The sequence below is a fragment of the Mobula birostris genome, chromosome X, assembly GCF_030028105.1.
Source record: "Mobula birostris isolate sMobBir1 chromosome X, sMobBir1.hap1, whole genome shotgun sequence".
In the NCBI taxonomy this organism is placed as follows: Eukaryota; Metazoa; Chordata; class Chondrichthyes; order Myliobatiformes; family Myliobatidae; genus Mobula; species Mobula birostris.
Window position 1 is genome coordinate 26,371,652 of NC_092402.1, and position 144,179 is coordinate 26,515,830.

At 41.2% G+C, this 144,179-nt stretch overlaps 1 protein-coding gene across 2 annotated transcripts; it reads left to right on the forward strand.

The window, feature by feature from the left end:
* The first annotated feature begins 11,692 nt into the window (after positions 1–11,692).
* LOC140191445 (neurexophilin-1) lies at positions 11,693–88,030 on the forward strand. Of its 2 annotated transcripts, none has more exons than XM_072248863.1 (2): positions 11,693–11,820; positions 87,092–88,030. In XM_072248863.1, the coding sequence occupies exons 1-2, from the start codon at positions 11,761–11,763 to the stop codon at positions 87,854–87,856; spliced, it is 825 nt and encodes a 274-aa protein (XP_072104964.1). In that variant the 5' UTR covers positions 11,693–11,760; the 3' UTR covers positions 87,857–88,030. The 2 variants fall into 2 exon arrangements, with proteins under 2 accessions (XP_072104964.1, XP_072104965.1); XM_072248864.1 differs by lacking the exon at positions 11,693–11,820 and adding an exon at positions 80,462–80,526.
* The last annotated feature ends 56,149 nt before the right edge of the window (positions 88,031–144,179 follow it).

Consider the following 144,179-nt stretch of genomic DNA (forward strand, 5'->3'; position numbering starts at 1 on the left):
GCTCTGGCCCTCTATTCACTAGAATTCAGAAGAATGAGGGATGACCTAATTGAAACTTATCAAATAGTGTAAGGCTTTGATGGTTTGGATGTGGAGAGGATGTTTCCTATAGTGGGAGAGCTTAAGACCAGAGACAACTGCCTCAGTATAGACGGGGGTCCTTTTAGAATGGAGATGGGGAGGAATTTCTTTAGCTAGAGAGTGGTGAAACTGTAAAGGCCAAGTCTTTATGTATATTTAAAGCAGAGATTGATAAATTCTTGATTGGTCAGGGTATGAACGGATACAAGGAGAAGGTAGGAGATTGAGGCTGAGAGGGAAATGGATCAGCTATGATGAAATGGGCCAGTGGGGCCTAATTCTGCTCCTATATCTTATAGTCCTATGGTAACCCATTTCAATTTATCAATGTTGTTACAGCCACAGAAAATAAATAAAACTTAATGATTAATAATTAGTTCTCAAGAATCAGAATCAGGTTTATTATTATCAGTGGCATGTGATGTGAAATTTGTTAACTTAGCAGCAGCAGTTCAAAGCAATACATAATCTAGCAGAGAGAGAGAAAAAAATAAAATAAAACATAATAATAAATAAACAAGTAAATCAATTACATATATTGAATAGATTTTTTAAAATGTGCGAAAACAGAAATACTGTATATTTAAAAAAGTGAGGTAGTGTCCAAAGCTTCAATGTCCATTTAGGAATCGGATGGCAGAGGGGAAGAAGCTGTTCCTGAATCACTGAGTGTGTGCCTTCAGGCTTCTGCCCCTCCTACCTGATGGTAACAGTGAGTAAAGGGCTTGTCCTGGGTGCTGCAGGTCGTTAATAATGGATGCTGCCTTTCTGAGACACCGCTCCCTAAGGATGTCCTGGGTACTTTGTAGGCTAGTGCCCAAGATGGAGCTGACTAGATTTACAACCTTCTGCAGCTTCTTGCGGTCCTGTGCAGTAGCCCCCTCTATACCAGACAGTGATGCAGCCTGTCAGAATGCTCTCCACGGTACATCTATAGAAGTTTCCAAGTGTATTTGTTGACATGCCAAATCTCTTCAAACTCCTAATAAAGTATAATCACTGTCTTGCCTTCTTTATGACTACATCAATATGTTGGGACCAGGTTAGATCCTCAGAGATCTTGACACTCAGGAACTTGAAGCTGCTCCCTCTCTCCACTTCTGATCCCTCTATGAGGATTGGTATGCATTCCTTCATCTTACCCTTCCTGAAGTTCACAATCAGCTCTTTTGTCTTACTGACATTGAGTGCCAGGTTGTTGCTGTGGCACCATTCCACTAGTTGGCATATCTCACTCCTGTACGCCCTCTTGTCACCACCTGAGAATCTACCAACAATGGTTGTATCATCAGCAAATTTGTACATGGTATTTGAGCTATGCCTAGCCACACAGTCATGTGTATACAGAAGGTAGAGCAGTGGGCTAAGCACACACCCCTGAGGTGCGCCAGTGTTGATCGTCAGCGAGGAGGAGATATTATCCCCAATCCGCACAGACTGTGGTCTTCTGGTTAGGAAGGCAAAGATCCAATTGCAGAGGATTAAACTTGGCAGTGGTTCTTCCATAGTTCAACCACTAATTAACTAATTGACTAACCAGCAATAAAAAATATTTTGTATCACAAGTATTTTTTATGTTCTGCATTGATAGAAAAAGTTAAAAGAACCTGTAATTACAACACATAAATTATTAGTTGGGCTTTAGTGTGGGCTGGTAAACATAATGCAATCAAAAGATATACTTTTTCATATGAGGAATGAAACAGTTTACAGTAACCATCACACCATATTTCAGGCTATTTACACTGATGATGAGTGAAGTAATGAATTGGTCAATTGTTCAATATTCCTCATCCTTTGTAAATAATAGGCACAGAAATCAACAGTGAAGCAATTGATACATTTAAAATTGTGAATGTATTAATAAAACAGCATTCTTGCCATGCCTTTCATGGTCTCAGATTATTCTGAAAGGCTTTACAATTAATGAAGTGCATTTTACGTAATGTTTTGATTGGTTTGCTCCATATTTGATTCAATTTTTTCAATTAATTCTTCTCTTCAATTTACTCTACAAAGCAGCATGAGCTGTTGTAGTATGTAATGGCTTTTGTTTTGTGTTGAGTGAAGCCATAGACATAATCAGACCATGATGAGATAATTCCTAATCTTTTACTGTCTTAGGTCCTTCCACAACAATAACCACACTATATTGATGGGTTAAAGTCACTGATCAGGTCAGCTTCCCCCTGCAACTCTTGGCAATGTGACTCACAGAAAAATGTAATTGAATTCCATGACAGTTAATGGAAGTGCTTGGCGTGGTGTGCAGATTCATTGTGACATACTAAATGTTTCCACTTTTATTCCATGACAGGTAATAATACGCTACATACTGCAAACAAAGTGGTACAAGAGATGAATTAGATTAAGAAGATTTAAGTTTCAAAAAATGTAATGGAAATCTGTGTGAGTTCTGAAGTGAGCAATTAATTCTATCAGAGTCCACACTTTGACAGAATCACAAGCCTATTGGCATCAATTCTTCAGCAACAGCACGACAGCCAAATGTGGTACAGTTCAAATCAACATTAAGCTGTCAAAACCACTGACATGGTTCAATAATTCCTATATCGTATTAACATCCCTCCTACTCCCAATCAAAGGCAATAGCAATTAGATTCAAATATTATCAACTCAATAAGTAGTCATATATTTGAAGAATTTTACAACTAAGCCTTTATTTAACTCCCTTGAATTCTTTTTTTATATATTATTTGCTGTGAATATTGTCTGCTGGCATGAATTTAGTCCAGAGACGATCACTCATTACTAGGCAGGGATGAGTTATTCAAATGGTTAATGTATACTCTCAATATGTCTTCCAATTTGTCTTGCAATGTACAGTGGCTTGTGACCTAATGTCATATCTGGAAAATAGTACTCGAAGCCTTAAAGCTCAAATGGAATGGTATGTGCATTCTCAAGGACCAAGGATCAAGCTTATTTGCCATATACATTTACATGTATTAGGAATTTGCTGTAATGTGTTGGCGTGACATGCATCAAAAACAACAATTATACAGAAAAAAGAATTGCATAAAATAAAGTTAGAAGTAGAGATATGGAATAAAATGTGTATAATACAGAAATACCAACATGTGTTTGCAATGTAAATAGCATTATAAAAAGTGGTTTAGAGTGTTTACGGTGCGGTGCAGTGAATGAACTAATAGATAGAGGGCGTGTAGGGGCCTAGCTAGAATTTTATACAATTGTTCAGTGAATTCCATTTTCATGATCGCAAACAAATCTGTATGCATTACCAGGCTACTTTTTGAATAAGAAGGAGTCAATGAAAAAAATCAGTTATTTTCATTGCTAAAACAAATAAAAAGAAATGCTCTTTTTCAAGTGTTGATCATATTATTTATAAGATTTTTTAGCAAATTATAGTATTATTTGTTGTTTGATATTATTATATACTTTTCACTCCCAACACTGACTGCATTATTGTAAACAAAGCAGCTGTAAAACAAACCATAAAATGAATCTTATATTGAGCCCTCCTCCAATGTCAGAGCTACAGAGACAAGATGGAGTTACATCCCATTTCTAATGATTTGCCTCCCTTTTCTCCTGAGGCCACTGAATCCTACAGCACTGATTAGAATAATTTTATGAATCCAGACTATTATTAGGAATAACATTGCCACAAATCCTGGTCAGACATTTGAGAATGTAGTGCAGGGAATAAATATAGATGTAAATATATTCCTTCATATTTCATTGTCTTTCATTTCATTCTTTTATTAAATTCTGTTACCTATTCACTGATTTATATAAATGTTTCAAACTGTAGCCATCACAGGAGACTTCTACTTTGATTTTCCCTACTTACTGAGCTGATGGAGAGAAACAGACAGGTAGGGTGGGGGAGAGTTTAGCTCTAGTTGATTCCCAATAGGCATTGGTGTGTTCAAATGCATATCACATGCTGCCATTCAGTAAAGCACAAATTTTATACTTTGATTGTTTGTGTGATATTTTCCTACTTTATCTCAAATAACTTTTCAAGATAATCTGATATTAAAGTTCGTGTACAATTTATTTCAATATGCAGCTTCTACATAAAATTACCCCAGAAATGTCAATCAGACGTGTCACTTGCGCAAGTATTATGGATTAAAACTACCACATGGACTACATCAATTATTTGGATTCTACCAGCCATATGCATAATGTGAACCATATATTTTTATCAGTGTTTTTAGATTGTACCAACAAAATCTATTTTGCCAGCCCTATTGTACCATATGATTATACTTGTAACTGATTTCTACCATCCATGCTGATTAAACCTACAGCAGTAACTACAGAGATTGAGCCAGATAAATTCAGTTAGAACCTGTCAAAGGATTTGCAGCTGCTGTGACATATCAGAAAGAGGTGCAAATGCAATAATCTTTCTGCAACTAAAATCCTGAGTAATGAAATAGCAACTATATTTCTGATTCTAATTTTGGGATTGAGTTACTTTTAGGAATAAAGGTGGGTTCAGGTATGATGTTATCATAGCTAATGACCTATTATAATTACTACCCAAGGATATTTTCCGGATTAGGAATTTATTACATCATGTTTTATCTTCCAGTTGCTTGTGCCATGTCCTACTACAGTTGGTAACTCTCGGAAATCAATATTGAAAACCTCTTAGTACACAGAACATAGAATATTACTGCACAGGAACAGGCCCTTCAGCCCATGATGTCTGAACCAACAGTTACACCAATCTAAACTATTCCTTTCACAGCCTTCTATTCCCTGTCTGTTCATGTGTCCATCTAAATGTTTTTAAATATTGCTCCTATATTTGCTTCTACCCCTGCCACTATGTAAAAAAAATTACCTCATATGCCCTTTAGTTTTTCACATTTCCATTCATCTCTCAGATCATTCACTCAGGCTCCAAAGCAAAAGACAACAAGCTGTGCAAATGCAAAATGAAAAGGGATAATAAATAAATAAGCAATAAATATCAAGAACATGAGATGAAGTGTCCTTAAATGTGAGTCCATAGGTTGTAGGAAGAGTTCAGTGAAAGTTGCAAGTGAAGTTGAGTGAAGTTATCCCCACTGGTTCAAGAACCTGATGGTTAAGGGATTCTCAATTTTTATACTCAATGACCTGACTGATGAAGGCAAACCTGCCTTATCCCTTCTTTACACTCCATCTACTTTGTTGTCACTTCCTACAGATCTACACCAATCCTCATAGAGGGATCAGAAGTGGAAAAAGAGAGCAATTTCAAGTCCCTGGGTGTCAATATTTCTGAGGATTTAACCTGGTCCTAACATATTGATGCAGCTATAATGAAGGGAAAACAGGGGCTATATTTCATCAGGAGTTTGAGGAGAATTGGTTTGTCTTCTAAAACACTCAAAAACTTCATAAGGTGTACCGTGAAGAGCATTCTGACAGACTACATCACCACCTGGTATGTGGGGCGGTGGGGGGTGGGGGGGGGGTAGTGTGGAGGGCTACTACTCAGGATCAAAAGAACCTACAGATAGTTGTAAAATTAGTCAGCTCCATTTTGGGTACTAGCCTCCGTAGCATCTAAGACATCTTCAAAAAGTAGTGCCTCAGAATGGAGGTGCCCATTATTAAGGACTCCCATCACCTGGGACATGACCTCTTCTCATTGATACTGTCAGGAAGGAGGCACAGAAGCCTGAAAGCACACACTCAGACATTCAGGAACAGCTTCCTCCCCTCTGCCATATGATTCCTAAATGGACGTTGAACCCATGAACACTACCTCACGTTTTTATTATTTCTGTTTTTATTACTATTCTTAATTTAACTATTTAATACACATATCTTTACTGACTATAATTCACTTATTTAGTTTTCTATATTTATCATGTATTGGATTGTACTGGTGCTGCTAAGTTAACAAATTTTATGACATATTTTATGGCAGTGTTATTAAACCTGATTCTGATTCTCTTGAGCATAAGACCCACCTGTATAATGGCCCATCCAATCACTGTCCAACCAATACTGTGGGCACCACAGTCACGTTACAGTTAGAGCTATGTTATTACATCTTGGGGCATTGGAGTTCAGAGTTCAAAATTTTTTGCTGAAAATAAAGTATGTAAAGAAATCTTAATTTCCATGAAGATGCTCAATTTCACCATTCTCAGATCGTACTGATAACCCTGAAGAATTAAACTGCTATAAATATTTATTTGCTAATTTAGTTATAAGTTCTGCACATTAAAAAAATATGGAGACAATGAAAAGAGATTCAGGAATAATTAAGAATTAAACCCCATTACATTCAAATATAACTTTGATATGAAGCAGTGTTGCTGCTGAGATCACAAATATGAATCAACTGATAATAGTGTTGAAACTCCTGTTGAAGTCTAACTCCTAATCATTATTTATGAGATGATTTCTGCCATCCTTTCCTGTAGAGCTGCTATTGGCAATTATTCGGCAGCAATTAGTGATGATTCCATAGCCTTGGAAGGTGATAATTAGCTGCAGTAACAATACTGAAGTCAATTATCACAACAGGCAGTACCATGCAGCAGTCTTCAGGATGTATTGGCAGGTGAGCCCATGTAATGAATGGAGAATGATAACACCACTGATGGTGTGTTAAAAGAACATCGTCACTAATGCAAAAGAATGTCATAACTAATGGTACAATTATGTTGCAGAACAGCTTTTGTGGAATTATGCATGAATGGAGCATTGCTTGCTAGGTTGCACACACCACCTGCGGTGCTGGGAGAACTCTCCAAATTTCTTAATATTGCAGTTGGAGACTTCAATAAAGGTCATTGATGTGAAGTGTCAACACTTTTCTCTCTCCATGGATGCTACCTGACTTGCTGGTTTAGATTCAAATTTCCAGCATCTGCAAGTTTTTTTGTTTCTCAATTGCTATTTGTCACAACCACGGATTCGGCAGCACAGCAGATTCGGTAATTGCGCTCCATTCATTCTGTCGCAGTATTTGTCAAGACTTGGACACAACAACACCTCACTACTTGCTTGCATTCCACCTTGCCTGAGAAATTGGACTGTCGAGTCAACTGACTCTGAAGATTAGCGGTATTCATTTTATTCTTAGTTGTTCTTTTCAGCAACAGTGTAGGCTTCTTTTTCCACTTGAGAGTTTTTAGTTAATGGCCCTGTTTGGCCTAGCGTTTATTGTTTTCTTTCCCCTTTAACACTGTTCACATTAGAGTTTGTGATCTATTGACTGGCTTCAGCATCTCTCACTCTGCACTTGGGCCATATTCACACCGGGTGACATTATTATAGACAATGACCAGGTAATTTTTATTCAACTCATTGTACATACAAAAGTTCATATGCATTTTTATACAACCAAGATTACCCTTCACTTTTCTTAAGCACCACATTCATGAAATAGTTGGCAGGTCCAACGGATCACAGATTAAATAATTGAGGACATATTCACTACCTACAAATGGAATTCTGAGTATTTCAAAAGCTGGCAAGTATCACAACAGCAGACTGTATCTCCTGAATAACAGTTATCTACAGCACTGGAAATCCAACCAATTATCAGTGTGAAAGGATGTCTATCATTGACTGAAATTTACAATAATTTAAAATCTATTTTAATATGAAGAAATATGCTGCACGGATGTAAATCAGCTGATATTGGTATTGAAAGTTTTATCAAAATCCAGCCTTTAATCATACTTTGGAAATTGCTACACATTATCTTTTCTTGTCAATTTAGTGACCATTAATTTAGGTTGCCCAACCTTGAAACCAGTCTCCTGAATTTAAACTGAATCACCTCAAACCAACTACATCCTTCCAAATGCAGTCTCACCAAAATCCTTGTAGATCAAAACCTCACACCTGGCATAAAGCTCATAGTCTACCAGGTAGCAGTGATCCCACTTCTCCTCATCTTCATGAGACATCAAACCATTGGAATGCTCCTAACATTGCCCTGCAATACCATCCAGATTTCATTGTTGGGATGAACAAAGATGTACGTATAATTCTGTGCTGCATTTGCAGAATCTGAGACATAGAATTGTAGAGTCATAGAGCACAGGAGCACAGAACCGGCCCTTTCTAGTCTGTGATGGTCTAATTTTCTGCCTAGTCCCATCTAAGCAAATGCCTCATCAAGCATTTTTATAATTGGCAAGCATGATTTCCCTGTGGAGTTATTACATTCTCCTGTGACTGTGTGAGATTCCACCCCCCCCCCCCCCACACCAGCCTGTGCTCTGATTTCCTTCCATATCCCAGAGACATGCAGGGTTGTAGCACATTAGCAGCACAGTGGAACAATGTTGGAGTTATGTAGTAAGGAAGTACAAGCAATAAAACCATGTTAACTCTACCTAACCAAATTGTGAGTTTCTCTTACCACATCATTAATAATAGGTTCCAGCAAATTCCCGCCAATTAATGCTGGATCAAAATTGCCTAAAATTATTAATACACTGAGAAATATTCAGAACATTGACTTTAAAATACAGCCCAAACACCGAGGTGTGAAATTAGGAAAAATTCCTTCAGACAAAGTGCTGGATAAATCTAATGTTCTCTCCCTGAAAATACATTGACAAATTAACTGTCAAAGGTGAAAAGAATATTTTGCATTCAGAAGTGGTTTTCAAGAAGCTTCAGGAAACTGTTTCATTATTCGATTCATTGCGTTTGATCAATATCTAAAGTACTTCCACTTTATCCAATCTTTTTAAATGCTACTTAGCTAAGCTTTTGATCAACTATCCCAATGTTCAGTTCGGTGGATTGGTATTAGAATTGCTTTATAATGCACCCGCAAAGTGTTTTGGGGAATTATGCAGCTTTAAGGAAACTGCATATGTGCAAGGTTACATTGGATGCTCTAAGCTGAAGAATAGCACATCACAAGCAACATCAGTCTTCACTGGTGTTACTCTCCCTCAGAAAGTCCTATTGACCACAATGAAAGCTCAGATTTTGGCCAACATCCTAACTTGAGCAAACGTTTGCCAGAACAGCAAGGAAAATATTGACCCGAGACAATGATTAACATCAAAAAAATTATCCCTGCCACCCTCCTCTCAATCTCTTCTATTTCTGACAGAATCTTTTATAAAGAGGTGGATCAGTAGTGCATGATTTGACAGTAAAGATAAACAATAAAACCTCAATGAAAGTAAGTTGATATAAAATGCTGGGAATTTCTGGAGAATGTGTTGGGGTTTAAGTGGCGAAGAATTTGTGAAAAGGTTTTTTTTAGAGAGCAGGCTCTGATTTGAAAATACAAGAGCCTCACAATACAACACAGCTGGTGTGTTTATGTATAATCAAAGAGTTATAATTCACATAAGAGAATCTTCTAGAATTTGTAACCTGGGTAAAGCTGTCCTGTCTGAAGTTAGGATCCAGCATATTGTTTTACATCAGTGATCTTCATCACGTTTTGGTGTTACTAAGTCCCTAAAGCCTAGCTAAGATCTGTATTGAGTTCAAGGCGTTGTGCCTTTCCTTTCAACGTTGTTTTTGTTTAGAATTCTACTGCACTCATATTTGAGTGTCCTGTCTTTGAAACTTTCCAGTTCAAAATGACTAACATAATCGCAAGGAAACAAAGCAAAAGGAGTACAGAAGGAGGTCTTTTGTTTTTGTTTCATTTTCTCCGTGGTTGATTTGTTCCATTCTTTAGTCCGCTGTGCTCCATATTCCGGACACATCCGCCTTAACATTAACAGAATGACCCTGGTTTTGAATGTTTCAGTTGTCCTGATATCCGCAGATCTTTGCGGAGAATTCTAGTTTGTATTGATTTTAACTGAAGGTTATCTCCCAACAGCTACACCCGGACCAACCGAATGCTGCCAACGCTCTCTGTTTTGCTTTCTACTGCAAATTTATTAGGTCCTTTAGTATGGAAAAAAATAAATTTTGGAAAATGTGCACTTGACAAAACTTGTTTTAAGATCTTCTGACCACACGGTGACTGAATAGACGAAAACAAGGCGAAGAGGATAGTTTGCAACACGGGTGCTTGAAGTGAATTGTTGAGAATTGCTGACTGCACTTGGCTGTAAAGTGAGTAGAAACTCTGGTAAAAAATGTGGCACTGAATGCTCCAGGGAGGTGCGTCGATCCTACGATACACATCAGATTGTACCTGGGGGAGTGATATATCTGAAAAGTCGACGGTGGTTTGGGTTTTCCTCTGGGTGAGGGTGAACTTGCAACTTCAGAGAAGGGCGTCTATTGGTGTACCTGGGGCTAAGAGTTGATGGAATGGGTCATTTCGTGTCCATTTACCTACCTGAATACTAGAAGCTAGATACCAAAGAATTCACGCCATAAATAAAGCTAGTGTGAAGGAATGACCCGTTGCCACGGGTGTTAGGCGCTCTCCCACCGGCAGCTTGTAGTTAGCGAGAGAACTGTTGATATTCAGTGACCGAGAAAGATAACAGCAAGCGCTCATTTCACCTCCACACTGTGGCATGTTTACTGCTAAACTTTCGGATACAGTTCATTTTTCAACACAGCGCTCTGATAATCACTTGAAACCTCTGTTCATATTAAAGTGCCGCAAACTCTCCCGAATGCTTAAACTGAATTCATCAATTTAAATTGCGATTATAAAAACTATCTGCTCCAATCTGATTGACAGTCTGTGCTGTGGTAATATCATGGAGGTCAACGCGGACTGATTCAGTTAGATACGTAGAGTGGATTAGTTGGATTAGATTTGCTGTCATAAAGTGAGATCCTGCGATGGTTTCAATGATCAGTAAAAGGCAGCCATTGAAGGATACTCGAATCCCGAATTTAGAAAGAACTATGAGCTGGTTAGAAAAGCAGTATATGATGATTAAATGCTCAGACTGAACTCTGAAGTCTGACACGCGTGCCCGCTGCTCAGGGATGTGAACGCCCTTTTCCGAAAATGAACAGGAGATTTCAAACGAACCGCGCTGCTCACTCTCAGTCTTTAACACCTAACGTCAAACCCCTCAAGAAACTTTTGATGAATTGCGCTTTGAAATCTCCCACATCTTTTTTCTCAAATTTTCTACAGGAACAAATTATTTTAATAGATTCTATATTTAGACAGACCACTAACTTTCATGCAATCTTTCTCTGTGAATTGTCTTGACACCATTATGTGATCACGTGGAAAGTATATAAATTTGGCAACGTCTTGTAATTACGGAACAACTTTGAGTGGAATCGCCTCCTCCAGGTCTTGTACACTTGCTCCAGAGTGTTGAGAAGTAAAAACAAGAGTAAAACTATTGGTTTCGCAGGTCCCCAGCTGCCAGTTAAAGCGCCAATCAGGTGCTGAGATCATTGAGCGAGACACCTCGGGGATCCAGTGATGATCCAGCACGCTGTGTATGAGTTTGGCTGTAAAGGGAGAGATGGGACTTAGGCTGAATGTTAAAGGTGGGAGTACTGACTCGCAATTGGCTCTGTACATCTTCGCCTCGCAGGCAAGGTTCGGAGAAATTACTAGAGAGGAACAAACTCTGCCTCAGACCCACCTACTTTAAAGGGTCAAGTGCTTTGCCTGTGTGTTCTTGAAGCTGCGTGATGATGGAATGGATAATTCCCCGTCCGCCTGCGCCCACCTTGTCGTTTGTGTGCAATCTGGATACCAGGTACCACCTGTGAAAGAAGCCACAGCGGAAGAGGCAGCGAGTTGGAATGAAGATGCGAGCCCAGCACTGGTGCGTTGTCCTGCTCCTTCATCGCAGCCTGCACCTGGTAAGAGAGCCCAGAGTTACCGGTAGGTGGTGAAAACGCCGTCCGTTCCATCTGATCACCGGCGGCGAGCCGCCAACTTCTGCGGACGGTATCAGTGCAACCGCGCCGCGGTTTGTTCGACCCACCTATTTTCAACTGAACCAGATCGTGTCTGCTGCGATTTCCACACACACCAGACAAAAAGTTTAAAACAAATAGCTTTGAATGTTTGAAATCAGTGAATTCTTAGAATCAAACTCGAGTAGGTCGTGCCTGGAGTCGGGATTGCTCTGACTTTCCACAGCACTAAATCGATTCATTTCGATCTCTTGTGAGGGAGCGGGTTGAGAGGGATCCAGGCAGAGGTGTGAACCCTCCTAGTCGTTGAAACCCCTGCAGTGCGATCACTGGCAGTTTTTCTGGGTTTTGAGAGTTAAAGTTTCATTTGGGAGTTTCTGTATTGCAATTCGGATCGCAGTTCCGGGCTGCTGTACTAGACATGCGCCCATTGCCGAGACAGCGATGTTTGTAGCCATGCATTAGGAGGGGGATGGGGTTTAAGCGCGGCAGGTGGCTCTGGCTATGGGAAGTCGTGGTGCATCCTGTGGACCATTCCATGCTCACCCTCTCCTCCGATATACCAAGCTGGTGCGCTTTATTGACGCCCCGACCTGACTCACAAGCTGCTTGTGGTCTCGGGCAATGGGGTCCGATCCTTTGGAAGGGAACGGATGTCTCATTTGTCCTATTTAACCTGGCATCACTGGAATCACCAACTTCAGTCTGTACTAATGTTCTCCGTCAGTTTGGACCTCCGTGGTTGAAAGTTCACCTCTTTGTCCATCAGCCTGTGCCCTGTTGTGCTCCTTGACTGTTTGACAGCTCGGTTGTCTATCCGAAGGAGCAGCATAGTAAAAACTCTTAAGGGTTAAATCTTCAGGTTTCGGAGTTGACCGGGGACGAGGAACCCATGGACGGAGCGAGGTGGCGGTGTAGTGTTTTCATAAGCCTTTTCCCTCTGTATCTCCTTACCACATTACATTACCCCCACCCGAAAGCATCGGTTCCTTGGGGCGAACTCATTGGCCGATCATCAGTAGCCGATTCTTCACGTAGGAAGGTCCATCCTGAGCCAAAAGATGTTTGTAGCGTCACCGCACGTCTGGACATTTCAGATAGGATTTGGGTTACTACTGAGAATTCCTGGGGTGCCGTTTACAGACTAGCTGGATGTGAGTGATATAAAGAGCGTCCCTACATCGTAAAATATAGGCCATTAAGAGGAAAAGCACGAGCTATTTAATTCCAGCGCCTATTATTGCTTTAGTAAGCACTATAAATAATTTGGGATTAATTATAACCTACTTAATTCTATCTTAATTCAGGACTGGTTCTTTTTTTAAAACAACATTTGTGACATAATCGGATAAAGTGTCTGAATTGAGATATTGAGGTTGTAGTTACATTGTACTGGCTAAAATTTCAAACCAGAGCAAGAGGATTCCCCAGAGGATTCCTTAATTTTCTTGGTTTTGGCGAACCTCGTAATATCATCGTACTGATGATGATACTGGGCCACAATTGTTTTGTTTTACTATGGTGATAAAGTGGTGGTATATACATATTATGAGACTCTTGGTGTATATAGATACTTTCTGTAAGTATGTATCATAATATAGTTTCAGTATACTGTCAGTTTCAGTCTTTTCTTCCAACCACTTACCATCATATTATTATTATTAGCACGCATTATTTGGACAGTGAATCACCAGAGATGACAATAAAAATAGGTTGAATATTTTCATCCATATAGAGCAATTTGATTGCCTTTTCAGATTAAATTTTCCTGTCCATTTTAACTGGCAATGGGAGGTTATCTACGCACCTGGAATTCCCAAACCATTTTGTATTTACCAACTGAAATGGTAATGAGCAAAATCATTTCCGAGTGTCAGTTCTGAATGCCACACAAGTCAAGTGACATTTAAATCTTTGAATAATGTATTCCCCTTTACACCTTGCTGATGACAAATGTATTTCCATCAGCCACCTCAGTGATGATGGATCTCTTGAAATGAATTATTTGGCAGTATTTCAATCAGGGGTTCAATTAACATAAACCATAAAAGTGAAATAAATAAACCTTAAAAGTGAATTCTGAACTGGATTAACGTTATCCAAATCTGAAGATTAAATTGTTGCATTATATTTACACAGTTATCTTCTTTATTTGATGCTTTACATAGAAAAGAGTTTCACTGACTTTCTTAAGGTTTAGTCACAGTGACAATGAAGTCTGATTGATGTGAAATTCTTCTCAATTGTATATGAAGCCAAAAGCTGTTACAATGCAGGGTAAAATAGATCATTAGTTTCGTGAAATAAGCCTATGAATGGATCAGCATTATTAAAGGGTTATTTAGGCAGTTCAATTCAGAAAAGAACATTGGAACAGCAGTGGGCCGTTTAGTCCCTTGAAGGTTAATTGTATTGCATATTATTCAAACTATTTTGCTTCTTGTTCCCTTTATTTATTCTGTTCCAATTTTTTTTTGGAGTGACAGGGAAATCTTTATCTATTTCCAAAGTGACACGGTCTTGTGGCTAATAGAGTAGCTACCTCACAGTTACAGTCTTGGACCTGAATTATAGTACTGTCTTTGTGGGGTTTGCCAATCTAGCTCAGGAGAATCAACACCTCTGTAGGAATTAATACTTTTGAAACTCATGACTACATTGTGCAACATATTCCACTTCCTTGAAATAACAGTCGGAAGCAGACACAAGGATGACTTTATATTCATTGATAAACATGGATAAGTGGGCAATGTTTGAAATGATCTACCATTAGAATATTTCACAATTGAATGCCACAAAGCAACCTGAGCGAATTTACCATGCTGGGAATAAATTGCAGTATATCAAAGTTTTTTGACAAGTTCCTGCCATTCTGCTGTAGCCAGCTCTACAGCTAAAATTAGTTAACCAATATGGATCTTTCCATTGCTTGTCATTGTAGCAGGTAACTGGGGAAGCCTAAGAATCCTTCCTAAAAATGTATAATTCAGAACATTCCACTCAACTGAATTTATACTGTATATTTCTGAAACAAATATCAATCAGAACTGTAACCTAGATCCCACATTTATTTCAAATGTGGTTTTAATTCATAATTTTATGAACTGTTAAAATAAAAATAATTATTTTAATTTTCCCCAGCCTTTGTGTGTTTAGCTGGCTTTCAGAAAATAGTTTAATGTCTTCATTTCTCTTTAAATATGAATATACTTTCTGGGTTTTTTCTGTTATTGGCAAGGCTTGATGGCTGGAGCTTTTCTTTGTGAAAAAAATGCATCTGGGTTTACATCAAAAATTCTTTGGAAGTGTGTTTGAACATTTAGTGGAATCAATTTTGGGTGAGTAAAAGCTGAAATGTTTAAATAATCCGTTTTACATAAAGTTGATGTCAAAGTACAAATTTGGAGTTATTGTGATTCTGTGATCTTGTCCCCATTTTTATTAATTACTGTAGATAGTTTTAATAATTTTGCTGTTCCCCTTGCATTATTGTATTGGATATATGTGTTCTATGCAGAATCTCAATCAAAAGAGAAACTTGATTGGCTGAACAAAGTAAATAAAGCCACCACACAAGAAAAAACAAATAAAGGTGTATCTATTTAAAATTCATTTCTGTCAAACGTATGTATAATTTCAAGATCGTTTTATAGTCCAAGATTTTTTGACACTTTTCCACAGAAGTTGTTTACAGAAAAAAGATCATTGGAATTTTCAAATGTATTTTCCCCACTTTGTTTCAAACTGCATTTTTTTGGCCAATGATACTTACTAATTGAGATTTGATAATTAATCAGAGTTTGATATTCCCAATTAACTGTAAATAATAAGACATCCATTACAGTAATTATCTCCCACTACATCTGGATTAAGATGTTCTGAAGTCCTTTCCAGACATGATTGCAGAAAACTAATATATATGGTTCAGCAGTCTTTCAAATGAGTTCAATTGTTATAGCCTCTAGGTTGTAGGACAGCTGTTGGTTATTATGGGTATGATAACCCTTTCATATACAAAGAATTATAAATGTATTATTTGTACCACTATATAAAGGCAAACTGTACAGATTGAATTAGATGAGACTAATCATAACTGACATGTTCCATGTACCTACCCCCTTGCTGTGAAATAAAGACAGATTAATGGTTTGTATTGCAAAGAAATACAATGATTATATCCTGGATTATCCTATTTCATAGTTGGATGTTAGGCAATATGGGCATTAAATCTCTCACAGGATTGATCAAGACAGCAGAGCTTGAGCAAATGTCTAACATCTTAACAATGTAATGGCAATTGAAAAGATAGAAAGAAAAGTACCATCTGTGTGGATTTGAAGTGGTAAATTCAACTTCTCTGCAAAAGGGTGGATATTTTTGAAACAATGAAACAAGAAAATTTGGCTTTAAGTATGATTCAAGATGTGACAGTATGTGTTATGCGTTTTAAAAATGATTTTTCATAGAACAATGGCATGCATGTGAATTTAACTCTCTCCACACTTAGAAATATTCCAGATGATGTTTTGCCAAAGCCCATTGCAACTCCAGCAAGCAACACACACAATTTCCAGCATCTGCAGAATCTCTTTTGTTTATGATTTGTAACTCTACCAACACTTATTTACTCTTGCACTCCAACCTTCTTGCAAATTAAGGCCTACATTCCCTTGGACCTATGTTGTACCTGTAGTTTATTTCACGGCTTTCATGAAACAAGTTACTTACATTCCAAGTAATTCAATCTCTCACCATTTTCACAGAGCCCACAGGTGACCTTCAAGCACCCTTTTACAGTAAACTAATCTCCTTCACTCCCCAACCCTCCTATCCCCCACCAAATTCTAACATTCACTGATACTCCCAAATAACCTATCAACTTGCATGCCTTTGGTATATGGGAGGAAACCAGAGCACCCAGAGAAATCACATGTGGTCACAGGGAGAAATCACAACATTAGCAGTCAAGAATGAATCTGGGTTACTAGAACTGTGAGGCAACAACTCGGGAAGGGAGGGAAGGGAGGGAAGGGAAAGAGATCTTTATTTGACACATGTACATTGAAATATCGAAGCATACAGTGAAATACGTTGTTCTGCATCAAAGGCCTACACAGTCCAAGGATTGCTCTAGAGCAACCCGCAGTGTCACCCTGCTTCCAGCACTAAAATAGTATTCCCACAATTTACTAACCCTAAGCTATTTGTCTTTCGAATGTGGGAGGAAACCGGAGCACCCAGAGGAAACCCACACAATCATGGGGAGAGCGTACAAACTCCTTACAGACAGTGGTGAGAATTGATGATTGGTGGCACTGTAAAGTGATTGTGCTAACTGCTACACACACTAGCTTGCCACTATGCCAATAGTTGTGACTTCAGTTTGATTTGGGCAGACTTTTACGACAACATGGGGATTTAAATCTTGAGGATATTAGTTCAGCAGGGCTTTTCACCCTGGAAAAAATCCGAGTTCCTGGTATGGACCTTAAGCATGTGAGACTCTGGAATTGGACCCATGAGTCTCGTGCTCTGTGGAGAAACTGAGAAATTACAGCTAAACATATAAACCTCTAGCTGGTCAGTCCTGCATGAAAACTGTAAATAATCAACATCAGAGATGAAAAAAATGGTAATGTAAAATCTAACGACATTTTGAGCTCTTCAATATTTTGAGAGTTAACAAAAAAATTATCACGATACAATTTCTTCTCCCATCTACCTGGTTTTTGTACAGATTGTTATTACCTTCTTTAAACTAACTTATACATTGTCCCTCGATGGATCATAAATGCTGGACTTGCCAGTAATGCCCTTGTCCTTTATTTGAATATGAAGAAAAATAATTTGCCAACAGAGGAGGATGTGGGCAGGCTTTTCCAAGCCTGGGCTCCAACGAGCCACCAGGGACAAAGGAGAGTCAGATGAACAACATTCCCTCTGATTTTTTTTCCAACCATTGCTCTGAGCAGAACATTTTTACACGGCCTGAAAATAGTGTGGTACTTTAAATATTTTTGTAATATGCATACTATGAATATTCAGAATGAAAATTGAAAAATCACATATTTTTGATTTTATATGTTAATTGAAAGGTATAATGAATACAGCACAAAGAAAATCTTTCATCTTTCATAAACCTTTTCTCATCTGCCTTTATTACAAATCCATTGTCTATAAACATTGTCCAGATTAAACTTTGCATCCAGATGAAAGAAATCCTCATTAATCCTTACTCGATCATCCAAATGTTCCACTTTTCATCTGTTTCTGGATTTACATTTGATTGAATTCATCAGACTGAATCCATGTTGACAGTCAGCATTAGGAGCTTGAAATGTTCCAACAATGTCAACAAGAATTGACAGTTCTTCAAATTCTTCATTCCAAAGTATATAGTTCAACATATCAGTGAATGTTTTAATTGAGCTAGCCTTAACTTTCTGAGAAATGACAAATTTGAAATCACAATATTGCTCCAATAGTTTTGAGGCAACACTTTTGTTGTAGTTTGTAATAGTAGCTGATTTTTTTGTCACATTCGTACCACATTTTCTTTTCCATATTCAAAACTGGTTGCATCGTCTTTCATCCGGTTGTTTATTATCGATGAGCTACTGACTTCCATTCTGTGTTTATTGTTACAGTTTGTAACAGTGTGTAACTTGAAATAATGACAATATAAATATGTTGAATCTCTAAAATGTTTCAAAGTAAAGGTTGTGGCACATTTATTATTTAGAACATTTATAGATAATATTCATTAACACATTATTCATTACAAGATATTTCACAGTTATATTAACATGGACTTCAAAATTATATTGGCATAAATTCAAAATTATACTAACATTATATAAAAGAAAATACTAGCCGTGCGGCAACAAAGGGCATGTGCGTGGGAGCATATCAGTTACTGCGCAGTCGTGCACTTGTGCAGCTTAGAGGGAAGAGTGGAGATGAAGATGAGATTAGTACCATGTCACATCACGTACTGCACTGATTTTCTTCAAGCCATTGGCTAGAGTACTAATTTTCCTTACCAGGGATGAGAGTTTGGGGAACTCAGGGGCCTGGCTATGTTTAGTAATCAATCTATTAAACATATCTTGAACAAGAATGCTCAATACTTAAACAGGCCATTAGGTGGAGCTGCCCAACAGTAACAGAGAGCCTCTCCCGAATAAGAATAGCAGAATCCAGCATGGTCAATAGTGGTAGAACTGGAGTGGATAATAATAATATTCAGGTGAATAAACGGGTGCTGTTTATTTACCTGGGTTGTGTGGGGAAAAATGTCTTTCACAAAGTGAATACATGTGGCACTCTTTAAAAGGAATGCTGCAGATTTCATAAAATGTGTATAATATGTAATTCTTAAATTAGGGTAAGTTACATTGGAGGAGAAAGTTAATGTTCTGGCTGACTATTTTATTTGTCATATTGCTTTTACTTGCCATGGAAATAACATTAAAATATACATGTACACTCTCACTGCTGTGATAACAGGGATTACTGCTAATTAAATTAGTTACAGTTGATGAAGTGTGCTAATCATTAGTCAATAATAATTCATTTATTAATAATTCTGTGATGAAATGACATTGACAGTTATATTTCATTGTGGATTTTCCCACAGCTCTACTGAGTTGTATGAGGGAAATGTATTTGCTTGAGTTGTATCCAGATTAAAGTTAACACTAACACAGAAATGGTGCAGTTACTTAAAAAGACATAATTTTGTGATTCCAACCTTCAAATGCATCCATTAGTCATGCTGGACTATGAAGAAGTTGATTCTGTAGAGTAGAAGACAACACATTTAGCTTGAGGTGTTTGACCATCATGTTTGTATATCAATATAATGCATTGCACACTGAACTGAATAAAACAATGGCTGCAAACATACTTCGCACTATTTTTTTTCAAAAAGTAGCTCAATATTGGTGTCCATATATAATTGTGTTCGATATCTGGCTCTTACAAACCAAGTAATCCTATACCTGAATTATCTCTTAAGTGAACTATATATGGTTTTCATTCAATGCTCCTAAGTGTACTCCTAAATGCTTTCGTACCTGTAATTCTATATTTGAATCATTCTATGTATCTATTTCTATGTAAGAGCTGCATTGCATTTTTCTCTATGTGCTTTCCCATGGATTAGTGTATTGTTCGAGTGTGTGAGTGTGGTGGTGTGGAGAAAGCTGTTTCTAAATGATTTATCACAGAAACAAATATCAGGTGAGATTTGAAAATAAATGTGCACTTGACAAATGAGGCTCAGCTTCATCACGGAGAGTCAGTTCACACGGGTTGGGTGGTTAATGACCTGCAAACTCTCCATCTCCTTTCTAACATTGTTAGAGTTACATCGAGTGTTCCAAGTGATAATGGAAATCATGGTCAATTTCTGAAAAAATTACTTGGAAGGAATTTAGTAGGAATTCATACAATTTATAATAAGAATAAGTAAAGAGCTGCATCAATTATCATTGGTGGAGAGGGAGAGAGGGAGAGAGGGAGAGAGGGAGAGAGGGAGAGAGGGAGAGAGGGAGAGAGGGAGAGAGGGAGAGAGGGAGAGAGGGAGAGAGGGAGAGAGGGAGAGAGGGAGAGAGGGAGAGAGGGAGAGAGGGAGAGAGGGAGAGAGGGAGAGAGGGAGAGAGGGAGAGAGGGAGAGAGGGAGAGAGGGAGAGAGGGAGAGAGGGAGAGAGGGAGAGAGGCTCTGCAGTGTCTGTTCCTACCAAAATCAGCCTTCAGCCTTTTCTGTTCATTAAACTAACAGATAAAGGCTCACTCTCAGGGACATTTATCTTTTCAATCGCACAATTGTCAGGATAGTGGCAACACTTGAATGGAGGCCTAAAATGCATTAGATTTCACGTTGGGGAATTAAACCTCTATGAGTTCAGGGAGTGAAATCTCCTAGAAAGCAAGAACCAACCCCATCACATCGGACTCAGTTTGTAACCAGATGTCTCCAAGCTTGAATGCCAGAACTGCCTGACACGTGAGTATGTCAGCCACATCTTTGAAAATGTTGTTTAAATGTACAACTCATTAGGATTCCAGCCCTCAGTAGGTGCACAAGACTGCATAAGCACAGCTTTTTAAAGTTATTTTTACATTTTATTTGCATCCATTCACTTTTAATAATTTGCTGTTCCCCTGCCACTAAATGCTGTTCCTTCAAGTCCAGTTTACTTCCAGCCGTCTGTGACCAGCCAGCAGAAAAAAATGACTCAGTCCTGTTGCTGTACTGCTCTGCCCAGTACTACATTGCTGTGACTACAAATCAAGTTGATTTGAACTGCTGGTCACTTGGTCTAGATCAAATCTCTGTGAGGTGTAAGATGCTAACCTATGAAAAAGTGATTAATAGCTCACTGGAACATCAAATCACATAACGTCTTGATAAGAACCTTTTTTCTCCTATGACATAGCTTCACATGCATCTGCATTCCATTAGCATGTCGATGGGCCATTCTTCTTGTAAGATCCTGAATAATCTAACCATGCTTTGCAAAGCAACCAGATGAATTCTCTTCACACAAACACACACATCAGAAAGATGTACTCTCTCACATACAAATGTGCATATGGAGAAACACATACAGCTGTGCTTGGGACTCTATTTCTGTCTGTCTCTCTTGTACACAGTCACACTTAGATACAAACGCACCCACACTCAGACATATGCTTGCGCGTGTGCACCCACACATATGTGCACACTCACACCAACTTTCCATCATGGATCATGAGAGAGAAATGTATGGAAATGGATGATATTGGGTTGGAAATGAGATTCATTGATGACACTGGAGCTTATTACATTATTATAGCTGTTACTGCAGATAAAAACTCACATGTGGGATTCCCCCTGTAATCTGTTTTGAGTGCTTTCAGCTTATATCAAAAGTGCTGATGGAAGCTGGGATTGAACCTTCTTTCTTAACTGTTTAGGTCTAAACTTCAGCTGTTTAACTAAGGAGGCTATTTTAACAGCATCTGATTCCAAGGTTTATACATGAAATGAAGCATTGATCAGAATTAGACACAGAAGCCATTTTTAACCCCTGCTGTTTGGGATGCACAAATTGTTGCTCCCAACAAATCAGCTCAGATTAGTGATCCAACCTGGAACAGTCCAGACATGAATCATTCAATACTACAGATGGCTGAATATTCATGTACACAACCCATCCAAGAATTTATTATTATTTCTTTTAGCAGATTGTAAATAGCTGGTCAGATTAGGAGGAACAAAGCTTGAATAAAAGCATTAAATAATCACTTTCATTACATTGAAGCAAATAAACTACAAATATGCTTTAAAGTGACAGTAAGAGAAAAGGAACATGTACATAGAAATAGGAACAAGTGTGGGCCATAAGGTCTTATCTACTATTTAGTAATAGAACTAATCATCAAACTCAAATCCACCTTACTGCTCAGTTCCCTTGATTTTCTTTCTGTCCAAACATCTATAAATCTTTGTCTCTAATGCTCCCCAACTAAGAATCCACAGGGCAGAGAGTTTCAAGGAATCACAATCCATTTCACAGTAGAAGCTTCTATCTTAGTCTGAAATGATTTGCACCTTTACTTGAAGCAAAAATCCATTGGTTTAGAGTTTCCATCTATGAGAAGTAACCTCTTAATAACAAAGCTCTCGCTTTCTTTGCAGTAATGATATTTTTCAGTAGCAACAGTTGCTTGTTAATAACACATATTAGTTTTGAAGAGTAGGTAAATTAAGAGCCTTCCTTGTACTACCAGTGTAATCCTTATACATTACATAGTGAGAATTATCACTTGATTATTAACAGGTCACTTAAGTGAAGAGAATTAGCATTTATGAGAGAGCTTACCTCATAATTGCTCCCTTCTGTTTCCCTTCTATTTGGTTATTTAGCTTTCAAAACTCATTTTTAAAGCCTTGGCTAATGCCTTCAGTATTTATTTATTCCATGTGGTCTTAAAATGGGATAGCTGGGCTAATTGAATAATTCACAGGTGACTTGATTGAGAAATGCTATTTGCCCACAATTTCAATAAGCTTTTGAAATGTGGCAGCTAGAATAAAGAGTCCTAGAATGGATGAACAATGAATGAGACAGATCAATTGATGAGGAGCTGATGTGATAAATCAGAAGGGGAATGGAAGTTAGGAAGAAAAGACGTTTCTCAGATTTGAGATTCTGTGGAAGAATGTTTGAAAAGATACAATGTAATAGCTTTTGGAATTCAGAATTTCTGGGAATTTTTCCCCTTTATCCTGAGTAATGTTAAATAGATTAACAAATTGTGCCTGAGACGATCAGATGAAAGTACTCATTACACAGAAATCTGGGAATTGTCAAAGCATCTAAACCCACTGAAAAGAATGATGAGTAGTTAAACAACTGAATTTAAAGAGCTGTTCTGCAGACCTATGGTTTGAAATCCTACATGACCCCTTGTGACTTTACTTCCAAAGAGCTGAGCCTTGTTACAGAACACATGAAGCTAGACCACACTTTATAGCATCAACAATTTGCACAGACCCACAGATTCATCAGCTGCTTTCATTTAATTGTTGGGTGACATCTGGTCATTTCTGAATCCAGTGTTTGCTGATTGGCTGCTGTAACCCCAAGGTATTTGAGTTGATTTGAATACGAGGCCAGATGGCAATTATTAAAGGCAGACCATGTAGTTCTTCAGAAGCAGCTGGTTTGTGTGTTAAAGAAGACGAGGCAGCTGTTAACACCGGAAGGTGTTTACCTTGTGAATGGTTGTAAATCTACAAACAATTCAAGGAATCTAATGCCTGCTTAATCAACACCAGCAGACGTATATCAAAATTGTTAAGGAATAGTTTCATTTGGCATTGATATCCATAACATTTATTAGAATGTAGCAGCTATTTACTCAGTTGCCAGAATCAGCTAGTCACCACTTCAGAGACTGCACTGCAGTGTTCAAAGATTCACATATAATGGATACAGTTATGTACTGATCTAGTAAACTTGGTAGCTCGGGCATTGCTTTTCATCATCTGCAGCCCTACTTTACCTCCACCTATTACCTCTCAACCTGTCACTATTTCCACTCTTCCTTCCTCTATCTGCCTATCACCCTTCCTCAACTGAATCTACTTACCAGTTCTTGTTCCACCCCTTCCCCTCACCTCTTTATACTGGCTACCTCCCCCCTATCTTTCAGTGCAGACGCATCATCTTGACCTGAAATACTGACTGTCCAATTTCTTCTGCAGCTGCTGCCTGACCTACTGAGTTTCTCCAGTAGTTTGCTTTTGTCCTGCGAATTCCAGCATCTACAGGCTCCCGTGACTCCATTCTTTATCTCGTTCCACAGGTATTGCCTGAGCTGCTGAATGCTTTCAGAATTTTATGTTTTTATTGCAGTTGCTCTGGAATATAATTTCTGTTAAATTAATAAATCTGGAATGAAAGGTTAGTAGAATTAATTGTGACCATGAAACTGACAAGGGATGTGAAATCCTGTCCAGTTCAACCAGAAATACAAGCGACTCTGCAGATGTTGGAAATCCAGAGTAATATAGACACACTGATGGAGGAACTCCTAGATGCTCAAAGATTCCATAGATGTGGCCTGGCCTGCTGAGAACTTCCAGCATTGTGTGTGTGTTACTCTCATACAGTCATACTCTTTTGGGAAGGAAATTGCTGCCCTTGCTTTGGTGATAATCCCCATCTTATTTCTGGGTTCTACCTGTGGCCTCGATAGATGATTCCACAAGAATACCTTCTCTAAGGATGTTGTTATGTCCTCCCTTATCAGAAAGACAACACCCTATTCACTCTTACCTTTACCTCTGACACATCCAAAGCATCAGTTTCCTGGAACAATCCTGCTCTTCACTTAACCACATTTCTGTTATGACCACAATATCTCAGTCCCTAAAGTCAATCCACACCCTTAGATTGTCCACCCTACCTGCTCAGCCACATGCATTGAAATAGATGCATCTTAAAGCAGTGCTCTATCTATATTTTTATTGTAAACATGGCTATCCCCTGACTGCTAGGCTTACACTCTTCGGTTGCTGCACATACCCCTATCTTCTCACTGATTTTGCTGTCTTGAGTTCCACCCCACAGCAAACTAATTTAAGCCCTTCCTGGTGGTAAAAAGCAAATTTCCATGCTAGGGTATAGGTAGCCCTCTAGTTCAGCTGCCACTCATCTCTCTTGTGCAGGCTGCTGCAGCCCCAGAAGAGATCTCAGTGATCCAAGGATCTGAATCCCTGCAAGACCCTACCCCTTGCTCTACCAGTCTCATTTGTACCATTCAGTACAACAATATCTGGCTGTTTGCCCACCCCTTTGAAAATTTTCTGCAGCAGCCTGGAGATATCCTTGACTCTGATGCCTAGGAAGCAACACACCATCCTGGTCCCTGCTGTAGCCACAGAATCTCTTGTCTGTCCCCTCATAATCAAGTGTCCTATCACTCTGTTTGTCTGTACACTTTCCATCTAAGCCTTAAAGCCAGTCACAGTGCCAGATATTTGACTACTGCTGCTAGCCCCTGAAAGAACATTCCCTCAACAGTATACCAAAAAGAAACACCAGTTAGAGGTTCCTTAAGGTTATTACAGCCAGGGATGGTGTAAAGGATAAGCTCCCACTGCATATTAAATACTCCCAATAGCGTCCATCTCAAATAGCCTCTGATAACCAAGTCCAGCTCCTGGCCTTCATGTGTGGCTTAGCTACTAAGCTCTGCAGACCTGTTTCCACTGAAAGCAGAAGGGGCAAAGGTGGGTTTCTGATGCCTTAAAATCAGTCGCTTCAGGCAGATGGGGTTCGTCAGCCGTGGTTGGAAACTTATCTAGGAAAAGGAAAACTCTGATCTCAAACCTCTGCTTTGCAGCTATACCCACTCATGGGGAAGGGTTTGGGAGTAAACCCTGAGGGAAAAATCCAGAGCTGGAGTCCCTAAGGCAGTCCTATGTTGAGTTCAATGTTGACTGGCAACTCCTGCCACCTGTTAGTGCAACTGAATCAGTCTCTGCATGGAAAGGTGTGCTTGCTACACGGGCAACAGCTTGCTCTCCATATCATACTGCCCAGACTTGTATATCAGTGATCATAGACAGCTAAGAAATAATATCCATTGTCGACGCCAACCGACAGAGGGCCTCAGTTTCAGTTAGTGAAAGGAATGGCGACAGGGGAACCATGCACTGACTACCTACTCAATTTAATTCTCCTGGTGGTCACCATCTATCTGAAACCTGCACCTCAATAAAAGTCCCATCTATAAAGTCCTCAGCTTTCTGGATGATACTGAGTACTTCCAGATCCAGCTGCAGTTCCTTGATCTGGTCTGTCAGGAACTGCACCTGGCTAGACTTCCCATAGATGTCATGGTCTGGGAGACAGTGAGGTCCCCTGACTTCCCACATATTGCAGGTGCCCTAACTGCCATTTTGCCTACAGAGAATTAAGGACTAAGGATGAGGAACAAAAGAACCTTAACTGTTCTTACCTGTGTTTTCTCACTGAAGCCTTTTTAAAGAGTTGCTGTCACTCCCAGCATCTGAGCCACTTACTCCACCTCTTCACACCGAAACCTCTTAAGCCAAAGCCTCCCCACTCATACACCAGTCCACTGTCACAATGGCCACATTGTCTCTTAATCCCTCTCCCATCATGCAGAAGGTACAAAAGCCTGGAAGCACATACCACCAGGCTCAATGACAGCTTCTACTCTGCTGTTATAAGGCTATTAAATGGTTCTCAAGATGATCTCTTGCCCACACAATCTGCCTCATTATAACCTTGAGCCATATTTTCTACTTGCACTGCATTTTCTCTGTAGCTGTTACACTTTATTCTGCATTTTATTATCACTTTACCTTGTACTATCTCAATGCACTATGCAGTGATGTGATCTGTATGAAAAGTATGCAAGACAAGCTTGTCACTGTGCCTCGGTACATTTGAAAACAATAAAAAATTCCAATTCCAATATATTACAATGGTTAGGGGCCCTGATCATCATGAAGCTGGCCTTGTCTTTTCTTTCAGAACATTTAACTGAATTTAAATGATGAAATTAATTCATCCAATCCAGTAAATTCTACTCTCCCTCATGCCACATAACTGATGAACTGTGTTTCTGTCTCAGTTAACATCCTGCCTCACTAGTGTGCAATGATCCTCCCAACTTCCTTTGAAACTGCAGTCAGTATCTTTTGTCATGCATTCCAAGTTACATCCAAGTTACAAATTAAGTTTGATGCAATTCAGCTTCAGGATGTATGGTTCAAGACTACGGAAGTAACGAGGACACACTTAAATGACACTAACTTAGATATCAAGCATTCTAGAAGGATCCTGATAATACTTTAGAGAAAGTAAGAACAAGCAAGATTATTTCTAAATTAGAGAGTTGAAAATGGTATGGCAAATAGAAAATGAAGTGACAAAAGTAGGAAATGTCCATGTTACAAAGGGAATTATTGTCCTGTGAGTTTGTTAATTGATGATTTGTTGAGTTTGATAAGACCTTTAAAGGAATAAAGTCAGGTGTATCAGTATTACAGTGGAGTAAAGGGAATTACAGAGGCATGAGAGAGGAATTGGTCAGAATTGATTGGAAAAGACACTGGTAGGGATGACGGCAGAATAGCAATGGCTGGAATTTCTGGAAGAAATTCCGAAGGCACAGAATATATACATCCCACAGAGGAAGAAGTATTCTAAAGGCAAGATGACACAACCATGGCTAACAAGGGAAGTCAAAGCCAATATGAAAAACAAAGAGAGAGCATATAATAGAGCAGAAATTAATCTGAAGTTGGAGAATTGGGAATCTTTTAAAAACCGTCAGAAGGCAACTAAAAAGTCATTAAAAATGTAAAGATGGAATACAAAAGTAAGCTAGCCAATAATATTAAAGAGGATACCAAAAATTTCTTCAGATATATAAAATGTAAAAGACAGGCGAGAGTAGATATTGGACCACTGGAAAATGATGCTGGAGAGGTAGGAATTGGGGACAAGGAAAGGCGGATGAACTGAATTATTTTGCATCAGTCTTCACTGTGGAAGACACTAGCAGTATGGTGGAAGTTCCAGGTGTCAGAGGTCATGAAATGTGAAAAATTACTATTACTAGGGAGAAGGTTCATGGGAAATTGAAAGGCCTGAAGGTAGATAAGTCATCTGGACCAGATGGTGTACACCCCAAGGTTCTGAAAGAGGTAGCTGCAGAGATTGTGGAGGCATCAGTAATTATCTTTCCAGAATCACTAGATTCAGGAATAGTTCAGGAACACTGGAAAATTGTAGATGTCACTCCACTCTTCAAGAAGGAAGCAAAAGAAAGGAAATTACAGGCCAGTTAGTCTGCTGTCAGTGGTTGGGAGGATGTTTGGAGTCAAGTAGAGGGGCAGCCTTTTAGAATGATGAGGAGGAATCTCCTTAGCCAGAGAGTTGTGAATCTGTGGAATTCGTTGCCAAGGCAGCTGTGGAGGCCAAGTCTCCTTTATATTTAAGGCAGAGGTTAATAGGTTCTTGATTAGTCAGGGCATGAAGGAATACAGGGTGAAGGCAGGAGATTGGGGCTGAGAGCGAAATGGATCAGCCATGAGGAAATGTTGGGGCAGACTCAATGGGCCAAATGTCCTAATTCTGCTCCTATGTCTTATGGTCTATGGTCTTAAAGAAAATGCAGTAAAACTCTATTAATTTGGCATGTCTGGGACCTCGGGGCTACAGAGTTCTCAGACAAAGTTTTCAGGTTATTGAATGCTATTCCTATTCATGCCTAATACAATTTAATTTTTTGAAATGTTTCACGGCACAACAAAATACATTTTCCAGTGAATTGATAAGCAGACAACAGGGTCCTGGTGAGTTGCGAGGGAATGTTGGAGCAGGAGCAGTTGTGTGCACAAGTTGTGGGCCCTGTGTGTTTAAAGGGAGCTTGGGAAACATTACCCAGCAAGGAAAGTAGCTTTTTAGACTTTGACTGTAATATTAAGAACTTTCTTTTGTAGATGAGTTTTGAACCAATTTGGGAGACTTCAGGTAGAAGACCTTAGGGCAGGAAGAAAAAAATCATAAGTTCCGATGACCTCATTGGGAGTCCTGATGAAGGGTCTGTGCAGAAATGTCGACAGTTTATTCCCCTCCACAGATGCTGCCTGACTTGGTGAGTTCCTCCAGTATTTTGTGTGTGTGACTGTTAGGCAAAAATTAAGAAACAGTTTCACACAAAGAGTGTTAGCAATGTGGAATGCACTTTTACAGGCTGTTAGTTAAATCTGAGGTTTCAAGACTTTTGTAAATTTGACTCTTCCAAATTTTTGTCAGGAATTTTAAGGGATTGCATGCCTAAAAAGCTGGTTAGAATTCACACACTGACTAGGAATGATTTTATTGAAAGCAGAACAAATTCAAGGAGCTAAATGGCCTTCTCATGTTGCCATGCTTCTGTGATTCCATACAAAACTCAAACCGTTGGTTATGCATAGAGGAAGTTCCAGGAGTAGTCCCTGGTTGTTCGTGCTAAACACTAATGACAGTCATGACTACATAGACTGTATATTCCACACACAAACTTTAGTCCTGTTGCCTTCAGCAGTCACCATCAAAAAACATTTTGGGCACAAGTGACTGAAGCAGAATTTTTGAAATCTCATTCACCTGATACTGAAGTCAAATCTTTGAGGATAATTGAACTTAATAAGAATGTACTGAGAGATTAAAAAATTATACTAATAAATGATCACAGAAAGTGAAAGGCTGGTGAATTCAATGGATTTCAGACGATGTATTGTTATGAAAATGAAAAGGGAATGATTCCCAGAAATGAAACATGGCGAACAAAATACTTGGATGGTGAAGACTTAAGACTTGTATTTTTTGGATTTCTCCAGCTATTCTTCCTCTTGTTTAAAGTCTCAGAACTTAACATAATTGCACAGTAACTACAAAATTTGTGCACAAATTAATATGGAACATTAGTACTATACTTCAGAAGTGCTTTATTGGTTAAAAACTGGTTTGTCTTTTCAACATTCAAAGTTCAAATTAAGTTTTACCTTCAAAGTACATATATGTCAGCAGATTCATTTTCCTGTCGGCATACTCAGAGTGAAGAAAACAACAAACTTCGCAAATGCAAATATAAATAAATAGGAATAAATAAGGAGAACATGAGATAATGAGATAAAGAGCCCTTAAGCAACACACATCAAAGTTGCTAGTGAACGCAGCAGGCCAGGCAGCATCTCTAGGAAGAGGTACAGTCGACGTTTCAGGCCGAAACCCTTTGTCAAGATTAACTGAAGGAAGAGTTAGTAAGAGATTTGAAAGTGGGAGGGGGAGGGGAGATCCAAAATGATAGAAGAAGACAGGAGGGGGAGGGATGGAGCCAAGAGCTGAACAGGTGATTGGCAAAGGGGATATGAGAGAATCATGGGACAGGAGGTCCAGGGAGAAAGACAAGGGGGGGGAACCCAGAGGATGGGCAAGGGGTATAGTCAGATGGACAGAGGGAGAAAAAGGAGAGTGCGAGAAAGAATGTGTGTATAAAAATAAATAACGGATGGGGTACGAGGGGGAGGTGGGGCATTAGCGGAAGTTAGAGAAGTTAATGTTCATGCCATCAGGTTGGAGGCTACCCAGACGGAATATAAGGTGTTGTTCCTCCAACCTGAGTGTGGCTTCATCTTTACAGTAGAGGAGGCCGTGGATTGACATGTCAGAATGGGAATGGGATGTGGAATTAAAATGTGTGGCCACTGGGAGATCCTGCTTTCTCTGGCGGACAGAGCGTAGGTGTTCAGCAAAGTGGTCTCCCAGTCTGCGTCGGGTCTCACCAATATATAGAAGGCCACATCGGGAGCACCGGACGCAGTATATCACCCCAGCCGACTCATAGGTGAAGTGTCGCCTCACCTGGAAGGACTGTCTGGGGCCCTGAATGGTGGTAAGGGAGGAAGTGTAAGGGCATGTGTAGCACTTGTTCCGCTTACAAGTCTAAGTGCCCGGAGGGAGATCAGTGGGGAGGGATGGGGGGGACGAATGGATAACTTTGATGTGTGTTGCTTGAATTTCCAGCATCTGCAGAATTCCTGTTGTTAAATAGCCCTTAAAGTGAGATCATTGGTTGTAGGCAAGTGAGTGTAGCTATCCTCTTTCAATTAAGAGCCTGGTTGAGATGTAGTAACAGCTCTTGAACCTGGTTGTGTGAGTCCTGAGGCACTTGTACCTTCTACCTGATGGCAGCAGTGAGAGGAGAGCATGACTTGGGTGGTGGGGGTCTCTGATGATGGATGCTGCTTTCCTATGACAGTGTTTCATGTAGATGTGCTCAACGGTGGGGAGGGTTTACCCGTAATGTACTGGGCTGAATCCACTACCTTTTGGAGGATTTTCTGTTTAAGGGCAATGGTGTTTCCATATCAGGCTGTGATGCAGCCAGTCAATATACTCTCCACTATACATCTATGTAAGTTTGTCAGATTTTTAGATGTCATGCCAAATCTCTGCATGCTCCTAAGGAAATAGAGATGCTGCCATGCTACCTTTGCAATTTCACTTCTGTGCTGGGTCCAGGGCAGACCCTAATCTGAGGAAAGACATTTTTGCCATAGAGGGAGTACAAAGAAGGTTCACCAGATTGATTCCTGGGATGGCAGGGCTTTCATATGATGAAAGACTGGATGAACTAGGCTTATACTCGTTGGAATTTAGAAGATTGAGGGAGGATCTTATTGAAACGTATAAAATCCTAAAGGGATTGGACAGGCTAGATGCAGGAAGATTGTTCCCGATGTTGGGGAAGTCCAGAATGAGGGGTCACAGTTTGAGGATAGAGGGGAAGTCTTTTAGGACTGAGATGAGGAAAAGCTACTTCATACAAAGAGTGGTGAATCTGTGGAATTCTCTGCCACAGGAAACAGTTGAGGCCAGTTCATTGGCTATATTTAAGAGGGAGTTAGATATGGCCCTTGTGGCTAAAGGGATCAGGGGGGTATGGAGGGAAGGCTGGTACAGGGTTCTGAGTTGGATGATCAGCCATGATCATACTGAATCTCATAGAATTTTTTGAGGATGTAACTAGTAGAGTGGATAGGGGAGAACCAGTGGATGTGGTATATTTGGATTTTCAGAAGGCTTTTGACAAGGTCCCACACAGGAGATTAGTGTGCAAACTTAAAGCACACGGTATTGGGGGTAAGGTATTGGTGTGTGTGGAGAGTTGGTTAGCAGACAGGAAGCAAAGAGTGGGAATAAATGGGACCTTTTCAGAATGGCAGGCGGTGACTAGTGGGGTACCGCAAGGCTCAGTGCTGGGACCCCAGTTGTTTACAATATATATTAATGACTTGGATGAGGGAATTAAACGCAGCATCTCCAAGTTTGCGGATGACACGAAGCTGGGTGGCAGTGTTAGCTGTGAGGAGGATGCTAAGAGGATGCAGGGTGACTTGGATAGGTTGGGTGAGTGGGCAAATTCATGGCAGATGCAATTTAATGTGGATAAATGTGAAGTTATCCACTTTGGTGGCAAAAATAGGAAAACAGATTATTATCTGAATGGTGGCCGATTAGGAAAAGGGGAGGTGCAACGAGACCTGGGTGTCATTGTACACCAGTCATTGAAAGTGGGCATGCAGGTACAGCAGGCGGTGAAAAAGGCGAATGGTATGCTGGCATTTATAGCGAGAGGATTTGAGTACAGGAGCAGGGAGGTACTACTGCAGTTGTACAAGGCCTTGGTGAGACCACACCTGGAGTATTGTGTGCAGTTTTGGTCCCCTAATCTGAGGAAAGACATCCTTGCCATAAAGGGAGTACAGAGAAGGTTCACCAGATTGATTCCTGGGATGGCAGGACTTTCATATGAAGAAAGACTGGATGAACTGGGCTTGTACTCGTTGGAATTTAGAAGATTGAGGGGGGATCTGATTGAAACGTATAAGATCCTAAAAGGATTGGACAGGCTAGATGCAGGAAGATTGTTCCCGATGTTGGGGAAGTCCAGAACGAGGGGTCACAGTTTGAGGATAAAGGGGAAGCCTTTTAGGATCGAGATTAGGAAAAACTTCTTCACACAGAGAGTGGTGAATCTGTGGAATTCTCTGCCACAGGAAACAGTTGAGGCCAGTTCATTGGCTATATTTAAGAGGGAGTTAGATATGGCCCTTGTGGCTACGGGGGTCAGGGGGTATGGAGGGAAGGCTGGGGCGGTGTTCTGAGTTGGATGATCACCCATGATCATAATAAATGGCGGTGCAGGCTCGAAGGGCCGAATGGCCTACTCCTGCACCTATTTTCTATGTTTCTATGTTTCTAACGGTAACACCCAGGAACTTAAAGTTGCTAACCTTCTCCACCTCTGATTCTCTAATGAGGACTGGCTCATGGACCTCTGCTTTCCCTCTCCTGAAATCTATAATCTGTTCCTTGGTCTTGATGACATTCAGTGAGATGTTGTTTTTAGGACACCACTCAGCCAGATTTTGAAACTCCCCTTTATATGCTGATTCGGCTTATAACAGTGATATCATCAGCAAATTTTGACTATGGCACTGGAGCTGTGCTTAGCCACACTGTCATAAGTGTAAAGCGAGTAGAGCAGGAGACTAAGCACACAGCCTTGTGGCGGACTTGTGCTGATGGAGATTGTGGAAGAGATGCTGTTGCCCGTCCGAATTGACTGGGGTCTGCAAGTGAGGAAATCCAGGATCGTATTGCACAAGGAAGTATTGAGACCAAGGTCTTGGAGTTTATTGATTATTTTTGAGGGGATTATGGTATTGATTGCTAAGCTATAGTCGATAAAGAGCATCCTGATGTATGTATTTTTGCTATCCAGATGTTCCAGGGTTGAGTGAAGAGCCAATAAGATGGCATCTGCTGTGGACCTGTTGTTCCTGTAGGCAAATTGGAGCAGATGCATGTCACCTCACAGGCAGAAGTTGATAATGTTTCATCACCAACCTCTCAAAACATTTCATCATTGTGGATATAAGTGCAACTGGGCGATAGTCATTGAAGCAGGTCGCCCTGCTTTTCTTGAGCACGGGTATGATTGATGCCTGTTTGAAGCAAGTAGGTACCACTCACTGCTGAAGTGAGAGGTTAAAGATCTCAGTGAACGCACCAGCCAGTTGGTCAGCACCGGTCTTTAATACATGGCCAGGTACCCCATCTGGTCCAGATACTTTCCATGGATTCACCATCCTGAAGGCAGCCCACATGTCAACTTCAGAGTCTGAGATCATTGGGGGATGTGGGGGTTTGCGGTGGTTCCTCCATGTTCTGCTGGACAAAGTGAGCATAGAAGACATTGAGCTCATCTTGAAGTGAAGTTCTGCCCTCTCTCATGTTGCTTGATTTAACTTTGTAGGAGATGATAGCATTCAAGCCCTGTTGAGTACCCCTCGTTGATTCAAGTTTGGTCCGGAATTTCCACTTCGCCCATGAGATGGTTTTCCAGAGCTCACTGCCCTCCACGCCATCCCCTGTGAGCATTACCAGTAATTCAGTCTACTGACTTTCCTATGTCACTCACAGAATGGTCTTTGATTTCTGAAGGTGGTAAAGTCAATTCTGTTAAAGTGAATTAGCCATAAACTACCAACCAGATTTATTGTATTGTAAGTGGCCATGAGCAAAAGTGACTTGGTTCCCTGTAGTTATGGTGGAGTGATGTTTCACCATGTTTCCTTAGAAGATATTTCTTCGGCAGTTGAACAGGGCACAACTGCGCAAGCGAGTGAAAGTTGGACCGTGAGGCAGTGGGAGAGTTTAAAAGCGAGCAGATTAACAGAACGGGCGACGTTGTAGCGGGCAATGGAGTAGAGGGAGACAGAGTAGGAAGGCTTTGGCTCAAGAGGCTTCGGTGAGCAGAGGCTGAAGGACGAAGTTAGTGTAGAAATAGCAGGGGCTTTGACAGAAATATTTCAAATGTCATTAGAACGGGGATAGTGTCAGAGGATTGGCGTATTGCTCATGTTGCTCCATTGTTTGAAAAGGGTTCTAAGAGAAAACCTAGCAATTATTGGCTTGTGAGTTTGACGTCAGTGGTGGGTAAATTGATGGAAAGTATTCTTAGAGATGGTATATATAATTATCTGGATAGACAGGGTCTGATTAGGAACAGTCAACATGGATTTGTGCGTGGAAGGTCATGTTTGACAAATCTAACTGAATTTTTTGAAGAGGTTACTCGGAAAGTTGACGAGAGTAAAGCGGTGGATGTTGTCTATATGGACTTCAGTAAGGCCTTTGATAAGGTTCCATACAGAAGGTTAGTTAGGAAGGCTCAATCGTTATATATTAATATTGAAGTAGTAAAATGGATTCAGCAGTGGCTGGATGGGAGACGCCAGAGAGTATTGGTGGATAACTGTTTGTCAGGTTGGAGTCCGGTGACTAGTGGTGTGCCTCAGGGATCTGTACTGGGTCCAGTGTTGTTTGTCATATACATTAATGATCTGGATGATGGGGTGGTAAATTGGATCAGTAAGTATGCTGATGATACTAAGATAGGTGGCATTGTGGATAATGAAGTAGGTTTTCAAAGCTTGCAGAGAGATTTAGGCCAGTTAGAAGAGTGGGCTGAAAGATGGCAAATGGAGTTTAAAGCTGATAAATGTGAGGTGCTACATTTTGGTAGGACTAATCAAAATAGGACATACATGGTAAATGGTAGGGCATTGAAGAATGCAGTAGAACAGAGGGATCTAGGAATAATGATGCATAGTTCCCTGGAGGTGGAATCTCATGTGGATAGGGTGATGAAGAAAGCTTTTGGTATGCTGGCTTTTATAAATCAGAGCATTGAGTATAGGACCTGCCAATCACCTGTCCAGCTCTTGGTTCCATCCCTCCCCCTCCTGTCTTCTCCTATCATTTTGGATCTCCCCCTCCCCCTCCCACTTTCAAATCTCTTACTAGCTCTTCCTTCAGTTAGTCCTGACGAAGGGCCTCGGCCCGTAACGTCGACTACCTCTTCCTAGAGATGCTGCCTGGCCTGCTGCATTCACCAGCAACTTTGATGTGTGTTGCATTGAGTATAGGAGTTGGGATGTAATGTTAAAATTGTACAAGGCATTGGTGAGGCCAAATTTAGAGTATTGTGTACAGTTCTGGTCACCGAATTATAGGAAAGATGTCAACAAAATAGAGAGAGTACAGAGAAGATTTACTAGAATGTTACCTGGTTTCATCACCTAAGTTACAGAGAAAGGTTGAACAAGTTGGGTCTTTATTCTTTGGAGCGTAGAAGGTTGAGGGGGGACTTGATAGAGGTATTTAAAATTATGAGGGGGATAGATAAAGTTGACGTGGATAGGCTTTTTCCATTGAGAGTAGGGGAGATTCAAACAAGAGGACATGAGTTGAGAGTTAGGGGGCAAAAGTTTAGGGGTAACATGAGGGGGAACTTCTTTACTCAGAGAGTGGTAGCTGTGTGGAACGAGCTTCCAGCAGAAGTGGTAGAGGCAGGTTCGATATTGTCATTTACAGTAAAATTGGATAGATATATGGACAGGAAAGGAATGGAGGGTTATGGGCTGAGTGCAGGTCAGTGGGACTAGGTGAGAGTAAGAGTTCGGCATGGACTAGAAGGGCCAAGATGGCCTGTTTCCGTGCAGTAACTGTTATATGGTTATATATGAAATAAGTTGCATTGCACTGTTGAATTGAAACTTAAACCAGACCAGATACTTAGCAGTTCTAAAACCAAATATTGGGGATGAAATGTCTTTCACATTGACTGATTGATAATCAGTGATAGGTAATTGAAAGGAATGGTGAAGGAAGTTAAGTGTACAAGCTACTTCTCATGTAGTATCACTTATTTTGTAACTTTCTCCAGTGTAAACTTCATCAGTTTATTGTTAATCTGAATGAGCTGAAATTTATCTGATAAAGCTTGAGGACTTCGTAGGGCAGCAGGATAAGGCACCTGCAACCTCTGAAAGGACAATGGTTGCACAGCCTGAAGATACAAGACCCAGCATAGAAACCCTGGTGTTGAAACTAGGTGGCAAACTGCATGCACACAGATGCAGATTTAGGAAGACTGAAAATTTTAGTCTGTAGATCAGAATTTAAATTAAGGCTATGGAACCAACCTGAATACAAAGACTCTTGCTATGCAATATAAGAAAGTTTAATAGTCTTTGTTTGGTAACACTGCAAAACACAGAGGAAGTGAAGTTTCATCCCCACCAGCTTCAATAATGTTTTATCTGTATGGTCTTAAAAGATTTTGGTGGGTTTGAGTGTGAGGGGGCACCTGGGTGTGGTGTGACTATAAATCAGATATTTGGAAAGACATGACATGGTGCAAAATAAAGTAACATATCAAACAGTGTCTGCAAGGACCACTGCAATCTCATTTAACTATTAAGTGAATGGCTTAAGGGAATTCTGAGCTCCACACTTTCCAATTGCATATCAATTTTCTGGCTTACTGCAATTTTCCGGCTTACTGCAATTTTCCATCAAACTAGAGCCCACATAACCAAATATGATATGCTTTGGTGTGATCAGAAGTATGAATGTTAAAACTGGTGCATTCATGTATGCATGTACCTGATCTGTTTTCAGCATAACATTCACATACCTGAAGTATTTCTCATGAGAGCTGTTTGGTGGTTTTTGAGTTGGCTATCATTAAACTAAGTTACTAAGTCAATGGTGCTGGATTAGTTAAAAGATAAAATCTTCTTGCCAGTTTATATTTTTCAACAAAAGCTAATTATCTGTTCAGTGGTACAACACTGCAATGCTGCTTGGCAGCCTGCAGTGGAAATCCATCTGTTGCACTGGACCCAATATACTCCAAAGGCATGCAGACCAGTTGACATAATGAAATTGGGTTCAGCCATGCCAGGTTCAAGAAATGCAAACGAGCTGTCTGTCTTCTGTAGCATTATACTGGGAACAAAGCCAACATAGTCAGTCTGGCTTACATCAAAACTAATACTTGTACAATAATATAACAGTACAACATGTCTTAGATTGTTTTGAAAGATGAAGAGCCTGCTTCCTTGCCAGATAGATTAATCTGAAAGTCTCTCAACCTGACAGCCAACTGCTGAATCCTATCAGCTTGGATAATTCTAAAAACTCTGAAGGGTTGTGGATAATAATTCGCCTTCAAGATTGGATTCAGGACAGTAAGAGTCTAAGACATTGCTGGACATGATGACTTTTATGGGAGATGTTAAGGCAAGGTTATTTCAGATGGATAGTGAAAGACCATGCTGCCACATATTAAGGAAATGCCATTGAATTTATTCTTAAAGTACCAGCCATCCACTCCCATCTGTTTATACAGCCTATATTCTTCTCAGCTGTGGTACTTCAGATACTCATCTAAAGGTAAAGCTATCCAAAGAGCAAGGATCTTTCCTGATTCTACCAAAAATAAATTTTAGCATCAGTTATTTAATTTATGGCATATGGGACATATTGTATTTACAGTATTGTTGCATTTTACAGTACAGAAATAGGGCATTCAATCCAAAAGATGCATGGCTGTGTTTATTCCCCACATGAGTCTTTGCCAACAGGTTTTCATTTATCCCATTCAACATATCCTATTCTTTTCTTCCTTGTTAATTTTAATACCTTTTTTTAGCCACATCAACACGAATACCCTCAACTGTTCTTTGTAGTAGACACATAATGTCTAAAGGAGCTTCACTTGAATTTGTAAAGCATTTATTACTGAAAGCTTGTTATTTATATCACTTGCTTAATAAGAATTGGATTATTGTGGTAAGCCTGTTATTTGCAGTTGGTATTGCCAATATTGCAGCTTTGACTTATTGGTAATTCCTGACTACTTGAGGTAAAAACAACAAAAAAATTATCTAAGCATGTCTTGCCGCATTAATAGTCAGTGTTTCAGACTATTGATCTTTCATCAGAACTTGTTTGAGGAACAATTTCAAATGCTGACTTTCAGATGAGATGCTAAATCAATGCTCCTTCTGCTCTCATAGGTGGACACAAAGGATTCCATGATTCTAGTCAAAAAAGAACAGGTGAGGAGACACAAGTGACTACAGATTCTGGAAAGCTGGAATAACACACATAAAGCCGAAGGAACTCAGAGAATCTGGAGGGAAATGGACAGTCAACATTTCAGGATGTCCAGGTGAAGGGTCTCGACTGGAAAAGTCACCTGTCCTTTCCCTTCCTCGGATACTGTCTGGCCCACTGAGTTCCTCCAGCTTTTTATAAGAACAGGTGAGGTCTTGTAGTTGCTCACCAACATGTGTCACAGAAATGGTGTCAATAAAACAGATTATCTGCTTATTATAGTACCACTTTATTGCATGCTTCAGGAAAAAATAGTTCATCATAAACATTCTGTGAACGTGAAAGGTCCAAAGTAAATAAAGATTAATTTGTTCTTTTGCATTCAGTACCAACAATAATCATATACAAAATTGTCTGCGGTTTGCATCTACTTTTAACTGCAGCCCACTGCCATGCTGTTTAAAATACAAAGCATATTTATGTTGCAACATTAATAGCTATAGCAGGAGCAGGAAATTACATATTTTAGATCTAACTGCTTTGAGGGTTAGGATGCAGTGAAGTACAGTTGGGAAAATAAATTAATCTTAATAGCCATGATATTTATATCCTGGTCACTTCTCCGAAAGAGGCCCAGAAGTGGGTGGGAAAGTAAATATACTCTCCAAAGTCATGTGTAGTGACAAGATCAGAATCAGAATCAGGTTTATTATCATTGAAATATGATGTGAAGTTAGTTGTTTTGTGGTAGCAGTACAGTGCAAAGACATAAAAATCTATAAATTACAAATATATATAAACAGTACAAAAAAGAGGAATAGTGAGGTAGTGTTTATAGACCATTCAGAAATCTGATGGTGGAGGGGAAGAAGCTATTCCTAAATTATTGAATGTGGGTCTTCAGGCTCCTGTATCTCATCCCTGATGGTAATAATGAGAAGAGGTCATGTCCTGGATGGTGAGGGTCCTTAATGGTGCATGGACCACCTTTTTGTGGCATTACCTCTTTAGGATCAAAGTTCAAAAAGTTCAAAGTTGAAGGTAAATTTTATTATCAGAGTACATACATGTCACCATATACAACCCTGAGGATTCTTTTTCTGCAGGGATACTTAGCAAATCTACAGGACAGTAAATGTAAACAGGATCTGTAAACTGTAAACAAACTATGTAAATGCAGATGATAAATAAATACCAATGAATAATGAGCATGTCCTCAGTGGTGGGTAAGGTTGTGTCCGTGATGGAGCTGGCTGAGTCTACAACAGTCTGCAGCCTCAGTAGAAAACTGACACACCGAACCTCCTGAAAATCCTCATGATGGCATTGATGTGTTAGGCTCAGGATAGATCCTATGACATGTTGATATCCAAGAACTTAAAGCTGCTCACCCTTTCCATCACTGACCCCTCAGTAAGGACTGGTGTGTGTTCTCCTGACCTCCCCTTCCTGAACCCATAATCAGTTCCATGGTTTTGTTGATATTGAGTATGAGGTTGTTGTTGTGACAGCATTCAACCACTCAATCTATCTCGCTCCAGTAAGCTTCCACATCACTGGAATTCTATCAAGAACAGTGTTGTCATTGGCAAGTATGTGTAGTTTCATCCAATATATTCAAGACACCTACCTCCTTCCTTGGGCAACAAAAGCTAACAAACAAACATGTGAATAGCCAAGAGTAAACTTTTGTCTCCTCTCCAAATCAGATTAACAAAACATAAGGACACAAATTGACCAAGAAAAGAACCCTGAAAAGAAAAGCTTGATAAAATTGATGCACAATTCTTTTCAGTGCAAATCACAATTATTTATCTGTGGTGATAATTTAGCATCATGCAATAGACAGGGGTAGCTTCACAGCTTCGAGCATTGTTAAGCAGTAATAGTTCTGTTTCTTTCTTGTTAATCTTTGCATTTTAAATCATGGATATATTGTTTCCAAGGACAGTCTTACTTGGTATTTTAGAATTCAGTTAAGTGACAATTCACCTTGATTCTCCTTGTATAGCGTGGACATTTCACTTTTGAGTTTGATAATTCAAAATTTCAAAGCAGCATAATAGAAACAATGAAAAACCACACCCAACAGGGCCTGCAAAAATACAATGTGCAAAAGACAACAAACTGTGCAAATACAAAAGAATAATAATAATAATAATAAATAAAAAAACAATAAATATCGAGGACATGAGATGAAGAGTCCTCGAAATTGAGTCCACTGGCTGTGGGAACAGTTCAGTCACGGATCAAATGAAGTTGAATGAAGTTATTCCCTCTGGTTCAGGAGCCTGATGGTTGATTGGTAGTAACTGTTCCTGAACCTGGTGGTGTAAGTCCTGAGGCTCCTGTACCTTCTTCCTGTTGGCAGCAGTGAGAAGAGAGCATAATCTTGTTTGGTGGGGGTCCCTGATGATGGATGCTGCTTTCCTGTGAGAGCACTCCAAGTAGATGTGCTCAGTGGTGGGGAGGGCTCTGCCCCTGATGGACTGGCCACATCCACTACTTCTTGTAGGATTTTCCATTCAAGGGTATTAGTGTTTCCATACCAGTGTGATGTAGCCAGTCAATATACTCTCCACCACACATCTATAGAAGTTTGTCTAAGTTTTAGATGTCATGCTGAACCTTCGTAAAATTCTAAGGAAATAGAGGCACTGCTATGCTTTCTTCATAATTGCACTTATGTGCTGGACCCAGGTGAGGTCTTCTGAAATAGTAATATCAAGGAATTTCAAGTTGCTGACCCTCTCCACCTCTAATCCTCCGATGTGCACTGGCTCATGGACATCCAGTTTCCCCTCTCCTGAAATCTATAATCTGTTTCTTGGTCTTGCTGACATTGAGTGAGAGGTTGGTGTTATGGCACCAATCAGCCAGATTTTCAATCTCCCTCTTTCATCACTACCTTTGATTTGGCCCACAACAGTGGTGTCATCAGCAAACTTAAATATGGCATTGGAGCTGCACTTGGCCACACAGTCATAAGTGTAAAGCGAATAGAGCAAGGGGCAAAGCATACAGACTTGTGTAGGAGATGTTGTTGCCAATCCAAACTGACTGGGATCTGCAAGTGAGAAAATCGAGGATCCAATTACACAGAGGTATTGAGGCCAAGGTGTTGAAGCTTATTTATTAGCTTGGATGATGGTATTGAATGCTGAGTTGCAGTCGATAAAGAGCATCCTGATGTATGTATTTTTGCCGTCCAGAAGTTCCAGGGTTGAGCGAGGAACCAATGAAATGCATCTGCTGAGTATCTGTTGTCCTGGTGAGCACATTGGAGCGGATCCAAGTTGCTTCTCAGGCAGGAGTTGATGTGGTTCACTGCCAACCTCTCAAAACACTTCATTACAGTAGATGTAAATGCTACTGGATGATAGTCACATTCTGCTTAGGCACTGGAATGATTGAGGCCTGGATACCTCAGACTGTCGAATTATGTTGTTTTCTGGAATGAGGAATTTGTAAATTGATTGGGGAGTATGTTTATATAGTTCAGCATAACATCTTGGGCTGATGTTCTATGTTCTATAAATTTGCTGCATATTTAGTTCAAGAGTGAATATGCGCTGGCTTCCCATATTTATGTACCTAAAACTAACACTATTTAACCAATGGTAGAAAATACAAGCATATGAATTAGAAGTGTGAGTAGTTCACTCCATCTCTAAAGCCTCCTCTAGCATTTACTAAAATCTGATGTTAAGTTTAACTCTTCATTCCCATCTACCTGTGGTCACCTTTCACCATATTGCTTGTCAATATTTTAAAACAAAAACATTCCAAGGCCTTTTAAGGAAAATAAATTCAGCAACTCACAGCGCTCTGAGAAAAATAATCACTTCAGCTGTGTCCAAAATAGGCAAACCATCACTTTTAAAACTTGCATTCATATAGCCCTTCACAGTACAGAAAACGAGTCAAGGAATTTGGGGAATTAAGCATACATTCAAGGTGGGAATGTTCACATTTGAAGCAGAAGCATTTGGAGGCTTTTGAAGGATTAACAACAGTTAGTCAAAGTCAATCATGTAGCTTCAACGTAGCTGTAAATTCTGTCAGTGAACTTGAACCTGGATGCACAGAAGGTGAGAGCTGAGAGAACATGCTGTCTCACAATAACCATTCTTCACATGCTGTCTTTGCTCCCCATGTGCAATGGTCAATTTGTCATGGTGCTTCTCTGTGTGAATTTCCTTTTTGCTGTTGGTGCAGGAGGAGATCAAGGGCCTTATTGGTTGATAATACAAAAACTACCCTAAAGATATGCTGAATGTAAAAGTAACGACACTGCAAAGCAACTGATTGAAGGATTCTTGTGTGCAGTCCCATGGTGTAAAAAGCACCTCGGGCAATATTCCTCACACTTTGCTGAACGAAAGCATGAATAACAGATTGCACTGTTACTAACAGCTTTAGCTGAATTCATTCTGTCTATCAAACTCTTCTGAATAGTTGTGAATTGTAACAATTTAAAATGGATCATTGTGGCCAAATTGCCCACTTTTCTGTATCCTATATGTAGTTATATAATGATGTTCATGTTTACTTCAAGATCACTGAACAATTTGAAATTTAAATATAATTGAACCCATGAACCAAATTATTTGCAACAAATTACTACAGACAGCAATGAGATAAATAGACAATATATATTTTGGTGGTGTTCATTGAAAGATAAATGTTGACCCTGGGTGTTTATATATTGTCATATTTGCTTCCACATCGATTTTGAGCAAACAAGTAGTGTGGGTTTTAACAATGCTTGAAACACAGAGGTCTGATAGAAATGTTCTAGAGTGAGGCTTAAATCACAGACTTTCTGAATCAGAGGTGAGAATGCTAACATCAAGCCACAGTAAACTTTTGGCTGTTCTGCTTTCCTCTACACTCTGCCAAGGTTGCTACTTCAGTTGCTACAGAATGGCCCACTCTCAGCCACTCTGGAGTCTGAAAGAACATAGGAACCACCCATTACAAACTGCTGTGAGTTGTAGACAAAGCTCAGCAGAATAAGAAATCCAGCCTTCCCTCCATGGATTCTGTCTACACTTCTTACTCATACCTTTCCTACCACGAGCAACACGTGCAATATGCTTGAGGAACTCAGCAGATCAATTGTTTCTATGGAAATGAAGAAACAGTTGACATTTCAGGCTGAGACTCTTCATCAGGGCCTTATGCTGGATATTCTCTATTCTTTGCTTTCCCGTCAGGCAGAAGATACAAAACTTTGAAAACAAATACCACACATACCACCAGGCTCAAGGGCAGCTTCTATCTACAGCAGTTATAAGACTACTGAGTGGACAATCGAATGGACTCTTGATCTGAAAATCTACCTTGTCATAATCTTGCACCTTATTGTCTGCTTGTACGACTTCAACATACTGATGTGATGAGTGAACTGTATGGATACTTCACTACATGTGACAATAATAAACCAATTACTAATTAAAAGCTTGCCTACGAATTGTGCACTCCCTGTATAGTGTCAAGTGACTGTCTGTCTCTCTTTGATTATCTGTATCAACATCTATTTCTTCGCACAACAATTTTCTGGACATAGTAAGGAAAGCAAATGCTAATTTATCCATATTTGGCAATGGTGGTGAAAGAGTAGTAAGGCCAGGAACCTCAACTCCTTGGGGTTCAGTAGGATATTCAATATCTACCTAATATACACTAGACAGCCACTTAGTTAGGTACACATGTACACCTGCTCATTAATACAAATATCTAACCAACCAATCACATGGCAGCAACTCAATGCATAAAAGCACGCAAACATGGTCAAGAGGTTCAGTTGTTCTTCAGACTGAGCATCAGAATGGGGAATAAATGTGATCTAAGTGACTTTGACCGTGGAATTATTGTTGGTGTCAGACAGGGTGGCTTGAGTGCCTCAGAAACTGCTGATCTCCTGCGACTTTCACACACTACGGTCTCTAGAGTTCACACAGAACGGTGTGATGAACAAAAAACATTCAGTGAGTGGTAGTTCTGTGGGTGAAAATGCCTTGTTAATGAGAGAGGTCAGAGGAGAATGGCCAGACTGGTTCAAGCTGACACAAAGGCAACAGTAATGTAAATAAATATGCATCACAACAGTGGTGTGGTGAAGAACATCTATGAATGCAAAACATGCCAAACCTTGATGTGGATGGGCCTAACAAAGTGGCCAATGACTGTCTGAGCTCAGTCAAGATCAAGACACCAAGCCTGGCAAAAGTGGGATGGGAAAAACTTGAATGAATTTTGTTTACTGACATGTAGAGCTCATATTATGTCCATATCTACCCGGTTACAGTCTCTGCTGCAGTTTCAGTGGAAACCATCTCCACTTTCCGGTTAAGAACCAGGCTAATATTTTCTGTTGTTCAACAAATCTCTTCCTTTGTTTTAAGTTCCTTTTGGAGTCAGTGCTGTAATTAGTCTGTTTCTATTTCTTGTACAGTTGTTTTTCTATTTGCTTGGATTTTGGTCCATTTTTTCTTTGTCCCACCTGCTCCACCAATTAAGATTTTTACTTGCAGAAATCCAAAAGACATGCAATATCTCAAAGTATTCTAAATGTCTACATTAAATAATTGTACCAGTGAACTCAGCATATAAAACATTAAAATTACAGTGCTATTGGTTTGGCAAAAGGAGCTTCCAACTTTGTGTCCCTATTGAGTTTAGAATCAATAGCAAAGGATCCTCTTCTATGTTAAAATGATGCTGCTCTTATACTGTTTAAATCTTTCATGAAGTTATCTTTAATATTTATTGATATAATTGGCATGTTCATTACTTTCTCACTCAGAACTAATGTATAGTGGGATGTCTCAGTTATGTTTGGCTGTACAGTAAATATAGATACTAATATTCTGACTCATATTTCCATCACACCTGAAAATGTCACTACTGGTAGTGACTGGGCTCCAATTAATACATACAGTATAAATTGTACTGCCGATCAGGAGTACTTGCTGTCATTGTTGCTTACAAGTACAGTTTGCTGTAATTTGAAATATTAAGTTTAAGTAGACACTGTAGACTTTTTCCTGCAGTAATTGGAATTTGCCCTTACAATAAACCACCACCCAAAAATTTGTGATATAGAATAAAATTCACTGACAGAATTCCAGTGAAAAGAAAGCAAATAAATAAACATCTTTTTTTAAACGTATTTTTGACATATGCACAAAAGTTGCAGGAGACAGGTAAATGGCTGACTGTCTGGAGAGCAAAGGGAAATGGACAGCCAGTACAGAGTATCCCTCTGGTCATTCCCCTCAATAATAAATATACCGTTTTGGATACTGTTGAGCAGGGCAAAGTCACAATGAACAGGTCTCTGGCATTGAGTCTGGTGCTGTGACTCAGAAGGGAAGGAGGAAGATGAGCACTGCATCCCACAGTTAGAGGAGTAGACGCAATATTCTATGGACGTGATAGACACACCCGGATGGTATGTTGCCTCCCAGGTTCCAGGGTCATAGATATCTCGGATCGAGTCCATGACATGCTAAAGGGGGAAGGTGAACAGCTAGAAGTCAGGTACATATTAGCACCAATGACATAGGTAGGAAAAGCGAGGAGGTCCTGAAGTGAGAATTTAGGGAGCTCAGTAGAAAATTTAAAAGCAGGACCTCCAGGGTAATCTCTGGATTGCTGCCTGTGGCATGCACCAGTGAGGGTAAGAATAGGATGATTTGGCAGATGAATGTGTGGCTGAGAAACTGTTGCATGGAATTAGGGTTTCAGATTTCTGGATCATTGGGATCACTTCTGGGATAACTTATAGAAAAGGAATGGGTTATACCTGAACCCGATGGAACCGATATCTTTGTGGGTAGAATTTAAAAACGCAAACAGGAATTCTACAGATGCTGGAAATTCAAGCAACACACATCAAAGTTGCTGCCTGGCCTGCTGCATTCACCAGCAACTTTGATGTGTGTTCTTTATGGGTAGGTTTTCTAGGGCTGTTGAAGAGGATTTAAAATAACTTGGCAGGATGATGGAAATTGGAGGGATAGGGCTGAAGACAGGGCTGTTGATTTACAAGCAGAGGCAATGTGTAGTAAGACTTCACTGTGGAAGCCACTAGCAGTATAGACAATAGATGCAGGAGTAGGCCATTTGGCCCTTCGAGCCAGCACCGCCATTCACTGTGGATGATCAGCCATGATCACAATCAGTACCCCATTCCTGCCTTCTCCCCATATCCCTTGACTCCACTATCTTTAAGAGCTCCATCTAACTCATTCTTGAAAGCATTCAGAGAATTGGCTTCCACTGCCTTCTGAGGCAGAGCATTCCACGGATACACAACTCTCTGGGTGAAAAAGTTTTTCCTCAACTCATTTCTAAATGGCCTACCCCTTATTCTTAAACTGTGGCCTCTGGTTCTGGACTCCCCCAACATCGGGAACATGTTTCCTGCCTCTAACTTGACCAATCCCTTAATAATCTTATGTTTCAGTCAGATCCCCTCTCGTCCTTCTAAATTCCAGTGTAAGCCCAGTTGCTCCAATCTTTCAACATATGACAGTCCCGCCATCCCGGGAATTAACCTCGTAAACCTACGCTGCACTCCCTCAATAGCTAGAATGTCCTTCCTAAAATCTGGAGACCAAAACTGCACACAATACTCCAGGTGTGGTCTCACCAGGGCCCTGCACAACTGCAGAAGGACCTCTTTGCTCCTATACTCAACTCCCCTTGTTACGAAGGCCAACATGCCATTAGCTTTCTTCACTGCCTGCTGTACCTGCATGCTTATTTTCAGTGACTGATGAACAAGGACACCTAGATCTCGTTGTACTTCCCCTTTTCCTAACTTGACACCATTCAGATAGTAATCTGCCTTCCTGCTCTTGCCACCAAAGTGGATAACCTCACATATATCCGCATTAAACTGCATCTGCCCACTCACCCAACCTGTCCAAGTCACCTCATAACATCCTCTTCACATTTCACACTGCTTTGTGTCATCTGCAAATTTGCTAACGTTGCTTTTAATCCCTTCATCTAAATCATTAATGTATATTGTAAATAGCTGCGGTCCCAGCACCAAGCCTTGCGGTACCCCACTAGTCATTGCCTGCCATTCTGAAAGGGACTCGTTAATCCCTACTCTGTTTCCTGTCTGCCAACCAATTTTCTATCCATGTCAGTACCCTACACCCAATACCATGTGCTCCAATTTTGCCCACTAATCTCCTATGTGGGACCTTATCAAAGGCTTTCTGAAAGTATGCTGGAAATTTGAGTGTCAGGGGGCAAAATTGAATGTAATTGCTATTACTAAGGAGAACGTGCTTGAGAAGTGAAAGGTCTGAAGGTAGAAGAATCACCTGGGCCAGATGGACCACCCCAGGGTTCTGAAAGATGCAGCTGAAACGATTGTGGAGAGATTAGTAATGATCATTCAAGATCACTAGGTTCTGGAATGGTTCCAGGGGACTGGAAAATTGCAAATGTCACTTCACTCTTCAAGAATGGAGGGAGACAGAAAAAAGGAAACTATAGCCCAGTTAGTCTAACCTCAGTAGTTGGGAAAATGTTGGTGTCTATCATTATAGCTGAGGTTTCAGGGTACTTGGAGGCACATGATAAAATAGTCCAGAGTCAGCTTGAGGAGAAATCTTGCCTGACAAATCTGTTCAAATTCTTTGAGGACATAGCAGGCAGCAGAGACAAAGAAAAGTCAGTAGATGTTGTTCACTTTGACTTTCGGAAGGCCTTTGACAAGGTGCCGCACATGAGGCTACTTAAGAAATGAGCCCATGGAATTATAGGAAAGATACTAGCATGGATAGAAAATTGGCTAAAGGCAAAGATAGTGAAAAAAGGGAGCCTTTTCTGGTTGTCTGCTGGTGACTAGTGGTCTTCCACAGAGGTCTGTGTTGAGACTGCTTCTTTTTACTTTATATATCAATGATTTGGATGATGGAACTGATGACCTTGCAGCCAGGTTTGCGGATCATGTGAAGACAGGTGAAGTGGCAGGTAATGTTGAAGAATATATAACATATAACAATTACAGCACGGAAAAGGCCATCTCGGCCCTTCTAGTCCATGCTGAACTCTTACTCTCACCTAGTCCCATCTACCTGCACTCAGCCCATAACCCTCCATTCCCTTCCTGTCTATATACCTATCCAAGAAGCAGAAAATCTGCAGAAGGACTTACATAGATTAAGAGAATGGGCAATGAAGTGGCAGTTGGAAAATAATGTATGGTCATACACTTTGATAGAAGGAATAAAGTTTTCTCTAAGTTTTCTAAACTTGGAGAAAATTCAAAAATCAGAGGTGCAAAGGGACTTAGGAGTCCTCCTGCAGGATTCCCTAAAGGTTAACTTTCAGGTTAAGTTTGTGGTAAGAAAGGCAAAAGCAGTGTTAGCATTCATGTTGAGAGGTCTAAAATATAAAAGCAAGGATGTAATGCTGAGACATTAAAATGCACTGGTCAGACCGCACATGGAGTATTGTGATCAATTTTGTGCTCCTTATCTAAGAGGAGATGTGCTGGCATTGGAGAGGGTCAAGAGGAGGTTCACGAGAATTCCAGGAATGAAAGGGTCAACGTATGAGGAGCATTTGATAGCTCCAAGCAGGTACTCACTGGAGTTTAGATGAATGAGGAGGAATCTTGTTGATTTCTATCAAATATTGAAAGGCTAAGATAGACTGGATGTGGAGAGGATGTTTCTTATAGTGGGGGAGTCTAGGGCCAGAGGGCACAGGCTCAGAATAGAGGGATAGAGGGATGTCCAATTAGAACAGAGATAAGGAGGAATATCTTTAGTCAGAGAGTGGTGAATCTGAGATTTATTACCGCAGACAGCTGTGGAGGCCAAATTGTTTGATGTATTTAAAGCAGAGGTTGATGTGCTTGATTAGTCAGGGCAAAGGTTATGGGTAGAAGGCAGGAGAATGGGTTTGAGAAGGATAATAAATCAGCAATCATGGAATGGTAGAGCTGAATGGTCTAATTCTGCCCCTATATCTTATGGTACTATTGTCTAGAAATTTGAACTGACACTTTCATACATGATTTCCCACAATTTCCTTGTCAGTGGCTCACACTGTCTTTGTAGTGTTCCTCTGGAGAGTTGTGGGAGAATGTAGACCAAATTGTACCATGATTACCCTTTATTGGACACTCCTAGGACTACAAAGTCTTTGCAGCATAACTTTGGATCAGGACTGCCATAAGGATGAGTTACCGTTGATTCTTCACTCCTTCCAAAGGGCACCAAATGCCCACAACATGATCCACTGAATCCTAGGCTCAGAATGAAGTACCAATCTTCACATTCTACCTGCTCCAGTCTCCTGTCTACTCGTGCTACACTGTCCACAATCTTGCTTGAAGACTCTTCACCTCCTAGTATTCTTGTTGCAGGCACCCCTCCCCATTGCAGTCATTATGGACCTAATATCTTCATTGATTGACCTGATTCTGACTGCAGTGAACCAATCTCCCTGCTACCAATATCCCCAAGCATAATCTCAGATCTTTCCATCCACCAACAGCAGCCAAAGGGCTTGAAGCATGCTTTGCAGCCAATTGTCAGCCATGGCTCGGTTAGTACCATACTCACCTCAGAGTTGGCTGGCTGGTTGTATGAAGGCTTCAGCACAAAAATTAGACCTCTTATCAATGGATTGCTAAGCAATTGTGACAGAATCAGAGGTCTCCACGCTGGACAGGATGGCTCTGTTATGTTTTGTAACTCTAAAACATGAAACTAATTGAAAGAGAAACATGAAAGCCCAGAAATAAACTCATGTACATTTAGTTTTGTTTTTACATTAGAAAGGCACACGATATGATGTGGTGGTATAATGACATATGCCATTTGCACACTTTTACATATAACCTGTAATGAATTATGTAAACAAACAATGCTGTATTAAACAATATATGAGGAAGCTTTAAACAAACCCAAGGCGACTATCTGTTGAAGTGCAGTGAGACATTAGAAATAAAAAAAAGCAAGAGAAAGATAGCTAACTTAAATAAAAATAGCAGAAATGGCTGTCTACATCAGAACGAAAGGTGTGATCAATTATACAACAGATACTTGGGTAATGTATACTGAGCGAATTAAGTATTATTTTAAAGCAAATCAAATAGCCAATGAGAATCGACTGCCAAATTTGCTGAGTGCAATTGGTGGAAAAACAGTTTGCTTAGAAATTTGACTGCTCCAAACAAATCAGTGCAATGAGCTTTGCTGATACCATGAACATAATGCAGGAACATTTAGAACCAAGACCACTGTTGATTGCAGAACACTTTGGATTTCATAAGAGGAATCAAAGGGAAGAAGAGTCCATTACAGTTTATGTGATTGAATTGAAATTATCTGAGCATTGTCTGTTGATTGGTGGTCTAAGTGATGCACTGAGAGATTGTTTAGTTTGTGGAAATTTACAAGAAAACATTCTAAAATGGCTCCAATCTGAAGCATAATTTGCATTTTAAAGAGCAGTTGAAATCACTGTATCAATGGAAACAGCAGCCAGAGACTCAATTGAGTTGTAGTCAGGAATGAAAGTGAATATGAGCAAAATTACAGTATCTAAACAGGGATGTACCTGGCTGAATAAATAGTGTTACTGTTGTAGCAGGGGCCCACATACACTGGACTAATGCAGGTTTAAATTTAAAACTTGCAGAAAATGCAACAAAGGAGGACACATACAAAGAGCATGTCAGGTGGACAAAAATAAATGGACTGCACAGGGAAGAGAAAAAGATAAAATGTCAAGTTGCAGTTTCAAAAAAGAGCACTAATCTGCATGCTGCTGATGGAAATTCTGATAGTGATGAGAGTGACACAGGACTGAGCAGCCTTAAGATTTACAAAGTGAAAAATGACAGACAAGCAATATGGCTTACTCCAGATGTGAATGGCAAATTAATTGAAATGGAATTAGACACTGGTTCAGCTTTTTCAGTCATTCCACAAAATGTGTTTGAAAGCCACTTCAAAAATATTGAACTAAAGCCTGCAGATATCCAACTAAGATCTTATACTGGAGAAAAGATAACTCCTGTAGAAATGACATTTGTAACAGTGAAATACCACAACCAGCAAGCTACAGTGGCTTGCCATATCTCCTGCAATAGAGTCAATTGAAAGTGAATTAAGAAAGGTACTGGATGATGCCACAGCAGGGTTCAAGAATGGCATTGGGAATCTCAAACATTTCAAGGGTAAAAAAAGTGTTAAATGAATATGCCACACACAAGTTTTACAAAGCCCATCTGGTTCCTTATACCATCTGTGTCGAAGTAGCCAGTGAGCTAGATCGCATGGAGGCTGAAGGAATTCTTTCCAAGGATGAATGGAGCCCATATGTAAGTGGAGATCTATTTCATATTGAGTTGGATTTTATGGCTAAGCAGTGAGGAGCTTCTGCCTCACACTTTGTGACCTGGGTTCAATCTTGTCTACATTCTCCCTGTTACCTCCCGTATCACAAAGCATGTGTGTTGATAAGTTAATTGGTCAATATAAATTGTCCTCCATGTGTAGATGCATGGTAGGATCTGAGTGGGCAGGATTTAATCGGAATATGGAGAAAACAAAGTGGGTAGGATTAGGATGAAATAGGTGTTTGATGGTCAGTGCTCAGAGGGCCGAATGACCTGTTTCTGTGCTGTATCATCCTGAGTTACCCAATGATCATTGCTCACAATAGAATGTTGATTAGCACACCACTGCCTGTGGGTTGGGGTTGGGGTATGCATTTTTAAAATGCATTTTATTAAAGAAGGATGATGCCTATTTGAATGGCATCTTTCAGGAATTTAATATGCTTTACTGAGACTATAGACACTGTTGTAAAGTGGGAAAAGTTGTATGCAGGATTCTTTTGTAAGGCAGCATGATAATTCTGAGGTTTGGTACTGTTGACTGATGGGATGATTATTGCCAATAATACAACTTGCTCTGAAATAATGCTAAAGGACCTTTCGGGAGAAAACAGCCTTGGTTTAATGTCTCCGCCAAAAGGCATTAACTCTGCTGAGACATGTTGCCTGGTGTCAAGAGACAGGATGGTGGAAAAGTCATTTTCAGTAAAAGAACATTTTTAAGCAAAAGCATTGTTGAGGTGAAGCAACTGTAATCAGAATTCAGTTTCTGAATTACCTAATAAAAATTAAAAGTTGTACTTGATTACTTAATACTTTTACAATAAGCATTTTACGTAATGCAAATAATATTAGTAGAAAGTACCAAAATTATTTTACTGTGACTATACACTAAAATGTATGACATTATGCCTCAGCTGTGGAGCTGAATTCATCCCAGTGCTTAATGACTCAATAACACATGAAATAGTGATAATCTGCTACTGTTTTCCCTCATCCTCAATCCAATCACACAATACATAGGTGCAGAGGTGGTATTTGAATAAAATCGCATCTTTTTGCTCAGAGTTTTGTGGAAATAAAATGGGAAAATGCAGAATATGTTGCTGGGGTTGTGCTTTCAAGCCACGTGTAAACAAATGACTGGTCTATGTATTTGGGGTTTACATGGATAATGATAAACCCCACCTCACAGAGACACACAGCACAGAAACAGGACATGGAATCTATGGTGACCATCAACCACAGATTGATAGTCGGTCATACTTGGTTGTCAAGGACACTTCAACACAGGTACAGGGTCTACTGGATACTCAACCCCTCAATAGATCCTCATCAATCAGGAGGAACCAAGGATCCAGTGGACTCTGAACCACATCCAAATTTTAATTGTGGTTGGTGAAACCAAGACTCTTGAGTTGGTGAGGACCTTTCAGGCATGGATACAGGTATAGAACAAATCTCCATGTTGTCCAGCAAATAGAGTGTAATATTGTTCATTTCATACACCGCCTCTCAAAGAGGGGGTTGGGTAATGTCAGATCTACAGTAAACACTCCTCCCCCCCCCCCCACCAAACTTCTGTCTTTGGAGCTTTTATTGCTTGATGGCTTGGGTGGTAGTCACACTATGCTGATGCTGAACCTCCCATGACTGAGAGAAGTGTGTCACAGACAGTACTTCAGAGACTTGACATCACCCTTTCTCCCCTGCTCCAGTCCATCCCACTTACATTCATTATACTTTGAATATACTTCACCACTTTAATCCAGTTCTGCAGTTTTCATGATCTTCAGAACAGGTGTACAATCCCACTCCACCTCTAACCCACATAAGGAGTAGAATTAGGCCATTCTGTCTGCTCCGCCATTTCATCATGGCTGATCCATTTCCCCTCTCAGCCCCAACCTCCTGCCTTCTCCCCATATCCCTTCGTGCCCTGACCAATCAAGAACCTATCATCTGCCTTAAATAAATATATATATCTGGATTCCACAGCTGCTGTGGCATTGAATTCCACAGGTTCATCACTCTCTGGCTCCTCATCTCCAGTCTAAAAGGATGCCGCTCTATTCTGAGGCTATGTCCTCTGGTCTTAGACTCTCCCACCATAGGAGACACCTTCTCCATATCCACTCTATCAAGGCCTTTCACTATTCGATAGGTTTCAATGAAGTTATCCCTCATTCTTCTGAATTCCGGTGAATACAGGCCCAGAGCCATCAAACACTTTCCATATATCAAGCTGTTCAAACCCGGAATCATTTTTGTGAACCTCCTTTGAACCCTCCCCAGTTTCAGCACATCCTTTCTAAGATAAGGGGCTCAAAACTGCTCACAATAGTCCAACTGTGGCCTCACCAGTGCTTTATAAAGTCTCAACATTTCATCCTTGCTTTTATATTCTAGACCTCTTGAAATGAATGCTAACATCGTATTTGTCTTCATCACAGAATCAGCCTGCAAATTAACCGTTAGAGAATCCTGCACAAGGATTTACAAGCTTTTTGTTTTTCTATCCATTTCAAAAATAGTCAACCCTTTCATTTCTTCTACCAAAGTGCATGACCATACACTTCCTGACACTATATTCCATCTGCCACTTCTTTGCCCATTCTCCTAATCTGTCCAAGTCCTTCTGTAGCCTCTCTGCCGATAATCCACTGGGCAGTTTTCACCACCCGCTGGAGTGCTTTGTGGTCCGATATGGGACAATTGCCATACCACACTGAGATGCAGTTGGTGAGTATGCTCTCAATGGTACAGCGGTAAAAGTCCATCAGTATCCTGGGACAGAGGTGAGCTTTCTTCATGCCCCACAGGAAATGAAGTCTGATCAGATGAATAGCTTCTCCCCAGTGTGAAATCGCTGATGTCTATGAAGGTTGGATGATTGATGGAATCTCTTCCCACAGACTGAGCAGGTGAATGGTCTCTCCCCAGTGTGAACTCGCTGGTGTATCTGTAGATGAGATGATCCAGTGAATCCTACTTCAGATTCAATACCTGGCAATTCTGGCAGTGATGGACAGTGCAAAACAAAATTCTGACATTAACACACAAATTCCTTTGTTCACACTTCTCCTTTAGTCCTTTAACCACTGGAGAAGCTTGGGAAGGAGTCTTCTCTCTGGGCACTTCCTCAGCATGAAGTTGAGAGATTCTATCAAGAACCAGAATTAGAAGAACCAACAGAGGCAAGAAGCCACTTCCATTTCTAGTTTCATTATCTTAACTGAGGTCAGTTGTTGAAATCCAAATTTTCCTTGTGGTCTTTTCCCAGACCTGAAGTTTCTGTACAAGCACATTCCTCAATTTGTGTCTGAGAATGATCACTGATTTGAAAATTTAATTAAGGTTTATTCCCTGGAGCGTAGAAGAATGAGGGGAGATTTGATAGAGGTATATAAAATTATGATGGGTATAGATAGAGTGAATGCAAGCAGGCTTTTTCCACTGAGGCAAGGGGAGAAAAAAAAAACCAGAGGACATGGGTAAGGGTGAGAGGGGAAAAAATTAAAGGAAAAATTAGGGGGGGGGCTTCTTCCCACAGAGAATGGTGGGAGTATGGAATGAGCTGCCAGACGAGGTGGTAAATGCGGGTTCTTTTTTAATATTTAAGAATAAATTGGACAGATACATGGATGGGAGGTGTATGGAGGGATATGGTCCATGTGCAGGTCAGTGGGACTAGGCAGAAAATGGTCCAGCACAGCCAAGAAGGTTTAATCATTGACTTAAAGCTTCAGACTTGCACTCTTTATCCGCTACATAAAAGTACTAATTAGAACTCAGATCACTCATACTCCCTCTCATTGTGGTCAACTCAAAATGAATCACTTCTGTCACAATCACTTCACTCCTCCTCTGCACACCATCACACATGTCCTTATACTCTTTCTAACATAGTCTGAAATTTGAAGCATTTGAAGCATGATCACTTTTTGTTATTATTGCCAGCAGTTCAAAATAAACCAAAATAATAAATCTCATGTATTTTGGGCTCCTTATTAAAATGTTTTTCCAGTTTTATTTCTGAGAACTGCTTTATCAGAATTTAACATTTAACTCCACTGTTCCCCTTTGCCATTTCCTCTGAGTTCCTGATGGTTCTCTTGGTTTTGCTGGTAAGCTTCTACCATCAACCACTGTTCTACCCAGCCCCATTATCTTCTGTCCACCCAGTACAAACTAGTGCTGGCTTGTGCTATTATTGTATGACTAGATGTCTGTGGAATCCCTGCTTACAAAGAATTCTCTGTGAATCACATGGTGTTCAACTGATTCCTGAACAATGACAGTCTCAGAATCTTCAGACTACCTGGTTGCTGTTTGGACAAAGTATATTTAATAGTGACAGAAAGTAAGGTATTAACCATTAATTATTTGAAAAATCATGATCTAAAGTGTGGACACAGTTTACTGATGGAAAACTGATTCTAATTTTGAATAAACTTCAGACTTCGGTACTTCTGCCAAGATGCCATAAATTCTGTTGACAGAAGCTTAATTTACTGAGTACATCAACGATTATGGAATAGATGGCTTTGTGGCTAAGTTTGCTGATGATACAAAGATAGGTGGAGAGGCCGGTCATGCTGAGGAAACAGAGTCTGCAGAGACTTGGGTAGGTTGGGAGAATGGGCAAAGAAGTGGCAAATGAAATAAAATGTTGGAAAGTGTATGGTTATGCACTTTCTTGGTAGAAGAAATAAATGGGCAGACTATTATTTAAATAGGGAGAGAATTCAGTGTTCTGAGATGCAATGGGACTTCGGAGTCCTCGTGCAGGCTACCCTTAAGGTTAACCTCCAGGTTGAGTCGGTAGTGAAGAAGGCGAATGCAATGTTGGCATTCATTTCTAGAGGAATAGAGTATAGGAGCAGGGATGTGATGTTGAGGCTCTAAGGCACTGATAAGACCTCACTTGTAGTACTGTGAGCAGTTTTGGGCTCCTTATTTAAGAAAGGATGTGCTGATGTTGGAGAGGGTTCAGAGAAGATTCACTAGAATGATTCCAGGAATGAGAGGGTTAACATATGAGGAACTGGACTGTACTCCTTGGAGTTTAGAAGAATGAGGGGGGACCTCACAGAAACATTTCGAATGTTGAAAGGCATGGACAGAGTGGATGTGGCAAAGTTGTTTCCCATGGTGGGGGAGTCTAGTACGACAGGACATGACTTAAGGATTGAAGGGCACCCATTCAGAACAGAGATGCAAAGAAATTTTTTCAGCCAGAGGGTGGTGAATCTGTGGAATCTGTTGCCACGGGCGGCAGTGGAAGACAAATCATTGGGTGTATTTAAGGCAGAGATTGATAGGTATCTGAGTAGCCAGGGCATCAAAGGTTATGGTAAGAAGGCAGGGCAGTGGGGTGGGACTAAATGGGAGATTGGATCAGCTCATGATAGAATGGTGGAGCAGACTCAATGGGCTGAATGGCCGACTTCTGCTCCTTTGTCTTATGGTCTTATGATCTAAATAAATGAATCAAGGTAACTGTGGGAATTTGTCAGAGCATTTTCTTTCTATGGGCTTGCTGGTAGCTAACTGACAATGGTAATAATCTGAATTGAGCACAAATTGGATTACAGGAACTACATCAGAAGCTTAAGGAGAGGATCTGGAGCAAAAAGAAGCAACTGGCAGCTCCCCTTTCTACACTGGCTAAAGCATCCTGGGGAAATATTCCTCTGTGGCCATTAATATTAGACTCCCGTCAGAGTTCTGGACCCTGATTGTAGACATCTCTGCATCATGGGTTCTGTTGAAAATGTAAAACTGAATGTTGGAAGTTGAGTGCAGCTGTAGCCTTTACTATTGCCAATTCCCGATTGATGCTGAAAACCAAAGAAGACTTTTTCAGAATGTGGTTATGTGTAATAGCTGGAGCAGGCTGATAAGGAAGAACAAAGAGAGTGTAATATTCTTGAAAAACAAACATGAAGCCTGTCAACTTTTTCCATTCTACTTATCTCTCTCCACATGTTGTGATAGGGTGGTGGAATGAGTTATAAGTGCAAGGCAGACATTCTCCTCAAATAAAAATCAAAAATTCATGCAAATGCTGGAAATCTGAAATACTATTAAAAACCGCAAGTTCAGTAGGGTCAAGGTTTTTGCTTCTATCAAAGACTGTGGATTGAAATGGCACATAAAGAGCATGTGCAAGCTCCTGAGACCCTGCAATCCCAAGTCTGGGTGCAATCTGTGAGGAGTTTGCACATGCTACAAAAACTAAGCAACACTCAACACGCTGGAAGAACACAGCAGGTTGGGCAGCATCTGTGGAAAAGATTGGTCGACATTTCGGGCCGGAACCCTTCATCAGGACTGTAGAAGGAAGGGGCAGAGGCCCTATAAAGGTGGGGGAAAGGTAGGAAAAACTAAGTGGGATGCCTCTGAGTGCTTTGGTTTCCTTCCACATCCCAAATACATGGGTTGGGAGGTTAATTGGCCACTATAAATTGCCCCCAATGTGAGGTGATGGATTGATGGGCAATCGATGGTAATATGAGAGCAAAATGAGATTAATGTAGGATTAGTGTAAATGGGTGCTTGTTGATCAACATGACCTCAGTGAGCTGAAGCAACTACTTCTATACTGCATTTGTCTATGACTCTGTGGCACGTAAGTGCAGTTGTATCAAACAAGGAGGCATTTTCAGATATTCCATGACTGTATCAGATGAAAGTCAAAGATCACACTGCAGTTAAGGAAAAGGAACAGGAATTCATTCCAGTTTTGCACCATCTACCAGCTGAGAAATTGTAGCTTGCTTCTCCAAATTATAGACCTAAAGAACCAAGGCCCTAACACTAACTAGTGGAGAATTGTATGATTCCCTTCATCCAGTCGAAGAAACAATCATTCATACTGATCCACATTTGTATCTACTTTTGCATCATCGTATCAATGACAAGTAAATGTCATGAAGTCACACTCCCTAAACTCCAATATCTGAATGCCTGCAAATGAACTGCAGCAAACCTTGGGCTTGGGGGATAATTTTAGCCCCATCCATTGGCAGGAATCTGTCAATACTGCCTGCACAATGTTGCTTTGGGAATTGCCTCCCACACAACAAAGTGAACAAACTTGGCAGAAGCTTCCTAAAGACTTTAGTTGCAGTCAGGGTCTTCACTAAAATTAGATAAAAGAGTGGACAGATACTTTGAAGTCTTTGGGGAGTATTGCATCCTTTTAAATTGACTTTGACCTCTGCTGTTGCAGCCTCAGAGCTGTCAGCACGAAAGCTCTTTCTTCACTACCACAAGCTGGCAGCTCTCAAGTGTTCTGTTGTGTCCAGACTGATTTCTTAGACACCCTGCAACTAACACAGAAAGAATTATGTTTTCTGCTGTTTATATTGAAGCTCTGAGTTATTAAGACTATAAATATTTCAGCTGTGTGCAAAGGTTTCTTGATAGGTTGGGACTGTTATAGAAGTGATGAAATTCCAAGAGTAGTCTATTTAGTGACTCGATGGACATTTTAGGGGCAGTCTGAATTGCAATTTTGACAATATCAACCAATTCACTCACGACACTGACAGGTAAATTTTAAGTAGATCTGGGAAATCATGGAACAAGCTGCTCAAGAGAATTCTAAGTTTATGAAATTTTGTTTCTGAATGGTGTTGCTTGTTTTTCACACATGCCAAATTGGTGTATAGAAATGTTGACACAATTTTTTTTAACCTGAGCACTGTCAGCTACAATTCACCTTAACACCCATTGCACTTTTAGGCACCAATCACCTTCCGACTGATAATGCAGGTTACACATAGTACATTGTCTCCACTTCAATGGTTCCGTCATTCCATTTAATATCAGTCTGAAATTATTGTTCTTCACAGACATCAAAAAACAAAAAACTCAAAGAATGAATGACAGAAAAATGTTAGAGCCCCAAAACCCCCTCTCCACGCACAATTGGCAATGGTGAAGTGGTGTGGGGGGAGGGGGGGGAAACTGATGCTCATGCCATCGGTTTGAAGGTTACCCAAACGGAATACAAGGGGTTGTTCCTCCAACCTAGTGTGACCTTATCCTGACAGTGGAGGAGGACATATCGGAATAGGAATTGGATGGGAAAGGCCACACTGAGGTTGGAGGAACAACACCTTATATTCCAATGGGTAGTAATGCCTTACCCCCACTCACCCATTCACAATTTCCTATCCCCTTGTCCCTTTCTCATGTTACCTCCTTGCCTGCTCATTGCCTCCTGCTGGTGCTGCTTCCACCCTCCTCCTTTTTACTTTCTTCCATGGCCTTCTGTCTCTTTCACCAATCAACTTCCCAGCTCTTTGCTTCATCTCTTCCCCTCCAGGTTTCACCTATCACCTGGTGTTTCTCTCTCTCCTCCCCCCCCACCTTCCAAATCTACTCCTCGTTTTTTTTCTCCAGTCCAGCCAAAGGATCTTGGCCCGAAACATCGACTGTACTCTTTTCCATAGATACTGCCTGACCTGCTGAGTTCCTCCAGCATTTTGTGTGTGTTGCTTGGATTTCCAGCATCTGCAGATTTTCTCTTGTTTGCAACAAAAACTATTGTTTGCCCAATAATTTGACACGCCACAGACTCTCTCTCTCACTGACAAGGGACAGAGATGTCACTCTTTCCACAGTGAGAGGGGAGATCAACAAAACAGTCACTATTACGATGTTACAGTCTGCCGCGTTGCTTTTACTCTGGGTTTCTCCGACTCAAGAATTGACAGCAAATTCTCCCCTACCATCGGGAGAGAGAGACACACAGAGAGACACAGAGAGAGAGAGAGACACAGAGAGAGAGAGAGAGAAAGAATGTTCACCTGAGTACAGAGGCCTCTGACAGTTGCATCTGCCGTCGCGATGTTCCGTTCTCTCGCAACGCCTCAATTGGCGACTCTGGCATAGAGACAACCCATCTACAGGGCTGTAGGACCTCACCTTGAAGGCACACCTGTCTTCCAGGCTGCATCCTGTGGATATTGAAAAGGGCCAGTCGGTGAGCTCCGAAAAATGGAACCACCACCATAAAGAACAGCAGTTTGAGTGCAGCTATAGATCACAGACTCTGACACAACCCCATCCGCCTTGAAAAGGAAAAAAAAAGGCATTAAAGTGAAAATATTAAAGCACTTCTGCATAACTTCAGCTTTTGTGTGCAACCTAGGAGCTTCATTGACCATTAACAGAGCAACTAAGCACATTTCACACTAAGGTGGGCAATAACATTACATGCTGCATTCACCAGCTTCATTTTGCAATGTGCTCAGTGTTGACTGTTGTCCCATGACTGAATCAATTCCTTTCATACAATGAACATCACATTTTCATGCTGTCTTTGCCTCAGTGTTTACCCTGTCCCTTGCAGTGAGAGACAGTCAGATACTGCCATCATGGGGTCAGACAGGACAGATTCACCCATACATGTAGAATGTTCATCATGTGTCCTCTGTTCCTAAATTTTCCTTCAGCTCCAAGATAGCCTTTTCTGCACCAGTTCTGGGCTGCCATGGGAGAGTTCCTTCTGGGATTGATATCCTTCCCAGAGATCAGTGCACCAAAGGCAAACTAGTTATTGTTGAGAATCACATGGGTCCTGTCAGAGACAGAAGAGTGCAGATGCTGGTATCTGAAGCAAGAAGCAATCTTCTGAGGAATTAACAGGGTGAACAGTATTTGCATGTTCCCTTTCTCCCCCCTCAGATGTCATTTGATCTGCTGAGTTCCTTTAGCGGATTGTTTATTGGTCCTGTTACATGATGTGGTCCTGGCCCTGAAGCTGTATTTTGCAGCTATTTCATGATTTATGATCAAGAAAGCTCAACACAGCATGTTTAGTGCACTAAAGGGTAAACTCCAATGTATAGCCAGTGTTTGTAGTTAGAGAAATAAGTAGATTTTTTTGTTCAGTTTTTCATCCTAGATATATGCTTTATCTTACATACATAAGGATAACCTCTGACAAAGTTATATTTTGTATGTATATGCTATCTTCAATAGCTCTGAGGTGTATGACTTTGAGTGGCAATAAATTAGTTTTATTATACAAATTAAAATGAACCAAGCTAATGCAAAATCTTTTGATTTGTCTTTCAAATGAATTGCAATTCGTAGGTTTCAGCTTTCTCAGGAACTCTGTCCTTACCAAATGCAAAGGTGTGCTAAAGGCAATGCAGCCATAAATCATTTTGAAACAGGACCTTCGTATTCTGCTACAGACAGATGTGCCCACTAGTTACTCTGCCTCAAGTGTCTACCGAGTTCTCATTTCGACAATACAATTAGGCCCTTGCAGAGAAACACATTACCTTCATCTGCAAATTTAATATTTCTCCAAAGGTGCAACTCATTCAAGAGAGAAGAAAGAAAAAAGTTATTATTCTTGATTTGTTTTGCCAGATGGGTGTCCTATGTGTGCAGAGATCTGCCATTATATATAAACATTGTCGAATGACTAAATAGCATAAATGTTTCTGCTCATTTGATCTGGAGTACCCATTCTCTCCCTCTAGATAACTCCCATTGACTTTCACTGTGGATTTGGGTGCGGGCTGGCAAGAAAAGTGATCCCTTCAATTGCTTTCAGAGTTTATATAATTGAAGCTGCAGAGCGCTGGTCTGGTTGATACTGCTTCAGACCTTGCTCTTAGAGCTGTCAGAAACAAATGAGAAGATTGCTGCTGTTGTAGCAGGCTTAATTTTAGGTCCTATTATGACCAAAGCTGTCTGGTTCACAATGATTGGGAGTTTCGGTTATTGCAAAATGTGCTCTGCTGCAGAAAACCAGCTGCAGTCCAATTGGCAGCTGTCATTTCATTTTGAAGCCCAGAGACCGAAAAAGAAATTAAAAAATAGAACTGCAGATGCTGCAAGTCCAAAATAAAAGCAGAAAATCTTGCAAAATCTTTGAAGTCAGACCATATCTATGAAGAATGCCAGAGAGTTTGTGACTTTTCATCATAAATTGACTATTTTAAGTTGCAGAGATGGGAAGGGGTGGGGTTGGACAAACAGATTTTCTGCAGCCAAAATGGATAACAGATGGGTGTCCACTGAGAAACAGTGAGGAAGGCTTGTTAGTGCTACCTAATCTGTTTGGTTGTAAATGGGAGGTGAAACATAAACAAAACAATTGTACTGGAACTATGTATCAACATCATAAAGGATCCCACCCACTCTGCTTATGGACTGTTTGCCCCACTCTTGTCTGGGAAGAGACTACGTAACATCTATGCTAGAACCACCAGACTCAAAAACAGTTACTTTCCCCAAGCAGTAAGATTGATCAACACCTCCACTCACTAACCCACCCCTCCACACCCACCAAACCACCACCTTTATTTTATCATTTCCTGTCAGTCACCTTCTGTACAGATATTGTTGTACTTAGCATCACTTTATGGACATATAATCAATCTGTGTATATAAGCTGTCATATGTATTTACACTTGTGTTTTTTATTATTGTGTTTTTGTGCTGCATAGGATCCAGATGAACAATTATTTCATTCTCCTTTATACTTGTCTACCTACTGGCAATGACATTAAACAACCTTGAATGAATAAAAATACAGAGCTGAGAGTTCATGCCAACAACCTCCCCACAAAAAACCATCCACCTGAAATGCAACTGTCCTCTTCCAATAGACTGCATCCAACTCACTGAGCACTCCCAGTACCAGCCAGTTCTGATACAAACTGAAAATGCTGGTAAAAGGTGGTTATCTGAAATTTGAGCAAGAAATTCAGTGTGAAGCCCCTTATTCTGAAACAATGATATCCAGCTCCAGATGCTAAGAGAAACATCCTTTCCAATTCCTCTGTCAACACTCTCAGGATCAGTTGCCATGTAGTCCAATGAGAGTTTGAGGAGCAACATGTTACCTTCAATATAAGCTCATTGCAGCTCTTGGGTTCAACATTCAATTCAACAATTTCAGGTTACCGGTCCTTCTAGATTAAGCCAGTATTGACCATGTAGGTGTGCTTATATTGTCAATACTGTGTTTGGACTTGTGTGTGAGCATGTTTCAGGCTGAAACCCTTTCTCTCAATTCACTATTTTGCTCTCATTTTATACTTTTATTTATATGTATTTCTTGTAACTTATAGTAATTTTTATGTATTGCATTATATTGTTGCAGCAAAACAACAAATATCATGATGTACGTCAGCGATAATAAACCTGATTCTGATTGAGTGTATGACCCATTCCCACTTTAGGCTGAATGGAGACTCACCTGAATTAAAACAAACAATAACTGCTGGGGATATTTAGCAGGCCATGCAGCATCTGTGGAGAGAGTTGATGACTCTTTATCAAATAGTGGGAAAAAACCATGAATGTTTCCTGAAATCTCCCCTTAACCAGTCTCCACCTATGGCCTGTGTCCTCACTGATGGATTAATTTTTTAAGTACCAGCAGGCATCCACCATACTTATACCCTTAATGATTTTGAACACTTCTATCATGTCTCCTCTCATTCTACATCTACTTAGGCTAAAAAGATTTAATTCTTTCAATCTTTCTTCATAGCTGATACCCTGTAGACCTGGGATGAGTCTAGTTGCCCTTCTCTGAACTTTCCAGTTCCTTCACATCCCTCACACAATGTGGAGACCAAAACGGTACACAGTATTCAAGTGTGGCCTCACAGGCGCATTATACAGCTTAAGGAGAATGTCTCTTCTCTTGAACTCCACTGAGCGCATTATATAGCCCAACAATCTGTTAACCTTCCTAATTGCTTCTGTGCACTGTCTAGATGTTGATAGTGATGAGTCTACCAGGACACCCAGATCCTTCTTATACAGTGCACTTTCCAACTCAAGGCCCCTCCCCATTCTATATTTATATCTAATACTTTACTCTAAATTTTATCTGCCCAGTCTGGATTTTGTTTAGAAACATTGAAAACCTACAGCATAATACAGGCCCTTTGGCCCACAAAGTTGTGCCGAACATGTCCCTACCTTAGAAATCACTAGGGTTACCCATAACCCTCTATTTTTCTAAGCTCCATGTACCTATCCAAAAGTCTCATAAAAGACCCTATCGTATCTACCTCCACCACCGTTGCCGGCAGCCCATTCCACGCACTCACCACTGAGTGAAAAAAACACCCCTGGCATCTCCTCTGTACCTACTCCCCAGCACCTTAAACCTGTGTCCTCTTGTGGCAACCATTTCAACCCTGGGAAAAAGCCTCTGACTATCCACACGACCAATGCCTCTCATCATCTAGTACACCTCTATCAGGTCACCTCTCATCCTCCGTCGCTCCAAGGAGAAAAGACCGAGTTCACTCAACCTATTCTCATAAGACATGCACCCCAATCCATGCAACATCCTTGTAAGTCTCCCCTGCACCCTTTCTGTGGCTTCCACATCCTTCCTGTAGCAAGGCAACCAGAAATGAGCACAGTACTCCAAGTGGGGTCTGACCAGGGTCCTATATAGCTGCAACATTACCTCTCAGCTCCTAAATTCAATTCCACGATTGATGAAGGCCAATACACCATATACCTTCTTAACCACAACTTCAAACTGCGCAGCTGCTTTGAACATCCTATGGACTCGGACTCCAAGATCCCTCTGATCCTCCACACCGCCAAGAGTCTTACCATTAATACTATATTCTGCCATTATATTTGACCTACCAAAATAAACCACTTCACACTTGTCTGGGTTGAACTCCATCTGCCACTTCTCAGCCCAGTTTTGCATCCTATCAATGTCCCGCTGTAACCTCTGACAGCCCTCCACAATATCCACAACACCTCCAATCTTTGTCATCAGCAAACTTACTAACCCATCCCTCCACTTCCTCATCCAGGTCATTTATAAAAATCATGAAGAGTAAGCGTCCCAGAACAGAACAGAACAGATCTAACTATATTGATTCTGCTGCCTGAATGTTATCCCTAATTGTGTGTTTTTGGCAAATTTTATGAGTTTATTTGTTATGTGCTCATCCAAATCATTAATATAAATTAAAAACAGTAGTGGCCCCAAAACTGATCCCCACGGAATCCCACTCTTACCTAGTGTGAAAATGATCCTTCCACCATAACTCGTTGCTTTCTGTTTGAGAGTCAGTTCTGCACTCATTCACACATCTTACACAGAACCCTACCTCCTGTAATTTGATTATTAACCTCTCATGGGGTACCTTGTCAAAAGCCCTCTGAAAGTTCAAGTAAATGATATCAACCACTCAATTGTTTTCATAAATTTTAGTTGCCTCTTCATGGAGCTCCAGCATATTAGTAAAACATGATTTCCCCTTTCTGAATCCATGCTGGCTTTCTGCTAACATACCTGTTCTTATCAGCTGCTTTTCCATCTCATTTTTTATTATTGCTTCCATTATCTTACCTGCGATACATGTTAAGCTTGCTGGTCTATAGTTACCAGAGTCAGTGTGGTCATCTTTCTTATATACTGGGATAAAGTTAGCCTATTTCCAGTCCTGAGAGTTGATAGAGTTGTTTATTGAAATCACTATCAGCACTAGGGGATCTATAACATACACCTAATGTTATTCCTGTATCCTTATAGCTTTCAATTCTCACCCAGATATCTTCACTAAGTCTTGATTTATCTCCCATCATAATCAGCCTCACATTTAAATTATTTCTTATTTATATAGTAACTCCTCCACCTTTATGATCTTACCTATCTTTCCTAAGTATATCCTTTAATACGATATTCATCATCACCCATTGAGGTCAGCCAGGTTTCAGTTATTGCTACTATATATTACTTATATGCACTTTCATATAATTCCAGCTGATTTATTTTATTCTTAATGCTTCTTGCATTTATATAGACCATCCATAGTCTATTACTGATGTATTTCATCCTATCCTGACCCATTTTTATGTTTTTGTAGCCTATAATCGGTTTATGTCCTAATCTGTTATTGTCCACTATGGTGTTTAAACAGTTAAACCTGGTTGGTTCTAAGCTCCCTGCCCCTGCCCCCCATTCCCTAGTTGAAACAGTCATCAACTAACTGAAGCATACACCTGCCCAGTACATTAGTGCCCCTCCGGTTCAAATGCAACCCATCCAGCGGTACAGGTTCCATCTGTCCCAAAAGGCATGTCGATGTCCCATAAACCTATTTCTCTCTAATCTACATTATGATTTGAGCTATGTGTTTAATCTTCTCATCTCTAATCTCTTCCATCTTACCTGGACTGACATGGCACAGGCAAAACTTCTGAGAAGTCCCCTTTTCATCTGTCCCTAAGCTTCCCACCTAACTCTTTAAATTTGCATTGCAGAAGTGACAGCCTACCCTTACCTATGTCATTTGTTCTGATGTGAATAACGACTACTGGATCTACCCCAGCTCTGGCCAGGAGTTTATCTACTCATCCAGGGAGGTTTCCTACTTGTGCTTCTGGTAGGCTATACACCATACAAGACTCCTTGCCAGTACACACCTGATTCTTAATCCTCCAGATAATTGAGTCCCCTACAATGACTACTTCCTTTTCATGGGGTTTAGGTTTAGGATTAGAGGGGGTCCTTTGGGGCTCTTCTGTCCTGCCTACCACTTCAGAGCATCGCTAGTTGGACAGTTCCAACTCTGGGGTTGATGCCTCCAGACAGGGTGCACCTCTTACCCTGTGTTTCCTCACCCATCTGTCTTTCTTTCTGGTCTGGAGTCTCCAACCCATGGTTTTCTTGGGGTGCACACTATCTCCCTAAAGGACAGCTGGAGCACATCTGCCAATTCTCTACAGCACTACAGGTTAGTTACCTCCTCAGGTTCAGCCATCTTGTTTCTGAGATGTTGAATTAGCTGATATTTCTCAATATGAATTCTCTAGGGGAGTAATTTTCTGTGAATCTGAACATAAGGCAAGACTGACATTGCAGAGACTGTACTATTATACTTGGGGGGGGGAGAAGAACCACTGAAGATTAAGTGACTATGCTTTTAAATTATTAAAAGTACTATTTATACCACTATTCCTACTTTGTCCCTTTGAACCAGATGGCACCTAATGCCTAATATGTGCTTGGACCTTCTCCAGACTTACTAGATTTGCTTGATTGATTCGTTTTCTCTCCCCTGGTGAACTGCTGGTTCTCTAATTTCTTCCTATTTTCCAAAAATCTGTGGTCGATATGTTAATTGCATTTGTTCTGTAGGTGAACGATAGCATCTCGGGCAGATGGTGGGAATGAGGGAGGAACAGTTATAGGGAAAATTAGTAGGGTGATGTTATGAGGTCGCGTTTGAGCCAGTGTAGGTTTGACGAGCAGCAGGGCCCTCTGTTGTAACAGAAATGCGTACAATCAAAAATAATAAGTGAGTAGCCTATATGACATCAATAAAAAGCTAAAACATTGGACTTGGCAGATTCTTCAAATCACTGACTACTGAACAATCATGAACATTTGAGCACTTATCAGTATTTGGGAATGTCTGACCTGGAGCATAGAACAGAACAGTATAGCACAGTTTTAGGCCCTTCATTAGCACATTATAGTTATGTCTTTAGAATCATGCTATTGAAAATCATTTTTCTATCATAAAATGATATAATATCCCAAACCATTTGTTATCACTGAAGAAATTCATCCACACATGGATGACTCTTGCACCCCTGATATGACTTGTAAGGCAATTAGTCCTTAAGACCATAAGACAAAGGAGCAGAATTAGGCCATTTGGCCTATCAAGTCTGCTCCGCCATGCAATGATGGCTGATCCGTTTTCCCCTCCTCAGCCCCACTCACTGACCTTCTCCCGTAACCTTTGATGCCATGGCCAATCAAGAAACTATCAATCTCTGCCCTGGCGGGAGGAGAGAGAGCAGCCCACTGCACGTGCGCAGCCCTCCGGTGAAAAATGATATCGTATCCATTAAATAGGGGCCGTGGACAATTCTGATTTGATGGAGACGGACGTGAAAGCAGAGGAACATCTGGAAAAATTTCTGAAACGCTCGTTCACTGCTGTCATTACTGCGCAGTCAGGAATCTTTCAGAGGGAAGGCCTCAAAATCCCCAGCTTTGCCTGCTGTTGGCAACCGAGATGGAGGTCAAATTGTTCGGATAGAGATGGCGCTCAGTACTTGGTGTCAGAGAGCTGATCAGAGCTCGAAGTTTTCAGATGACTCAGAGTCGGAACGTGGTTGGGTATGACGGAGAGTTTTTCTTCCTTCTCTCCGTCTGCGTGAGATGTGGGACATTTGAGAGACTTTGAACTTTTACTGTGCTCATGGATTTCATCAAGTTATGGTATTGTTACACTGTTTGTAACTATATGTTATAATTATGTGGTTTTGTTAGTTCTTTTCAGTCTTGGTCTGTCCTGTGTTTTGTGATATCACACCAGAGGAAATATTGTATCATTTCTTAATGCATGCATTACTAAATGACAATAAAAGAGGACTACGTGCCTTCATAATCTAAATGCACTCAATGACCTGCCCACCCCACCCTTGGGCTAAAGAAATTTCTCTGCATCTGTTTTAAATCCTGAGGCTGTGCCCTCTTGTCCTAGACTCTCCCACCATGGGAAACATCCTTTCCACATCCACTCTGTCTAGGCCTTTCAACATTCGAAAGGTTTCAATGAGGTTCCCCCCCCCCCCCCCACCAACCCATCCTTCTAAGCTCCAGTGAGTACAAGCCCAGAGCCATCCATCAAACATTCCTCATATGATAACCCTTTCATTACCAGAATCATCCTTGTGAACCTCCTCTGAACCGTCTCCAATGCCAACACATCTCCTCTTAGATATGGAGCCTAAAACTGTTCACAATACTCAAGGTGAGGCCTCACCAGTGCCTTATAAAGCCTCAGCATCACATCTCTGCTCTTGTATTCTAGACCTCTTGAAATGAATGCTAACATGGCATTTGCCTTCCTCACCACTGACTCAGCCTGCAAGTTAACCTCTCAGGTGTTCTACACAAGGACTTCCAAATCCCTTTGCATTTCAGAATTTTGGATTTTCTCATTTAGAAAATAGTCTGCCCATTTACTTCTACTACCAAAGTGCATGACCATGCAATTTCCAACATTGCATTTCATTTGCCACTTTCTTGCCCATTCTCCTAACCCAAGTCCTTCTGCAGCCTACCTATTTCCTCAACACTACCAACCCCTCCACCAATCTTTGTATCATCTAAAAAAATTAGCAACAAGGCCATCTATTCCATCATCTAAGTTATTAATATACAGCATAAAAAGCAGTCCCAACACTGACCCCTGCAGCACACCACTAGTCACTGGCAGCCAACCAGAAAAGGATCCTTTTATTCCCACTCGCTGCCTCCTCCTAAATCAACCAATGTTCTAACCATGCTAGTGGCTTTCCTGTAATACCACGGGCTCTTAATTTGGTAAGCAGCGTCATGTATGGCACCTTGTCAGAGGCATTCTGAAAATCCAAATATGCAACATCCACTGCATCCCCTCTATCTACCCAACTTGTAATCTCCTCGAAGAATTCCAACAGGTTCGTCAGACAAGATTTTCCCTGAAGGAAACCATGCTGATTGTGTCCTATCTTGTCATGTATCATCAAGTACTCCATAACCTTAGCAATTAACTCCAACATCTTCCCAACCACTGGACTACAATTTCCTTTTTGTTGCCTTCCTCCTTTCTTAAAGCCTGGAGTGATATTTGCAAATTTCCAGTCCCCTGGCACTATGCCAATGGTTTTTGAAGGATCATTACTAATGCCTCCACAATCCCTCCTACTGCCTCCATCTGGTCCGGGTGAATTATGTACTCTTAGGTCTTTGAGCTTTTTGAGCACCTTCTCCTTTGTAATAGTAACTACACTCACTTCTCTTCCCTCACACCCTTCAACACCTGGCACAGTGTTAGTGTCTTCCACAGTGAAGACTGATAAAAAATACTCATTCAATTCATCTGGCCATCTTTGTCCCCTCCCCACCATTATTTCTTCTCCAGCTTCATTTTCTAGCAGCCCTATATCCACTCTCATCTATTATTTTTTTTATATACTTGAAACAGTTTTTTCTGTCCACCTTGATATTGTTTGCTTGCTTGCCTCCTAATGATTCTTTTTGTTGCTTTCTGTAGGTTTCTAAAAACTTCCCAATCCTCTATCTTCCTCTATTTTTGTTTTGTTGTTGTCGTCATAAGGGGGCATCATTGATGGCAGACCCAAATGCAAGACACAGACACTGAAGTACTAGGAACAGGACTTGACAAGAGAGCTGGGACAAGAACACAGACTTGGGCTAGGACTTTGGCTAGGCAAGCAGGACCGGGACAATGAACTGGGAGCTAGGAGCCTGGGCTTGGACTCTGAGCCGGAGACTGGACAAGGACCCAGAACCTGGGTCTTGACTCAGGTTTGGACTCCGGAACTAGGCGAAGACATGATGTGGTCTTGGGAGAAAGGACTAGGCGAGGCTACAGGGCAGGAACAGCCGAGCCTTGGTCGCGGCGAGGGCAGGAACAGCCGAGCCTTGGTCGCGGCGAGGGCAGGAACATGGAACACAGAGCCAGGTCCCCTCATTGGGAACAGGATGTAGGACCAGGACTCATACACAGAATGCAGGACCAGGACTCATACACAGAATGCTGAACACAACAAGACAGTTCTCAACACTAGGTAGCAGCAAACAGCCAGACCTACCTAGTGAAGGCATGGACACAGAGACAGTTCCAACTCAATGATAGACAGTTCCTTATCTTGACACAGCAAGGCTCCAGTCTTACTCCAGTGGTTGAACTCAACAAGGTTGCAGGCAAGGCTCCAGAAGGAAGGGGAAGGGAAGGGAACAGTCCAGCCTCAGGGTAATGGCAAAGACAGCCCAGCTTACCCAACAGAGACAAGGACAGGAAGGGACAGATCCAACCACAGGGTAACAACAAAGACAGCCTGACTTACCCCACAGAGGCAAGGACAGGATACTGACTAGATAAACCAGCAACTACACTTGAACCCAGGGCCACTTATATTCCCAGTGTCAAGATGAGCCTCAGGTGCCTATGATTAAGCCCAACTAAAACAAGGGACAGCCAGAAGACCCAGAGTCCAGAATCCACGGACCGGACTGTGAACCGGAATGCAGACTTCACAGACCAGACCATGACCATTGTATGCCCTCTCTTTTGTTTTTACAATAATTTTGACTTCCCTTGTCAGTCATGGTTGTATTATTTTGCCATTTGAGTACTTCTTTGTTTTTGGAATGCATCTATCCTGCACCTTCCTCATTTTTACCAGAAACTCAAGCCATTGCTGCTGTACTATCATCCCTGCCAGCATCTCCTTCCAATTTACTGTGACCAAATCTTCCCTCATACCTCTGTAAATTCCTTTACTCCACTGAAATACTGTTATGTCAGACTTTACTTTCTCGTTATTAAATTTCAAGTTGAACTCAGTCATATTGTGATCACTACCTCCTAAGGGTTCCTTTACCTTAAGCTCCCTAATCACCTCTGGTTTATTACATAACACCCAATCCAGTATAGCTGATCCCCTAGTAGGCTCAGTAACAAATTGCTCTAAAAAGCCATCACGTAGGCATTCAACTTACTCACTATCTTTAGATCCATTCCAACCTGATTTTCCCAATCTACCTGCATGTTAAAATCTCCCATGACTATCATAACATTGCCCCTCTGACATGCCTTTTCTATTTCCTGTTGTAATCTATAATCCAAATCCCTGTCAATTGTACCTATCAATTAGGCACATGATGATGTAAACCTCCAAGCAACAATTACTTTGGAATGTTTCAGAGGAAGTTAGAGAACAGTATCCTGGTGTGTCCATCACTGTGCCCTCCTGAGATAACTTAGAACTTACTCTGCAACAGTGCATTGCGACCCATGTAAGATGAGTCTCATACCTACACTTGGCTACTTCCCATAAAACACCACACTGACTCTCCTCATTTTTCCCAAATCACTGCTAAGTACTAATGTTTGTGATTTAACCCTGTAAACTTTTGATCTTGCTGACCACTGCATCTCCAGCCACAGCCACAACTCATCCTCCAGGCCCTCTGCAATCTCCCATTTCTCCTGACAGATGCACTGTTGAACAGCCCCTCGTGCCTCTCTCCCCATCTTTGCCTATGTGACGGAGGTCTCTAAATATCAAATGTTTCTCTTGGCATGGTCCTCCAGCTTGGATGATCCAGATTCAAACTCAAGATACTCTTCAGTATAGATAGCCCCACTATGACAAAGTACGCTATAGTACAGAATCTGATTGCCCCTCCACATTAACCACACCAAATCTTCTTCCCCCACTACATCACAATGGATGAAGTACTTATTCTAGTCAGGCTTACAGAAGATGTCTCCCACTCCCAACTTACCTCCATTGCCTGCAATCACCGAGCCTGGCCTTGGACTGCTTCAATCTTGGCCCTTGTTTATAACTGAAATTTACTGTAAAACATAAAATAGTGCAATAAGTAGTGTAAAGCCAGTTTAGTGCAGCCATATCGCTATGCTTGAATTTATAGAAGTCATTCCAATGTCAAGCAAAATATTTTTACAAAAATGAAACATCACAATTAAGACAGGGATATCAAATTGTTAACTCTATGACAAGTTAAGTTCAAAATATTTTGGAACATCCTCTTAGATCATTCACAGGTCCATGTACACCAGCAAGCTGTCCTTTGATAAAGCCTTGATAAATAAAAGATATAATTTGTCAAATTATTTGGGATAAACTTTCTCTCCCCTGAAATTTGCTTTGTGATTTTAATTAATTAATCTTCTATCTGGCATTCCCAATGTTTAAAATGACCTGAATATAAGCAGATGATTAAATCATAAAAGAAAGTTCAACATTTCAATAAGGTGTTATAAAAATTTGATTAGTTCCAGTTATTAGAAAATTCTTAAGAGCAACTATATCAGCTGTTATAAAGCCATTCTACTGTTACTGATAATTTCCATCTCCATTTGTTTAACCTTGGCCCACATATCATTTTGAGAAATGCTGTTATTTTTGCCTTAACCATTTCAAAAAGCAAACCAGCTTCTCTACCAGGATTGTAAAATTAAATCTTTTATCTCCTTATAACCATATAACCATATAACAATTACAGCATGGAAACAGGCCATTTCGGCCCTTCTAGTCCGTGCCAAACTCTTACTCTCACCTAGTCCCACCTAGTCCCACCGACCTGCACTCAGCCCATAACCCCCCATTCCTTTCCTGTCCATATACCTATCCAATTTAACTTTAAATGACAACACCACGCCTCAACCACTTTTGCTGGAAGCTCGTTCCACACAGCTACCACTCTCCAAGTAAAGAAGTTCCCCCTCATGTTACCCCTAAACTTTTGCCCTTTAACTCTCAAATCATGTCCTCTTGTTTGAATCTCCCCCATTCTCAATGGAAGAAGTCTATCCACGTGAGAGGATACAGAGGAGCAGATTGGGAGGCAGATTTTGGAAAGATGCAAAAATAACAGGGTTGTTATCATGGGTGACTTTAACTTCCCTAATATTGATTGGCACCTGATTAGTTCCAAGAGTTTAGATGGGGCAGAATTTGTTAAGTGTGTCCAGGATGGATTCCTGTCACAGTATGTGGACAGGCCGACCAGGGGGATGGCCATACTAGATCTATTACTAGGTAATGAACGGGTCAGGTCACAGATCTCTCAGTGGGTGAGCATCTGGGGGACAGTGACCACCGCTCCCTGGCCTTTATAATTATCATGGAAAAGGATAGAATCAAAGAGGACAGGAAAATTTTTAATTGGGGAAAGGCAAATTATGAGGCTATAAGGCTAGAACTTGCAGGTGTGAATTGGGATGATGTTTTTGCAGGGAAATGCACTATGGACATGTGGTCGATGTTTAGAGATCTCTTGCAGGATGTAAGGGATAAATTTGTCCCGGTGAGGAAGATAAAGAATGGTAGGGTGAAGGAACTATGGGTGACAAGTGAGGTGGAAAATCTAGTCAGCTGGAAGAAGGCAGCATACATGAGGTTTAGGAAGCAAGAATCAGATGGGTCTTTTGAAGAACATAGGGAAGCAAGAAAGGAGCTTAAGAAGGGGCTGAGAAGAGCAAGAAGGGGGCATGAGAAGGCCTTGGCGAGTAGGGTAAAGGAAAACCCCAAGGCATTCTTCAATTATGTGAAGAAAAAAAGGATGACAGCAGTGAAGGTAGGACCGATTAGAGATAAAGGTGGGAAGATGTGCCTGGAGGCTGTGGAAGTGAGCGAGGTCCTCAATGAATATTTCTCTTCGGTATTCACCAATGAGAGGGAACTTGATGATGGTGAGGACAATATGAGTGAGGTTGATGTTCTGGGGCATGTTGATATTAAGGGAGAGGAGGTGTTGGAGTTGTTAAAATACATTAGGACAGATAAGTCCCCGGGGCCTGACGGAATATTCCCCAGGCTGCTCCACGAGGCGAGAGAAGAGATTGCTGAGCCTCTGGCTAGGATCTTTATGTCCTTGTTGTCCACGGGAATGGTACCGGAGGATTGGAGGGAGGCGAATGTTGTTCCCTTGTTCAAAAAAGGTAGTAGGGATAGTCCGGGTAATTATAGACCAGTGAGCCTTACGTCTGTGGTGGGAAAGCTGTTGGAAAAGATTCTTGGAGATAGGATCTATAGGCATTTAGAGACTCATGGTCTGATCAGGGACAGTCAGCATGGCTTTGTGAAGGGCAGATCGTGTCTAACAAGCCTGATAGAGTTCTTTGAGGAGGTGACCAGGCATATAGATGAGGTTAGTGCAGTGGATGTGATCTATATGGATTTTAGTAAGGCATTTGACAAGGTTCCACACGGTAGGCTTATTCAGAAAGTTAGAAGGCATGGGATCCAGGGAAGTTTGGCCAGGTGGATTCAGAATTGGCTTGCCTGCAGAAGGCAGAGGGTGGTGGTGGAGGGAATACATTCAGATTGGAGGATTGTGACTAGTGGTGTCCCACAAGGATCTGTTCTGGGACCTCTACTTTTCGTGATTTTTATTAACGACCTGGATGTTGGGGTAGAAGGGTGGGTTGGCAAGTTTGCAGACGACACAAAGGTTGATAGTGTTGTAGATAGTGTAGAGGATTGTCAAAGATTGCAGAGAGACATCGATAGGATGCAGAAGCGGGCTGAGAAGTGGCAGATGGAGTTCAACCCGGAGAAGTGTGAGGTGGTGCACTTTGGAAGGACAAACTCCAAGGCAGAGTACAAAGTAAATGGCAGGATACTTGGTAGTGTGGAGAAGCAGAGGGATCTTGGGGTACATGTCCACAGATCCTTGAAAGTTGCCTCACAGGTGAATAGGGTAGTTAAGAAAGCTTATGGGTTGTTAGCTTTCATAAGTCGAGGGATAGAGTTTAAGAGTCGCGATGTAATGATGCAGCTCTATAAAACTCTGGTTAGGCCACACTTGGAGTACTGTGTCCAGTTCTGGTCACCTCACTATAGGAAGGATGTGGAAGCATTGGAAAAGGTACAGAGGAGATTTACCAGGATGCTGCCTGGTTTAGAAAGTATGCATTATGATCAGAGATTAAGGGAGCTAGGGCTTTACTCTTTGGAGAGAAGGAGGATGAGAGGAGACATGATAGAGGTGTACAAGATAATAAGAGGAATAGATAGAGTGGATAGCCAGCGCCTCTTCCCCAGGGCACCACTGCTCAATACAAGAGGACATGGCTTTAAGGTAAGGGGTGGGAAGTTCAAGGGGGATATTAGAGGAAGGTTTTTTACTCAGAGAGTGGTTGGTGTGTGGAATGCACTGCCTGAGTCAGTGGTGGAGGCAGATACACTAGTGAAGTTTAAGAGACTACTAGACAGGTATATGGAGGAATCTAAGGTGGGGGCTTATATGGGAGGCAGGGTTTGAGGGTCGGCACAACATTGTGGGCCGAAGGGCCTGTACTGTGCTGTACTATTCTATATTCTATATTCTATATTTTATATTCAACTCTATCTACACCCCTCATAATTTTAAATACCTCTATCAAGTCCCCCCTCAACCTTCTACGCTCCAAAGAATAAAGACATAACCTGTTCAACCTTTCTCTGTAACTTAGGAGATGAAACCCAGGCACCATTTTAGTAAATCTCCTCTGTACTCTCTCAATATTATTGACATCTTTCCCATAATTCGGTGACCAGAACTGTACACAATACTCCAAATTAGGCCTCACCAATGCCTTGTACAATTTTAACATTACATCCCAACTCCTATACTCAATGCTCTGATTTATAAAGGCCAGCATACCAAAAGCTTTCTTCGCCACCCTATCCACATGAGATTCCACCTTCAGGGAACTATGCACCATTATTCCTAGATCCCTCTGTTCTACTGCATTCTTCAATGCCCTACCATTTACCATGTATGTCCTATTTTGATTGGTCCTACCAAAATGTAGCACCTCACATTTATCAGCATTAAACTCCATCTGCCATCTTTCAGCCCACTCTTCTAAGTGGTCTAAATCTCTCTGCAAGCTTTGAAAACCTACTTCATGATCCACAACTCCACCTATCTTAGTATCATCTGCATACTTACTAATCCATTTTACCACCCCAACATCCAGATCATTAATATATATGACAAACAACATTGGACCCAGTACAGATCCCTGAGGCACACCACTAGTCACCGTCCTCCAATCTGACACACAGTTATTCACCACTACTCTCTGGTGTCTCCCATCCAGCCACTGCTGAATCCATTTTACTACTTCAATATTAATGCCTAACATTGAACCTTCCTAACTAACCTTCCGTGTGTAACCTTGTCAAAAGCCTTACTGAAGTCCATATAGACAACATCCAGCACTTTACCCTCGTCAACTTTCCTAGTAACCTCATCAAAAAATTCAATAAGATTTGTCAAACATGACCTTCTACGCACAAATCCATGTTGATTGTTCCTAATCAGACCCTGTCTATCCAGATAATTATATGTACCATCTCTAAGAATATTTTCCATCAATTTACCCACTACTGACGTCAAACTCACAGGCGATAATTGCTAGGTTTACTCTTAGAACTATTTTTAAACAGTGGAACAACATGAGCAATACCCCAATCCTCCGGCACCATCCCCGTTTCTAATTCCTTCTTGCCACATTTTCCCAATCCCTACGTTGCTTCTTTGTATTTAAGTTATATGTGTTTTCAGAAATACTTATATGTCCCCCTCCCCGTGTAACAGAATAGGAATGTGAATAAAATAAAATATGATTAGTGTACGCATGGTGTGAATGGGTGCTCAATGACCAATGTGGATCTCAAGGACTTCTGGGCCTGTTTATGTACTGTATGATTCTATAAAGCTGAGATTTACAGGAAAATATGTTGATGCAAACATTGAGTCTGATTTTGTTGTATCATCGTATTTAATGGTATTTGCTTTCAGCTAGACTTCAACAAGGTATCTTTTATACCACGGCAGGTGAAAGATTGGGAAATAACAAGCACAAGGCAAAAAAGACAAGTGTGTCTAAACTAAAGGGCCTGAAGTCAATGTCCGCTCATAAAAAACATTCAAATGATTCGGTCATACTACATATGCCTGCCCACTGTGGTGGAAAGCTGAGGGGTCAGACGTTAAGTGCTTTGTCCTGGATTCATTGCTGAGTCCAGCGGCAAACAGAAGATGCAAAAGCCTGGAAACATGTTCCACTAGGCTCAAGGACAGCTTCCATCTCACTGATGAATGGAACTTTCATATAACTAAAATATGAACCCTTGATCTCCCAGTCTATCTTATCATGACCCTTGCATTTATTTGTCTACCTTCAGTACACATTCTCTGTAACTGTAACACTGTACTCTACATTCTGTGTCTTGGGTATGTGACAATTATAAATCAATTACCAACTTACAAATCCAATTTACAAAAAATAATTAAATTAGTGAAAAAATGCCAATATTTATAAAAGGATATCTGCAAGAAAACACAATAATAGCTTCGTACTTATTTTTGTCGAGTGTGAACTCCTGGCAGCCCCCTCCTGATCTCTCTCTCATACTGGGGATGAATAACTCCTTTTTATTCATCACTAGGACACACCATCTTTAATTACCAACAAAGTTAACTTAAGACTATACATGGATTAGAATATAATGCACCACACAATGTAGTTATAATCATATTACAAAATAAATGTCGCGTCCTTTTCAGGGTGGTTAGTCCACCTTTGGTCCCCACCTGGCACTCAGCTCTCACCTGTGGCTCCCCATAGCTGTTTGCATGCGACAGCGGCCACACCCCGGGCAACGGCTTCAACAAGCTGGCTAAACCAGGTGAGGGTAGCCGACGGGTCTCAAACCCTCGGTGAGATAGGGAGTTGTCTATCCCAGCATGTGAAGACAGACTCCGGCAGATTGAGCGGGCGAGACCAATGGAAGGTCCAACGGTCAAGAAGGCGGTCTCTGCAAGCGTCATGGGACGTGTAGAGCAGGACAAGACACAGAAGACGTCCTGGTCATCTACTGCGCCTAGTCCCATCTCCAGCCGTCTAGACTCTGTCTTGCCACTGGATGCAGATGGGAATTGGGAAGAGAGAGTGAGGCTGACACTGTGCAACTCTCCCTCACTTAAATCCAAATCACGCGCTAGTCTCGACACCATCATTATGGTGTCGAGGTCCTCATCGACGTCAACGATGGACGAACAGAACAGAACAAAATAAACAGAAGTATCCACCTTAAATACAGGAAAAGTTCAACATATACACATTTACGCACCCCCATTACTAAAGAAATAGAGTATTCCACCATGTCTGGTGGGAAAGGCACCATAATGCCAACCTGAGCACATCAGCTAGGTCTAGGGCCAAGCAGTGAAACAGCAGAATGCTCCACACAATCACACACTTACAGTTAAGTACAAATAAAGAATAAAATTAAACTAAACTTTGGTGTCTGACTCTGAATATATGGAGCAATGTAGAGGGAAAACAGTGGGTTAATTATGAGAATATGCCGGGGAAGACGTTGAAGTGTGTACACTCACCACAACGAGAGCAGGAATGACAAAGCAATGCTTGTGTGTGAGTGACTGCACGTGTGTAAGGAGTGTGTTTAATGACTGCTCTCCGTCACAGGCATATTTGCTTTTAATTCACTGAGTCATGTGGTTTACTTGTCAGAAATGCCACACCATCAGCAACACTGTGTAGACCCCCTTTTGTTCAGGTCTTCCTTCCGTTTTATATGTTTTATATAGCATTGGTAAGTAAAAAATATTATTTAAGTTACACTGGATAATATCTGGCGTTTGCTTCTTTGAACATAATGGGTCTTGTAATGTTATTCTGGCCTGAGAAATATTGGCTACAGTGGGTGAGAGTATACAGTAGAACTGAAAATTGTTTATATATATATATATATTCATCTAGTGAGATATTTTAATAGAATCATGCACTGTAGCTGGAATTAGTATGAAGTTGGACTGACTAGTAATTGAAATGTTGCAGTTTAAAATGTGGCACTATGCTGCCATGATCTTGAATAAAATTCAGCCATAAGTGTTTTGTGAGGAGATAGTGAGTATTATCGGTCTCCACAGAAAAGCAGTAAGCATGATGATAGGGCTGGAAATAGGACTAACCATTTTAGCAAAAAATCCTCTCTTACAGTAGTTAAAGTGAGAGGATATGTGTTGCATAGATTGTATATAAATCTACAATTAATTCAAAAAGCTAACTCCAGTTTGCAGAAAGTAAGTACAGTTCATTCACATTTTTGTACTCTGATGTAATGGCGTTTAGATAGATAGATACTTTATTGATCTCAAAGGAAATTACAGTGTCACAGTAGCATTACAAGTGCACTAATATATAAATATTAGAAGAGAAGTAGAAAGTATAAAAAAATAAGTTACCTCAAACAGTCTAACAAGAGGAGGTCATCACTTCCCCGGCTGTAGGTTGATTCATTATGGAGCCTAATGGGCGAGGGCAAGAATGAGCAACACACATAAAAGTTGCTGGTGAACGCAGCAGGCCAGGCAGAATCTCTAGGAAGAGGTACAGTCGACGTTTCAGGCCAAGACCCTTCGTCAGGACTAACTGAAGGAAGAGCTAGTAAGAGATTTGAAAGTGGGAGGGGGAGGTGGAGATCCAAAATGATAGGAGAAGACAGGAGGGGGAGGGATGGAGCCAAGAGCTGGACAGGTGATTAGCAAAAGGGATATGAGAGGATCATGGGACAGGAGGCCCAGGGAGAAAGAAAAGGGGGAGGGGGGAAAACCCAGAGGATGGGCAAGGGATATAGTCAGAGGGACAGAGGGAGAAAAAGGAGAGAGAGAAAAAGAATGTGTGTATATAAATAAATAAATAATGAATGGGGTACGAGGGGGAGGTGGGGCATTAACGGAAGTTAGAGAAGTCAACGTTCATGCCATCAGGTTGGAGGCTACCCAGACGGAATATAAGGTGTTGTTCCTCCAACCTGAGTGTGGCTTCATCTTTACAGTAGAGGAGGCCATGGATAGACATATCAGAATGGGAATGGGAATTAAAATGTGTGACCACTGGGAGATCCTGCTTTCTCTGGCAAAACGATCTCTCAGTCTACGTTGGGTCTTGCCAATATATAGAAGGCCACATCGGGAGCACCGGAAACCAATATATCACCCCAGCCGACTCACAGGTGAAGTGTCACCTGGAATGGTGGTAAGGGAGGAAGTGTAAGGGCATGTGTAGCACTTGTTCAGCTTACAAGGATAAGTGCCAGGAGGGAGATCGGTGGGGAGGGATGGGGGGGACGAATGGACAAGGGAGTCGCGTAGGGAGCGATCCCTGCGGAAAGCAGAGGTGGGGGGAGGGAAAGATGTGCTTAGTGGTGGGATCCCGTTGGAGGTGGTGGAAGTTACGGAGAATAATATGTTGGACCCGGAGGCTGGTGGGGTGGTAGGTGAGGTCAAGGGGAACCCTATTCCTAGTGGGGTGGCGGGAGGATGGAGTGAGAGCAGATGTGCGTGAAATGGGGGAGATGAGTTTGAGAGCAGAGTTGATGGTGGAGGAAGAGAAGCCCCTTTCCTTAAAAAAGGAGGACATCTCCTTCGTCCTAGAATGAAAAGCCTCATCCTGATAGCAGTCTTTCCAGGTGAGGTGACACTTCACCTGTGAGTCGGCTGGGATGATATACTACGTCTGGTGCTCCCGATGTGGCCTTCTATATATTGGCGAGACCCGACGTAGACTGGGAGTTCGTTTCGCTGAACACCTATGCTCTGTCCACCAGAGAAAGCAGGATCTCCCAGAGGCCACACATTTTAATTCCACGTCCACGTCCCATTCTGATATGTCTATCCACGGCCTCCTCTACTATAAAGATGAAGCCACACTCAGGTTGCAGGAACAACACCTTATATTCCGTCTGTGCAGCTTCCAACCTGATGGCATGAACATTGACTTCTCAAACTTCCGCTAATGCCCCACCTCCCCCTCATACCCCATCCGTTATTTATATACACACATTCTTTTTCTCTCTCTCCTTTTTCTCCCTCTGTCCTTCTCACTATATCCTTTGCCCATCCTCTTGGCTTTTTCCCCCCTCCCCCTTTTCTTTCTCCCTGGGCCTCCTGCCCCATGATCCTCTCATATCCCTTTTGCCAATCAACCGTCCAGCTCTTGGCTCCATCCTTCCCCCTCCTGTCTTCTCCTATCATTTTGGATCTCCTCCTCCCCCTCTCAAATCTCTTACTCACTCTTCCTTCAGTTAGTCCTGATGAAGGGTCTCGGCCCGAAACGTCGACTGTACCTCTTCCTAGAGATGCTGCCTGGCCTGCTGCGTTCACCAGCAACTTTGATGTGTGTTGCTTGAATTTCCAGCATCTGCAGATTTCCTTATGTTTGCGTAAGAATGACCTCATATAGTGCTCTTTGGAGCAGCGCAATTGTCTTAATCTATTACTAAAAGTGCTCAGCCAAGGTGGCAAGCAGAGGTTGAGAAACTTTGTCCAGAATTGCCTGGATTTTCCATAGGGTCCTTTGTTCTACCACAGCTTCCAGTGTGTCCAGTTTGACTCCTTTTACAGACCCAGCCTTTCTAATCAGTTTATTGAGCCTGTTAGCATCACCCGTGTTGATGCCATCGTCCCAGCACACCACCATATAGAAGATTGTACTGGTGACAACAGACTGGTGGAACATTTCTCTTTGATTTTCAATTTTTTGCTTATGATGGTCTTTTCCAAAGTATTATTAATCCACTCTATTAACTCCACTCTAAAACCTTCAGTTTAATTGGGTTCTTGTTTCATAGGAGGGAGGGAGGGAGGGAGAGAGAGGGAGGGGGTGAGAGTGAGAGAGGGAGAGGGATATATATATAACTCCATACCAATCAGACAGTAATAAGTGAAATTTCTGGAGACAAGAATCCATGGGAAATATATAGGTTGATACTGTAAAAGTAAAAGCCAGCGAAGATTTGCTGAGCATGCAATTTGTTTACAGTAATAGAATTATTTGTAACATAATGGAAAGGTTGATGAAGTTAATATGGTTTACCTGGCCCTGCACCACTTCAAAAGGCTCACAATAAACTTGTTAATGGATTGAAATCTATAAAATAAATGAGACATCTATTGCAGAGATATGAAACTGTGTGAAGATTCAAGAGCACATGTACATTATTATTTATCAAACTGGAAACCATACAGTGATATGTCCACTGTTCACTCCAAGGTTATTTCAAAATCCTCATTTTGATACTTGTGACCTGGACTTCAACGTACAGGTAGAACAGAACTCAGGCAAGTAGAACGATGAAGAAGATGGTAAAAATATTTTTAAAAAACAGCAGACGTTGGAAATCTGAAATACGAACAGAAATGCTGGAACCACCCAGTAGGTCAACATTTCAGGTTCAACACTCTTCATCACAATTAAGAAAAAGAGAAAACAAGTTAGTTTCGTGTTGTAGAGAAATTGGGAGAGTGAAGGATAAAGGAAATATCTCCGATAAAGTGAGATCAAACAGGTGGATATGACATTGAGATGCAGATTGTGCTTCTTTATTTATTTTAGGTGATGCTGATAACAGGGCCGTGGGATATGCACAACAGTTCAGGTTATACCAATGGAGAGGAACCAAAAATGCCAGAATCACAAAATGGCTGGTAGAAATATCTAGTTCTAATACAAAGAGAAAGAAAGAAAGAAAGAAGGAGAGGGGGATAAAGAGAAGGTGGAGAAAGGGAGAGAGAAAGAATGGCAATGAGGCATTGTTCCTCATTTAACAGGATAGTGGCATTAAAATACAAGGAAAGAGGTAGAAGTATGCTAGATATAATTTACTGTAGAGAATCATGAAATAATTCAGATATTTTTCAGAGAAGTAAGGAGATGGAATATAAATAGAGAATACTATATAAAGAAGGAATAGGGAGACATGCAGCTTTACCCACACTGATGTGTAGAAGTGGGATTTCTAGCAGGAAAAATGCCCTCCGCTGGGGACATTGCCCTGTAATTCAGAATCAGAATCAGGTTTATTATCATCGACATGTGACGTGAAATTTGTTAACTTAGCAGCAGCAGTTCAATGCAATACATAATATAGAAGAAAAAAAACAAAATAAAATAGAAATAATAATAATAATAAATAACTAAGTAACTCAATTACTGTATATGTATACTGAATAGATTAAAAATTGTGCAAAAAAACAGAAATACTATATATTTAAAAAGTGAGTTAGTGTCCAAGGGTTCAATGTCCGTTTAGGAATCGTATGGCAGAGGGGAAGAAGCTGTTCCTGAATCGCTGAATGTGTGACTTCAGGCTTTTGTACCTCCTTCCTGATGGTAACAGTGAGAAAAGAGCATGCACTGGGTGCTGGAGGTCCTTAATAAAGCACGCTGCTTTTCTGAGACAGTGCTCCTTGAAGATATCCTGGGTACTTTGTAGGCTAATAACCAAGATGGAGCCGACTAAATTTACAACCCTCTGCAGCTTCTGTCGGTCCTGTGCAGTAGCCCCCCACCCATTGCCCCCCATACCAGACAGGGATGCAGCCTGTCAGAATGCTCTCCATGGTACAACTATATAAGTTTTTGAGCGTATTTGTTCACATATCAAATCTCTTCAAACTCCTAATGCAGTGTAGCCGCTGTCTTGCCTTCTTTATAACTGCATCAATATGTTGGGACCAGGTTAGGTCCTCGAAGGTCTTGACACCCAGGAACTTGAAACTGCTCATTCTCTCCACTTCTGATCCCTCTATGAGGATCGGTATGCATTCCTTCATCTTACCCTTCCTGAAGTCCACAATCAGCTCTTTTGTCTTACTGACGTTGAGTGCCAGGTTGTTGCTGTGGCACCACTCCACTAGTTGGCATATCTCACTCCTGTACGCCCTCTCGTCACTACCTGAGATTCTACCAACAATGGTTGTATTGTCAGCAAATTTATAGATGGTATTTGAGCTATGCCTAGCCACACAGTTATGGGTATATAGAGAGTAGAGCACTGGGCTAAGCACATACCTCAGAGGTGCACCAGTGTTGATCGTCAGTGAGGAGGCTATATTATCCCCAATCCGCATAGATTGTGGTCTTCTGGTTAGAAAGTCGAGGATCCAATTGCAGAGGGAGGTACAGAGGCCCAGGTTTTGCAACTTCTCAGTCAGGATTATGGGAATAATGGTATTAAATGCTGAACTATAGTCAATGAACAGCATCCTGACATGATGCAGAACCTTCACAGTGCAAAATTAAATCTGACTCTCTGTGGTCCACTCTCCTGTAGTTTCCACTCTCAGCCATGCAAGAACTGCACAGTTGTGTCATGTGTATAGAGAGCAGGTAGGTTTGCAGCTGATCACTAGCAGGCTGATTGACACATGACCCAGTTTCAGTTGAGAAAGGGTTTTATGGGAAACTTGTCATCATATTTTTACTAGCTTGTCACCATGCAAGATAAGGAGTGAGGTGAAACAAAGGGGAAGCCTGAAATTTTCCTTCAAGTAAAGACTATTTTCAGTATATCTTGGGTAAATCCTGTGAATCAGTGTACAGTAGAAGGAACTAGTTTATCCATTGAATATTTGCTAACTTTTTGAGAGCCACTCAATTACTCTTGCTCCCATTTTTTTTCCATTTCCCATGGACCTGGAATATTCACTTTGAAATGTTTATCCAATTCCCTTTTAATAACTCCTGTTGAATCTAAAAAAGATTACAAATATGGGAAGTGATTGCTAAACTCAATAGGGCTTCAGGGCATCCATACCTGGAATACTGATACAATTAAAGGAAGGAGTTATTGCATTAGGGATAATTCAGAGAAGACTCACTTGGTGATTCCTGGGTTAAAGGATTGTTCTATGATTCATTTGGAAGAAATTATTGATGATTGGAAGAATAAATTTTATTTTATTGAAAGATTTAAGATTTTGAGAGGCTTTGACAGAATGGATGCCTTGACAATATTTCCTCTTGTGATTATAAGAATGAGGAGATATAGTTTTGGAATAAAAGTTCAGCCAGTTCTACAGAGATGAAGGGGAATTTTTTTTCTCTGATATTTGGGAACCTTTGGAATTTCTACCCCAAGAACTACAGCAGTTGAGGCATTCTGTATATTCAAGTTCAGATGCCTCCAATGGACCACGTTGCCCAACATGTTGCTATTTCTGATGAAATTTTGATCTTATGTATCTTTACCTCCCTTTCAAAAAGTGCACTCAGCTTTCCCACATTTGGACAATTTTGCTTTCAGTACAAAGTATTATGTTGATCATACCCATTAATTTCTTTTTAAAATGACATTTACTATCTTTTTTTTGCAGGTTGCATTTACACTTGGGAATACATCCAATGATGCTGAAGATGCAAAGTCCATTGCCCCTAAAAGTACACAAAAGCATACGTTAATCAAGAGCAACAGAATGTCTGCCCTCAGTCAGTGGGTCATGCATGTACTACCAAGCATGGGGAACTCCACAATTCTGCGATTCCCTCTCTCCTCACCAGTCTCCTACTCCAAGCAGGATATTTGGGCTTGGCTGGGAAATATTTCTGATCAACATGAAGACCCCAATTCCAGAGTCAAGAGGAGACCAATTGTTAAAACTGGGAAATTTAAGAAAATGTTTGGATGGGGTGATTTTTATTCAAACATCAAAACTGTGAAGTTAAACCTCCTCATCACAGGGAAAATCGTAGACCATGGAAATGGTACATTTAGTGTGTATTTCCGCCATAATTCTACTGGCCAGGGAAACATATCAGTTAGCCTTGTGCCACCCACAAAAGCTGTTGAATTTGACCTGGCTCAACAAACAGCGATTGATGCCAAAGATTCTAAAATATTTAACTGCCGCATTGAATATGAAAAGATTGACAGAGCAAAGAAGACTGCGCTGTGTAATTATGACCCATCCAAAACTTGCTACCAGGAACAGACCCAAAGCCACGTGTCCTGGATTTGTTCCAAGCCCTTTAAAGTCATATGTATCTATATTTCATTTTACAGCATGGATTACAGGCTGGTACAGAAAGTGTGTCCTGACTATAATTACCACAGTGACACTCCCTACTTTCCCTCTGGTTGAAAGCTTTGGGAGGAGAGAATTGTTCCTTTTTTTTTCTTATTAATGTGCTAAGATGGAGTGATTGGCAGTTAGGTCATAATCTGAGGTTCGTGGTGATTACAGTTTAAGAATTGTTGTTAAGTTATTATGTGCCTATTATTACAGCATTCTGCAGTTCTGTAAATGGGAGTAAAATATGTAAAATGTCCAGCGCGAAAAAAGAACTCAAAAAGGCTAATGTGGAATATCAACTTTCAAGGAACACTTCAACATTCAATGTCTATTTCTGCAGTATCAACAATCAACTTAGGAAAAGCTGTTCAGATTCATATTGAAAGAGCAAAGGATAGATTAATCATTATTGTAACTATCATCTAAAATTACATTTAATATTGAAACCTATGAGTCATTTTAGGTTTAAAAAACATTAGATCAATGTTAAAATGGATGAATAATTAAATAACTGGCTCCACCATTAGCTGAAGACACTGACAAATTATGGATATTAAGCAAAGAGCCCACATGCATCAAACACTTTCACCCAAAATGTCTTGTTTAATAATTTCCATCTCTCCCTGGTTCCTGGTGCGCCTCTAGACTTCATTGCATCAGTTTTATAGGTCAGACATAATTAAGATTACATTATTTATCACAGCATTTAGATAGAAGGAGAAGGGAATCTCACTATAAAGAAAAATGCAGAAGGAGATTTGCTTAGTAACAATGCTTGCTTTTTTCACATTGTAACTTTGTAAGATTCCTTCCCATCTTTCAACTTCTTACCTACTTGAACAGTGTTGGCTTGTGGATCTTTTGCCAAGAGCCACCTTGGAATCTTATAGCCAGCTGATGTTTCTGAACATAAGGGACAGTTTGCCACACAGTTAACAATAGACTTCTAATCTATCTATGTGAATGTGGGAACTGGGAAAAAGAAAACTTTCTTCTAGTACCTCCAAGAAATTAAGGCATACAGATGTTAAAAATGGATGTAGCCTATTGAACTGTTACTGGATGCACAAAGAAGACATGGATGAAAGGCTTGAAGGATGTGAGTACAAATCACAGCACAAGTATTTCAGCTATTATAAATAACACCATTGTTTGCACTGAAAAACCTCTGTTCCACATTGGTGTATGTAAAATGTTACGTCCTTGTTGTCGGTCCATGTGCACTCCCATTTTTTGCTCAGAATCTCCATGGCCAGGGAGATAATTTTCAAATGATCTTTACTTGTCGGCCAGAAAGCAACAACCTCCTTTGAACTCTGAAAGCCACGTTTGTGTAAATATGTTGAATGTTCACTGTTAGAATATGAATTGTAGGTTATATACAGTATAAGTTTTTTGTCAGAACAACTTTCTGGATTAATCAAAAATTGTAACCTTTTGAAGAGAAATGTATATAAGTGGTAAAAAGGTGTGGACTGCATTGAGTATTTCTCTTTGCTTAAATTACCCACAATCACACAACAAGTAACTTTGTCGCATTACCTTATGAGCAGAAAAAAACGACCTCCTTAATAACTATACACACTTCTGTGGTTTCTGTCACATAACAGTTAACCATGGGTGAATGGCAGAATTATTCAAGTGGTATATCCCAAGACAGATAGAAGAAAATAAAAGAACATTTACTTCTATATGATTGGTTGTTCCTAACCTTATAAGTAACTGAACTTAAAATTACTGTCATCACATGCTATGAGGATTGATTGATCAGCCTTATTATACACCTAATTTCAGGTTAAATATGCATTAAATAAATAACAAAAGTAATCCATTTTATTGCTGTGGAATGATAAAATGACTAGATTCACAATGTCAGATTTAGCATCGACAGTATCCTGAACACACATATATTTGGCTATATGAAACCTCATGTAACTGAAGCTTTGATGAAGATGTGTAGAACACCCAGCAAAATATATGTTCCATACTGATCAGTATTTGGATGTCCTTGCTCTCTGTTGGATGGGCTGCATGGCCTCAGGCCTGGGTCATGATACAGAGCCATGTTACGCTTCAAGGCAACAGTTCCACATATGGTGCACTTCCATCACAGCAAAGATGTCTTACTTCAGTCAGTATTAAATGGAACCAGAGATACATTCACGACTTGCATCTGATTTTACAAGGAAGCAGTTAAGGAAAGAATTGTGTGGTTGTACAAAACTAAAAGAATGATTAAAAATTTTCATTCAGAATTCCCATTTCTGTATATTCATCACAATACTGGCACAACATTTTTCAGTTCATTCTATCTTCATAACCATTGCTAGTCACCTTGGCAACACACATAATTATGTTAATAATATGTTTCCTAGAATGGGCATATAGAATAATAAAGCTGCATACCTCACCTTAGTGTAACTTATCAAGGACTGGCATTAATGGCAAGTTTTTCAGTCATTAGTCTGTGACGTACTTACTCCTTTTGAAAATGTGTGGCTACCATAAAAGGCATTATGTTATGAGCTTCCTCTCACACTTTATTGTGTTAGCTAATTGCAACTTTTAAGGACTGAGCTTTATGTGCTCATAATTTGATGAGTTAGAAACCAACATTATGGCAATGAACTTTAGAGTTAGATAGATTAATAGTTAAGAAAGTCTGAACTTTGAAATTCATGAGCAGTGAAAACAAAATAGTGCTCAAGAACTGGCCTTTCCTCCCACCATGCCTAGCTCAATGACCAATCACCCACCTAAACTAATCTTCTGGCATTTACTCCAGACATCATGAAACTGAAGTACTACAAATGATTAATTAAAACCATGGTAAATTTTTCCATTTCTCACATCTCTGTATAGGAGAGGTGACATTATATTGCAGTTCTGTAAGTCAATGGCGAGGTCGCACTTGGGGTACTGTGTACAGCTTTGGTCCCCTGTTATAGGAAAGACATAGATAAACTGGAAATAGAGTGGAAAAGATTTATAAGGATGTTGCCAGGACTAGAAAATCTGAGATATAGGAAGAAATTGGGAGGAATTGTAGGAAAATGAGGAGTGTACTTATAGAAGTGTATAAAATTATGAGAGACATAGATAAGGTGGACGGTAACTATCTTCCCCAGGATAGGAGAGGCCAAAACTCAAAGTTATAGACAGGGTGAGAGAGGAAATATTTAATACAGCAACTTATTCATGCAGAGAATGGGATGTGAACTACCAGAGTAAGTGGTTGAGGCAGGTACAGTAGTATAATTTAAGAAACATTTGATAAGTTCATGGTGGGGAGGGGCCTGAAGGGATATAGATACTTTGATCCCAAAGGAAATTACAGTGTCGCAGTAGCATTACAAGTGGACAGATATACAAATATTAGAAGAGAAATAAGAAAGAATAAAAAATAAGTTACCTTAAAAATAAGATGTACAAGATTACAAGTCAAAGATTACAAGATTTACAAGATTTCTAAGTTCGCACTGATAGGATGGTGGTGCAAGAATTACCATAATATTACACAGTAATGGTGCACATTCACACTATCCAGATAAGAAGTGATTGTAGTATTGTGTAGTATTGCACAGGGTGCCAGTGATAACAGGAGGGGGTCAACACTTCCCCGGCTATAGGTTGACTCATTATAGAGCCTAATGGCTGAGGGTAAGAATTACCTCATATAGTGCTCTTTGGAGCAGCACAGTAAACTATTATTGAAAATGCTCCTCTGTTCAGCCAAGGTGGCATGCAGAGGGTGAGAAACATCATCTAGAATTGCCAGGATTTTCCGTAGGGTCCTTTATTCTACCACAGCCTCCAGTGTTTCCAGTTAGACTTCTGTAACAGAGCCAGCCTTTTGAATCAGATATAGGCCGAGCACAGGAAATTAAGACTAGCTTGGTGGACAATGTGGCAGGCATGAACCCATTGGGTCAAAGAACTTGTTTCCATTCTGTATTGCACTATGACTGTTGCTTATCTCAAATGTACATCATTACGTATGGTCAGGACTCAAAGGGGAACATTTATACCTAATTACTTGAGTGGGATATCTCAAGACTGACAGAAGAATGGAAAGAACAAATTGATATCTATATCACAGACTTAGTTTTGTAAACCGATGAGGTACATTTATCATGTAATCACCATAAATTTTAAGGGAAAACCCCAGGTTCTATTAACGGCAATGGGATAAATGTTTATTTAATTTGTTTCAATGATACTAACTGATGAATTTTTTTCAACTCCTTCTTTTCCCAGTGCATTGAATGCCTCGGGAGTATTTTACAATTAAGCAGCGTTGGATAAAAGTGAAACACTACTTATCTTGCTTGACAAAAACAGAATGAGCAAGTGCACCTCTCAATATACACAAAGTTTTCAGTGACACTTTTTTCCCTATAATTGAGCTATTTGATGCCTATTTATGTGTTCTCTCACTTGCTGAGTCATTCAGTCAAGATGAAAATTTTACTTGAAATAAAAGTCTTCAAGCTTAAAAATTAAGAAATTATTACAAAGAACTGATTTTCTTAAATGTAGGGATTATTATTACTGATATTAGGGGATAAACACAATGATGCTTTACTTAAAGATGTCTATGTGAAAATTACTACCATCATGCTAAGTGTTCATCAGCAACGGTCAGTTCTCAGCAGTCCCACAGTATTAAGAGTCAGTGCTTTCATTCCAGCTTTGTTGCTTCTGAGGTAGCTTAAAAAATCTTTGCAAGACCTATAAACTCTGCCACAGGTGGGCAGCTGGTGCCTCACTGAGTGGCTCAGTGGGGTGTTCCGGAAGCTGCTACTCTTTCTTCTCCCACCTTTTCCCATCATGGAGACCCAAGGTCCTCAGTGCCTTCCTGGATGCTCCTTATTTACTTTAAGCAATTTGAGCCAGGTACTCCGATAAAGTTGTTTGAATGTTAACACTTTTATAAGGCGATCTTAAGAGGATCTTTAAAGTATTTCCTATGTCCTCCTTGTTATGACTGAACTCAGAGTACAGTGCCTGTTTTGGTGTCGAGCTCTGGACAGCAGGACCTACCAGTGGGAATGGGTTGAGTGTGTTAGGGAAACTAGCCTGACAACACTGATATTAGGTTGCCTACAGAGCCAAGAGATTGTTGAAATTGTGTTGGAACTTCCCCAGTGTTTTGAAATGCCTGTTATAGGTTTTCTATAAGCTCTGAATCATACAAGAGAAAGGAAGTCACTACTTGGTAGACCAATAACTTGAACATAGAATGTAGAACAGCACAGTGCAGGCCCTTTGGCCCATAATGTTGTGCCGACATTTTAACCTACTCCAAAATTAATCTAACCCCTCCCTCCCTCAGCCCTCCATTTTTCTTTCATCCATGTGCTCAAGAGTCTCTCAAGTATCCCTAATGTATCAGCCTCTACCACCATCCCCAACAGTGTGTTCCATGCACTCACTACTCTGTGTAAAAAAATTCAAATATGTCCTCTCATATTAGCCATTGCTGTTCTTGGAAAAAAGGTTTCTGCCTGTCCACTCTATCTGTATCGCTTATCATCTTAGGCACCTCTATCAAATCATCACTTCCAAAGACAAAAGCCCTAGCTCACTCAACCTTTCCTAATAAGACATGCTTTCTAATCCAGGCAGCATCCTGATAAATCTCCTCTGTGCCCTCTCTAAAACTTCCACATGCTTCCTATAATGAGCCAACCAGACAGCAGACAATACTCCAAGTGTGGTCCAACCAGACTTTTATATCACTGCAATAATACCTCACTGCACTTGTACTCCAACCCTCCAACTAATGAAGGCCAACGCAGCTTCTTTACTATCCTGTCAATTTGCATGGCAACTTTGAAGGATCTGTGGAGATGGACAGCAAGATCCCACAAAGGTACATATTTGGAAATCTTGTTCTTCAAGTACTCGTTTTCTCAGTCAGCAAAAAGCTAGCACAGGAACCAAAATACTGATTGGCATAAACTGGTATTAGTCTTCTGCAATAGAGTATTTTGATTTTCTGCTATTTGAAATTTCCATTTCCATCAGCTCTAGTGTTTGTAGCAGAGATATAAATTCAAGGCAACAATAAAGTAGCTCTAGTTTTTTCTCAATGAAAGAGAAAAACTAATGATGAGGATCAGTAGTTTAAAGCATTTTCAATCAGTTCTAGATTGCTTGTCAGGAGTACTTTGAAATATTTGTTGTTCCAAAGAATAAGAATGAATTTCCTTTATGCATTATGTCATAGACTTTTTGCGTAACAAGAGAATCTTCCCCAGCAGTACCATTCCCTGTGCGGATGGACGATCCCAAATGAATCCCAGAATCCAGGAATCCAGAGACTTTAACATTGACAACATCAGTCCAAGTGACATATAAGATGGCTAGTTCAAAGAATAATGTGGTGGGTGTACCTTCTAGGAGGGAAAATTGGGAGGCAATTGTTGTCTTTATGAATTTGGTTTTGTTGTGAAGAACAAACTGGTCTGGCATCTCAAAGACCACATCCCTATACAGACCCAACCCTCACCCAACCTACCCCCACCCCTTGTAAGATAATTAATTCTCACTCTAATATAGAACCAGCATGGTGCAGTCATCAACTCTTTCATCTCAACCCTGGAAAATAGGATATGACCAAAGAGAATTCTACTCCAAGCTTCAAAAATCCAATGGGGAAGCACACTGATACACTTCAGTGAACTTAAAAGTGCAATTAGCAATGAAAGAGTAAGAAAACTGAGACCAGTGGAGTCCTCCTCCTGACAAAATGGTTTGAACATGGCTTTGTCATGTCCAACAGCCTGTTTTATCAAAACAACAAGAACAATGTCTCATACAATTCTCGATCCAAGCATTGGATTGAGGATTGCCATGAGGCCATTAAGTTGGGGAGAAAGCAGTGGGATGGGACTAACTGGATTGTTCTTGTGGACATCCTGCAAGGTCTCGGTGAAGCGATGGTCTTCTTCAAAATTACATCTCTATATTTCAGTTTATCTCAAAACCATTCAAAGATTGAGATAATAACTGAAGAAAGCGGTGATATGTGGTTGTAAATGTACTTTGGATGGAGTGAAATTTGATAAAGGGATAATGAACATTTCCTGTTTCTCCAGAAATTTACTTTGAGTAACAGATCTGCATCAAGTGATGCAATTTCCCCGTGGGATCTTCCTGTGGAGCAAGGAATTTAGATCACATTATCGTGGGAATAGCCATCATTGGTCACTCCATGTTTTCATTACATGGTACCAGACCAGGACCCCTCATGGTAAGCTTTACACTCACTTTCTCTTGTCTGTCCCCACCCACAGTCCTGATTATCCACCCCTAATGGCTTCAGCTGCTGTTGTCCCAGAACTCAATCTATTGTGCTTGAATATCCCTGTCCAAGACCTGTGATAGAAGGTTCCGTTTCTAACACTGTACACCTCCCAACTCTGGTACCATGTCTCAATTTACCAATTCAACTACTCAGCCCCAGACAACTTCCACCAGCTTCAGCCCTCCGACTGACAGTGCTCCTCAAGTCTTAAACCAGATCGTCTGCTGAAAGATCACATTTCAGTCATGTAAAATTAAAGTGGCCCAGTCACAAAGTGCTCAGGTTTATTCTTTATTTCTGCCTATGTTAACACATCTCTGATGGAGCGGTGACCAAACTCAAGAACAGCTTTTTCCTCTCTACCACTCATCTCTTTCACATCCCCTTCCCAATGATGCTGCCACATTATTGAACCCTTAATTCTATCTCTTCCATTATTGACACTTCAGCATTTCTTTTGTACCAGCTCACTCTGCACTAGCATACTTTACAACATTCTATTGTTTTTGCACTTAATCACTGTTCTTATTGTTGTATTCATTGCTACCTGTACTCTGTATACACTGCAAGATTCATGCAAGAAAGGAATTTCATTGTACCCTGGTGTATATGACAATAAACTTATCTGAATGAAGGTGAATGAGATCCTGACTTTGAAATTAGAACACAATTTCTGTTGAGTTTGCTTTATCCTCTATCATACCATATCCTCTATCATGCAAATTTGGTATAAAATTAGCAAATACTTTCAGTTTCACAGAATGACCGATATTGCCACACAGGCCGAATCTTACATTAAAAAATCTAGTGCAGGAAAATTGATTTTAATATTACAGAAATATTGAGCCTGCCAGTTTTTTGGGGTGAAATCTATAACAGCAAGTACTTGATTTGGTTCTGGGTTTGTGACTGGACAAGTATGAGACAGTGCTGTCTTAGAGTAGGCCATAATGGTGCACATGAGCCCTGAGAAGTGACAACAGCTGTACCTCAGCCCATCCACAGTATAGCAGTTACAAAGACATCAAACGCTTACTGTTCTCCAAAGGTGAAATGAGTGAATTATCTCTTCACAATCAGACTTCAAAAGGAACTAAATCTGATTTAGCTGGGTGAGATCAACTTAATTTGATGTTATCTGAAGCATATAATGCTTTGATCATCTTGCGAATGTAAGAGTTTTGAAATAGTGCATTTGACATCAAAAATCTCCTTTGTCTTTTATCCACGAAAATCTCATTTTCTATCTGAAAGGTTTTGATTAGTTAACAGTTGCAGCTATTGGAATTTTTATCTAATAGCAGTAAAAGGCCACAGTAATTTTATTTATCCTGTTTCTGCTCACTGTACAATTTACCACACATCAATGACCTGTCACACTGTCCAACACCATACAGGCAATATGCTGGTAAGAATCTATTTTCCCACTATGCAGCTGGATTTGTTGGCTTGGTTCCATTTGGAGGAATGAAGTCAGGGTTATTAGAAATTAGACCTTCAATCAGCAGCCTTAAATAATAGAGACATTTAAGGCACAGCAAGATCAGGCCTGTGACAACTGGAGGTGAAACTGCTGATCTGTGCTCACTGAATTGTCTTGATTTTCTTGGCAAACCCAGGGAGAGTGCTTGTCTTCCACTGGACCTTCATAGGATAGAGTGTATATGGCTACAATGACAGCTAGCAGGTGACATAATTATTATCAACTTGGAAATAACCATTTGTATATATGATTGGATTAAGAAAGAACCAAGAAGCATATGTTTTGTATTTACTTGATGAAGAAAGTATTGAGAAGCTAAAAATTAATTTAGGAAATTAAACTGAAACTATCAGGGAAAAAGCATCATGGTTGATTAAACAATACGCCCAACCTAGAACTCTGATTGTTCTGTTCACACTTTCTGCTGAAGCCTAGCAACTCCCTGCAGGAGGAAGACAAGCCACAGATATGATCATCAACATTCTGGTCTCCTAGTGACTGACTCAGATCAGTACTGGCAGAAGCCTGGGATCAGGTGCATTCTTGACAGTTCAGCTGTTGAGGCACAGAAAAGCAAAGACAAGCTGAATAATGCACAGAACTCTTTAGTTCTCATCATCGCTGTCATAACTAAAACCTTAATTCTGTTTCCTTAATAGGAACTAAATCTTAGTGATCTTATAAAATTGTAAATTGGACAGTTTTTGTGTCTTTTTTTAAGTCAGCAGGTTAGAACGGCAAAGCAGCAGGGTGTTTTAAAACAAGCAGTTTGCAAGCTCATACCTGGAAAGATGTTGGTATTTTTATTTATTCATTGAGATAGTTCAAGGAAGATTCATTGGGCTAATTCTTGAGATAAAACTGTTGATTTATGATGAATAGTTGGCTTGGTAAGGCCAAGGCTCAGAGTGCCTAGAATGAGAAGTGATCTTATTGAAGTGAAATATTCTGGGGGGGGGGGGGGCGGGGTGTGGTTATACAGGTTAGGTGCTGAAAATTATTTCTCTTCATTGGGGTATCCAGAACTAGGAGGCATTACTTCAAAATATATGGTCACAACTCAAGACAGGCATAGAATCATTTCTTCTTTCAGAGAATGAGGCATTGCTCTAGAGAGCTGTGAATACTGCTTAGTTGGATATGCTCAAAGTCAAGATAAATAAATATTTGATCTATAGGGAAGAATTACAAGAACCAGCAAGAAAGTGGAAATGTGGCCAAGATCAGACTAACCATGACTGAATGGTGCAGCAAGTCGACACACCATGAGGTCTATTCCTTTCTTAGAGCTTTCCTGCTAAATACAATGAAGATAGATCATCTGATGTTAGAACTTTTGAAAAAACAAACTTTGCTTTTATTCAGGTGGTGCAACAACATCTTTTTACAAAATTAGAACAGATTGTATAATTATGGAGCTTTACTCATTAACAGCAGATAAAATAGAAATGGCTCAGTGGAAGCACAGAGGCTCAACTGGTAGAGCTGATGCCCTGACAAGTTTAATCCTGACCTTGGGAGCCGTAGGTGCAAATCACACGTTTTCCCTCTGAGTGCATGGGTTTCCTCCAGTCGTTCAGGTTTCCTCCCAAAGACGTGCGAGTTGATAGGTTCATTGACTGCTGTAAAATTGTCCCTAGCCTGTAGGTGAGTGGTAGAATCTGGGGAAGTTAATGGGAATGTGGGGAGAAATAAATGTGATTAGTTAATGTAGGATTAGTGTAATTAGATAGTTAATGGTTAGCATGGGATTTGGTGGACTGAAAGATCTGTTTCTGTGCTATATGATTCTATAAGGTGAGATGCGTGAAACGGCTTCAGCATTCTGAAAGGTTATAGGACAGTCAATAATTGGAACATAGTCCTTTGTGACTGTGTTGTCACTGTAAAATGGAATGTATGTGGTCTGTATATATGAAAGGGGTGGCTGAAGAAATTGTGGAGGCATTACTAATGATCTTTCAAAGAATCACTAGATTCTGGAATGGCTCCAGAAGACTGGAAAATTGCAAATGTTACTCCACCTTTCAAGAAAGGAGAGAGGCAGAACAAAATAAATTATAGGCCAGTTAGTCTGACCTCTGTGGTTGAGAAGATATTGGAGTCAATTGTTAAGGATGTGGCTTCAGGATACTTGGAGACACATGATAAAATAGGCTGTAGTCAGCATGGTTTCCTTAAGGGAAAATCTTGCCTGACAAATCTGTTGAAATTCTTTGAAGAAATAACAAGCTGGATAGACAAAAGAGAATTGGTTGATGTTGTGTATTTGGATTTTCAGAAGGCCTTTGATAAGGCGCCTGCCACAAATGAGGCTGCTTAACAAGTTGCAAGCCCATGGCATTACAGGGAAGATTTTGGCATGGATAAAGCAGTGGCTGACTGGCAGGAGGCAAGGAATGGGAATAAAGGGAGCCTTTTCTGGTTGGCTGCCAGTGACTAGTGGTGTTCCACAGGGATTCGTGCTGGGACCAATTCTGTTTTACTTCATACGTCAATGATTTGGATGATCTGAAGATAGGTGGAAGGGAAGGTAGTTTTGAGGAAGTAGAGAGGTTACAGAAGTACTTAGATTATGAGAACGGGCAAAGAAGTGTCAGATGGAATACAGTATTGGGAAGTGTATGGTCATGCACTTTGGTAGAAGAAATGAAAGGATGAGTATTTTCTAAATGGAGAGAAAATACAAAAAGAAAAATTGCAAAGGGTCTTGGGAGTCTTGTGCAGGATTCCCTAAGGGTTAATTTGTAGGTTGAGTCTGTGGTGAGGAAGGCAAAAGCGATGTTAGCATTCATTTCAAGAGAACTAGAATATAAAAGCAAGGATGTAATGTTTAGGCTTTATAAAGCACTGGTGAGGTCTCACTTGAAGTATTGTGAGCAGGTTTGGGCCCCTTATCTTAGAAAGGATGTGCTGAAACTGGAGGGGGGTCAAAGGAGGTTCACAAAAATGATTCCAGGTTTGAACAACTTGTCATATGAAGAGCATTTGATGGCTTTGGGCCTGAATTCACTGGAATTCAGAAGAGTGAGGGGTGACCTCATTAAAACCTATTGAATGGTGAAAGACCTTGATAGAGTGGATGTGGAAAGGAGATTTCCTATAGTGGAAGAGTCTAAGACCAGAAGACATAGCCTCAGAATAGAGAATAAAGATGAGGAGGCACTTCTTTAGCCAGAGAGTGATGAATTTGTGGAATTCTTTACCACAGGCAGTTGTGAAGGCCAGATCTTTATGTATATTTAAGGCAGAGGTTGATAGATTCTTGATTGCTCAAGGCATGAAGGGATATGGGGAGAAGGCAGGAGATTGGGGCTGAGATGAAAATTGGATCAACCATGATGAAATGGTGGAGCAGACTCAATGGGCCGAATGGTTTAACTCTGTTTCTATATCTTATGGTCACAAATTGATCTCAAATACACTGATATTGAACTCAAATGTACTGAAGCTCCATTCGTCAGGACAGTGTCTGATATTTCAGTTCTCTCACAATGCAAAATAAGAAATCACATTCATTTTGTAATAAAATTACTATTTCGTTAGTGAATATCTCTGTAATAATATAGTTAGTCCATGAGGAACAGAGGGATAAATACCACATCAATGGAAACAGCTGCCTTAAATCTTTAAGCAGTTAATCTCTGTCTGATTACTGGCCTAATTAAACTAGGTTAAATAATTCATTCCACCTCATCTGGTCAATGTAAAGTCTGCACAAGTCATTATTTATTGAATCAGAACAGAAGAGGTTGTAGTACAATGTGTGATTCAAAGGGTACTCTATGAATAATTGGTGAGATTACAATACTGGGCTTCTTTTAATGTTGAAGTTAAACCCTATGTCTATCTCAATCAACTGAACATCATTTTAATATTTTTCAACATTAATTAATCCTTGGTGTTGAAAGGAATTCTTACAAATCAGCTGTCCTTAAAAGCAGATTGTTAATTTATGCTACTAAATTTAATCTCACTGAAAAATTATGCTAATAAAAGTTGAATTTATTCTAATGTTGATATTTCATTAAAATTTCAGTTTAATTACAGAACAATGTTACAAAAATACAGTCAATAGTTCAGTGATTATGAATATATATTACACTTTAACAGCTTAATTTACCATGAAAATTTAAATTTTATTATAAAAGTCTATAATGTTTAAAATCCTATTTTCATTTAAAATAATTTACTCTTAAAGTGCTTCACTCTAACTCTGTACTCAATTTATTCTTTCTGATCTTTGAGCTATATTTATATTTTTTTTTCTATTCATGTGGTCTCCAACTTCCTCTCTTCAAAGCCATAATCATATTGTTACTATTGAGAGTAACATCCTGCCTGTCTTGTAGGTACAACTGTGTGAAATGACTTATTCTCATGGAATGGAAAAAAGGGTGGGAACTCCTAAAACCAGGAATTGCTCCCTTCACCTGTTATTATAACAACTACATTGTCAAGTGATTGGAGGAATACATGGGTGTTAAGTTAGCTCTGTAGGATAAAGAATGACCAAGATCTCGTAAAAGTCCAGGCAAATATTCTCTCAAAACACCAAGTGAATGGAAGAGTTTCCATATTAATGGCTGGCAAATATGTTTCTTGTGACACTTGCTAAAGAGGTCTCATTACCTCTATTCTCCTCAGGTCAAACTATAACTTCATGGATTTGGGGAAAACTCCATTCACTTTCTGTTCCAGCTACTGGTGCATTCACCTGGATTCCAGCTGGAGCTTAGCATGGATATCAAAAGAATTTCAAGGCCGGGAAGTACCCATGAAAAAGTCATAAATGTACAACTGCAGCAGTTTAAAGAGAGAACTACAAGTAAATGAAGTGGTAAGGGTTTAGGTTGTTATATGTTTTGACAACTAATTAGCACTGTTTATTACAATTTCAATGATATCTGACTTATCAATATATACATTTTTTGAATGATCTCTTTCAGGATTTTTATTAACTTACTGGATATATTATAAACACTCCTTGGCCCTCCAGCCAGGTACAGGTGTCGATTTTAACTGTCGTTACGATGACAAACTCCACCATTTTCATCAGGGATGATGCCTAGGTACATCTAGTCTGGTGGTACTTACCTGATGAAGGTGGCAGAGTTGGTCATTGAAACGTTGATTAAAATCGGCACCTGGACCCCACTGGAAGTCCAAGAGGAGTTGATGCGTCCTATACGCCGGGAAAGCACGTGATCCTTTTTTTTTTAAAACACATGGATAGCTACTTAATTAAAATACCTTCAATATGATTTACATTTATCCAAGTTGTAAGCTGGTTTCAATTTTTCTGACTGACAAGTAAATCTAATTCTATCTTTTAAAAAATAGTTTATTTGAAGGAAACTAAAGAAAATACATGATGACATGGTCCAGACTGTGAATACTGGAATACTTTCACTGTAAATAATCTTTCACAGAGAGGAATTTTATATATTATCTCAGGAGTAACACCAAGGGAACAAAAATAAACCTACACAGTTGCTCTTGACTGGCAAGTAGCGTAATTGAACTTTTAGATTAAATTTGTATCAATAGTCTGTATGGTAAGTGCAAATTAGTATAATGTGAGTCTTTGATCTTAGATCAATGAATAATTTGTTAGATATATATAATTCTAAAAATTTGTGTGGAGTCAAGGTAGGAAGTGAGTGCTGTGATGGGACCTAAAGACCAAACATCCCTATTGAGAATTATTTATAACTATCTTTCATGAAGATGAGGTTTTATAATGCATTATTAAGATTTTCCGTGCTTTCTCCCCTGGTAATTTCATTTCTGTTTAATGTTATTCATTTAAGGTCTAGTTGCTTGTGTTTGTTACGAATGTATTTAATAAACTGATTGTCTGAAATAATTTATAAATGAGTATATTTATTATGCTGATTTTAGCTCAAATTGCTCTCAAGGACATCAGTATGTTCAGTATTTAATGCTGTGCTCATCACTTTTGGCTAAAGGATTCTATTTACTTTCAAATGTAAAAATAGAAAATACTCTTCCAGATAGTAAAATATAAAATAGAAATTGCTGCAGAGTTTAGGTTTCTTCATATTTGAATTGATGACACAACATAGAGCAAACTGTTTAGAATAAGTTAGAACAACACGTTATTAATTACTTTAATTCCAATCCAACAACATTTCAAATTCTTTAGCAATTTAGACACCTCTCCTTAACAGTCACTTTAATAGGTAAATTAATTCTGTACTTTACAAGCAGATTTTCATTCTCAGGAAATACCAGCACATGTTTGACAATGCCATTGCCAACAAATTTCTGTAGGGGATGTTTGATAGTTCGCTAAAACACTTAAAATGTCAGTAGGCGATAATTGACAAGAGGTAGTTTATTTGAAGGAGTACTTTTTTTTTACTAAGGCTACCCTTCAATCAAAATTGCCTGAGTTCATTCTCCTGTTACTTGAGTTATGTGCTCATTACTTTTTAAATAGTGTTGTCATTTGATTAAATTTCTGAACAAATTGTTAGTATTCAGAAAGGTGTATAAAAGAATGGGAGAAAAAGTATAACAGATAAGAAGTCTTTACAGTTCCTCCACAATTTAATTAGTGAAGGCTTGAGCACCAATGACCAATTGCATTCTAAAAGAAAGACCAAGTTCTCCCACTTATTACCTGATTCCAGAGAGGATTGTTTGGATTGGCACAGACATGATCTGTTCCTGCATTCTGTTGTGTTCTAATATGGTTGGTGAAGGATTGTGCTGTGACAATGATTAAGCACAGACCACTCTGATTTCATCCAAGTCACAAACTCTGAGGAATTATATGTTATGTTTTTGTTTGCCATCAAACCATCAATAACAATACAATTATCACACATCATGACCGCAAAGGGATGACTATGGAAAGGACAACACAGTGTTTTTTTTCTATTGATGAGAAATTAAATGAAGTTCCTAAAAAGCATTTCTACTTGTTAACTAGTGTTGTTGCCAGGTAATAACATACAAATGTGCAGATTACATTTTCCTTGGGGTTCCTTAAAGACAGGATACTGAGAATGAAAATTACACTTACATCCAATCAGCTCTGCTCCTTTTCCCAATGGAATGAAAAAAAAGACTTCCTTCCAAGTCCCAAAGCCTGTTGTAACAATCAGTCTCACACCTGGTTCTATTTAACTCCTGTACATAGCCCCTAGAGATATTTGCTTATTGAGTTGTTCTGCACGCAATCTTAGAACCATTTTACCCAATGCTTTGCACATATAGCACACTTAAACGCCCTTCTTTTTCCCATACTTATAATAACTACATAAGAAACAGGAGATTGAAAGGCCATTTGACCTCTCAAGTCTGCCCTATTTTCATGTTTTTGACTGTAAGTTGTTCAAATTCCTAGACTAACACAAGTCGATTTGGATGAATAGTACTGGATAATTTCACCTTCTTGGGTGAAATATAATCCAAGACCTGATGTGAATGGAGACTGCTCATGAGCCATTGAAAAGGTCTACTTCTAGGCAGCTTTCAAAATAGTACTTGACAGACAAAAAAAAAGAGATGAACTAAGTGTCAGTGCTGGGAATGCTCACTAACTTCACAAAATGATTGCACCCAGTTTACCAGTAACATCTGATGCTGTACTATTAATGTCCACCTCTTCAGGACAGGATGGGAAATCCAGAGACATAAAATGTGGGCACAATAAATAATTCACACATTATATTAAAAGGAAAAAAATTGTCCCTTCTGTCTCAATTGTGGCGGAAAATTGCACAAACATACTCGTACTAGCAGTGAACAAAGTTGATGAAGAGATTTTTTCCCTTTATTTTATTCTGTGAATTATATTTTCAATCAGGCATTAGACATGAGGAATAGACATCTTCATTTTCAAGCAGTTGGTGTCAACATGGGACATTTGGAGTTTAGGTAACACTCAGGTAAAGCTCCCTCTAGTGTGACCTAACGATACACTTCAGATCCAGCCACAGTGACTGCCCAGTGATGCGAATTTGACGTCCATTTCTCAACACAACATCTAAATGTTCCGATTAGCTACTGAAATTTAGCAGCAATTAGCACCTCATTTTGGTGTGGTGCAATTGCCTTTAGATTGTCCAAATACAACTCACATGAGCCAAAGTCAAAGTCAATTTTATTGTCATATGCAAAAGCACACATACACAAGCGTAATGAAAAACTTACTTGCACCAGATCACAGGCACAGAGCATCATATAAATAGCATTTACAAGAAAAACACAGTTTAAACACAAATTATATACATTTTTTACAACGAAGAACTGTAGTAACTTCTACTTTGAAAAAGGCACATTCGACAACTTCATGCCCAAGAAACAACTTTATCTCGAACTTCAAAACCGTTATGTATATACAGAGGCTTTCACAACCCATACGGCATGGCAGGCACACTATATACAAAGCCCACCGGAAGTAAAAAGAATGGAAGTAAGACCCCCCCATTATCCTAATTAGTATTAACTTACTTTTAGTAATGCTCACGTTACAACACTTCTCTCCTTTTAAAATCCAACATCCCCAAATGTAAAAAACTAGGAAATAAAAACAGTGGTGTTATTAACTTGCGTACCCCTGAAAACTTATACTAGTATCTCAGCAACAGTTTATCAATACAAAACATCTGGAAAACGTGACAGATTCAACATTCAATCTAAAAATAACAAAAAAGAACTGTCCCGTCAAAGATTCAGTCTGTCAGGAGGTTTACGAGTGCGCTGTGATCTGCACACTACCCCCGGTGACCCCGCAGGCACATATCTGGTGAGGGTGTTTTGGGTGGATCTGGTGTTGGGGGCATGAGAGGGGTCTGTGTGTCTGCGTGAGAATGTCCATCCTCCTCAGGGGACTCCAACTCCTCTGCCAGCGTCTCTCCTTCTGGCAACGTCACTGGTGGACATGCTTCCACCGTAGTCTGTCTCACAAATGGAAACTCCATGGAACTGTCTGCCTCTGAGCCGGTATCATGACGCAGGCGTACATGGTCCTGATGTCTGCAGAAAACACGCCCATCAGTCAACTTAACAACATAGGAGACGGGACCACTCTGCTTAAGAATAACCCCAGGCAGCCATTTCTGATTGTTTCTCACATAGACATCGTCATCCGGTTTTAACTGTCTCTCTCGTTGATCATGTCCCTCCTTCTGCTTTTCCTGCTTTCTCTCCACTTTTGCCTTCATGTCGGGGCGCAGCAGGTCCAATCTTGACTCGGGCCTACGCCCCATCAGCATCTCTGCTGGAGTGCAGGCAGTCATAGTCTGTGGCGTGAGGAGGTATTTAAACAGGAAACGTGAAAGCCGCATGCTAAGAGAATCCCCTATCATCCGCTTCAGGCCTTCCTTCACTGTCTGAACAGCCCACTCAGCCAAACCATTGGAGGCTGGGTGGAAAGGAACCGTCCAAATGTGACGAATGCCATTCTGCTGCATGAACTCACTGAACAGTTCACTGGTGAACGTCGGGCCATTATCAGTGACCAGAGTGTCAGGCAACCCGTGGACTGCAAACACTTGCCTGAGTTTGTCTATGGTTGAGGGGGCTGTGATGTTGCTCATGATGTGAGCTTCGATCTACTTAGAATGCGCATCTACCATTACAAGAAAAATCTGCCCCATAAAAGGGCCAGCAAAGTCCAAATGTAGCCTAGACCAGGGGTGGTCTGGCCACTCCCATGGGTGCAAAGGAGCTGGTGGTGGCACATTCTGATTAGTCTGACATTGCGTGCATGATTTTACCTTGTTCTCCAGATCCTGATCCATTCCTGGCCACCAAATGTAGGATCTTGCAAGGCTTTTCATTTGAGACACCCCTGGATGAGTCTCATGAATTTCCTCCACAATCTGTGAATGGCCAGGGGGAGGCACGATGACCCTCACCCCCCAGAAAATGCAGACATCCTGCAGACTGAGTTCTGCCTTGCAATGGCATAAGGCCTCAGTTCCTCTCCTTCCACGACTCTGGGCCAGCCTTGTAAAAGAAAAGTCTTGACTTGGGACAGGACTAGGTCCCTCTCTGTCCACTGCCTGATCTGGTTCACCTTTACAGGTGTCTTTGACAGCCTCTCCAATGAAAACACAGTCTCTGGAGGCACATACGTAGTAACAGGTGTCTCAGGTAAAGGTAGTCGACTCAGTGCATTGGCGTTTGCATTATTCCCACCCGCTCTGTACACTATAGTATACTGGTAGGCCAACAATGTAAGAGCCCAATGTTGTATCCTGGCTGAGGCTAGCGGTGGGATGCATCTAGTCTCACTGAACAGGCTCATCAGTGATTTATGGACCGTATAAATTGTAAATACGCGTCCATAAAGGTACTGATGAAAGCATTTGACCGCAAAAACAATGGCCAGACCTTCTTTGCTAGCTGTGAATATCCCTTCTCAGCAGCTGTCCGGTACGTGAAGCAAAACCAATAGGCTTCTCTGAATGGTCCTCCATTACATGTGAGAGAACTGCCCCGACTCCATAGGGCGAGGCATTGCATGCAAGGGTGATCTCCTTGTCTGGGTCATAGTGAACAAGCAGCTTCGCTGAGTGGAGGAGTTCTTTCACTTCCTTGAAAGCTTTCTCCTGCTCTTCACCCCACTGACACTTAGTGTCATTGTGAAGCAGCTTATACAGTGGGGTCAAAACCCTTGAGAGGTCAGGAAGAAACTTGCCATAATAATTCACCATGCCCAAAAATGATCTGAGTTCCTTGACGGTCTTAGGGTTTGGGGCTTCCTTAATAGACCTCTCTTTGTCCTCCACAGGGCAAAGCCCCTCAGCTGTGATCTTGTGTCCCAGGTAAGTCGCACTCGATGTCAGGAACACATATTTTCTGCATTTCAACCGCAGCCCTGCGTCTGAGAGCCTCTTCAGCACCCGTTCTAAACTAGCCAGATGCTCCACCTCCATGGTCCCCGTGGTCAAGATATTATCAAGGTACACTGCTACGTGCGGAATCCCCTGCAGCAAAGTGTCCATTGTCCTTTGGAAAATGGCAGGGCTGGATGCCACTCCAAACACCAGGCGATTGTACTTGAATAATCCCTTCTGTGTATTTATTGTGATGTACTCCTTTGAATTCTCCTCCAGCAGCAGCTGTTGGTAGGCGTGGCTCATGTCCAGCTTTGTGAACAGCTTACCCCCTGACAGGGTCGCAAACAGGTTATCCACCCATAGCAATGGGTACTCCTCCAGTTTAGAGACCTGATTCACCGTAAACTTATAATCCCCACAAATCCTCACCGTTTTGTCTGCCTTCAAAACTGGAACAATGGGAGCCACCCACCTTGAAAACTGGACGGGCTCAATGATGTCCAGCTTCTGTAAACGCTCCAGCTCCTCCTCGACTTTCCCTTTCATGGCATAGGGCACCGACCTGGGCTTAAAAAAACATGGTGTAGCCTCAGGGTTGACATGGAGTTTCACTGTCATGCCCTTCATTGTTCCTAGCTCGTCCCTGAAAACGTCACTGTACCGCTGCAAAATGTCCCCTGTTGTGTGTGCATACTTAATTTCATGCCAGCTTAGCTGGATTTTGCAAAGCCAATTGCGACCCAAAAGACTGGGCCCCCTGCCCCTAGCTATCACTGGCCTGGCTTCAGCCTTCTGACCCCTGGCTGAAATGTCCACATATAACACCCCTAAATGAGGTATGGGCTGCCCCGTATAGGTCCTGAGTTTGAGCTTTGACGGTCTGATGGGCAGTAGGTTGGACCCCCATGTACTCCTGTAGGTCTCCTCACTAATGACCGATGCAGTAGCCCCTGAATCAATCTCAAACTTAATGTCCTTTCCCCTGACAGTGACTGTGGCATAATATGGTTCAGGTGGTTCCTCAATCTGTTTCCACTCCAAACATGTTGTAGGCACATGCTGCCTCTTCATCTGCTTCTTCTAGATGGTGCCTGAGCCTGTTGAGCCTTCTCCTGCCCAGGCTTAATCTTACCCTTTGAACTTCTGCTCTTTTTAGCTAAGCATCCCTTTTTGCTACAAGCATGGCAGACAGTGTCTTTGAATTTGCAATCATTTGCATAGTGCATCCCTCCACACCGGACATATTCCACCCACTTTGCCTGTTTACCAGTCTCCCTCCTGACTTCGTGTACTGCCGCCGACTGCGACCCCCCATGTCCTTTCTGGATATCCTTGACATTATTAGCAGCCATCTCCATGCCTTGGGCAATCTCTAAGGCTCCCCTTAAGGTCAGCGGTGGAGTTCCCCCTAACAGGCGGTGTTGTATGCCGTCATTATTAATGCCGCATACCAATCGATCACGGAGCATGTCATCCAACACCGCACCGAAATCACAATGCTCCGACAGCTGCCGAAGCTCGGCCACAAAATTGGCCACAGACTGACCTGGCTTCCTAAAATGGCTGTGAAACTTAAACCGTTGGACTATCACAGAAGGTTTCGGATTGTAGTGGTTCCCCACGAGCTTGACCAGGTCATCATATGGAATGTCCCCCCGTTTCCGCGGTGTGACTAAATTCCTTATTAGCTTGTAAGTCTTTGCCCCACATACACTCAGGAGAATAGAGCGCTTCTTAGCCTCCTCAGTAATTCCATTAGCACAGAAAAAGTGTCCCAACCTTTCCTTATACTCTGGCCAGTCCTCGGTTCCTTCCAGAAATTCACCGATAGTTCCAAACATAGCCATCTGAAACGCGAAGCTCCTGTTCGAAAAACGTGCCGATACGTTCACCTCATCGCCAAAATATGTAGCAACTTCTACCTTGAAAAAGGCACACTCGACAACTCCATGCCCAAGAAACAACTTTATCTCGAACTTCAAAACTATTATGTATATACAGAGGCTTTCACAACCCGTACGGCATGGCAGGCACACTATATACAGAGCCCACTGGAAGTAAAACCCCCCATTATCCTAATTAGTATTAACTTACTTTTAATAATGCTCACATTACAACAAGAACAAAACTGGAACAAATAAAAACAATGTTCATTTTAGTGCACAGTGATCATAATGTTGCTAAAGCGTAGTGATCAAAGTTATGCCAGATGGTTCAAGAACTGTATGGTTGAAGGAAAGTTGATGTTCATGAACGTGGTTTGGAACTTCAGGCTTTTGTACTCCTACCCGATGGTAACTGAGAGAAGATGGCATGGCCCAGATGGTGGGGATTGTTGATAATGGATGTTCCCTTCTTCAGGCAGAACCTCCTGTAGATACTATTGATGGTGGGGAAGGATATCTCCATGATGTATTGAGCTGAGTCCACAAATCTCTGCAGCTTCTTGTATTCCTCTTCATTCAAATTGTCATACCAGACCGTGGTACAATCACTCAGGATACTTTCAACAGCACATCTGTAGAAGTTTGATAGTGTTCAATGACAAGCTGAAACCCCTCAAACTTCAAAGAAAGTAAAGATGCTAGCCTACTAATAGAGACTGGAGGGATTTTCATGATGGTTTATATAGTGGGTTCAAATTTAATCTGTTATTACATAAGGATACATCACTTTACTGACAGAGTCAAGAATGGGAATAGGAAAGTATTAACGCAGTGATTGAGAGTATAGTGATAGAACAGTAGAACTGCTGGACCAGTAACCCAGTTATTAAGTAACCTGGTATAAAAAAGAATAATAATAAATTCTGTAATGATAATTTTTTAACTAGTGGATTGTTGCAAAGAACCCATCTGATTCACTCACATTCTTATGGAAAGAAAATTAGCTTTCCTTCCTGGGTCAGCCCTTGTAGATCCAGTCAGCACTACAGTTGACTATCACTTCTCATGGCCCAATGTAGCAATTATGTTCAGATAAATACAGGGATCGTCAGGTGACACCCACATCCAGTGAAAGAATAAATTAAACTTGTGAAGCACCATTTTCATTCATTTTATAAGCTCCAGCAAAACAAACCATAAAAAACATGTTGCAGAAATCCACGTGATGATGTAAACTGGACTGCAAGGAAGGCTAAAGTTCAAAGTAAATTTAATATCAAAGTACATACAAGTAATTATATACAATGCAGATTCATCTCCTTGCAGGCATTTTCAATAAATCCAATAACCATAATAGAATCAATTAAAGACAGCATGAAATGGGTGTACAGCCAATGTGCAAAAGACAACAGACTGTGCAAATACAAAAGGAAAGAAATAATGATAATAAATAAATAAAACAATAAATATCAAGAATCTGAGATGAAGAGTCCTTGAAAGTGAATTCATAGGTTGTGGGAACGCTACCGTGATGGGCAAGTGTAAAGAAGTTGGAGCTGGAACAAAGGAATTCCAGATCACTCAAGGGGCTGAGGAAGTGATAGACAGGATATATAGGGAGGTAGTTACACCCAAGGTGCAGGACACAGGAAACTGAGTGACAATCAGAAGGGTGGAAGGGTCTAAGGAGCCAGTGCAGAGCAACCCTGTGGCCATCCCCCTGAACAACAGGTATATATCACTTTGGATACTGTTTGGGGTTGGGGGGTGGAAATGAACTAGCAGAGGAAAGTCAGGGGTCAGGTCTCTGGCACTGAGTCTGCCTCTGTGCCTCAGAAGGGAAAGGGGGAGAAGAGGCGTACTATGATGATAGGGGATCCGTTAGTTAGGTAAACAGGAGGGAGGTTCTGTGAACGAGAATGAGATTCCCAGATGGTATGTTGCCTCCCTGGTGCCAGGGTCTGGGGCATCTCAGATCGAGTCATCAGCATTCTCAAGTGGGAGGGTGAAAAGCCGAAGATTGTTCACCAATAACCTAGGTAGAAAGAGAGACAAGTTTATGCAAGTGAATTCAGGGAGTTAGGTGCAGGACCCCCAGTGCTGTGATCTCAGGATTGCTACCTGTGAGGCCAGAAACAGGAAGATCATACAGTTTAACATGTGGATACGGAGTTGGTGTAGGAGGGAGGAATCACATTTCTGAATCATTGGACTCTCTTCCAGGGAAGGTAGGATCTGTACAGAAGGAACACACATCAAAGTTGCTGGTGAACGCAGCAGGCCAGGCAGCATCTGTAGGAAGAGGTGCAGTCGACGTTTCAGGCCGAGACCCTTCGTCAGGACTAACTGAAGGAAGAGTTAGTAAGAGATTTGAAAGTGGGAGGGGGAGGGGGAGATCCAAAATGATAGGAGAAGACAGGAGGGGGAGGGATGGAGCCAAGAGCTGGACAGGTGATTGGCAAAAGGGATATGAGAGGATCATGGGACAGGAGGTCCAGGGAGAAAGAAAAGGGGGTTGGGGGGGAGACCCAGAGGATGGGCAAGGGGTATAGTGAGGGGGGACAGAGGGAGAAAAAGGAGAGAGAGAAAAAGAATGTGTGTATATAAATAAATAACGGATGGGGTACGAGGGGGAGGTGGGGCATTAGCGGAAGTTAGAGAAGTCGATGTTCATGCCATCAGGTTGGAGGCTACCCAGACGGAATATAAGGTGTTGTTCCTCCAACCTGAGTGTGGCTTCATCTTTACAGTAGAGGAGGCCGTGGATAGACATGTCAGAATGGGAATGGGATGTGGAATTAAAATGTGTGGCCACTGGGAGATCCTGCTTTCTCTGCCGGACAGAGCGTAGGTGTTCAGCAAAATGATCTCCCAGTCTGCGTCAGGTCTCGCCAATATATAGAAGGCCACATCGGGAGCACCGGACGCAGTATATCACCCCAGCCAACTCACAGGTGAAGTGTCGCCTCACCTGGAAGGACTGTTTGGGGCCCTGAATGGTGGTAAGGGAGGAAGTGTAAGGGCATGTGTAGCACTTGTTCCGCTTACACGGATAAGTGCCAGGAGGGAGATCAGTGGGGAGGGATTGGGGGGACACGAATGGACAAGGGAGTCACATAGGGAGCGATCCCTGCGGAAAGTGGGGGGGGGGGAGGGAAAGATATACTTAGTGGCGGGATCCCGTTGGAGGTGGCGGAAGTTACGGAGAATTATATGTTAGACCCGGAGGCTGGTGGGGTGGTAGGTGAGTACCAGGGGAACCCTATTTCTTGTGGGGTGGCGGGAGGATGGAGTGAGAGCAGATGCACGTGAAATGGGGGAGATGCGTTTGAGAGCAGAGTTGATGGTGGAGGAAGGGAAGCCCCTTTCTTTAAAAAAGGAGGACATCTCCCTAGTCCTAGAATGAAAAGCCTCATCCTGAGAGCAGATGCGGCGGAGATGGAGGAATTGCGAGAAGGGGATGGCAGTTTTGTAAGAGACAGGGTGAGAAGAGGAATAGTCCAGATAGCTGTGAGAGTCAGTAGGCTTATAGTAGACATCAGTAGATAAGCTGTCTCCAGAGATAGAGACAGAAAGATATAGAAAGGGGAAGGAGGTGTCAGAAATGGACCAGGTAAACTGTCTCTGCCAGGTAATGACCACAATGCCATTAGTTTCAAAGTAAATAAAGTATGTAAAAAGATAAGTCTGGTCCATGGGTTGAGATTCCAAATTGGAGAAAGGTCAATTTTAATGTTATCAGAAAGGATCCAGTAAGTGTGGATTGGGACAGGCTGTTTTCTGGCAAAGGTGTACTCAGTAAGTACAAATATGATGGCAGAATATAGTATTAATGGTAAGGCTCTTGGCAGTGTGGAGGATCAGAGGGATCTTGGGATACTCAAAGCAGCTGCGCAAGTTGACTCTGTGGGTAAGAAGGCGTACGGTGTATTGGCCTTCATCAATCGTGGAACTGAATTTAAGAGCCCTGAGGTAATGTTGCAGCTATATAGGACCCTGGTCAGACCACACTTGGAGTATTGTGCTCAGTTCTGGTTGCCTCACTACAGGAAGGATGTGGAAACCATAGAAAGGGTGCAGAGGAGATTTACAAGGATGTTGCCTGGATTGGGGAGCATACCTTATGAAAACGGGTTGAGTGAACTCGAGCTTTTCTCCTTGGAGCAATGGAAGATGAGAGGTGACCTGATAGAGGTGTATAAGATGATGAGAGGCATTGATTGTATGGATTGTCAGAGGCTTTTTCCCAGGGCTGAAATGGCTAGCATGAGAGGGCACAGTTTTAAGGTGCTGGGGAGTAGGTACAGAGGAGATGTCGGGGTAAGTTTTTTTTACTCAGAGAGTGGTGAGTGCGTGGAATGGGCTGCCGGCAACGGTGGTGGAGGCAGATACGATAGGGTCTTTTAAGAGACTTTTGGATAGGTACATGGAGCTCAGAAAAATAGAGGGCTATGGGTAACCCTAGTAATTTCTAAGGTCATGTTCAGCACAACTTTGTGGGCCAAAGGGCCTGTATTGTGCTGTAGGTTTTCTATGTTTCTATGTTACTATGCAAGTGGGAGGCCTTCAAAAGTGAAATTCTGAGAGTACAAAGATTGTAGGTGCCTGTCAGAAAAAAAAGACAAGGATAACATGTTTAGGGAGCTTGGTTTAAGAGAGATATTCAGGTCCTGGTTAAGGTAAAAAAAGAGAAGTACATCAGGTATAAGCATGTAGAAACAAATGAGATACTTCAGGAGAATAAAAAATGCAAGAGGAAAGAAATCAGAAGTACTAAGAGGCTGGCATGCAGTTGCTTTTGCAGACAAAGTGAGGAAGAAACCTAAAGGATTCTACAGACATGTTAAGAGCAAAAGGATTACTCAAAACACTTCATCACTGTGGATGTAAATGCTACTGGAATATAGTCATTGAGGCAGATTACACATTCTTCTTAGTCACTGGTATAATTGACATTTGCTTGAAACAGGTGGGTACCTCAGACTGTTGAAGTGAGCGGTTAAGGATCTCAGTGAACACTCCAGCCAGTTGATCAGCACAGTTCTGTAGTACCTGGCCAGGTACCCCATCTGAGCTGGATGCTTTCCATGAGTTCGCCCTCCTAAATGATGCTCACATGTCAGACTTAAAGATTAAAATCACAGGACCATCAGGAGCTATGGGAGTTCATGATGGTGCCTTGATCAACATCTTTGGAAAGACCACGAAACTGTTTATTTCACTTCTTTTGCATTTGTTTTTCATCTTAAATGTGTTCCTGCAAATGTTACAGCTTGCCATTTACAGTTTGGATACAGATTGAGTGATCCAATGCTTCGTTGTCTCTGAGAAGATACTGAGAAGCAGCGAGCATGGGCCTCAAAGGTCATGAGCCGATGTGCGACACCATTTTGCCGATTAAAGCAATGAGGAAGATAGGAACATCGGGGTGAATGTGGGAGGAGAGTGCCAACTACCAGCCTTTTATTTGCTGATGGGAATGCTATGCTGCTGGAGAAAAAGCCTGTGTGGCATTATGCTATGCCCAGAGGGTAGGCCTCCGTGTTCAAGCGGTGCCTTTCTCTTTCAGTGATGTCGGAAGATTACCGAGTTTCTGTATTTATGGATTGGAAATATGGACTAAGGACTTTCAGTCTTATGGTTCTTATATTCTGTGTTTTCACTTGTTCTTTCTTGTTGGTTTCTTGTGCAGGGGAGGGGTGTTTTGGGGTTGATGTTCTTGTTGCATTTTTGTTAGTTTTTGTGCAGCGGATGGGAACTTGAGGGCCGATATTTTCGTTGCGTTCTGTGGGGGGACAGGGAGGTGGTTGTTAATGATCACATTGCCATTCTTTTTTGTGTGTCGGGGTGGGAGATCGATTTGCTGTCTCTCTTTGAACTGACTTCCATGGTTAAAGTTTTGTGGCTATCTGGAGAAGAATCTCAGAGTTGTTTACTGTATACACACTTTGATAATAAATTAACTTTTGAACTTTTAATACTTTCTGACTCTTTGTTTTGATGGTCAAAGTGAGCATAGAAGGCACTTAGCTCATCTGGAGGTGAAACCCTGTTGTAGCCTATGTTGTTTGATTTTACTTTATAAGAGGTGATAGTACTGTATTTAAACCCTGCCACAGCTGTCGAGCATCCTTCAGTGATTCAAGTTCAGTCCGGAATTGCCACTTCGCCCATGAGATGGCTTTCCGGAGATCATACCAGCACCTTTTGTAGCTTTCTTAGTCACCACACTTGAATGCCTCTGACCTGGCCGATTGTGGATCTCAGGGTTCATCCAGGGCTTCTGGTTGGGGAAGCGTCTAAATGCTTTTGTGAGGACAAATTTGTCTACAATTATTTTTATAAAGTTCATGACAACCATAGTGTATTCATTCAGATCAACAGATGAGTCCTTGAACATGCCCCACTGCAAGCTATCAAAGCTTGCAATGGGATCTGGACCAGCTGTAAAAATGGCAGATAGCATGCAGCCAAGTGTAAAGTGTTGCACTTTAGGAGGATAAACCAGGGTAGGACTTGCACAGTGAGCGGTAGAGCACTGAGGATTACAGTAGAACAGAGGGATCCGGGAATTGAAATTCCAAGATCCCAGGGAACTAAGCTTGCAAGAGTGCAGTGAAAATTGACGAGGATATTGCCAGGACTTGAGGACCTGAGTTCTCAGGAAAGTTTGAATAAGTTAGGACTATTCCCTGGACCATAGGAGAATGAGGGCAGATTTGATAGAGATATACAAAATTATGAGGGGTATAGATAGGGTAAATGCAAGCAGGCTTTTTCCACTGAGTTTCTGTGTGATTAAAATTAATGGCCATAGGTGAAGGATTTGAAAGAGGAACATGAGTGGGAACTTCTTCACTCAGAGGGTGGTGAGATTGTGGAAAGAGCTGCTGGTGGAAATGGTGGACATGGATTCGATTTCAACACTTAAGAGAAATCTGGATAGGTGCATGGATGGGAAGGCAATGGAGAGCTATGGTCCAGATACAGGTTAGTGGGACTAGGCAGCATAATAGTTTTGCACAGACTAGATAGGCCAAAGGGCCCTTTTCTGTACTATAGTGTTCTGTGATTCTAAATGAGACAAGAGTCCCAGACACAGATGTCAGCTAGGTTGGCAGATATGAAAAAAGTTTGGAATTGTTAACAGCATTAACAAGCACAATGCTGTCATCAGTTCAAAAAGACTGACAATAACTGAGATTTACAATACCTTTTACAATACCTTGCTGCTAAAGTGTAGCCTCTGCAGGAACATGGGAACACACATTCCATTTGTAGACAGCAAGCTGCGAAGAACAGTAACATGATAATGAGGTAACTTCCTTTGATACTAAGGTAGCATTTGATGAAGAACAGAGCATAGAACGGAGAACAGTGCAGCACAGGGACAGGCCCTTCAGCCCACAATGTCATGCCAAACCAAATGAATTAGTGATCAAATGGCCAACTAAACTGCCTGCACAATGTCTACATCCTTCCATTTTCCTCACATTCATGTGCCTATCTAAGCATCTCAAAAGTCTCTAATGTATCTGCCTCTACCACCACCCCCCAGGAAGCATATTCCAGGCACCCACCACTCTGAGTAAAAGAATCTCCCCTCAGCTCCGCTGCTCCACAGAAAGCAACCCAAGTTTGTCCAGGCTCTCATTATAGCACTTGCCCATTCTGATAAATCTCTTCTGCACCCTCTCTGAAGCCTCGACATCCTTGCTATAATGGGACAACCAGAACTGTGTGCAATACTCCAGACCTAGCCTAACTAGAGTTTTATAAAGCTGCAACACAATTTCCTGAATTTAAAACACAATATCTTGACTAATAAAGGCAAGCATGCCAAATGCCTTCTTAACCACCCTATCAGCCTGTGTAGCCACTCTTAGGGAGATATGAACTTGGACCCCAAGATCCCTCTGCTCATCAACACTGTTAAGGGTCTTGCCTTTATACTGTCACTTTACATTTGACCTACTAAGGTGCAATACTTCACATTTAGCTGGGTTAAACTATCTGCAATTTTTCCACCCGTATCTGCAACTGATGTATATCTCACTGTATTCTTTGTCTGTCATCTACACTATCCACAACACCATCAGTCTTTCTATCATCTACAAATTTACTAACCTACTCATTTATATTTTCATCCAGGTCATTTATATACATCACAAACAGAAGAGGTCCCAACACTGATCCCTACAGAATACCATTAATCACAGACCTCTTCCAACCACTACCCCCTGTCTTCGATGGGCAAGCCAATTCTGAATTCAAATGGCCAATTCACCACGGAGCTCATGCAGCTTAATCTTCTGGATGAGTCTTCCATGAGCGACATTGTCAAACACCTTACTAAAATCCATGTAGACAACATCCACAGATCTACCTTCATCAATTACCCTCATCACCTTGTCAAAAAAACTCAATCAAGTCAGTAAGGCACAACCTCCCTGTACAAATCCAAGCTGGCTCTCCTTAATTAGGCCATGATTTTCCAATTGCACATAAATTCTATCCCTACCAATTCCCTCCAGTAATTTCCCTAACACTGACATGAGACTCACTGGTCTATAGTTTCCAGGATTATCCCTGGTTCCCTTATTGAATAATGGAACAATAGTAGCTACTTGCCAGTCCTCTGGGATCTTTGCTTGTGGCTAGAGGGAACACAAAGATATTGGCCAAGGCCCCAGAAATCTCTTCACTTGCCTCTCAATAACCTGAGGTATATTGCAACAGGCCCTGAGGACTTACCACTTCAATGCTCTTTAAGAGACTGAACACTAACTCCTCATTTACTTTGAAATTCCCTGGCACATGAATACTCTTGTCACTGATCTCCCTATCCCCCACATCCTTAGCCTTAGCAAATACTGATGTAAAGTACTCATTAAGGACCTCACCCACATCCTTTGCATCCAAGCAAATGTTCCCCATGTTATCCTTGAGTGGTCCTAACTTCTCCCTAATCATCCTCTTGCTCATGATGTATGTATATAATGCCTTGGGATTCTCTTTAATCCTACTTGCCAAGGACTTTTCATGGCCCCTTCTTGCTTTCCTAACTCCCTCATTGAGTTCTTTTCTGGCTTCTGTATAATCCTCAAGGGCTCTGTTTGATTCAAGCTTCCTAAGCTTTACATGCTTTTCCTTTTTCTGCTTGACAAAATTCATCACCTCTCTTGACATCCAAGGTTCTCTTACCTTGCCATCCTTCCATCTGACTGGAACACCCCTGTCCTGCACTCTACACAGTTAGGCTTTAAACACCCTCCACACGTCAGATGTGGACTTGCCCAAAAAACAGCTTTTCCCAATTAACTAGTTCCTCAGTAATGCTCTCATAATTTGCCCTGCTCCAATGTAGTACTCTCCCGTAAGGATAAGTCCATACTTATCCTTATCTGTGGCTATCTTAAAACTTAACGAGTTGCGGTCACTGCTCCCTAACTGCTCACCCACTGAAATGTCAGTCACCTGGCCAGGCTCATTCCCCAACACCAGATCCTGTACAGCTCCTCTTCTTGTTGGACTATCTAGATATTGATTTAAGTAGCCCTCCTTTATGTACCAAACAAATTCTGTCAAATATAAAGACTAAAAAGGTCCCAGTTTATCTTAGAGAAGTTTAAGTCCTCCATAACAACAAGCTTATTGTTTTTACACCTTTCCTTAATCCGCCTGCATATCTGTTCTTCGATGCCCTGGTAGCTATTTGGGGGGGGGGGGGGGGAGGGGGCAGAGTGATCGCACCCTTCCTATTTTTAGTTCTATCCATATGGACTCAGTGGATGAGCCTTCCATTATGTCCTTTCTGAGTGCAGCTGTGATGTTGTCCCTGATTAGTAGAGCAATTCCAACCCCCCACATTTACCTCCCTCTCTATCTTTTCTAAAACATCAAAACCCTGGGACATTAAGCACACATTCCTGTCTCTCTCTCTCAACCAAGTCCCTGTAATGGCCACAACATCATAGATCCATGTATCATTTATTTCGGCGTCAAGGGCCTCCGATAAAACTGTAGTCACTGTGCACTGGGGGAAAGAGCACCAGTGATTGGAGTCATACTCACCCAAAGACAGTGTGTCACATTTTTGAAGATCAATCATCCCAGTCCCAGAAGAGCACATTTAGGAATTCCTAGGGACAATATCCTAAGCCTGCCCATTATCAGCTACCTCATCAGTGACCATCCTTGCATCATAAGATCTGAAATGAGGATACTTTCTGTAATTGCACAATGTTCAATTTATCTTCAACAAAAGAAAGCCTAAATGTTACGCTTAACTCTGGTGGAATTCATCACTGAATCCCCCGCTATCGATATCCTGAATTGGTGTTGAGGGGAGTGGGGCAGTCACCATTGATCAGAAACTCAAACGAACCGAACCAGCTACATAAATACTGTGGGTACAGAACACAATCCTTTAGCACAACCTCACAGTGCTTCAGGAGATGACATGAAGTCCCAATGGCCACACTAAACTTTTCTGGTTCCATGGTCCAATTGAGTTGGGCATCTCACTGTCAATAAATCAAATCAAATCAAATCAAGTTTAATTATCATTCAAACCATACATAGATACAGCTGAATGAGACAGTGTTCCTTTGGGGCCAAGATGCAAAACATTCAAAATTGCAAGTAAACATTCAAAATAGTGATCAAAGAAGCATATTCACTCAAAAAAAAACATTTACATTATAGTCCAAGATCCTGAGTGACAATGGCCAGCAATCAATGGTACAGTCTCCCGGCAGTGAGCAGATGCATGCAATTCAGCCTGTCATCCCACTGCTCGAACACGGGAGGGCAGCACTGATGGGCCAGGCCCCAGCCGAGTGCAGATACCACACTCTAACGCTTCCGTGTCTTCTCACCTAGTCTGCAGCAGCAGGCAAGCCCAGGGCTTGAGGCCTAGTTCTCGCTACAACCGAGGCTACACTGCTCCCATGTTGCCTGTCCCTCCAGGGAAGGGTAAAAGGCCTGCGGCAACTTACATTGTTAATGTCCAAGAGAGTCCTGCAATCACAAGTGAAATGTCTGAGATAATCTCCCAGGGTTATACTGCACTAACTCCGATGCTTCTGAGTAGCAGGCAGCAACACGGTCTGCAGCCAGGTCAGCTCCTCCGAACCCAGACCAGCTCCTTCAACACATTGGTGGCCTGCTCCAATATCCTGACCATTTCCTTCGCTACCCCGACTGACTCCTTCGACACCTTGTTGGCTCCTTCAACACCTCACTGGCTCCTTCTCCAACATCCCGGCTGACCTCTTCGAGACCTCAGCCAGCTCCGCCTCTGACACCAGTCCAGCTACTCTGATCAACGAGCAGCTTACTGATGGAGTAGCCCTGCAATACACTTAAAACACATTTAACTGGTAAAAAATTAAGTAAAACATTGGTATCTATTGAAATAATAACAATTTTCAATCCAGGTCATTGACTCCATCCAAGCAGAATTACAGAGAGCTACAGCATGGAAACAGGCCCACTGAATTCACCCCAACTATCAACATCTATTTACATTAATCCCATCTTTCATTATCCCTGCATTCTCTTCAACTCCTTCCAGACTACCAATCAACCAATCAACTGAGCAATCGACAGTGACCCATTAATCTACCGAGAAGCACATGTTTGGGATATGGAAACAAAAGAACTCAGAGGAAAATCCCACAGTAACAGGGAGAACGTGTAAACTCCACACAGAGGTCAGGTGCCTACCGTTCCATGCCCAGACCATATTTTGGTAAATCGGATCACTTTGCTGTCCTTTTCCTACCTGCATACAGGCAGAGGCTAAAAAGCAAGGCTCCAGAGATGAGGACAACAGAGAGGAGGTCGTGGGAGGCAGAGGAGCGATTATGGGGTTGCTTTGAGTCAGTGGACTGGGCAGGGTTAAAGCACTCATCTGCAGATCTGAACGAATACACCACGATTGTCATGGACTTTATTAAAACGGCAATAGATAAGGGTGTCCCCACTAAATCATTCAGAATCTTCCCCAGTCAGAAGCCCTGGATGAACCATGAGATCTGAAATCTGCTGAGGGCCAGATCAAAGACATTCAAGTCTGGAGAATAAGAAAGCTACAAGAGGTGTGATCAGGTATGATCTCTAGAAAGTGAACTCACGGGCAAAGTGGAAATTCTGGGCAAAACTTGAATCAACGAAGGATCTTCGACAGGTGTGGCAGGGCTTGAATGCTATCACCTCCCACAAAGTTAAATCAAGTGACATAGGTGAGAGCAGGGCAGATGAACATAATGCCTTCTATGCTCACTTTGTTCGTCAGAAAATGGAGAAACCATTGCAAACCCCCACATCTCCTAATGATCCTATGATATTGGTCTCTGAAGCTGATGTGCTGACCAACTGTCTGGTATGTTATTAATGAATATGATATAGTTGGGATCACAGAGACATGGCTCCAGGGTGACCAAGGATGGGAGCTCAACATTCAGGGATATTCAATATTCAGGAGGGATAGACATGAAGGAAGGGGAGGTGGGGTGGTGTTGCTGGTTAAAGAAGAGATTAACGCAATAGAAAGGAAGGACATAAGCCGGGAAGATGTGGAATCGATACGGGTAGAGCTGCATAACACTAAGGGGCAGAAGACGCTGGTGGGAGTTGTGTACAGGCCACCTAACAGTAGTAGTGAGGTCGGAGATGGCATTAAACATGAAATTAGAAATGTGTGCAATAAAGGAACAGCAGTTATAATGGGTGACTTCAATCTACATGTAGATTGGGTGAACCAAATTGGTAAGGGTGCTGAGGAAGAGGATTTCTTGGAATGTATGCAGGATGGTTTTTTGAACCAACATGTCGAGGAACCAACTAGAGAGCAGGTCATTCTAGACTGGGTATTGAGCAATGAGGAAGGGTTAATTAGCAATCTTGTCGTGAGAGGCCCCTTGGGTAAGAGTGACCATAATATGGTGGAATTCTTCATTAAGATGGAGAGTGACATAGTTAATTCAGAAACAAAGGTTCTGAACTTAAAGAGGGGTAACTTTGAAGGTATGAGATGTGAATTAGCTAAGATAGACTGGCAAATGACACTTAAAGGGTTGACGGTGGATATGCAATGGCAAGCATTTAAAGATTGCGTGGATGAACTACAACAAATGTTCATCCCAGTTTGGCAAAAGAATAAATCAGGGAAGGTAGTGCACCCGTGGCTGACAAGAGAAATTAGGGATAGTATCAATTCCAAAGAAGAAACATACAAATTAGCCGGAAAAAGCGGCTCACCTGAGGACTGGGAGAAACTCAGAGTCCAGCAGAGGAGGACAAAGGGTTTAGTTAGGAAAGGGAAAAAAGATTATGAGAGAAAACTGGCAGGGAACATAAAAACTGATTGTAAAAGCTTTTATAGATATGTGAAAAGAAAAAGATTGGTAAAGACAAATGTAGGTCCCCTACAGACAGAAACAGGTGAATTGATCATGGGGAACAAGGACATGGCAGACCAATTGAATAATTACTTTGGTTCTGTCTTCACTAAGGAGGACATAAATAATCTTCCAGAAATAGTAGGGGACAGAGGGTCCAGTGAGATGGAGGAACTGAGCGAAATACATGTTAGTAGGGAAGTGGTGTTAGGTAAATTGAAGGGATTAAAGGCAGATAAATCCCCAGGGCCAGATGGTCTGCATCCCAGAGTGCTTAAGGAAGTAGCCCAAGAAATAGTGGATGCATTAGTGGTAATTTTTCAAAACTCTTTAGATTCTGGACTAGTTCCTAAGGATTGGAGGGTGGCTATTGTAACCCCAGTTTTTAAAAAAGGAGGGAGAGAGAAACCGGGGAATTATAGACCGGTTAGCCAAACATCGGAGGTGGGGAAAATGCTAGAGTCAGTTATCAAAGATGTGATAACAGCACATTTAGAAAGTGGTGAGATCATCGGACAAAGTCAGCATGGATTTGTGAAAGGAAAATCGTGTCTGACGAATCTCATAGAATTTTTTGAGGATGTAACTAGTAGAGTGGATAGGGGAGAACCAGTGGATGTGGTATATTTGGATTTTCAAAAGGCTTTTGACAAGGTCCCACACAGGAGATTAGTGTGCAAACTTAAAGCACACGGTTTTGGGGGTAAGGTATTGATGTGGATAGAGAATTGGTTGGCAGACAGGAAGCAAAGAGTGGGAATAAACGGGGCCTTTTCAGAATGGCAGGCAGTGACTAGTGGGGTACCGCAAAGCTCAATGCTGGGACCCCAGTTGTTTACAATATATATTAATGACTTAGATGAGGGAATTAAATGCAGCATCTCCAAGTTTGCGGATGACACGAAGCTGGGCGGCAGTGTTAGCTGTGAGGAGGATGCAGACTGACTTGGATAGGTTGGGTGAGTGGGCAAATTCATGGCAGATGCAATCTAATGTGAATAAATGTGAGGTTATCCACTTTGGTGGCAAAAACAGGAAAACAGATTATTATCTGAATGGTGGCTGATTAGGAAAAGGGGAAGTGCAACGAGACCTGGGTGTCATTATACACCAGTCATTGAAAGTGGGCATGCAGGTACAGCAGGTGGTGAAAAAGGCGAATGGTATGCTGGCATTTATAGCAAGAGGATTCAAGTACAGGAGCAGGGAGGTACTACTGCAGTTGTACAAGGCCTTGGTGAGACCACACCTGGAGTATTGTGTGCAGTTTTGGTCCCCTAATCTGAGGAAAGACATTCTTGCCATAGAGGGAGTACAAAGAAGGTTCACCAGATTGATTCCTGGGATGGCAGGACTTTCATATGATGAAAGACTGGATCAACTAGGCTCATACTCGTTGGAATTTAGAAAATTGAGGGGGGACCTTGTTGAAACATATAAAATCCTAAAGGGATTGGACAGGCTAGATACAGGAAGATTGTTCCCGATGTTCGGCAAGTCCAGAACGAGGGGTCACAGTTTGAGGGTAAAGGGGAAGCCTTTTAGGACCGAGATTAGGAAAAACTTCTTCACACAGAGAGTGGTGAATCTGTGGAATTCTCTGCCACAGGAAACAGTTGAGGCCAGTTCATTGGCTATATTTAAGAGGGAGTTAGATATGGCCCTTGTGGCTGAAGGGATCAGGGGGTATGGAGGGAAGGCTGGTACAGGGTTCAGAGTTGGATGATCAGCCATGATTCTCAATATTCCTGGATTTCAGTGCTTTAAAAGGGATAGAGAGGGCAGAAAAAGGGGAGGAGGGGTGGCATTACTGGTCAGGGATACTATTACAGCTACAGAAAGGGTGGGTAATGTAGCAGGATCCTCTTTTGAGTCAATATGTGTGGAAGTCAGGAACAGGAAGGGAGCAGTTACTCTACTGGGGGTATTCCACAGGCCCCCTGGTAGCAGCAGAGATACAGAGGAGCAGATTGGGATGCAGATTTTGGAAAGGTGCAAAAATAACCGGGTTGTTATCATGGGTGACTTTAACTTCCCTAATATTGATTGGCAGCTGATTAGTTCCAAGGGTTTAGATGGGGCAGAGTTTGTTAAGTGTGTCCAGGATGGATTCCTGTCACAGTATGTGGACAGGATGACCAGGGGGAATGCCATACTTGATCTAGTACTAGGTAATGAACTGGGTCAGGTCACAGATCTCTCAGTGGGTGAGCATCTGGGGGACAGTGACCTGGCCTTTAGCATTATCATGGAAAAGGATAGAATCAGAGAGCACAGGAAAATTTTTAATTGGGGAAGGGCAAATTATGAGGCTATAAGGCTAGAACTTGCGAGTGTGAATTGGGATGATGTTTTTGCAGGGAAATGTACTATGGACATGTGGCCGATGTTTAGAGATCTCTTGCAGGATGTTAGGGATAAATTTGTCCCGGTGAGGAAGATAAAGAATGGTAGGGTGAAGGAACTATGGGTGACAAGTGAGGTGGAAAATCTAGTCAGGTGGAAGAAGGCAGCATACATGAGGTTTAGGAAGCAAGGATCAGATGGGTCTATTGAGGAATATAGGGAAGCAAGAAAGGAGCTTAAGAAGGTGCTGAGAAGAGCAAGAAGGGGGCATGAAAAGGCCTTGGCGAGTAGGGTAAATAAAAATCCCAAGGCATTCTTCAATTATGTGAAAAAAAAAGGATGACAGGAGTGAAGGTAGGACCGATTAGAGATAAAGGTGTGAAGATGTGCCTGGAGGCTGTGGAAGTGATCGAGGTCCTCAATGAATACTTCTCTTCGGTATTCACCAATGAGAGGGAACTTGATGATGGTGAGGACAATATGAGTGAGGTTGATGTTCTGGAGCATGTTGATATTAAGGGAGAGGAGGTGTTGGAGTTGTTAAAATACATTAGGACGGATAAGTCTCCGGGGCCTGACGGAATATTCCCCAGGCTGCTCCACGAGGCGAAGGAAGAGATTGCTGAGTCTCTGGCTAGGATCTTTATGTCCTCGTTGTCTACGGGAATGGTATCGGAGGATTGGAGGGAGGCGAATGTTGTTCCCTTGTTCAAAAAAGGTAGTAGGGATAGTCCGGGTAATTATAGACCAGTGAGCCTTACGTCTGTGGTGGGAAAGCTGTTGGAAAAGATTCTTAGAGATAGGATCTATAGGCATTTAGAGAATCATGGTCTGATCAGGGACAGTCAGCATGGCTTTGTGAAGGGCAGATCGTGTCTAACAAGCCTGATAGAGTTCTTTGAGGAGGTGACCAGCCATATAGATGAGGGTAGTGCAGTGGATGTGATCTATATGGATTTTAGTAAGGCATTTGACAAGGTTCCACACGGTAGGCTTATTCAGAAAGTTAGAAGGCATGGGATCCAGGGAAGTTTGGCCAGGTGGATTCAGAATTGGCTTGCCTGCAGAAGGCAGAGGGTGGTGGTGGAGGGAGTACATTCAGATTGGAGGATTGTGACTAGTGGTGTCCCACAAGGATCTGTTCTGGGACCTCTACTTTTCGTGATTTTTATTAACGACCTGAATGTTGGGGTAGAAGGGTGGGTTGGCAAGTTTGCAGACGACACAAAGGTTGGTAGTGTTGTAGATAGTGTAGAGGATTGTCAAAGATTGCAGAGAGACATCGATAGGATGCAGAAGTGGGCTGAGAAGTGGCAGATGGAGTTCAACCCGGAGAAGTGTGAGGTGGTACACTTTGGAAGGACAAACTCCAAGGCAGAGTACAAAGTAAATGGCAGGATACTTGGTAGTGTGGAGAAGCAGAGGGATCTTGGGGTACATGTCCACAGATCCTTGAACGTTGCCTCACAGGTGAATAAGGTAGTTAAGAAAGCTTATGGGGTGTTAGCTTTTATAAGTCGAGGGATAGAGTTTAAGAGTCGCGATGTAATGATGCAGCTGTATAAAACTCTGGTTAGGCCACACTTGGAGTATTGTGTCCAGTTCTGGTCGCCTCACTATAGGAAGGATGTGGAAGCATTGGAAAAGGTACAGAGGAGATTTACCAGGATGCTGCCTGGTTTAGAAAGTATGCATTATGATCAGAGATTAAGGGAGCTAGGGCTTTACTCTTTGGAGAGAAGGAGGATGAGAGGAGACATGATAGAGGTGTACAAGATAATAAGAGGAATAGATAGAGTGGATAGCCAGCGCCTCTTCCCCAGGGCACCACTGCTCAATACAAGAGGACATGGCTTTAAGGTAAGGGGTGGGAAGTTCAAGGGGGATATTGGTGGAAGGTTTTTTTACTCAGAGTGGTTGGTGCGTGGAATGCACTGCCTGAGTCAGTGGTGGAGGCAGATACACTAGTGACGTTTAAGACACTACTAGACAGGTATATGGAGGAATCTAAGGTGGGGGCTTATATGGGAGGCAGGGTTTGAGGGTCGGCAGAACATTGTGGGCCGAAGGGCCTGTACTGTGCTGTACTATTCTATGTCTATGTCTATGAATGGTGGTGCAGGCTCAAAGGGCTGAATGGCCTACTCCTGCACCTATTTTCTAGGTTTCTATGTTTCTATGTTCACTGTGATCTTTAACCTCTCTCTTCAGCATGTGTGGTACCCATCTGTTACAAGCAGACATCAATTATACCAGTGTTCAAGAAAAGTGTGGTGACCTGCCTCAATGACGATCACCCAGTTGCATTTACATCCACAGTGATGAAGTGTTTTGAGAGGCTGATGTTGAAACATATCACCTCCTGCCTGAGAGGCAACTTGGATCCACATCAATTTGCCTACGGGAGCAACAAATCCACAGCAGATGCCATCTCATTGGCTCTTCACTCAACCCTGGAACATCTGGACAGTAAAGATACATACATCAGGATGCTCTTTATCAAAACAGCTCAGCATTCAATACTATCATCCCTTCAAAACTAATCAATAAGCTCCAAAACCTTGACCTCAATGCCTCCTTGTGCAATCTGATCCTCACTTGTAGACCACAGTCAGTTCAGATTGGCAACAACATCTTCTCCACCATCTCCATCACTCCATCAACACAAGTGCACCACAGGGATATGTGCTTAGCCCCCTGCCCTACTTGCTTTACATCTTTGACAGTGTGGCTAAGCACAGTTCCCATACCATATTCAAATTTGCTGATGACACCACTGTTGTGGGCCAAATCAAAGGTGGTGATGAATCAGCATACAGATGAGAGATTGAAAATCTGGCTGAGTGGTATCATAATAACAGCCCCTTACTCAATGTCGGTAAGACCAAGGAAATGATTATAGACTTCAGGAGAGAATAGCCAGAGGTCCATAAGGTGGAAAGGGTTAATAATGTTATATTTCTAGGTGATACTATTTCAGGGGCCCTGTCCTGGACCCAGCACATGTTCAACTACGAAGAAGGCATGGAAGCGCCTCATCTTCCTTAGGAGTCTATGGAGATTTGGCATGACATCCAGAACTTTGACAAACTTCGATAGGTGTGTAATGGAGAGTGTAGTGGCTGTCTGCATCACAGCCTGGTATGGAAATGCCAATGCCTTTGAATGGAAAATCCTACAATAGGTAGTGGATTCGGTCACAGGTAAAGCCCTCCCAGCCACTGAGCACATCTACATGAAACACTGTCATAGGAAAGCAGCATCCATCATCAGAGATTTCCCCTACCCACACAGATCATGCTCTCCTCTCAATGCTGCCATCAGGTAGAAGGTACAAGGGCCTCAGGACTTGTACCACCAGGTTCAGGAACAGTTACTACGCTTCAACCATCACGCTCTTGAATGAAAGGGGGGGGGGAATGGCTACACTCACTTGCCCCATCATTGAAATGTTCCCACAATCAATCTCACTTTTAAGGATTCTTTATCTCATTATCTCATGGCTCGTTGTTATTTATTGCTATTTATTTACATTTACATTTGCACAGTTTGTTGCCTTCTGCACTCTGGTTAATCTTTCATTGACCCTGTTATAGTAACTATTCTATAGATTTGCTGAGTGTGCCCGCAAGAAAACAAATCTCAGGGTTGTAAATGGTGACATATGTGTACTTTGATAATAAATTTACTTTGAATTTTGACTTTGAGTTGCGAACCCAGGTCTCTGGTGCCTTGAGGCAGTGGCTCTACCACAGATCATACCTCTGGTAGAGCCACTAATACATTGGTATAAAGGTGGCATAAGGTTGGCATAATGGTGATGAGTCAGATATGAAATGTCTTTCAGCACTAGACACAAGACTAGATCCAGCAGACTCAGGGGTCATATTTGACAACACCCAAGCTCAATCACAGTTTGTACCTATGCACACAGTGAAGTCAAGAATGCATTGACCTATGCAGTATTGTCCTCTCCAGTACAACCAGCTGAGCAAGAGCAGTATCCATATAACCATATAACAATTACAGCACGGAAACAGGCCATCTCGGCCCTTCTAGTCTATGCCGAACTCTTACTCTCACCTAGTCCCACCGACCTGCACTCAGCCCATAACCCTCCATTCCTTTCCTGTCCATATAGCTGTCCAATTTAACTTTAAACGACAACATCAGACCTGCCTCAACCACTTCTGCTGCAAGTTCGTTCCACACAGCTACCACTCTCTGAGTAAAGAAGTTCCCCCTCGTGTTACCCCTAATCTTTTGCCCTTTAACTCTCAACTCATGTCCTCTTGTTTGAATCTCCCCCACTCTCAATGGAAAAAGCCTATCCACGTCAACTCTGTTTATCCCCCTCATAATTTTAAATACCTTTATCAAGCCCCCCTCAACCTTCTACGTTTCAAAGAATAAAGACCCAACTTGTTCAACCTTAGGTGATGAAACCCAGGTAACATTCTAGTAAATCTTCTCTGTACTCTCTCCATTTTGTTGACATCTTTCCCATAATTTGGTGACCAAAACTGTACACAATACTCCAAATTTGGCCTCACCAATGCCTTGTACAATTTCAACACTGGACCCAGTACAGATCCCTGAGGCACACCACTAGTCACCGGTCTCCCATCTGACAAACAGTTATCCACCAATACTCTCTGGCGTCTCCCATCCAGCCACTGCTGAATCCATTTTACTACTTCAGAAATATTTCAAACGTCATTAGAAACGGGGATGGTGCCGGAGGATTGGCGTATTGCTCATGTAGTTCCATTGTTTAAAAAGGGTTCTAAGAGTAAACGTAGCAATTATCAGCCTGTGAGTTTGATATCAGTGGTGGGTAAATTGATGGAAAGTATTCTTAGAGATGGTATATATAATTATCTAGTTAGACAGGGACTGATTAGGAACAGTCAACATGGATTTGTGTGTGGAAGGTCATGTTTGACAAATCTTAGTAAATTTTTTGAAGAGGTTACTAGGAAGGTTGACGAGGGTAAAGTGGTGGATGTTGTCTATATGGCCTTCAGTAAGGCCTTTGACAAGGTCCCACACCCTTTGAGTCCCTTCAGCCCAGTGAGTCCGCATCAACCATAAAGCACTCATTTATCGTAATTCTCTGCTAATTTCACTTCATTTTCCCAACATTCTCAACAACTTCTCCTGGACTCTGTTATTCACCCACATATTAGGGGCAATTTGCAGTGGCCAATTACACTGTCAACTGCATGTCTTTGGGATGTGGAAGGAAACCAGAGCACTTGCAGAAAAGCCAGGGGTTCGCAGGGAGAATTTATAAACTCCACACTGGATGGGAAATAAGATTGAACGTGACATCACTGGAGCTGTCCAAAGGGAGTGGATTCTATCTGAACATTAGATTACAGGTTTAATCTTGTGATCCATAACTCATTTTGAACCTAGAGATGTCAAAAGAAAAGCCGAGCAATTCACTAGCATCTGCTATATTGGACACAGAAGACTATTGAATCGTTTACTGAAAGATATGTTGCCTCTCTAAAAGTTCTTTCCAAAGTAAATGAAGGAAACTAAAGATCTCTGGTGGCTGTAGGCAAAATGGTTTCCAGTCAATCATACGGTCTCTGGTTATTCCTAATGGACATACTGACAAATCTGTGATCAGAAAGTAGTGTTTTATGCATTCGTTTTCAGTTGATACAACTCTTTAGAGTATTCTTACCAAAGGAATGATTTTATCACACATGCTTAGTAAAGAAAGCACCAGCTATTTATTTCTGTTAGCTAGCTAGGCAATCACATTTTTTAAATGCTCTGCATCATTAATATAACAAAAACATTTTTATCACAAGGCAACAGGTTTCTATTATTTAAAGGGATAAACTTTGAAGTCCTTTAGAAACCTTACTTACATGGATACAGTTGATTAAGTATGAATCTGAATAATCCCCTAATTAAACTTTGAAAAGAAGAGATCGCATTTATTTGGACTGCTCCATTTAGCAGCTTATTGCTACAAGGTTTCTTAAATACATTCTTCCTGCTGCATAACTTTAATCCTGCTAATATACCTGTTCTCTACTATGCCTGCACCATTATTATCTTTAATTTCAGATTGAATGCAGTAGAAAATTCAGCTTTGAGTTCAACCACAAGGTTGAATTACCCGCAAAACATCTAAAGTCAAAATGACTAATGTACCAATGAACACACATAAAAGTTACTGGTGAACGCAGCAGGCCAGGCAGCATCTCTAGGAAGAGGTGCAGTCGACGTTTCAGGCTGAGACCCTTTGTCAGGACTAACTGAAGGAAGAGTGAGTAAGGGATTTGAAAGTTGGAGGGGGAGGGGGAGATCCAAAATTATAGGAGAAGACAGGAGGGGGAGGGATGGAGCCAAGAGCTGGACAGGTGATAGGCAAAAGGGATACGAGAGGATCATGGGACAGGAGGTCCGGAAAGAAAGACAAGGGGGGGGGAGACCCAGAGGATGGGCAAGGGGTATATTCAGAGGGACAGAGGGAGAAAAAGGAGAGAGAGAGAAAGAATGTGTGTATAAAAATAAGTAACAGATGGGGTACGAGGGGAAGGTGGGGCATTAGCGGAAGTTAGAGAAGTCGATATTCATGCCATCAGGTTGGAGGCTACCCAGACGGAATATAAGGTGTTGTTCCTCCAACCTGAGTGTGGCTTCATCTTTACAGTGGAGGAGGCCGTGGATAGACATGTCAGAATGGGAATGGGATGTGGAATTAAAATGTGTGGCCACTGGGAGATCCTGCTTTCTCTGGCGGACAGAGCGTAGATGTTCAGCAAAGTGGTCTCCCAGTCTGCGTCGGGTCTCGCCAATATATAAAAGGCCACATTGGGAGCACCGGACGCAGTATATCACCCCAGCCGACTCACAGGTGAAGTGTTGCCTCACCTGGAAGGACTGTTTGGGGCCCTGAATGGTGGTAAGGGAGGAAGTGTAAGGGCATGTGTAGCACTTGTTCCGCTTACACGGATAAGTGCCAGGAGGGAGATCAGTGGGGAGGGATGAGGGGGACGAATGGACAAGGGAGTTGCGTAGGGAGCGATCCCTGCGGAATGCAGAGAAAGGGGGGGAGAGAAAGATGTGCTTAGTGGTGGGATCCCGTTGGAGGTGGCAGAAGTTACGGGGAATAATATGTTGGACCCGGAGGCTGGTGGGGCGGTAGGTGAGGACAAGGGGAACCCTATTCCTAGTGGGGTGGCGGGAGGATGGAGTGAGAGCAGATGTACGTGAAATGGGGGAGATGCGTTTAAGAGCAGAGTTGATAGTGGAGGGAGGGAATCCCCTTTCTTTAAAAAAGGAAGACATCTCCCTCGTCCTAGAATGAAAAGCCTCATCCTGAGAGCAGATGCGGCGGAGACGGAGGAATTGCGAGAAGGGGATGGCGTTTTTGCAAGAGACAGGGTGAGAAGAGGATTAGTCCAGATAGCTGTGAGAGTCAGTAGGCTTATAGTAGACATCAGTGGATAAGCTGTCTCCAGAGACAGAGACAGAAAGATCTAGAAAGGGGAGGGAGGTGTTGGAAATGGACCAGGTAAACTTGAGGGCAGGGTGAAAGTTGGAGGGAAAGTTAATAAAGTCAACGAGCTCTGCATGCGTGCAGGAAGCAACGCCAATGCAGTCGTCGATGTAGCGAAGGAAAAGTGGGGGACAGATACCAGAATAGGCACGGAACATAGATTGTTCCACAAAGCCAACAAAAATGCAGGCATAGCTAGGACCCGTATGCCTGCCTTTTTGTCACCCGTATGGGTCCTAGCTATGCCTGCCTTTTTGACACCCGTATGGGTCCTAGCTATGCCTGCCTTTTTGTCACCCGTATGGGTCCTAGCTATGCCTGCCTTTTTGACACCCGTATGGGTCCTAGCTATGCCTGCCTTTTTGTCACCCGTATGGGTCCTAGCTATGCCTGCCTTTTTGACACCCGTACGGGTCCTAGCTATGCCTGCCTTCTTGTTGGCTTTGTGGAACAATCTATGTTCCGTGCCTATTCTGGTATCTGTCCCCCACTTTTCCTTCGCTATCCATGCCAGTATCTTTCCTGTCACGTCATAAGATTTTATCTTGTTAAGCAGCCTCGTGTGGCACCTTATCAAATGCCTTCTGAAAATCCAAGTAAATGACATCCACTGCCTCTCCTTTGTCCTCCCTGCTTGTTACTTCCTCGAAGAACTCTAACAGATTTGTCAGGCAAGATTTCCCTTGACAGAAACCATGCTGACTTTGACCTAATTTATCATTAGTCTCCTAGTACCTCAAAACCTCATCCTTAACAATAGATTCCAACACTTTCCCAACCACAGGTTAGGCAAACTGTCCTAAAATTTCCTTTTTTTTTTGCCTTCCTCCCTTCTTAAAGAGTGCAGTGACATTTGCAATCTTCCAGTCCTCTGTGAGCATGCCAGAATCAAGTGATTCTTGAAAGATCATGACCAATGCATCTGTTATCTCTTCAGCAATCTCTCTCAGGACTCTGGGATGTAGTCCATCTGGTTCAGGTGACTTATCCACCTTAAGACCTTTGAGCTTGCCAAGCACTTTTTCCTTTGTAATAGCAATAGCACACACTCTTGCTCCCTGACACTCACTGACCTCTGGCAACACTCACAACACGCTGGAGGAACTCAGCAGGTCGGGCAGCATCCGTGAAAAAGATCAGTTGACATTTCGGGCCGCAAACCTTTGTCAGGGCTCTCCATACTGCTAGTATTTTCCACAGTGAAGACACATTCAAAATACCCTTTAAGTTCCTCTGCCATTTCTTTGTCCCCCATTACTACCTCACCAGCATCATTTTAGAGTGGTCAAATATCAGCTCTCACCTCCATTTTACTCTTTATATGAATGAGAAAAACTTTTAGTATTGGCTAGTCTGCCCTCATATTTCCTCTTTTACCTTCTTATAGCTGCAACTTGAGAGAGAGAAGCACAACTCACATGTGCCAGTATCTCAGTGGAATAAAGAGAATTACAGAGGCATGAGAGAGGAGTTATGTTTCCCTCTCTCAAGTTGCAGTATGAATTCAATCATACTGTGATCACTGCCTCCTAAGGGTTCCTTTATATTCAGCTCCCTGATAAGTTCTGGGTTATTCTATGACACTCAATCCAAGAAAGCCTTTCCCTGAGTAGGCTCAAGCACAAGTTGCTCTAAAAAGCCATCTCATAGACATTCAGAAAATTCCCTCTCTTGCGATCTGATACCAACCTAATTTTCCCAATCCCCTTGCATATTGAAGTCCCCCATTACAATTGTGTTATTACCCTTATTGCATGCCTTTTCCAGCTCCCTTTGCAATCTCAACCCCACATCTTGGCTACTATTTGGAGGTCATTATGATTTCCATAATGTTTTTTTTACCCTTCAATTTCTTAATTCCACCCACAAAGATTCAGCATTCTCTGACCCTCTGTCACCTCTTTCTAAAGATGTAATTCCATCTCTTACCAACAGAGCCACAGCACCACCTGTGCTCTCCTGCCTGTCCTTTCAATACAATGTACATGTTTTGATGGTAAGCTCCCAAATCTGGCCTTCTTTTAGCCACGACTCAGTGATGTCCACAATGTCATATCGACCAATCTCTAATTGCACCACGAGTTCATGCACCTTATTCCGAATGCTACATGCATTTAAATACAACACCTTCAGTCCTGCATTCTTCACCCTTTTGAATTCACCATGTGGTACACTTTAACTCTTTGCTCTGTCTGTATTTGTATCCAATCATTGACTTGTCCTTCCTTACATTCATGTTACACACATCATCTACTTGTAAAACAGCTGACTCATCCTCAGCTCTATCATCCTCTTTCCCATCCCCCTGCTATATTAGTTTAAACCACTCCCAACAACTCCAGTAAATCTGTCTGCAAGGATTTTGTCCCCCTCAGACTTAAGTGTAACCCATCCCTTTTGTACAGGTCCCACCTGCCCTAGGAAAGGTCCTAATGATCCAGAAATCTGAATCCCTGCCCCCTGCTCCCATTCTTCAGCCACGCATTTATCTGCCACCTCATTCTATTCCTATCCTCACTGCCATGTGGCACAGGCAACAATCCCAAGATTTGAGGTCCTACTTCTCAGTTTCCTTCCCAACTCCCTGTCTTCTTTTTTCAGGACCTCTTCCTTTTTTTTCTGTATGTCATTGGTTGCAATATGTACCACAAATTTTGGCTGGTCACCCTCCTTTTTCAGGATATTGTGGACACGTCTAGAAACATCTGGGACCCTGGCACCTGGGAGGCAAACTACCATCCATGTTTCCTTTTTGCATCCACAGAGTTACCCTTACTATAGAGTTCCCTATTACTGCTGCCATCCACTTCAGTTCCCTACCCTTCAGAGCCATGGGGCCAGACTCAGTGCCCAAGGCATGGTCGCTGTTACTTCCCCTAGGTAGGTCTCCCACCCTCCCAGTAGTACTGAAAATGGAGTACTTATTTTTGAAGGGGATGGCCACATGGGTGCTCTACACTATCTGATGTAATCCCTTCCCTCTCCTGACTGTCACCCACTTATCTGTCTCCTGTGGCCCTGGGGTGACTACCTGCCTGTAGCACCCGTCTATCACCTCTTCACTTTCCCTAACAATCCAAAGGTCATCGAGCTGCCACTCTAGTTCCCTAACACAATCCCTAAGGAGCTGCATCTCGATGCACCTGATGCAGATGTAGCCATTGGGGAGGTTGGAAGTCTCCTGGAAATCACATCTGACACCCAGAACAGAACACTGACTTCGTAGACATACTCTCTATTCTCTCTAGAGTTCAATAAAAAATAAGGAATAAAAACTAGCCTCTACCTGTTCTTGCTGAAGCCCTGTTGAGCCAAAGCCCTACTACTCTGATTTAGTCTACTCTGATAATGACTGCTCCAATGATGACCACTCCACTCAGTGGTAACTCTCTTTTATAGAGACTGGGTTTTTAAAAGCTCTTTGTCAGACCTGTGTAGGAACACTCCTGTTGTGTCTGCATAGTACTCCAAACAATGACTCCTGTTGAAAACTTCACTGTCTTTTCAAGCTCTTTGTTGGACCTGCACAGGAACTTGCCCTGTATAAGGAAACCTTGGGAGTTTGAAAGATCTGGATCAAATATAGAACCAACCTTGACCACCACAAGACAAGAGATCACTTCCATTAAAGTCAACCTTCCAACAACTACAAAAGGATCCCATCACCAGACACACCTTCCTCTCTCCTCTCCGCTTTCCAAAGTGATCACTGTCTGTATTAGTCCGTCAACCACTCAACCCTCCCCATCAATCTCCCTCCCTCTCCAGACACTCACCCTGAAAACATGCAAAGTGCTACAGCTCCTCACTCGTCCATTTTTCCCTATTTTTCCTTATTTTCTCTCTCACCGTGATGCAAAAGACCCCCATCACCCTTTGATTTCCCCCTTCCTTGACCCTCTCCTTTGCTATTTGCCCATCACTTACGCATTCCCCTCCACTTCCATTCCCTTTATTACATGCTCCACTGTCCCGTCCTATCATTTTCCATCACCTTCAGCTCTTTGAAACCTCCACCTATCACCTCTCAGCTTTTGACTTCATTCCAAACTTATCTTCTTATTATCCCTCACCTAATCCACCCATCACCTGCTAGATCTTGCTCCATCCCTTCCCTCCACCTTTTTATACTGCTATCTCCCCATTTCTTTCTATTGCAGATAAGGGTCTCAACCCAAAGCATTGACCATCTATTTCCTTCTATAGGCGCTGCCTGTCCTGTTGAATTCCCCAGTGCTCATTGTGCTGTGCCATGTTCCAGCATCTGCAGTCCCTTGTATGAGAATGTCTGAGCATGAGAATGAGCTTGGATGACAATTGATTCTGGTTGGTGAACTCTTTTACTGATGTACTGGAAATCATTTATCACTAGTTTGCTAGTGTAGAGCAGTGTTTGTTTTAAATAAAAGGATCTCAAGCTTCAGTATTATAGACCAGAATAATGCCAACCAAGAAGGGTCTCAATATAAGGCCAACACGTGATGAGTTCAGAATTCAATTCTGGCACCATCTGTAAGTTCTTCCCATGAACCAAATGGGTTTTCTACAAGTGCTTTGGTTTCCTCCCACAGTCCAAAGATGTACTAATTAGTAGGATCGTTGGTCATTGTAATTGTCCTGTGATTCAGGTACTGTTAAATAGGTGCATTTCTGGGAGGCGTGGCTTGTTGGATTGGAAGGGCCTGGATCTCTAAATAATAAATAAGAAAGCCACAACGGAGAGGCCTGTGAAATGTTGAAGCTGATGAGCCACACGCAGAATGAAGCTTGAATACCATTTATACAACTTGTGGCACTGATGAAAATTGAAAGAGAAATGAAAGTAAATACAGTTGTTGACAGCTCTATTATGTAGATTGGAAAGTTCAACAAAATGCCATTAATCAAAAGCTCACTGAACTTGAAGGCACATTGCAGTGGGACATTGAAATCCTCCTGTCAGATACAAAGCTACCAATCATGGTAGATTACAACACAAACAGACCAGCTCTATTACGAAAAAGAATGGCTCAAGGAATTGAAAATAAATTGTAACAAAGCCTTTAGTGCAAACATCACAACTACATTGATATAAGCTTCTGATGTAAAATGAAAATAGGTTCAAGACTATCTATACCAACAGTAAGGGGGACAATGTTTTCATTTGCAATAAGTCAATTTAGGGAGCATCTCAGTAGAAAGCTACAACAGATGCATGATCAAGATTGCTTGTCTGTAGAGGTACATGGTGCAATTGTTAAATTACTAGTTAAATTGGCATATTGGCAAATTGGTTTGTTATTGTCACATGTATCAAGGTACAGTGAAAAACTTTGTTTTGCATGCCATCCATACAGAACATTTCAACACATCAGTATATCACAGTAGGACAAGAGAAAAATAACAATGCAAAGATAGTGTTACAGTGTTAAATTTATAGATAAAATATTGTGTTACAGTTACAGAGCATAGCCAAGTCATAAGGAATCCTGCATACATGTAAAAAGGAACATAGGCCAATGTCATGGGAGAAAATTAACAGACAAGCATTCTTTAGGCTCAAGCCATTCACACCCATAATTCCACAGAGCCAAGGAGAAAGAACTAGATAACAATTTGGCCAATCTGAAACCTAGATTCAAATCAACTGGAACCACTGTGAAATTCAAATGCATCTTCTTACACTTAAATTGTATTCACCTTTGGAAACAATTTGACGTTAAACTCAATTCATTCTGTTACCCAGTCACCCAAATGTCACCATCTCCAATCAAAGCCATGTCTCAAAAAAATGCCCAATTGTCAGCATACCACATCTTCCGGAGTCTGTCCAATCTTCAACTGTTTGTCATCACTCTTTTCTCCAAAAGAAAGAAGGTGCAGATTTAGGTAAACCAAACAGTACATGTATAAATTGCTTGAAATGGAGTGGTTATCTGCATATATTGACATAACTAGCAAAACAAGTTACAAATGCAAACACAAGGAAATCTGCAGATGCTGGAAATTCAAGCAACACACAGAAAAAGTGCTGGTGAACGCAGCAGGCCAGGCAGCATCTCTAGGAAGAGGTACGGTCGACGTTTCAGGCCGAGACCCTTCATCAGGACTAACTGAAAGAAGAGCTAGTAAGAGATCTCTTACATCCAATTTTTTAGAAACATAGAACCATAGAAAACCTACAGCACAATGCAGCTCTTTTGGCCCACAAGGCTGTGCTGAACATGTCCTTATCTTAGAAATTACCTAGGGTTACCCATAACCCTCTATTTTTCTGAGCTCCATGTATCTGTCCAGGAGTCTCTTAAAAGAACCTATCGTATCCGCCTCCACCACCATCATCGGCAGTTCATTCCATGCACTCACCACTCTCTGCGTAAAAAACTTACCCCTGACATCCCCTTTATACCTACTTCCAAGCACCTTAAAACTATGCCCTCTTGTGCTAGTCATTTCAACCCTCAGAAAAAGCCTCTGACTATCCACACAATGAATGCCTCTCATCATCTTTTACACCTCTATCAGGTCACCTTTCATCCTCCGTCGCTCCAAGGAAAAAAGGTCGACTTCACTCAACCTATTCTCATAAGGCTTGCTCCCCAATCCAGGCAACATCCTTGTAAATCTCCTCTGCACCCTTTCTATGGTTTCCATATCCTTCCTGTAGTGAGACGACCAGAACTGAACATAGTACTCCAAGTGGGGTCTGACCAGGGTCCTATATAGCTGCAACATTACCTCTCGGATCTTAAACTCAATCTCACGATTGATGAAGGCCAATGCACCGTATGTTTTCTTAACCACAGAGTCAACCTGCGCAGCAGCTTTGAGTGTCCTCTGGACTCGGACCCCAAGATCCCTCTGCTCCTCCACACTGCCAAGAGTCTTACATTAATACTATATTCTGCCAGCATATTTGGCCTACCAAAATGAAGCACCTCACACTTACCTGGGTTGAACTCCATCTGTCACTTCTCAGCCCAGTTTTGCATCCTATGAATTTCCTGCTGTAACCTCTGACAGCCCTCCACACTATTCACTTCACCTCCAACCTTTGTGTCATCAGAAAATTTACTAACCCATCCCTCCACTTCCTCATCCGGGTCATTTATAGAAATCATGAAGAGTAGTGGTCCCAGAACAGATCCCTGAGGCACATCTCCATGCAAAATATGACCCATCTACAACCACTCTTTGCCTTCTGTGGGCAAAGAAACAATGTCCTCTTGGATCCTATGCCTCCTTACTTTCTCAATTAGCCTTGCATGGGGTACCTTGTCAAATGTCTTACTGAAAATCTTATAAACAACATCTACTGCTCTACCTTCATCAGTGTGTTTAGTCACATCCTCAAAAAATTCAATCAGGCTTGTGAGGCACAACCTGCCTTTCACAAAGCCATGCTATTTCCAATCATATTATGCCTCCCCAAATGTTCATAAGTCCTGCCTCTCAGGATCTTCTCCATCAAATTACCAACCACTGAAGTAAGACTCACTGGTCTATAATTTCCTGGGCTATCTCTACTCCCTTTCTTGAATAAGGGAACAACATTCGCAAACCCTCCAATCCCTGGAACCTCTCCCGTCCCCATTGATGATGCAAAGATCATTGCCAGAGGCTCAGCAATCTCCTCCCTCGCCTCCCACAGTAGCTTGGAGTACATCTTATCCGGTCCTGGAGACTTATCCAACTTTGATGCTTTCCAAAAGCTCCAGCACATCCTCTTTCTTAATATCTACATGCTCAAGCTTTCTAGTTAAATGGATTAAGTGGAACAGAGGCTCAAACAAACAATCCAAAGGTATGAGTTCAAATTCCACCATGGCAGCTGTGGAATTTTATAAAAAAGTGTCAGTAATAATTATTAAACTAAAGGATTGTTGTTCATCTGATTCACTAATGTCTTTAGGGCAGCAAATCTGTGAGTCGGGTCCATATGGGATGTAAGATCGACCAATGTACAGTGGTGCTATAAAGTTTGTGAACCCTGTAAAATTTTCTCCATTTCTGCATAAATATGACCTAAAATGTGATCAGATCTTCACGTAATTCCTAAAACTAGAAAAAAACACCAAATTAAATAAATAGCACAAAAACATTATACTTGTTCATTTACTTAAGAGAAAATTTCTCCAACATCACATGAGCTGTATTTGTAGGAAAAAGTATGTGAACCTTTGCTTTCAGTAACTGGTCTAACCCCCTTGTACAGCAATAACTTAAACCAAACGTATCCAGTAGATGTTGATCCGTCCTATACATTGGCTTGGAAGAATTCTAGGCCGTTCCTCTGTACAAAACTGCTTCAACTCTAAGATGTTGGTGGGCTTCCTTGCATGAACTGCTTGCTTCAGGTCCTTCCACAAAATTTCTATAGGATTAAGACCAGAACTTCGACTCAGCCATTCCAAAACATTAATTTTCTTCTTTTTAAACCATTCTGTTGTTGATTTACTCTTGTCTTTCAGATCATTCTCTGTTTGCGTTATCCAGCTTCTATTAAGCTTCAGGTGAGACATTCTCCTGTAAAATGTCTTGATACAATTTTGAATTCATTGTTTCCTCAATGATTGCAAGCTGTCCAGGCCCTGAGGCAGCAAAGCAGTCCCAAACCATGATGCCCCTTCCACCATGCTTCACAGTTGGGTTGAGTCTTTGGTGTTGGTGTGCAGTGCCATTTTCCCTCCAAACATAGCTATGTGCATTTCTGCCAGAAAGTTCAACTTTTGTCTCATCTGTCCACAGAACAATGTCCCAGTATTGTTGCAGAACATCCAGGTGGTCTTTTGCAAGCTTGATATGTGCAGCAGTGTTTTTGGAGAGCAGTGGTTTACTCTGTGGTGTCCTTCCATGAACACTATTCTTGTTCAGTGTTTTTCTTATAGTGGACAAATAAACAGAGAATTTAGCAAGTTCTAGAGATTTCCAAAGGTCTTTTGCTGTTATCCTTGGGTTCTTTTTCATCTCCTTCAGCATTGCATGTTGTGCTCTTGGTGTGATCTTTGCAAGACGCACGCTCCTCGGGAGAGTAGAAACAGTACTGAGTTTCCTCCATTTTGTAGACAATTTCTGTTACTGTGGACTGATGAACACTCAGTTCTTTAGAAATGCTCTTGTAGCCTTTTCCAGCTTCATGCATCTCTACAATTCTTCTTATTAATTTTTAAGCATTTCTACAATATAGCAACAGAAAAAAAACATCAACAAAATGGAGATTTATACAGTGTAAAACAAACGTGTCCAACATATAATTCATAACAATAAGGAAAAAGCACCCAAAATAAAATCATATAAAATTAGTGTCCTCCCCACCTTCCCACTATAAAACCCCAGGCCAACCATTTCTATGTATAAAAGAAAAAATATTCGGAGCATCTAACCCCACAGATCTGTAAATATATATAGAAAAGAATGCCGACTACCAGAACTATAATGTAATTCTCAACAAAAAACTGTAAAACTTACAGAAAAAAAGCTGAAAGTAAGTAGTACAAAAAAAGGATAAACTTAATCTAAAGAGGAATGATGACAATATTCAAGAAAAGGTCCTCACACCTTATGAAACTTTATGTCTGAATTAAGAAGTGAATAATGAATCTTTTCAAGGTCTAAGCAGGAACATAATATCACTAAGCGATTGAGCATGAGTGGGTGGGTCAGCATTTCTCCACCTGAGAAGAACTAACCATCTAGCCAAAAGAGAGACAAAAGATAATGTTCAACATTTAGTACAACTCACGTACATGTCTCCTTTACCCAAGGTGCCAAAAAGAGCAATCAGAGGGTTCGGTTCTAAGTGGCAATTAAGAAAATGGGATAGGGTTGAAAAAACTTCTCTCCAGAATTTCTCTAGACTAGGACAGGCCCAGTACATATGGATAAGAGAAGCTTTGCCCCCTTTACATTTATCACAAACGGGACTAGTGTCAGGGTAAAACCACAATAATTTAGTTTTAGACAAATGAACCCTATGTGCAACCTTAAACTGCAAAAGGCAGTGGAGAGTACATAAAGAGGTTGAGTTAACTGACTTAAGAATTGAATTCCAAACTCCATCAGATAGGGAGATATTTAAATCATGCTTCCAGGCAGTTCTAATTTTATCGAAGAGGGCACACCTCAAGATAACTTACTTATCCCGAATAGCAGATATTAAACCTTTACCCAATGGATTAGTACAAAGAAACAGGTCCACAGTGTTTTTCTCAGGCATCTCAGGAAAGTTTGATATTAAAGTGTTAATGAAATGTCTAATTTGAAGATAACTAAAGAAATGAGTACTAGGTAGATTAAACTTTACAGACAGTTGTTGAAAATTTGCAAAACAATTACCTATAAAAAAAAGTGCCTAATACCCTTTCTATACCAATCATGAAATGTTGAATCTCACGTAGAAGGTAGGAAAAGATGATTGTTTAAAATAGGGCTAGAGAGAGAAACCATGAAGGCCATTATATTTTCTGAACTGAGCCCATATTCTCAGAGTATGTTTAATAAAAGGATTAACAACTAGTCAAGGCAAATGACAGGGAAGTGCGGATCCAAGAAGTGCAGAACTGGAAAGATCCTAACTAGAATTCAACTCCATTGCCACCCAGTTTGGGCAGTCAGACTGATGATGGAAGAAAGACCAAAAAATAAGACAACGAATATTGGCTGCCCAGTAATATAAACGAAAAATAGGCAGGACCATACCACCTTTTTTAGATTTTTGAAGGTGAACTTTATTAAGTCTGGAGTGTTTGCCCTTCCATAGATAGGACAAAATAATAGAATCTAACGCATCAAAAAAAGCTTTAGAAATAAAAATTGGTAAAGATTGATATAAATACAAAAATTTAGAAAGGATATACAGTTCAATAACATTAATTCCATAGAACCATAGAAACTACAGCACAGAAACAGGCCTTTTGGCCCTTCTTGGCTGTGCCTACCAGAGACATGGACAAGGGTGAACAGTGTGTCAGATTCTGTTTCGTAGAATTTAGAAGATTGGCAAAATTTTCTCGAAAAAGATTCTTAAAGTTCCTTGTCACTGCAATACCAAGGTAAGTGAATTGATATTAACTACTTTAAAAGGGAGGTCATGAAATACTAATGCATGTGCTTCTCTATTGATTGGAAAGAGTTCGCTCTTGTGTAAATTAAGTTTATAACCGGAAAGCTGACTGAATTTATTAAGAAGTGAAAACATTGGGGGTAAGGAGGTAGTCGGGTTTGATATAAAAAGTAAAAGATCATCAGCATAAAGGGAAACTTTATGCTCAACACGTCCCCTCCAAATCCCCATCAACTCAGCACAGCTACGAAACGCAATCGCCAGTGACTCTACAGCCAAATGAAAAAGTAAGGGGCTTAAAGGGCATCCTTGACAGGTGCCGCATTTAAGGCTAAAAGACTGGGATTGCTGAAAGTTGGTCAAAACGGAAGCGGTGGGACATGAATATATCAATTTAATCCATGTAATAAAACTTAGTCCAAAATCAAATTTTTCTAAAACCGCAAAAAGGTAATTCCATTCCACACGATCGAACGCTTTCTCCGCATCAAGAGAAATAACACATTCAGGAGTCACAATTGAGGGTGAATAAATGCCATGTATTAAAAAAGTGAAGGCGATTTTTAA

What these genes read in the sequence shown, in the direction of transcription:
- LOC140191445 (XM_072248863.1), top strand. Translation starts at nt 11,761, where the DNA reads ATGAAGATGCGAGCCCAGCACTGGTGCGTTGTCCTGCTCCTTCATCGC. An exon ending in TTCATCGCAGCCTGCACCTG is followed by an intron (nt 11,821 to 87,091) that starts GTAAGAGAGCCC and finishes TTTTTTTTGCAG; the next exon opens with GTTGCATTTACACTTGGGAA.